Source organism: Engystomops pustulosus, chromosome 2 (genome assembly GCF_040894005.1).
Source record: "Engystomops pustulosus chromosome 2, aEngPut4.maternal, whole genome shotgun sequence".
In the NCBI taxonomy this organism is placed as follows: Eukaryota; Metazoa; Chordata; class Amphibia; order Anura; family Leptodactylidae; genus Engystomops; species Engystomops pustulosus.
Genome location: NC_092412.1, coordinates 81,272,756 through 81,416,934, shown reverse-complemented (window position 1 = coordinate 81,416,934; position 144,179 = coordinate 81,272,756). Strand labels below are relative to the sequence as shown.

The window sequence follows — 144,179 nt, the reverse complement described above, 5'->3', positions numbered from 1 at the left end:
CTATCTGCTTCCAGAGGATGGAGTTAGAGGTGAAAGCTCTGTGCATCACTACTGTACTCACCTCTATCTGCTTCCAGAGGATGGAAATAGAGGTGAAAGCTCTGAGCACCACTAGAGTACTCACCTCTATCTGCTTCCAGAGGATGGAGACAGAAGTGAAAGCTCTGTGCATCACTACAGTACTCACCTCTATCTGCTTCCAGAGGATGGAGACAGAGGTAAAAGCTCTGAGCACCACTACAGTACTCACCTCTATCTGCTTCCAGAGGATGGAAATAGAGGTGAAAGATCTGTGCATCACTACAGTACTCACCTCTATCTGCTTTCAGAGGATGGAGACAGAGGTGAAAGCTCTGTGCATCACTACAGTACTCACCTCTATCTGCTTCCAGAGCATGGAAATAGAGGTGAAAGCTCTGTGCATCACTACAGTACTCACCTCTATCTGCTTCCAGAGGATGGAGACAGAGGTGAAAGCTCTGTGCATCACTACAGTACTCACCTCTATCTGCTTCCAGAGGATGGAGATAGAGGTTAAAGCTCTGTGCATCACTACAGTACTCACCTCTATCTGCTTCCAGAAGATGGAGTTAAAGGTGAAAGCTCTGTGCATCACTACAGTACTCACCTCTATCTGCTTCCAGAGGATGGAGTTAGAGGTGAAAGCTCTGTGCATCACTACAGTACTCACCTCTATCTGCTTCCAGAGGATGGAGTTAGAGGTGAAAGCTCTGTGCATCACTACAGTACTCACCTCTATCTGCTTCCAGAGGATGGAGACAGAGGTAAAAGCTCTGTGCATCACTACAGTACTCACCTCTATCTGCTTCCAGAGGATGGAGACAGAGGTGAAAGCTCTGTGCATCACTACAGTACTCACCTCTATCTGCTTCCAGAGGATGGACACAGAAGTGAAGGTTCTTTGCATCACTACAGTACTCACCTCTATCTGCTTCCAGAGGATGGAGACAGAGGTAAAAGCTATGAGCACCACTACAGTACTCACCTCTATCTGCTTCCAGAGGATGGAGACAGAGGTGAAAGCTCTGTGCATCACTACAGTACTCACCTCTATCTGCTTCCGGAGGATGGAGACAGAGGTGAAAGCTCTGTGCATCACTACTGTACTCACCTCTATCTGCTTCCAGAGGATGGAGTTAGAGGTGAAAGCTCTGAGCACCACTAGAGTACTCACCTCTATCTGCTTCCAGAGGATGGAGTTAGAGGTGAAAGCTCTGTGCATCACTACAGTACTCACCTCTATCTGCTTCCAGAGGATGGAGACAGAAGTGAAGGTTCTTTGCATCACTACAGTACTCACCTCTATCTGCTTCCAGAGGATGGAGACAGAGGTAAAAGCTCTGAGCACCACTACAGTACTCACCTCTATCTGCTTCCAGAGGATGGAAATAGAGGTGAAAGCTCTGCGCATAACTACAGTACTCACCTCTATCTGCTTCCAGAGGATGGAGATAGAGGTTAAAGCTCTGTGCATCACTACAGTACTCACCTCTATCTGCTTCCAGAGGATGGAGTTAGAGGTGAAAGCTCTGTGCATCACTACAGTACTCACCTCTATCTGCTTCCAGAGGATGGAGTTAGAGGTGAAAGCTCTGTGCATCACTACAGTACTCACCTCTACCTGCTTCCAGAGGATGGAGACAGAGGTAAAAGCTCTGTGCATCACTACAGTACTCACCTCTATCTGCTTCCAGAGGATGGAGACAGAGGTGAAAGCTCTGTGCATCACTACAGTACTCACCTCTATCTGCTTCCAGAGGATGGAGACAGAAGTGAAGGTTCTTTGCATCACTACAGTACTCACCTTTATCTGCTTCCAGAGGATGGAGACAGAGGTAAAAGCTCTGAGCACCACTACAGTATTCACCTCTATCTGCTTCCAGAGGATGGAGACAGAGGTGAAAGCTCTGTGCATCACTACAGTACTCACCTCTATCTGCTTCCAGAGGATGGAGACAGAGGTGAAAGCTCTGTGCATCACTACTGTACTCACCTCTATCTGCTTCCAGAGGATGGAGTTAGAGGTGAAAGCTCTGTGCATCACTACAGTACTCACCTCTATCTGCTTCCAGAGGATGGAAACAGAAGTGAAGGTTCTTTGCATCACTACAGTACTCACCTCTATCTGCTTCCAGAGGATGGAGACAGAGGTAAAAGCTCTGTGCATCACTACAGTACTCACCTCTATCTGCTTCCAGAGGATGGAGACAGAGGTGAAAGCTCTGTGCATCACTACAGTACTCACCTCTATCTGCTTCCAGAGGATGGAGACAGAAGTGAAGGTTCTTTGCATCACTACAGTACTCACCTCTATCTGCTTCCAGAGGATGGAGACAGAGGTAAAAGCTATGAGCACCACTACAGTACTCACCTCTATCTGCTTCCAGAGGATGGAGACAGAGGTGAAAGCTCTGTGCATCACTACAGTACTCACCTCTATCTGCTTCCAGAGGATGGAGACAGAGGTGAAAGCTCTGTGCATCACTACTGTACTCACCTCTATCTGCTTCCAGAGGATGGAGTTAGAGGTGAAAGCTCTGAGCACCACTAGAGTACTCACCTCTATCTGCTTCCAGAGGATGGAGTTAGAGGTGAAAGCTCTGTGCATCACTACAGTACTCACCTCTATCTGCTTCCAGAGGATGGAGACAGAAGTGAAGGTTCTTTGCATCACTACAGTACTCACCTCTATCTGCTTCCAGAGGATGGAGACAGAGGTGAAAGCTCTGTGCATCACTACAGTACTCACCTCTATCTGCTTCCAGAGGATGGAGACAGAGGTGAAAGCTCTGTGCATCACTACAGTACTCACCTCTATCTGCTTCCAGAGGATGGAGACAGAGGTGAAAGCTCTGTGCATCACTACTGTACTCACCTCTATCTGCTTCCAGAGGATGGAGTTAGAGGTGAAAGCTCTGTGCATCACTACAGTACTCACCTCTATCTGCTTCCAGAGGATGGAAACAGAAGTGAAGGTTCTTTGCATCACTACAGTACTCACCTCTATCTGCTTCCAGAGGATGGAGACAGAGGTAAAAGCTCTGTGCATCACTACAGTACTCACCTCTATCTGCTTCCAGAGGATGGAGACAGAGGTGAAAGCTCTGTGCATCACTACAGTACTCACCTCTATCTGCTTCCAGAGGATGGAGACAGAAGTGAAGGTTCTTTGCATCACTACAGTACTCACCTCTATCTGCTTCCAGAGGATGGAGACAGAGGTAAAAGCTATGAGCACCACTACAGTACTCACCTCTATCTGCTTCCAGAGGATGGAGACAGAGGTGAAAGCTCTGTGCATCACTACAGTACTCACCTCTATCTGCTTCCAGAGGATGGAGACAGAGGTGAAAGCTCTGTGCATCACTACTGTACTCACCTCTATCTGCTTCCAGAGGATGGAGTTAGAGGTGAAAGCTCTGAGCACCACTAGAGTACTCACCTCTATCTGCTTCCAGAGGATGGAGTTAGAGGTGAAAGCTCTGTGCATCACTACAGTACTCACCTCTATCTGCTTCCAGAGGATGGAGACAGAAGTGAAGGTTCTTTGCATCACTACAGTACTCACCTCTATCTGCTTCCAGAGGATGGAGACAGAGGTGAAAGCTCTGTGCATCACTACAGTACTCACCTCTATCTGCTTCCAGAGGATGGAGACAGAGGTGAAAGCTCTGTGCATCACTACAGTACTCACATCTATCTGCTTCCAGAGGATGGAAATAGAGGTGAAAGATCTGTGCATCACTACAGTACTCACCACTATCTGCTTCCAGAGGATGGAGTTAGAGGTGAAAGCTCTGAGCACCACTAGAGTACTCACCTCTATCTGCTTCCAGAGGTTGGAGTTAGAGGTGAAAGCTCTGTGCATCACTACAGTACTCACCTCTATCTGCTTCCAGAGGATGCAGATACATAGACTTTTGCGTAATTCTAGTTCAACTATATTGCATGCTATGCATTTTTATATATTCTCATGGTATGAAACAACTGGTAAAATTGTATGTATTGATAAATTCATAGATATAGAATAATAAATACAGAAAGATGTTCCCTTTGGTTTGGTAAGTGCCATTGTGCATGCGCCAGAGCTATAAGTTAAGTTATTGGATAGTGAAAATGACAGCTTTAAGAGGAATTCACAGATAATTGGAAATCTCTGGCCATTTTATGAAGTAAGATGAATTACAGATGAGAATGCAGAAGCAAGTTAGGTAAATGGCTTCAAGCATCTTATTATTATCCATATATACAGCGCTCTGTAAAACCAGAAAACACAGTCCACAATAAGGTCATCAGAGAGTCAATGGGAGGTGTGTCACTGCAGTTCTAATAGGAAGCTACCGGATCACAGGCCCAGATCTATCACCAGACCAAATTCTTCAATATCTCTTCATGACCTAACATCAGTATCAGCTGGTTGTTTTTTTTTGTTACAGGTAAATGTCTTACATTATTATGTGTAATCTCATTTCTTTAGTTTTATAAAACCGTGCATACTTGTCCAATACCGGTGCAGCAGGCCAGAATAACCCCATCACAGATTATACCTGGTTAAACTCTGTCCGAGGTCACTTTATACCTCGGGGCACAATCTGGGCTAGGACAAAGTATACCCTGGGGTATAATCGAAGCTACCTTAACTGTAAGCCCGGGTATACTCTGGCCTGTAACACCGGAAAACAAACAACAGATAAAGAGACATAATAATCTTGTTTCCCAGAGATCTGGCTATTCAAAGAATATTCTATGTTTTAAGTTTATGCAAATTAGATTCCTGGTGCACCACAGTTGTGGCCATGTCTGTTGGTGTACCTATTTTTGTCTTTCTATCTCGCTTAGCGATATACGATGGCCCACGTATATATCAAAATAGTGCAAGCAGTACTAATTGCATGCTGCCTGTGCAGTGTGCAGGGTGTGCCGAATTCACGACTTGTGTTGCACGTTCTTCATGAAACTAGCGCTCCCTGCACAGCTTCGACAAAGTGCTCCAACTTTTTTTGGTGCACCTTTAACATAGAGCTTACAACACAATTCATAAATGTGGCACACACCCTGACTGTGCACCGGAATGCCTATTTCAGCGCAGAATTTTGTGTCATGTCGGGTATAGTGCAGTGGTGACACAAATGTGTTGCGGAAACTTTATAAATACATGCACTGTTTGCACTGAAAAGAACGTGCAACAAAGTCAGACAGAAAACTGGTGCAGGGGTTTTATAAATGTCGGCCAATGACTGCAGAGAGAAGGTGTACAAAGAAGGAACCAGCTTTGCCACCAGATGTGGCCCTCACTTTTGATGCACCAAGAAGACAAAAACAAATATTGCTTTAAACTAGAATATAGTCAGAAAGTTTTGGAAATTTCACATGCAATTCTTTTTTCGATTGTGTAGAAATTTACAAGCTGTCTTTTTAGAACAAGAAGCTTGGGAATATATGTTGGTAAGAGAACCATCACACTCTGCATGGTCGGCCCATGATCATGGACCCTGCAGAGTCCTCTGTCACAGGCTGAACCCACTACTGAGGATAGGACGGCTTGCTGACACTGACACTATGGGGGCAATGTGATGGAAGCCACGCCCTCTCTTTCCCACCGGATACATTAAGGCGACTGCACTGCCGACCTTGCGTCGTTTTTCACAAAAACCTGGGACCAAACCTGCGCTGGTTCTTAAAAAGTACTCAGGCATGGACACTCCACTGGTGGCCTCGCACCTCTAAGCCCCCTCTATATGGAGTGGAGGCGATGTAGTCACATAATAATTGCCATGCGTAAGAATTCATGATTATTTCACTGCTTCTATACCAGAAAACTGGCGTAGAAGCAGCGATACATTCCCCTATTTTGAGGAAGTGACTAGACTCACTAGTTTATAAAGTAATCAGCAAGTCTAATATATTGAAAGCACTTGTACTAAATGTTGTATATAGAGTGAGAGTAAATTGTATATATAGTATTTATGTCAGAAAATTCACAGCTAGATGCTTTTTCCATTATATTAAAATGCACAGTGTTAAATCTTCTCTTTACAACCACCCAAAGCTGTTACAGGTTAAATCCATCACTTGGCTACTGAAATCTCCAGCTGATAAATATGTAGACACATAATAAAATACATATGGTTACACATTCACTGACTTTCTGTTTCATTTTGGCTAGGAATTCATCTCAGTAGATGTGTCTGCATAAAGTTTGCATCTCTTAAAGCAAATGGGATATATATGGTTACTTCCCATAGGGTTATCTATACAATTTCAGAGTGAATGTATCATGACTATGGAGTTGTTCTTCAGTCTTCTGGTCTTTGTTACATAGACACTGCCATCTAGTGGTGTAATTGTGTATGGCATTAACACTAACTATATATAGTAGGGGATTGTTAGTATGTATCAAGCATATCTGAAATCAACAATCAGAGGTATTTTACCTTGTACGCCTTACAAAATTATTCAAATGCCACATTATCCTTTTCTCAGTCGTTGCTATCTGTGGTTTAGTTTCCAAATATTGTAGCAAACATAATCAATCTGTTCACAGCAATGGTATAGCTGTAGATGGTACAGAGGAAGAAATTGCATGAAGATGTTATGTATAAGATATGATATTATATGAAGATGTTTAAAATGTCATGTAGAAGGTCAGTTTTGCATTTAGTTCCTTAAGCTACAACTCAAAATCTGCTGTGGTCATTCTGCTTTCATGTTTTATGATAGCAATAGAAAATGTATCCAGAACATGACAAACACCAACAAAGTCCCACAGATCCGATTGACACCTTGAGGTACAATGGTACCTGCTTAAGTCCAATATTATGCCCCAGCGTTTGCGACAGATTCATGTGCACACTTCACAGGCAAACTAAATGTGGATAAATGTGGCCCATGTGTACAGAGTATGGTCACCTTCAGGATTTATTAAGATATTTTTATTGTTCTCACAAATTTATTGGTTCACCCCATAAAAAATAATTCTGAAATATCTCAGGTGTTCTCTTTAAGTCTCTTTTTTAAATATGGCCCCAGGGTATAAAAATACCAAACATGCCAAACACCTCTGGCACCAAAGGTGAAGCTCTGTATACAGACCGGTGGTGAGAGGGGGCACCGCACTGAAACAGAGTACTAGAGAGAGGTAAGCCAATATTTACACATAAAAAACCTCATCCTCCTACCTCTTTAATGCTTATGCTTGAGTTCTGGAAACTTTGGGAAAAAAACTGCCTTAAGTTGCTGAATGATTAGGGTATGACATAATTCAGACAATTACTATCACTTCAATTCCAATTTTACTTGCAGTATTTTATTGAAGGAACAGATGGTAATGAATATGTAACTGACTTGACTGGAATGTTAATATTGTCCCAGAGATATATGTAAAAAAAAAATACTTGTCACTGAAATCTTGGCAGAAATGAACATTACATGAAGCCAGTTATTCTGAAGACGGAGCTTGTAATGTGGATAATAAACTGCAATTTAAAGCGAAACGGAGCTCCTGAAATTCATGTTATCTGAGTTTGTGCTGTTCCTGGAAATGAAAAAGTCTCCCTAAGGAAATTTTTTACCCTCCTGACTGAAGTCTGTGGCAGGTGCTATCTGCAGAAAGGTTCCTTCTGTGAGAGATTTCCTAATTTGGCTCATGTCATATGGCTTCTTTAAAGTGTCTAAGAGTGTCCAACATGTTGCTGGAGGCCAAGTTTTTCTATTTCCACTGTGAAAAACCTTTTTACATATTCCCTTGAAGAAAACTGTGAACAAAGAAAACCTTTTATCCTACACATTATGCATCACAATCGTGACAAGTACTAAATATAACCTACAGTGCCATGAGAATGGAGCACTGAGGCTTTTAGCTTTCTAATTCAGAATTCTTATTTTCATGTCTATCTTTAGCCTTTTATAACTAATAAAAGCAGAGGGTACATAGCACGTTCTCATCAGACTGTCGTGACTTTCACTAATGGTGATGGGGTTTCAACAACATAAAGCCACTAGATCTATGATGCACCATGTAGTGTATAGCTCCTAACTCATAAGCATGGGCGTAACTACAAGTGTAGCAGACACGGCAGCTAAGATAGGGTACCTCAACCAGCAGTTAGGGATTAGAATGGTAGACAACAATTTAAAGGGGTTCCACTGGTCTCACTGGTCCGTACCCCTGTTTATTTACAGGGACACGGAAACTCAGCTGAGTTTGTTTTTTCGGTCCGACCCATCCCCATATTTCAGCGCAGGATACAGCGATGGGAATAGAGGTGGCCGGAAGCCGAGTTTTTTGAGTCGGACAACCCCTTTAAATTGCCTCAACATTGCAGTATTTGTTATTTTATCTTTTGCATTATACCTGTACTTTGATGAATCATGGTTATAGTTGCTATAGAACACAGGATAAAGGCATGTAAAGTGATGAACTGCCTCTAGCCTCTGAACCAGACTCATCTCTGCCAAAAGACCACAGTTTTCTGTTCATTTTCACATGACTTTAGGTTCTTTTCTTTTTAGGGAAACATCAGAGATTTCACATAAAAGATGAAAATCTAGAGAGAACATTTCATACCCTACCTGATGGTGCTGTTACTTAAAGGGAACATATCACCAGGAGACCCATTTTTACCACTCCCTCAGTCAGTGAGCCCTAAACGGAAGACCCCAAAATGCCTGCCTGCTTATTCGATCAGCCCTAAGCAGTGACCAGTTCCCCCCACTACATTGTGTAAACACTTAGCAAGACCAACAACACAAATAGAGAAGAATAGTTGACTAGCCGGGTTACAGCACATATAGCTACAACATACCAATACTCACAAAAAATAAGAATAAGTCTGAGCGGAAGCCAAGATCGAAATACCAGAAAGTCAGCAAAGAATCACAAGGAATGGAGCAGATCAAGATAGACTTAATCTAGCACCTAACTAAATGTGTGCAAAAATATATAGGAAGCCAGAGAGTCCATGCCCAGGATGACTGAAGCAGAGCTCTGTCAGTCATAGCAGGTTAAATGGGTTGGCCACTTTACCTCATTTACCTGGTCCCTCACACTTTTTTCCTTATATGTATGCACTGACAGTAGGCACTAATGGCTTTATTGGTGTAAGATGTGTAATATAGAAATACAATCATTTTAATGCAGTTAAAAAGCAAACACCTGGTTTGCTTCAAGAAACTAGAAATGCTTCATCACAATTTTATTGGCAGTATTTCAAGTAATTTTTAGGATATCCCATCCAATTTTTTAAATAAATTAAATATATATTACAATGTGATAGAAGAGATTCTATTCTCTGCACTTTGCTAGTAAAAAAAATGAGTCAATAAATTATGACAAGCTAAGGAAATAGCCCCATCATGAAGCTCGAGTGGAAAGCTGGCAGTAGCTTTTGCTTATGTTCCTTTGGTATTAAGTAGCTTTTTGTTCATCTTTATTGCAGCACTCAGCTCATCTTGTGTTACCTCCGTAAGGTAAAATGAGAAGGGGATTTACCTAAAGCTCTGGTTATAGATCCTTTATTGAAAGAGACCTAATGGAACATTGCTTAGAAACTACCTGAATATGATCATAATAAATTGAGCATATGGGATGTGTATATTAACTCCAAATTAAAGTAAACCTACCACCACGGATTTACCTATTAAGGTAGATCTGGTGGCAGGTTCCTCTAATGTAGAGTTGTATAGCCCTTTTTAGGGCTAATTCGTTCGAGGCCTATAACTTTTATAAATTTTTATTCACCCAACATTCAATATTTCCTAGGCTACTGGGTCCACACCCCAGTAACCTTTTGCATTCCGCCTACCAATGCATCTTCAGCTTGCAGCTCCTGGTAGCTGCGCGCACTCGTCTCCAAAGTGGGGTTCTGCGCATGCGCATTCTTATCTCGTCACAAGGCAGATGCAGCCCTGCATGCACATATCATATCCAACACCTTCAATTTACTATTCGGGCCTCTGCACTACAGAGTAATGACAATGGTACCTTTTCAGTGCAACTATGGATCAGCTATGGATTTTAAAATCAATGGGAATGAAAAAATCCTGCAGCAGAATCTGGACAAAATTTTGATTCATAACTACAGTTGGGAAGGTGCTCAGTGTTGCAAACCCTTATAGGCAACAGTTAACTGGGCCATAATATTTGCATGTTTTTGAGAACTTGGCCATAGTACAGACATTCTATAATCTATAATCCAGCTGCGCAGTCTCGGCTCTGAAGATGAGTGCACCCAGTTACCAGGAGCGAGAGGCTACTGGGGCATGGAATAGCCACACTGTGTAGCCTCAGCTACTGTACATATGGTTCTGATTTGTTGTTACAGTAAATAAAATCATGCTTTGGTGAATTATGTCTATAGTTTCTCAGTGCATTAGTGCATTTATTCTACCTTTTTTACGAGAACTAAATCTTATCTGCTATTGAATTAAATGAATATCAATTAAAGTCAATTATGCAGTTGTAAAGTAAACACTGTCCTGCCAAAATGTAGTTACATTTCTGAAATTGAACTTTTTAAAATATAATCAAAATATAATATTTTTTGCTGAACAAAGTTAAAATGATTTCCAAATACAGATAGTCCCTGGGTTACATACAAGATAGGGTCCATAGGTTCGTTCTTAAGTTGAATTTATATGACAAAAAAAATTTTTTACCCCAGGGACAATAGGATTTTCAAAATTTTTTGCTGTACAGTAATGGGACCAAGGATTATCAATAAAGCTTGATAGCAGACACTTTACAGCTGAATATTGCAGTCTGGGACTATAGTAAAGCATCCAGAGAGCTTCACCTGAGGTCACAGTGGGCAAAGGGGTCCGTCTTTAACTAGGGGTCGTCTGTAAGATGGGTGTGCTTAAGTAGGGGACCACCTGTAAAGGCAAAATCACTTATATAAAAAAAACTAGTTTATAAAATGGACTATGGCCAAGTTCTCAAAAACATGCAAATATTATGGCCCTGTTAACTGTTGCCTATAAGGGTTTGCAACACTGAGCACCTTCCCAACTGTAGCTATGAATCTACATTTTGTCTAGATTCTGCAGCACGATTTTTTCATTCCCATTGATTTTAAAATCCATAGCTCATCCATATTTGCACTTAAAGGTTACCATGATCGGGGCAGGGCTGAGCTGAGGGCAGGGGGGAAAGGGGAGGGGGTACAGTTATTAAGCAAACATGCCTTCCTATCATACGCTAACTAAATAAAACACCGACAATGTTCTGTTGGAAAAGTGCTGGTCACAGCTTTATTCAAATCTTGTAACAATCTGTAAAACATAACTTTATTAAAACATAATAATATAAATGACATTTTATTCAACAAACATATTAATATTATTAAATTAAGTGGTCGAGTACTTGACAACAAATCTGGATCATTTTAAAATTAATAATTAACACCTAAGTCCGGCACCATTACCAACCAACCATAGTTGTAAATACCGCTCCAAATCACGCTCAGCGTGCAAAAAACCACAACTACCATATCCACAAGCCGCTAACCTCCTGGCGAGTGGCGAGAGCAGAATGTGGCTACCAACCAAACATATAACCAAACCAACTGCTGAGGTACACCCCCTCAAGCAGTCTATGAAGAACTTTTAATAGTAAAGCCGGACATAACCAAAATCATCACCATCAATTTACCTTCTTACCGGATAACTGTTGCCAAGTACCCGCCACCGCATGACGACTTGACCCCTCAAGACGCCATGCACCGCCACACCCGATAACCAAAATTAGCCACTTCAGACAGTCCATAGTTAAAAACATCCAGACCCAAGTCAGTCAGATGCACACCATCCTTACCCGTATAGCTGCGATCAGTCTCCACCAGTCCATGCCTAACCACTAGGCCTCCATTCAACCTTACAAACTTACCCATACATTTGTTAATCTTTATGCGGGCCCGATTCAACGCTGCCACTGATACCGCATTCCTCCATCGCTCCCTCCTCACCATTTCCGACCATACCAGCAACACATCCGGGTATTCCGCCAACAACCACAACACATCTCTCTTCATGTCTTTCACCAAATTTCTCATAGGAAAAGAACCCAGCCAACGTACACTTACCAATTTCTCAGGCAGCCCTAATGACCTACCACCCAGGCGCAGTTGCGCTCTCTTTTCTGCCCAATAAATGAAAGAGTGCCCGAAAATCCAGATGACACCTTTCTTAACACCTATTAAACAAAATAAAACTATCACCATTAAATTCAAACCCCCCCACACTCAACTAACACTTCACCGCTCAAACCTATGCATACGCACATAAGAACGAAAGCGCCGAGACTCCCATCGCCCAATCCGCTTGATATCCTCTTCAGGCAACCCCCCCTAGCCGCTTCCGTCACAGCACCAATGCAGAAAGAATGAGAGCAGTACTCCTTCCCATCCAATCCCAATTTCCCCAAGCACTTCCTAAAAACCACAATAAACTGGAAGATGGACAGCGCTGTTCCATCCGCATGCACCAACAAAGACGTTCCCTCTACCCGCCTTGACATGAACTCCTCAAAACATGACACCGGACACCAACTACAACCCCGCACCGGGACTAAACGCACCCCAAAACCACGTCCTGATCTGTCAGTCTTAGATCCCAACAAAACTATAGAAATCACACCATCAACACATTGAACCTGATCTTTCTGGATGCCACCCGCCCGGTGACGACTCCTGCTGACCAACTCACCAATCCGGAACGCCCCAAAAAACGCCCAAGAATACGCCGGTGCAAATAAACAGTATTCATACTCAGATACACAAATCCCCCGGAGCTGCTCCAGTATCTCCTGCAACAATCTGAACGACACCGGACGTCTCCCATCCCCACCGCCTGTCGGATAACAAAATTCTGCGTGGCATCACCACCCCCTATCAACTTAAACAAAAACGAAAGCGCAGCCAATGCTCGCTGCACCCTTGATCCAGAACCCTGCATGTCAAACAACCTGCTCAAATAACAAAAAAGGATCGAAATCCGGCCCGCCTGTAAACCCGCCGACCGCCATTCATCCTCCAATAAGAACCACTCACGCCATACCTTCTGATATGCCCCCCAAGTCCCCGGGGCTACAGACTTCTGAATCCAAGATAAAAATCTCACCGCACCATCTCCCACAACCGATCCGGACATTGCTTCGGCTCAACCTTCGCTCCAGGCATCAGTTCCCGGAATCTGTCCAGCTGCAATCGAGACAGAGCATCCGCCACCTCATTATCCACACCGGGGACATGAACTGCACGAAACATGACATTCAAACGAAGACACAACAAAACCAGATGCCTCAGGAACACAATCACCGGTGGTGAGCAAGACGTCTCTCTGTTAATCACCTCAACCACTGGCATACTGTCACAATGGAAAACCACACAACGATCCGCCAATCTATCCCCCCACAATTCCATGGCAACCACGATGGGGAATAATTCTAACAGACAAAGGTTCACCGTCAGACCGCGCTCCCGCCACCAAACCGGCCATTCGCCTACACTCCACTCACCCTGGAAATAGGCCCCATATCCTACGGACCCAGCCGCATCAGTAAACAGATGAAGCTTCTTATTGGAGACCTGATCCGCCATCCACAAAGTCTTCCCATTATATGTTACCAGAAACTCGTCCCACACCTTCAAATCATCCCGCCCCATCGGCATAATCCTGCAGGCGAAATTCAGTCTCCTTAACAACGATTGCAGCTGTCTCAATGGCAACTTCGACTTCACCAACGCCTCCTGTACCCTCAATTTCAACTCCTCCAACTTGTCCAAAGGCAACCGGCACTCCATTGCTAATGAATCAATCTCAATTCCCAAGAAACAGAGTGTTGTAGTCGGCCCCTCAGTCTTTTCTACTGCTAACGGCACCCCAAACTCAGCAAATAGCTCCGACAACGTGGACAACAACACCTGGCATTTAAAGCTCCCTGCTGGGGCCACACACAGAAAGTCATCTAAATAGTGTATGACTCCCTTACCCCCAGCCCGCTCCCTCACTGCCCATTCCAGAAAACAACTAAACGCTTCGAAATAAGCACATGAGATCGAGCAGCCCATTGGAAGACACCTATCCACAAAGAATTCCCCTTCAAAACAACACCCCAACAAATGCATTGAACTGGGATGCACAGGTAACAAACGGAACGCCGCTTCAATGTCCGCCTTGGCCATAAGGGCCCCCCGCCCAGCGGCCCTCACTAAACCCACTGCTGTGTCAAAAGAAGTATAAGAAACAGAAGTCAAAGACGAATCAATGTCATCATTGACCGACCCACCTTTTGGGTATGATAAATGATGAATCAACCTATACTTCCCTTTCTCCTTCTTCGGCACCACCCCTAAGGGAGAAACCCGCAAACCTTCAACCGGAGGACTATCGAATGGACCCAGCTTGCGCCCCAAACTCACCTCTTTCTTCAACTTCTCCCTAACCACCCCAGGGCAATCCACAGCTGACTTCAAATTCTTTGCAAACATACCCGGGGCCCCGTCCCTAAATGGAATCTGAAACCCCTCCCGAAAGCCTTCTATTAACAACACCGCCTTCTCCCTATTTGGGTACCTCTTGAGCCACGGCATCATGGCGTCTAACCTCACCGGAGTCACTCCCTTTCTGACAACTGTCCCCGGAGCACTGCCCCGGTCCTTTTCGTTTAAAACATCTTGACAAGGGGTGGTTGAACCCGCCACATGCGGAACACTCGTGCTTGTATGTACAAGATGTCCCCCAGGAGCATCCCCCCTCATTGAACTTCCAACACACCCCTTTCTTGGTTCCGCCCGACGAACCCCCTGACCTAGTGCCGTCGGGCCCTGACTGAAAAGGCGTACCTGCCACTGCTGCCCCGCCAAAAGAACCTTTACCGCAGGCTTCGGCGCTGTCATTATCTGCAGCCAAAGCGACATATCTCTGTGGTCCCATTGCAGTGACGGCTGTATAGATATCCTCTGACGAAATTGTTCATCATATTTCAGCCAAGCTGTCCCCCCATACGTCTTATACGCCTCCCAGATAGTTTCTTGATGACAAAACAAACCCGAACAACACTCCGGGTGCTTCTCCCCAAGCACACTCCCCAAGATGGAAAAAGCGGTATCAGCCTGTACCGGCGCCGCTCTTCATCGTCTTCCTTTCTATGTTCTTTCCCTTTCTCCCAGCGCTCTATGCTGAAACGCTCTAAAGGTAACCAAAATCTTTTAAATGTCCCCCCAGCGGCCCGTTAAAACAGATGTATAAATTACCCTTTGCCGCATCAGATACAGGTAACGACTTAGCCACTGCAACTGTCATATCAGTCTGTAAGGCGACCGACTTCTCTGCCGTATCCGGCTTTTCTGCTTGCCCCGCTACCGCAGTTCCTGCCCCTACAGCTTCACCCCTAGCCGCCCCCGACTGTACAGCCCCAACGCTCGCTCCTCCCGACCCCGTTGAGGCCTCCCCTTGGCCACCAAGCTGCGACACCCTGACTTCTCAAACTCAGCCATTAACCGCTGTAAACCCTGCATGAATTGGTTAAGTGGGGTTTCTCCTCCCCCCACCCCGCACCCTGCTGTGTTAACGGGACCTCACGTGGATGTATGTGCTGCTTGTGTAGCTGCTGACCCACCTGTCATCGCTGCTCCGCCACCACCTGGAGCCGCCAAAGGGGGGGTGGGGGCTACTGACCCTGCCCCGGACGCACCTCCGGATCCTACCAGCGTCCCGCTCGACGCCGGTGCCGCCTCACTTGCCGTCGGAGCTCCGGATCCTGCCGCAGGTCCCTGAACCAGACCGTCTCCTGCCGCTGCCAGTCCAAGCGCGCGACGCACGTTGTCCAGCATCATGGCTTCGGCGCTGCGCTGCCCCTGTAAAGGAAATAAACACTGAAGACACTCCGCGTACACAACTTGGGTCTCCCCCTGGCGGCACCCCTGGTGCCCCACCTGACCCCTCTCCACTGTCCGCGATAGCTGGATACGACTGCGCATTACCAGCGGCCCTAACTCTATCACCACCAGGCCCTACTCCCCACCCCACTTCCTGAGCAGCCCTGGACACCGGGGTCCCCTGCATGTGGTCCGCCATCCACACTCCTTGGGGCCCTGACCAGGCCTCTGACCTAGCCGCTCGCTGTGCTACGCCCCTGGCAGAGGGGGCCGACCTCCACCCCCCCCCACCGCTCTGCGCTCCTCTCCGCTCTCTGCCGCCCTGCGTGACCTGGCCAAGAGCACCTCACATTCGCCCACCTGGCTGCCTGGACTACTGGGGGCCGATCCCTCCCCAGACTCCGCTCCCCCATCGACAACCCCCCCGCCACTCCCAGTGCTTCTGCGACTCACCGCCCGCCTGGTGCCGCCATCTTCCTCACTCCTCACCGACCGTCTGCTGCTGCTGCTTCTCCGCTGCGGCCAATTGTCCTCCTCCTCCGCTTCCCGCGGCCTGTTGCCCCGCCTCTGATCTGCGCCGACCGCCATTCCACTCCTGCCACGTGTCGCCGCCATCTTGACTCCCGCAGCTCCGGACCCACGTCCCGCCGAGGATCCTCTACTCCGTGCACCACATGCTGGAACCCTCCGATCTTCAGGCGCAGACGCGCACCGGCTCCTCTTCTTGGCTCCGCTTGCCTGGTTCCCCGGCATTGACGCTCCAGTCCTCTTGCCACCCGCTCACACTGCCGGTGACCTCGCCGTGCTGCCGGCTAACGGCGTGTGACAACCACTCCTCGATCCTCTGCCCGGAGAAGGCTCAGGACTCCGGTGGCCGCAATCTGGATGCCCGTACCGGCCGCGGGCTTGGCCCTGCCGTGGCGGCACCCGCTGAAAAAGCTGCCAGCTGCTCCTGCATCCAACCTGGGCCCCGTGCCTCTGCCTGCGCCCGGACCTGCGCCAGAAAGTCCTCCATCATCCCGGTGAGTTCACAATATCCCTAACTCCCGCTCCTATCTACCCCTCCGCATACAATTTTTGCTCGGCAACCAAAGATGGCTGGCCCTTCCTGCCGTCCCTTAAAAACCCCTTCACTCCAGCCCCCAAAATAAACCCACCTATCAGGTCAACCTATGCTCCACCCCCCAAAACTCCCGCCTCCCCCCCCCTTCCTATTTCCCCCCCCCCTCCCAGTCATGGCCACGCTCCGCCTACCTACGGATGGCTCCATGCTAAGATTGTCATTACTCTGTAGTGCAGAGGCCCGAATAGGAAATTGAAGATTTTGGATATGATATGTGCATGCAGGGCTGCATCTGCCATCTGCCAGGCGGCAGATGTCAGAGCCCTGAGGGGGGCAGCATGTTAATATGTTAAAACGTGGGTGATTCGTGTTACCAGAGCTGACCTAAACGCCCATCAAAAAAATTAATTGAATCAAAGCCTTTAAGGCACAGACATAATTAATAGAAAGAGGGACACAACTTGTCTCCGTTGCTTCTAATTACAGTGCATTACACAGGCAGTGTGTGATGACATCACGCCTGCGTCCCTGCACAGAAGACCAAGGAGAAGAAGTGGTCCACTGCATTGAGGAGTGGCCGACATAGCATCACTGCAGGTTAGTATTAGTTTTATTATTTTAAAATTGTTTGTTTTTTACATTGGGGGAGGGTACTGATTGGAGGGGGCTTTATCAATAAATTTAGCTGGATTGCATCTACTTATAAGTGTGTACATACTTTTATAATGAGTGGCTGTATATAATATACCTGGGGAGTACATGAAGTACAGATAATGAAGTATCAAGGCCGTTTTGCATATTTAGAAAATATATCCCACTGTGTACAAAAACTTGCAGTTGTAGAATTTAAAAAAGAAAAATTTCCTAACATATCCGTGGAAAAAATGATGGTAAGAGACCCTATGGGTGACTTGATGATAAGAATGTGGTGGTTATCTGGCCCAGAATATTGTGGAGCTTACACACAGTCACCGGTTAGTACCCAGACAGAATAATAGTTTATTTCTTGGGTTGTGTATACATTTTTTGAATATAAAAAGAAAGCTATTTATAAGAGCCTATTAGAAGCTCATAGTAATAGACAACTCTGGTATAATTATATCAATTTCTTGTATATAGTTCAATGATTCATTACTCCTGCAACAAAAGACAGTGAGTCATGTTTGGATGTGGATCCATGCATTATTCATTCAGCCAGTGTAACATATTAATTTCTCATCTATCAGGCTTATTTGTGATTCATCTTCATTCTGGAAAATGAGAAAACTTTTTCTGTGTCTTTCCTAAAATTACAAATGCATAATTTACATCAAGCTTCTATCCTTTGTTCTTTAATTATCTCTATAATGCAAGCCGTACACAGGAATGGCCCTGATCTGATATGAGCTAGTATTGTAGACTGGATGCTCCCAAAAATGTTCAGCCTGTGGAACTGGACCTGTATGCACACATAGCACAGGACGAGAGTCCATGCATCCAATGTGATGCAAGGCATGTCCGCCGGCTAGTTGAACTGTAGTGCTGACAAATTAACAGTTGCGGTACACGTACTGTATTGCGGTCATCCGTGTGCCTTCCATCTGATGAAGTCCATAGTCTGCGAACAAAAAAAATGAGCGCATGCACCAATTTTTTTTTTCCAGTGGGCCTGGAGTCTATGACAATAAAACAGACATATAAATAGGGATATGGGCAATAAAGGGTCAGCGTGCTATCTTATTAGTATTCCTCATACATTCCTTTCTACAAGTATTAACTTAAAGAGAATCTTCATAATTCTAGAATTTTTTTTTTTATGTACTGGTTTTATATGTCAGTTGCCAATTTACACATTTCTATATAAGTAAAGACAACAGGGCAATAGGTTCTCTGAAAATCCTGAAATATGCAATATTGTTAAATTAGTTGAAAGTGATGTATCCTGCAGCTGCCAATGTAAGACAGTGGATAATATTGGAGAATGTTTCAAGGATTGCATCCGTTTTTTCCATACTTCCTGTAAGGCCACGTTATGGCTATGTTCACGTGTCTGATTCTCTGCTCAAAATGAGCGTGTATTGATCAGCACATTAGGGGGGCCCTAATGCCAAGTAACAAGGCATTGGGGCACATTTACTAAGGGTCCGCAGCCGCCAATCCGTCGGGTTTTTCCCGAATATTTCTGCTTTGCGCTGTATTTCACGGGATTGTGGCGCACGCGATCAATTTTTGGCGCGATCGCGTCGACTTTCGCGCGACAGAAATCGGGGGGCGTGGCCACCGGACAACCCGAAGGATTCGGAAAAACCGCGGAATTTAAAAAGCCATTTGTGTCGCAAGATCAAGCACTCACATACACCAGAAAAAAGCAGGTGAACTCCGGCGGACCTCGGCGCAGCAGCGAAACATGGTGAATATCGGCGCACGGACCTTAGTGAATCCCGGCAGAACCCGAATCAGCGTCGGAGAACCCGCCGCTGGATCGCGACTGGACCGGGTAAGTAAATGTGCCCTATTGTCTCTAGAAACTTTTAAAATGCAAAAGAAAACAACTACAAGATCTTATTATAATGCTGAAAATGATACGGTGCAGATAATTGACAATCCCAGTGAATTTATGATGCTCTGTAGAGTTCAGCTGTAATACATTTGGAAACACCTGGGTATACATAATCATTAATTTATTACAATATTTTGAGGAGCATGTGTGCTTCGTGGCACCTGTTTGTACTTAGATGTAGTAATGTAATGCATATTAAGCAATCATTTCCCTTTTAACAGTTAATCAAAAAGGAAGATGCTGTTCCTGTATAATACATGATTTCTTGTAAGATCAACAAATTGGATAATCTAAGCATATGCCAATGAAACGGCAAAAACATTATGTTCTTTCTTTTTTTTTTGCATTCGTCTCTTCAGATATAGACTGCTTGTTTCCCTGATATGTAGCAGAGCTGACACTGTTCTGTCATCTCTGCTGCAAATCTGTGCAGCATATACAGTATCGATATTATGCAGGGAGTTTAGTCCTCAGCATAGTGATCAGTCCGTGGCACGGCACTTCTCACGGCTGTGATCACAGAATAATATGAAAGAGCCCTTATGGTGGTTTCATAATTATGTTTTTTTTCTTTTTATATACACTGAACCCATTTTGGATCACAGACCATGAAAAGTGCCGTGCCCTTGACCTGCTGGAGACCAAACGCTTTGTATAATATTGATAGATGATGCACAGACTACTTGTTTCCCTGATATGTAGCAGAACAGACAGGAGAGGTGGCCGTATCCAAGTACAACATGACTACATTTATGGGAAATTACCTTCACTTTTTTTTTTTATAACATTACATTTTTGTTTTATAATAAGCAATTGAAGAAATGTATATGGCAGATGAATGCCCAGATGAGAATACCCCTTTAATATCCCAAGCAGGTCTAGATTTGGAATGATAGTACAAAATCAAATTAAAAGACGAAAATCTAATTTCATGCTGTTCCAACTTTGGTGGAAACTGAAGATAAGGAAATGAGGCTCAGTAGTGTGTGTGGCCTACTCATGCCTAGCCATGCTTCTGATGCAGATGTTCTCCAGGGGGATCTCCTCCCAGACCTAGATGACACATCAGTAAATCAGTCTGTGATGTAACGCAGCATAGTGGATCAGACATGATGTCCCAGATCTGGGGAATAGGCCAGAACCCAGAGCCCACTACACCTGCATATGGTCTCACAATGAGTCTGAGGATTTCATTCTGGTCCCTTATGGGAACAGGGAACTTCTGGCTAGCACACATAGACCTGTGGGTCCCTCTCGGTCATGCAGACATACAATTCTGGGAGCCCCCCTTTAATGAAATGTCCACTGCAGAGGTCACCTTTAATGAAATGTCCACTGCAGAGGTCACCTTTAATGAAATGTCCACTGCAGAGCGCCCCTTTTAAGAAATGTCCACTGTAGAGCCCCCCTTTTAATGAACAGGACACAGCAGAGCCCCTTACAGAAATGTCCACATTTAACTCCCTTGAAAAAAAAAAACCTTTATACTCACCTACAGCTTTGTATTCTCTTCTTTCTGCCCAAATCAAGTGGCTGTGACCCCGCCACATCATAGTAAGTACACAAGTCTATGGACTGGCAGTTGATAGTGATTATACTAGTCTGCTGACTGGTGGTGCATAGTGACTACATCAGTCTGCGGATTGACAGTGGATAGTGATTAAACTTATCTGTGGACTGACAGTGGATAGTGAGTACATTAGACTGCGGACTGGCAGTGGATAGTGATTAGACTTATCTGTGGACTGACAGTGGATAGTGAGTACACTAGACTGCGGACTGGCAGTGGGTAGTGACTACATCAGTCTGCAGACTAACAGTCGATAGTGATTACACTTGTCTGTGGACTAACAGTGGATAGTGAGGACACTAATCTGTGGACTGGCGTGGATAGTGACTACATCAGTTTGTGGACTGGCAGTGTATAGTGAACATATTAGACTGCTGACTGACAGTGGATGTTGATTACATCAGTCTGGACTAGCAGTGGATAGTGAGTACACTAAACTGCGGACTGACAGTGGATAGTGAGTACACTAGACTGCGGACTGACAGTGGATGTTGATTACATCAGTTTGCAGACTGACAGTGGATAGTGAGTACACTAGACTGCAGACTGTCAGTGGACAGCGCATTCCCTAGACTGCTCATTGACTGGTGGCAATGATTGAAAGGACTGACATTGGAAAGTATTTGCATTAGACTGCAGACAGAATAAATGTAGTCTACAGGACACCAATCTAAATTGCATGTGGCCTATGGCTTCTACATTCTCTAAAATTGTTATACCTTACCTGGGGCCCACTTGAACATGTTTGCTTCCCCCTCCGTTCTATATCCTTAGCTATGCAACTGACAGATGTATATGGAAATACAGCAATTGCCCACTCAGTCATAAGTGTTTTAGGCTTCTGGTGCCAGGGAGCTTAAACAGGACAGTTCTTGGCCTGGAATAAATTGTACATTTGTGTATAGAAGATCATGTAGGATGTTTATTGTAAGGACTAAGGACAGTATAAAGAAATGCAGGCCTGCTAATGTAACTGTTATAAGGCCAGATTCTATATTGCACTTCGGCTGGTTAATCTTGTTGCCTGGCAGAGTTGAGGCACTTTACAAAACTGTATACAAAGCATAAGAAAGGAAAATAAAAATATATGGTGATTTATTTGGGGGTACAGGCTGTACCAGGGTTATGTACAGTGTAGGTTCTGCAGTTTTGTTCTTAAGTTGAATTTGTATGTACCATATTTTTCAATCTATAAGATGCACCCCATGTTTGGACATCAAAAAAAAGGAAACTATATTTGATATGCAACATCCCCCACCGGGGCCTAGCCTTTTCTCGGGGCCTGAAGTCAGCCGGGGCCCGCAGTACCTGAGTGGCTGGCGGTTGCGGCCTAGGCACGCTAGTGTCACGGTGCTTGGTATGGGGAACCGGAGGGCTGTCCTACAGCCTGGCAGGTCTCCAGCAGGGTGGTGTTGGCAAGAAATGATGAGGGAGAGGCTGCTATAGCAGATCTCCCTGGGGCAACCCTGTGATGTCTAGAGTATGAGTCTCTGTGTAGTGGACAGGGTGCCTGTGATGATGACAGCTGTAGTAGCAGGGACCAGACGGAGGCAGAGGTTGAACAAAAACAACTTACAGTTCTTTATTGGAACCGACAGGAACCGCAGCAACGTGCCTTTAACAGAATGGTGGAGTGCTGAGATGCAGTTGGAGGGAGCCACAGGAGGTAGATCACCAGCCTGGATGCAGAGGGCAGGCTGGGAGGTAGCTGTGTCCTAATAGGAAGCTTCAGCTTGTCCTGGAGTGCTTCAGGTATCACCCTTGAAGGTAGGATGATACCCCTTTCCTCACTAACTCTTATCTATTAGCTCCACTCTTCAGGCAGGGGCTAGGCTCTTCCTGCTCTGGTCTGGTATGCTAGCTGTATAGAGTTTAGACTGGGGTTATTCCAGTCTGCTTCTGCAGACTCCTAGGTCTGGCTAGAACTGGTCTCTTCTCCCTCCAGGGAGAGACTGCTCTCTTCTGGAAGTTTCCTGACAGGGTCTTGTAACTCCCCTGGTCAGGTGGTGGCTTCTCCTCCAATTACATCTCAGCTTACAGAGAATTGAGTGTAATACATGTGATTGGATGACACATCTTATACCACATAAAACAGTTAACTCCTGCCTTGCCAGGCAGGATCTACCACTGCAATGTTCCCTTGTGTCCTATAAGGACAATGTAGTGTGATGTAGTGACATGCTGTGGGACGTATTCGCAACCACCCCTCCGCCTTGCATCGGCGAGGGTGTTGCAGATACCTATTCAAATTTACCTGTCTCTCACAAACAAGCCTGGAATGTACTTTCTGCTACATGTACACAGACAGATCTGCTAGGATAACCCTTGTGTATAGTCAGCCTCCTCTTTTCCTGAACCTGTGTATAATCAGCCTCCTCTTTTCCTGAACCTGTGTATAATCAGCCTCCACTTTTCCTGCACCTGTATATAATCAGCCTCCACTTTTCCTGCACCTGTGTATAATCAGCCTCCACTTTTCCTGCACCTGTGTATAATCAGCCTCCACTTTTCCTGCACCTGTGTATAATCAGCCTCCACTTTTCCTGCACCTGTGTATAATCAGCCTCCACTTTTCCTGCACCTGTGTATAATCAGCCTCCACTTTTCCTGCACCTGTGTATAATCAGCCTCCACTTTTCCTGCACCTGTGTATAATCAGCCTCCACTTTTCCTGCACCTGTGTATAATCAGCCTCCACTTTTCCTGCACCTGTGTATAATCAGCCTCCACTTTTCCTGCACCTGTGTATAATCAGCCTCCACTTTTCCTGCACCTGTGTATAATCAGCCTCCACTTTTCCTGCACCTGTGTATAATCAGCCTCCACTTTTCCTGCACCTGTGTATAATGAGCCTCCACTTTTCCTGCACCTGTGTATAATGAGCCTCCACTTTTCCTGCACCTGTGTATAATGAGCCTCCACTTTTCCTGCACCTGTGTATAATGAGCCTCCACTTTTCCTGCACCTGTGTATAATGAGCCTCCACTTTTCCTGCACCTGTGTATAATGAGCCTCCACTTTTCCTGCACCTGTGTATAATGAGCCTCCACTTTTCCTGCACCTGTGTATAATGAGCCTCCACTTTTCCTGCACCTGTGTATAATGAGCCTCCACTTTTCCTGCACCTGTGTATAATGAGCCTCCACTTTTCCTGCACCTGTGTATAATGAGCCTCCACTTTTCCTGCACCTGTGTATAATGAGCCTCCACTTTTCCTGCACCTGTGTATAATGAGCCTCCACTTTTCCTGCACCTGTGTATAATGAGCCTCCACTTTTCCTGCACCTGTGTATAATCAGCTTCCACTTTTCCTGCACCTGTGTATAATCAGCTTCCACTTTTCCTGCACCTGTGTATAATGAGCCTCCACTTTTCCTGCACCTGTGTATAATCAGCCTCCATTGTCCCTGAAACAATTTGATTTTGAGTTGACTTGAGAACACGGATTAACAAGAAAGCTTCATTGCAGACACCTTACAGTTGAACACTGCAGCCTTGGACTGAAGTTCAGTAAATTACCAGCATCCAGAGATCAGATGTTCACCAGAGGTTACAACAGGCAGAGAGGACCATTCTTAACTAAGGGTGTCTAATTTGGGAATTGCCTGTATATCTTTAGCACTTGAATTTTACAGTAATATTATCCCGAAAAATACCCTAGGAAGCATCTGGTTGCCTCCAAAGTTAAATAGCCAATTATCGTATACGTATTGTCCGTATACTTCTATAAAAACATGTAAAGTTGCCACAAAGATCTGAGCTCGTCCTCTTCCTGTTTGAGATTATGTCTCAGGCAGTCTGTCATCAGTGTATGAGTGCACCTCACACGCCAATAACACACTGGTCATAAACAATTGACCACAAATCAGTTGTTTGTGATCTGTGAAATGCATAAAGTTAATGTGCAGGGAAACCTTCCCTCAACCATCCAGTATCTAAGACACAGGAGGGGACGGGAGCACCATAATGAAATAATATCCATATGTTTAGTCTCTAACCTTTACATCTATGGTTTATTACAGTATAAAAGAGCAAGAATATCAGATTTAAATGCAGCCACAATTTTATTTACAAAAGTAAATCAGAAATTATTTTAGTTACAGAAAACTTTCTTTCAGAAAATAAACTTTTCTTCTTAACAAATCATTTCAGAAGTACATAAAGTTAGAGAAAACTCCTGCATCAAATCAAAACTCCTGCATAGATTGTGTTCAGAGAACGGGTATCAGAAGCCATCCTGCACCTCCCAGCAAAGCGGTGATACCGTACATTTTACTACATGTTTATATAAATATAGAATCATACATTCACATGCATTTCAATGTCATTTTACTGCGCTACAAAGAGTAAATATCGTTCAGAATGAGCAAAGCAACAGAGCTCCAAATCTGAATGTCTGATAAACTTTCTATAGAAAATACCCTCTTCAGAGACCACTGAAAAGACAGATGAAAAATAGACTCAAAAATATTTTGAAATTACATAAAAGCGGCTTTTTACATACAGAATTCAGAACACTGAAAGTACAACATGCCCCTTAGCTTTGATTATCCTCTCATAAATATACTACAAAGAAATCTGGTGAACGAGGTAATACAAGAATAAAAGGCAACTGCAATGTCATCTCTTATATATAACATATATAAGCTGTAGAAAGCACATATCCAGCTTGTGCTTATTGATTTACATCCGTGCCGGATCAGTCATCCTCTGCTACTTCTAGAAGCGGTTCTGCGATGAAGAGGCCTTCACATGGAGGTGGGGTGTCCGGCTGTGTAGTAAAGTAAGAGTGAGTTAGTCCTCAGCACTTAGCCAGTGACACATATCTACTTGATCATTCAACATTAAAGTGAACCTGTTACCACACTACCGCCCCCCCCAAAAAAAAAACCCCACAAACAGTAATATGTAAGTCTTCTGTAATATGAATTTCCCCTGGAGGCCTCTTTAGCATATTCTAGGTAGCATCATTATTGAATAATCATCTTTTATTCTGTTGTAGGATGCAGTCAGGTACGCCCACGCCTGCAGTCATGCGGACCAGCCCCCCAATAGCAATGTTATTTTTAGGGGGTGGTTCGGGTAAGTGTGGTGACAGGTTTCCTTTAATACAACAGCTAATCTCTGCTTTGCCTTCATTGCATTTTATTTGCTAGAACGAGAGTTAAAGAGTCTTTTACTATATTTTAATAAGTTCTATTCTTTCTAGTAGGAGTTTTTAGGAAAGTGTAGCATCATAAGCTCCACTGCTATTACAGCCCCCATGAGGATCGTCTCCAAGTATTACTAAACTTTTAAATGGCACAGATTCATCCTCTGCCAACTGCTACATGAGTGAATGTAGATTTGCAATAAAAAAAAAAAAAACACGAGAGTCAATATTGCTTAAAATTTCTTCTTGCATTTCCCATAAAATAATTGAGCAGTTTTGTTTTCTTAGAACAATGCATTGAGTAATTCCTCTGATTTCTCCTGGAAATAATCTGCTTCAGTTCTGGAGTTTAACCCCTTCAAGATGCAGCCATTTTGTAGCTTTAGGCTCAGCCCCATTCTTTGGATTCTGACTTGCATCCCTTTATATGGTTATAACTTTTGAACACTGTTACTTATCAAAGCTATTCTAAAATAGTTTTTTCCTCACATGTTGTACCTCTTTTTGGTGGTAAATTTTGGCTAAGTTTTGCGTTTATTTAAAAAAAAAATTATAAATTTGTTAAAAAAAAATGTGACATTTTCGATTTACCACTTAAATAAGTTGCTGAATAACATTTCCCATATGTCTACTATTTTTTATAATTTTTGAAATGTCTGGATAAATTATGTAAGCACGTGGCTTACAAATTGAATATCGCTTTTCCGTATTTTCAGAATTGACTATTTTGGGGATAAATGCTGTTTTGAATGAAATTTAGAATAGTCAAATTTTGTCGGTTATACGTACATATAGCCCTAAAATTTACACATTTCCAAAAGATAGAAAGAGAAAATCCATCTTAAAATTACAATTACAATTTCTCCCGGGTACAAAGACACCCCACATGTGGCCGTTACTTGTTTTATAGGTGCATAGCGAGGTGCAGAAGGGAAGGAGGGACCTGCAGCTGCCAGGATTTTTTTCTATAGAAAACGTCATTATTTATTTCCAGCAGACAAAAATCTGACCATTGTCAAAAAGGAGCACGGCTCGTTATATCTCAGAGAGTAATCAGAGCTGTGTGATATAAGGAATTGTGCACCTGTGTGACCCTGGTCAGATTTCTGTCCACTGGAAATAAACAAAGAAATTTTCTATAGAAGGACAGCAAGCAGAGATCTAGAAAACTGAGGAATTGATACAGAAATTATATTAGAAATTGTATTTTTCATAATACAAACAATAACATTCATTTGCAGAAGTGGGGATAACCATTTAACATCACTAGGGGGTTAAGGAAGGAGGCCATGGATAACAAATAAGAAGATCACCACAGTCACAGTTCCTGGATCTATGAGTAAGTGTCCCTCGTTTATCCATGCTCGATTTTGATGGTAGATTTACATTATGTACCTGGAAGGGAGGGCTTCTTTATTATCTCTACAAGACGGTAGCTGACTTGATGGATCGTCTATGTGGTCATGGGTAGGAGCACTAAGCCCGGAAGAGTGACCCAAGGCACCCAGGACCCAAGCAGAACGGGAATGGTGAAGAGTTGTGAGCATTTATGCCCTCTCCAATTATTATATATTTTTTTTATTAAACCCACTAACCAATGTGAGAGCAAGGCATTTTTACTTAATATTTCTCCCCTGAAAAACAATTGTGTCCAATATGCTGAAATGATATAAAAAATCTAACTAATAAATTATCTTCAAGCCAGCCCCCCCTGCCTGGTTTTGAAATACAGTATCCACAGATTTTTCACCCACACAAGGACCTAGGGCTGCAGAGCCGCAGTAAGGGTTATTTTAAGGCCTTAACCCCATTAGGTAAACCACCACCTAGGATTGTGGAAAGGTTGTATAAAAAGCAAATCAGCAATTCTAATTTAGCAGGGACGCAGTCTTGCTAATTTATCTCCCTTACGATGGTAAAAAGTCGACATGGATAAAATGAGTTGATCATTCACAGATAAAGTCAGAACTTATTGCAGTTTAAATTTTGTAGCAAAGCACACAACAGTACTGTATACGTGTTTAAAAAGTAGAAAACCAGACGTGAAGAGGGTATTTGAGGCAATATGTTCCTGTAATCCAAAGAAAACAAGGGTTGGTGTGAGCTTTGGGGAAACAATCCTAAACATGTACCCCCTCACATTTTATATGAATGAATGTGTTCCTTGGTGTAGGAATATTAACAAAACATATTACATAGCTTTAAGAAGAAAGCAGTGAGCTCCATATTGTATAAATCTGGCAGCTGGAGATGAAAATCAGTAGAACTACGTGTCACGCAAACTCACATTTAAATTTAATGTAGCAGCTGTTGCAGTACAAGTCGTTGTTCCGGATTCTAACTTCTGCTCCAGACTGGGAACCTCCGAGGTCGGTTTCACAGGCGACACACTGTGCAGAAAAATAAATACACAACAATAAGTCATTTTACTGCACAAAACATTGCTAGGTCCCTGGACAGTAAACCAATTCATATGATAGATCCAGCAAAGCCTGAAATGACTGATTAAAGTAGCAAAACAAAAAAAAAATCATTAGTAGATAAAGCCGCAGCCAAGCATAGCGATCAGCTTCTGGAGTCATTGTACGCAAAATTGGTGAGCATTAGGCAGGGTATCCAGCATGACGTACCAGCACAGGAGCAGTGATTTGGCACTATGTAAGCAGATGTGGCACAGACTTATTCCATGAAACAAAACCAAACACTGAGAAATATTTTATGTCAACAAGGAGCTGCACTGTCAAGACTAGCTTCTTTAAAATAAACCTAAAAGGTAAAAATATCTGTATGTCTCACAACTGAAGACTACCATTTACACTCTCACAGACTAGAAGACATACTTTGTCTATGGCAAGTGTAAAGCAGGAACTAGTCTTCATGACGGCCTTTGTTTAGACTCGGGGAATATTAAAGTGTGATGCACAGCAATTCCCAATTAATTTATGTTTAATGTAATCTGTCAGATTATTTTTCCATCCTAAACTGGCCCCAGCATGTGCCCCATCAGGCAATAAAACTTTTCCAATAGTTCCTCTCATTATGTTATATCTTGATGAAAAAAAATGTATAAGCTTTTAATACCCTAGCTTGGCAAATGCAAACTTATCTTACTCAGTCAAAGGGACAGGAAGGAGTATTGTCAAGTAGATTAACACCTTGCAGAGTAGCTTTCATGAGCCAGTGTGGATGCATCACCAAGCTTGATAAAGACAATGGGGCAGATTTATCAAGCTGTCTGAAAGTCAGAATATTTCTAGTTGCCCATGGCAACCAATCACAGTTCAGCTTTCATTTTACCAGTGCTCATGAATATTTTAAAGGGGAGCTGTGATTGGTTGCCATGGGCAACTAGAAATATTCTGACTTTCAGACAGCTTGATAAATCTGCCCCAATATGTTGAAATGTTGCATTCTTTGAATAAAGAACACCTAATCTTTCTACTGGATACAAAAGGAGTGCTGGGGCTCTGGAAGGTGTTAACTGCTTAACAACATGGGGTATTGGTTTCAAATGCCACCGACAGGTCCCCTTTAAGGTTAACTTGAGCCCAGGCAATCTTAAAGAACATCTACCACCAGGAAGACTGTCCCCAATGCCATGCTCATTACCTGAGGAGGAACTGGGCAGCGGGTTTTCTTATGTTTGGTAAGGTCCGTTATTGTGACATTTTTGTGTCTGTTATTATACTTTACAATTAATTTAAACCATGGTTTATATATGTATATTAAGTAAACCAATTTAGAACTCAGTGGGATTTCTACATAATGTTACAAATTAAATGATGATGGAACCAGGAAACTATTTGTTTTTTTTTCCAGGATCAGAATACTGAAGATATATATACAGGACAGGTCATAGCAGGTCAATATTAGGGTGGCAACTCTTGGACCCAGAGCTTATCAGATGTGAGATCAGCTGTGGTCTCTACAGGAGTTTAAATATAATTTAACACAACCAATTTAGTCGCAGAAATGAGGAAGACTGCAGAGAAACAGACTTAGGGGCTCATTCAAACGAACATAATGGGAACCAATTTGCCGCGATCGTACGGCTGTCCTTGGCTGCTCTATGGTATGGTTTTAATCCTGCATGATGTAAGGCCTCCTGTAGGTCATACTTGATTTCAAGGGAGTTGCCTTACAAGGTAGCTAAAAGAGGCGTGGTTCTCTATCCCATCCTGGTTTACTTTGCATATTTCCCAACAGTGTCAAGAGCAGGAGTCCATCAAGGGTGAGGTCCACTTCCTGCTACACTGCTCCAAATTCTCGGCAGTGAGGGACACTCACTTCAGGAGACTCTAAGATCTCCCCACGGGCTTCTGCCCTACAGAGAAGGGAAAGAAGATCTTAATCCTACTTGGGGGGGGGGGGGGTAGACGTCGATGCCAAAGCCGCAAAATACGTCACTGCCTGCCATAGACGGAGACATGCGATATACCATGGACAGACATATGATACCATGGACTATAATAACCCCCTCTGCGCCCCATGTCCCCCTTCATCCTGTTCCCCATGATCCTGCACCCCACCTTATTCCCCACAATCTCATTTTATAAACAATTTGGCAATGCTAACTTGTATTTGGTCCCGCTTCTTTGACTTGAGAGGTGATGTCCTCTCCAGTACGCCTAAGTGTGCCCACATTTTTGTGAATGTACCCTTATGTAAACAATAAAGGAGCCTTCTATGTCCTACTATGCTAATAAATCTGGATTTTTACTTGCTGGAATAAGGTTGTTTCATGGAACAATGTCTGACTCAAATGAATGAGTGTTAGTACCCGCAACCATGGCAGTTAGTTATGTTTATGGAGGATTCATGCAGATATCCTCAGTGTCTCACCTTAAAACAATGTAAATGAAAACAAAGACCAAGAGATTCGATGATCATGGCCGCTCCTTTGCCCAAACTGTTATTACAGTAAGAGCATAATTTCTTCCCGCTCACTGACCTAGATACAGAATAAGAAAATAACTGAGCCCTTGTCTGAAGTCTGACAGATGCTCTGGAATGCAGAAATGCGTCAATGGGTAAATAAATTCATTCTTCCTTTACAGACAACCAGACAAAGGCAATGAATGAAGACGTGTTCTGCTGCTAAATGTAACCATGCAAAACTAAATGTAATTTACCAATAAGGATTAACTAGAGTGTTGAATTAATTGCTAAGGACAAATAAAGCAAATACAGCATTCTGAACAAATTCAGAACAACTGAAACAATATGGAGACCAATTGGATCCAGTGGAGGCAGCATGGTTATTTGGAAAATACTATGTACTGTATGTAATACAGGAATGTCAATGTGTCTGCATATTCCATCCGTGCTGCAAACCTACATTCATATGTATGTACACAGTCAAAGAAAGAAATATTTTACACACACTTCCCAACACGTTGTGACTCTACCGAAGCACATCAGGACATTACCGTTCCAGTCAGCAGTGAAGTGCAAACACTCAGCCTCCTCTAACTTCTCTAATGTAGGTAAATCTAGTGTCATGAACTAGAAAGAGGTGGTTATGGTTGTCTGGCTTGTGATGGGTATCTGTTTCCAGCAGATGGCAAACAACATAACATACAGACTTGCTAACTTATGATAACCTAAATATGTTAGACATGAGATATACAACCCATATAAACCCGTTTTATTAATACCTAATAACCATAATTATGACAATAATAAACTAGATAAAGCATGTATTTTCAAATAAAAATGTATAAAATCACGCTAAAAACGTTGAAAATCTATCATTGTGCTTACTTGTTGCGCTGCTGACCAGACGCCTGTGTTGAAGGCTGGCTTCGAGGCATACTAGATGATGCTACAGACGTCTGGGAGAGAGAGGCGCTCTTAACAGAACCGGAAGAAACCTGTGGAAGGCTGGAAGATGGGTTGCGCAGGTAGGTACGATTGGAGGTGGATACCACTTGAGAGGGTTGACTGAAATCTTGACTAGATGATAAAGAGTTATATGATGATGAATGGTTTGCCCAGGATGATTGTCTCCGTGAGGTTAAACCAGAGTCTAGGTTGTCAAGTGATTCCCCTCTATAAAAAGAAAGCACAGTATATTAAAAAATAGCTCTACAGGCATCTAACATGAACTACACATGCAACATTAACTCCTTCAGGACCATTTTGTGTTATGGGGTTAGCGGCCAGTTTAGGTTATTTGTTTTTGCATAAATATAACAAGAGAATATCAGAAGACTGATGAGTACCGTCCATTTCTATTTCTTTTGTGGAACTATATATGATCACTAATACAATATACTGCACCAAACGCAGCAGTTACTGGCAGGCGGCAGTGGCCCGCCTGCCCCCTCGAGCACGTGGCCCGCCTGCCCCCTCGAGCACGTGGCCCGCCTGCCCCCTCGAGCACGTGGCCCGCCTGCCCCCTCGAGCACGTGGCCCGCCTGCCCCCTCGAGCACGTGGCCCGCCTGCCCCCTCGAGCACGTGGCCCGCCTGCCCCCTCGAGCACGTGGCCCGCCTGCCCCCTCGAGCACGTGGCCCGCCTGCCCCCTCGAGCACGTGGCCCGCCTGCCCCCTCGAGCACGTGGCCCGCCTGCCCCCTCGAGCACGTGGCCCGCCTGCCCCCTCGAGCACGTGGCCCGCCTGCCCCCTCGAGCACGTGGCCCGCCTGCCCCCTCGAGCACGTGGCCCGCCTGCCCCCTCGAGCACGTGGCCCGCCTGCCCCCTCGAGCACGTGGCCCGCCTGCCCCCTCGAGCACGTGGCCCGCCTGCCCCCTCGAGCACGTGGCCCGCCTGCCCCCTCGAGCACGTGGCCCGCCTGCCCCCTCGAGCACATGGCCCGCCTGCCCCCTCGAGCACATGGCCCGCCTGCCCCCTCGAGCACATGGCCCGCCTGCCCCCTCGAGCACATGGCCCGCCTGCCCCCTCGAGCACATGGCCCGCCTGCCCCCTCGAGCACATGGCCCGCCTGCCCCCTCGAGCACATGGCCCGCCTGCCCCCTCGAGCACATGGCCCGCCTGCCCCCTCGAGCACATGGCCCGCCTGCCCCCTCGAGCACATGGCCCGCCTGCCCCCTCGAGCACATGGCCCGCCTGCCCCCTCGAGCACATGGCCCGCCTGCCCCCTCGAGCACATGGCCCGCCTGCCCCCTCGAGCACATGGCCCGCCTGCCCCCTCGAGCACATGGCCCGCCTGCCCCCTCGAGCACATGGCCCGCCTGCCCCCTCGAGCACATGGCCCGCCTGCCCCCTCGAGCACATGGCCCGCCTGCCCCCTCGAGCACATGGCCCGCCTGCCCCCTCGAGCACATGGCCCGCCTGCCCCCTCGAGCACATGGCCCGCCTGCCCCCTCGAGCACATGGCCCGCCTGCCCCCTCGAGCACATGGCCCGCCTGCCCCCTCGAGCACATGGCCCGCCTGCCCCCTCGAGCACATGGCCCGCCTGCCCCCTCGAGCACATGGCCCGCCTGCCCCCTCGAGCACATGGCCCGCCTGCCCCCTCGAGCACATGGCCCGCCTGCCCCCTCGAGCACATGGCCCGCCTGCCCCCTCGAGCACATGGCCCGCCTGCCCCCTCGAGCACATAGCCCGCCTGCCCCCTCGAGCACATAGCCCGCCTGCCCCCTCGAGCACATAGCCCGCCTGCCCCCTCGAGCACATAGCCCGCCTGCCCCCTCGAGCACATAGCCCGCCTGCCCCCTCGAGCACATAGCCCGCCTGCCCCCTCGAGCACATAGCCCGCCTGCCCCCTCGAGCACATAGCCCGCCTGCCCCCTCGAGCACATAGCCCGCCTGCCCCCTCGAGCACATAGCCCGCCTGCCCCCTCGAGCACATAGCCCGCCTGCCCCCTCGAGCACATAGCCCGCCTGCCCCCTCGAGCACATAGCCCGCCTGCCCCCTCGAGCACATAGCCCGCCTGCCCCCTCGAGCACATAGCCCGCCTGCCCCCTCGAGCACATAGCCCGCCTGCCCCCTCGAGCACATAGCCCGCCTGCCCCCTCGAGCACATAGCCCGCCTGCCCCCTCGAGCACATAGCCCGCCTGCCCCCTCGAGCACATAGCCCGCCTGCCCCCTCGAGCACATAGCCCGCCTGCCCCCTCGAGCACATAGCCCGCCTGCCCCCTCGAGCACATAGCCCGCCTGCCCCCTCGAGCACATAGCCCGCCTGCCCCCTCGAGCACATACCTTACATGGCCTTATACTAAAAACATTTATAATGATTTTTCTAAATTTGGTGGATATTCTAATGAATTTTGAATTTACTAATGAATAAATTTAACAATAAATGTATAGACTAGCTGTCAGTGCCTGTTTTTCTATATCATTTTCTCATACATACATAAATACAAACCGAGTAAATATATACCTTCTCATATAGTTTGGAAGAGAAGAGGTGTCTTTCGTGACACTGGAGCTCCGCTGCCGGATCCAGCTATTGTCATTATGCAGAGGGGCTTTTTTCCTCATCTCTTTGATTATTTGCTGTCTCTCAATTTCTGCAGGGCCCTCCTTCTGTGATCCTCCCGCAGACCATGTATTTTCAGAACCATGGATGGTGCCTGTAACATAAAAGAATTTTTCTTTACTGGGACAATTTTGTTGAATGGACATCAAAAGATAATCAGAAAGTGTAGTAACATACCAAAGCTTAATAAAGATACATCCTAAAGCAGACATGCAAAGCAGCACGGCAAGTAAACAGCGGCGACTACCATCATCTTGTAAGAAATATGTAATATTAAACATATGTCTGTACAGCTGTCCCTTCTCTGAAAGGTATACTTTCCGAAAAAGTATAATTAGTATAATTTGGTAGTCTATGATTCTTCATGATCCCACTCAATGGAATCGGGTGAAGGTGAAGCCCCCCACTGTATTTCAGCCTCCAGCGCATTGTCTGGCGACAATAGTATGCAATCCTATAAAGTCAGAATTTTATACAGATAAGCAGAAAAGCCAAGCATTTGCCCACCTTGGCCTGGATAATCTCTACTCTGAGAGACTTTTTGTTTTTCCATGGCTTCTTTTTCTGACAAGAGTTGTATTGGTTGGGGCACCAAAGTTTGTGTCCTGTTTTCATCTTCATACACCCAGTCTGCAAAACCATATGGCGCCTTTGCATGTCCGCCTATATATAAGGATTCATGAGACTCACTGATGATGTTTAGAACTATGCAGTAGCATAAAGTTTAAGCGTAAAGTAGTATTAAACTAGGTTAGGGTGGTGGAGGGATTTGGCTCTGTGCACAAGCTAGCCACACAAATTGCAGCTAGCTCACAGCCCCCCTTGACCTCTGTGTGCTCACTGCTCTGTGACCGTGCACAATAGTCTCTCACCGCTCCGTAACCGAGCCGGGCAGCCGTGCCGCAAATTACAGAGCAGGTACTATTCCAGCTCCTATGGACATGGGTAGGGTGAGCAGCATTCCTCCGACCCCCAACCCCCCAGCCCCCCTTCCATACTCAAGCTGGCTGAAATAAGCTACAAATCATCCAGTTTGTGCACACGCTCATATGAACATAACCTTACCCATGTCACACAATCAATTTCAGTTAAGGGTCCTCACCTGGCAGGAAGTCAGAGGACCTGCCGTATCGAATAAGTGACCTCCCCAGACCAAAAGGATCTCACTTCCATTTTCAAGGTGACTTAAAAAATGGCAACTAGTCTAATGAGGTGAAGAATGTATAAAAACACCAAATATTTACAGTGTGACATAATGCCACAATCTACAATGAATAAGACTGACTAGTTTGAAAAAAATTAAAAATAAAAACATGGCTTCATAGAAAAGCACTGCACTGCAGATTTTGTCAATGCTGCATAAGGTAATATTAAGAACAATTATCAGCCACAAAATATCATTTAGCCTACACTCACCATTTCCTTGAGCCAGATAACTAGATGAATCGGGAATATCTCCAAATTTGCTGTTAAGAAAAACATACCAAATGAGACTAATGCAATATAACAAGATCTCACTGAAATAATGTATTTTTTTTTCTTATTGGAAAAGTAAACTTTAGCATCTGTTTTTCACCCTGTATGAGTATTTTACTTGGCCTCAATTGAAAAAATAAATAAATAAATAAATTTATAATTACCTTGGTCCGGAGATCCTGGGATCTGTACTTTGCGGCAAGTGAAGCCGGCTTAATACGCCTGTAGGCTCACTTGCCACAGTGCAAGAGGGATCAGAATCTTCAGATGCGAGTCTGATGTGCCTCCTCTGACTCGCATCTAGGTGAGCATAATTTTATTTTTTTATTTTTTTTAAATGAGGCCACAGACAGCTGTCATACAGGTCAAATTGGGACCCTAAACCAAAGGTCCATATGGTTCATTTAGAATCCAAAATCGATCAGACAGGTTTTATCTAAGACTACACAAACTTGTCTCTTATTTTCCATTGGGAAATACTATTGCTACCACCTGGCGACAATTATTGGCAGTTCTTTTGTTTCACAAAAATAAAAAACAACAAAAACCTTATTTAAAAAAAAAAGTGACAAAAAGCTGTGGCACAGCCATAGCGGATGTTGACTCTCAGCACAAATGGCTGATGTTAACAATCAGCCATTTACATAGCCAATCACCTACCTGTTGTATGATGGGTATTCATTTTCATCGAAAGTCCTCGATAATCTTGAATAACTACTGCATAAACAAACAGTACAAATTATGTTAACTACCGTATATATTCTCGTGTATAAGCCGAGTTTTTCAGCACAAAAAATGTGCTGAAAAACGTCCCCTCGGCTTATACACGAGTCAATACACACACATATATACATATATAAACATATATATGTATATATAAAAAAATAAATAAATAAACTTCTCTAATTTCGTGCTGGGTGCTGCCATGTTTTTCTCCCAGAAGGCGCCTAGTATGATGTCAGCGGCGGCGCATCATACTATGCGCCTGCCGTCCGGGGGAGAACAATGGCGGCACCCAGCACGAAGTTAAAGAAGAAAGAAGACCCGCGCGGACATCGGGGGAGCAGCGCTGTACGTGTGGGCCACTGGAGGGTGAGTATATAAGTTTATTTATTTTTTTAATGCTGGGCTGTATACTACAGGGGGCAGGCTGCATACTACAGGGGGCAAGCTGCATACTACAGGGGGCAAGCTGCATACTACAGGGGGCAAGCTGCATACTACAGGGGGCAAGCTGCATACTACAGGGGGCAAGCTGCATACTACAGGGGGCAAGCTGCATACTACAGGGGGCAAACTGCATACTACAGGGGGCAAGCTGCATACTACAGGGGGCAAGCTGCATACTACAGGGGGCAAGCTGCATACTACAGGGGGCAAGCTGCATACTACAGGGGGCAAGCTGCATACTACAGGGGGCAAGCTGGCTACATACTGGGCCACCCTCGGTTTATACTCGAGTCAATAGGTTTTCCCAGTTGTTGATGGTAAAATTAGGGGTCTCGGCTTATACTCGAGTATATACGGGTGGTATAAAACCAGTAAAATGATTGGTTGAAGAATTAAATACAATTATCTTGTTGTAAGCATTCAATGAACTGCTTATTTTTGTCTAGAGGTCGATTTCTTTGTGTCATATTTAGTCCATGTATTGGCCTCAATTTCCCTCCTTGCTCCAGGTCTACATGCTTGGCTAATGGTTGTTCACAAAAATCAGCCCATCTCATGACTAAACTTAGGTGAAAGAAACTGACCTTAAAGGAAACCTATCAAAGCGATTTGGGATACTAAACCACCCACAGGTCCTTACAAACTTGTGGTTTAGTGTCCCAAATCCCCATTCTGTATTTTTAAGCCATCGTTTTAAAAACTCCCTTGATTCCTTTTGGTGTGTGATGTAGCAAGTGAACTCGCTGTAGTACACCTATAGCGCTAGTGCAGACAAGTCTGGGTATTATCCCAGCTCGACTTGAAGAATCGTGAAAAGAGGCGCCGGTGTGGGATCTTCTGATAGGAGTCCAACGTGCCTTATTGGACTCACATCTGGGGACCCTAAACCACAAGTTTATAAGGACCTGTAGCTGGTTTAGGGTCCCAAATCAATCCGACGGGTCTTCTTAATTACTAAGATGATTTCTAAATTGCCAAGTAAAATAAAGACACCATGATGCCATGTAGGATCAGTGTTTTCAGAGTGCCGCAATCACACATGTGCAGCAGATTGGTGGGTGTACTAGCGGTCAGACCCCCAAAATCAAATTGACTACCTATTCATATAATAAAGGATGAGATACAACCATAACAGAATTTGGGTATTTGATGGCATTTTGTAAAGCATATATCCAGTCATTAGGTCACACTGCTTAAAGTTTTCTTTTGTTTACAAGATGATAAAGATTTTCATGTATTTTAAAACATTTTTTCTAGTAGTGTCTAGCAGTTGCCTACACTAACCTTATGTTTGTTCCTGAGTTTCGTTCACTCTGCATTTTTAGCCTTTGCTCTTCTTCTTGTTCTTTTTTCCTCTGCCATTCTTCTTCTTCTCTAAGTCTTTGCTGTTCCTCCTCCTTTCGCCTTCTTTCCTCTTCTTGTCTTTTTCTTTCTTCATCTTGCCTTTTCCTTTCTAATTCTTGCTGAAGTCTGCGACTTTCCTCCTCAGCCCGACGTCTGTGCTCTTCCTCTTCAGCCCGATGCCTACGTTCTTCCTCCTCGATCCGGCGTCTTCGTTCTAGCTCCTCTGCATGGCGCTGGAGTTCTTCCTCCTCTGCCCGTCTACGTTGGGCCTCCAAATAATTCAACCTTTCCTCTTCTTTCTTTTTTCTATCACGTTCCTCTTCTAGTCTTCTCTCACTCTCCTGATAGCTGTCATTACTGCTCAACAAATCGACAGGCTCCTCTTTCCTCAGGTCTGAAGATGGGGTATATGAAGTCATGGACCTGCTGGCATTGAACTGTAAGATGGCTGGTTCCTGTTAGAATTGTAAAATAAGAATGAGTTGCCTAGTTTAGAAAATCCATTTTCAATATAAACAATTATTCTTTTACGGTGTTTAATGTTGTAATTAATTTATTTCTCTATTTATGCTATTAAGTCAAGCAGTTGTGCCACCGTTGAAGGACGTGTGCCCCTGTATCACTGTGCATACATAGGCAGCCTGTAGATCACTAACAAGAATCCCCCATGACTAGATTATGGCTTATTATAGAAAGAGCAAGATCAATAAATCACAAGACAAGAACTGTGGTTTGACGGTAATTAGGATATTAAAATCACATAGAACGTGTTAGCACCATGCTTTCAGCACCACCTATGCTTGCATCTCTCTGAAATATAGCTGAAGATGATTTATCAGCCAAACCTGATCAAGAGGTCTTCCCTTTTCAGCCTCTTGCTGAGCCCGCTCCCACTCTTCTTTAAGTCTCTCTTGTTCACGTCTATATTTTTCCTGTTAACACAAAATTTAAAAAAAAAACTGTAAAAAATTTAATGTACTTAGCTGTTAAACACTGAAGATGTGACAATAAAAAAATTCTTTGTTTTAGTCTAGTCATACATTCGGTCCAATATTACATAGGCCTTTAAAAAAATAAAAAAGCCTTTCAGTGCAGTTATAATCTGAATGTAGAATGCAAATGCCTTTCAGACACTTTTTTAGTTATTATTGTTATTATGTGATAATGTAAGAAATCAAACATTCGTGCTACCACGCATCACATTTAAAGCTTTTACCTGCAACAATTTTTCTTGTTCCTGATGCCATTTTTCCTGTCTTTTTCTCTCCTCTTCTGGATCCCATGACCACCTTGTAGAAACATTGATGGATGGAACTGGCATCTAGGAATAATTTGAAAAAAAAATAAATAAATAAACGAACAATTTCCAACAAATATCAAAATGTAAAATTATTTGATGTGCTCGTATGCATAGAGAAGTGCCATATAAATCAAGAAGTGTAAAAGGCAAGAACTCATAGTATACTTACGTCTGGAGCAGAAGAATCTGTGCTTCCTGGTAGTGAGGCAGCAAAAAACAAAAACAAAGAACAGTCATGAGCAAAGGAAACAAAGATAACAAATATAAGATTCTCTGTGTGTGCAGGTGTTCAAGGATATGTTGATCTCCTAATGAAGCACCGTGTAGCAATATGAAGAACACAGTAACCCTTGAAAACCTGCAATCTAAACTGAAAAAAAATAATGTATATATTTAAAAATTTCACATTATTTTAATGGCAAAAACACTTTCAAAAAGATGCGAGAAATCCAAGTGAAAAAACACAAGCTCTCTACACTGTGATAAAATAAACTCTTTTATGCTGAGCCCATTCTATTTAACTCATGGGACAAATATAAAACATTATTACCAAGAATAAAATAATTAAAATGCAAAAATTATAAGATCATAAATGAAGACGCATCCTTTACTTTGCCTAGAACTCCCTGAGCAACTTGAAAATTGATAAGATGACTTATACCCTATTTGGAGAAGGACATTAAAGCATTTGATTAGCAACAAAAATATGCTTTTAAAGGATTATGTGGAAAGGACCAGCATGTAGTGAAAATGGATCATGGATCAGACTACTGTACTATTAAGCCATTAATGCTGTTAGTCTTCAGAACACACTTCCAGTTTCAGTAGGATAACTGCCTGGAGTAATGAAGGGAGAGCAACTGACCACTGACCATCGCTATATAGCACTTGAAGATGCTGATCAGCACCGAGTTCAACCATAACTTAAAGGGTTTGTCAAGCCATACTCTTCTGCTCGACACATGGGACGCGCGCATGCTCAGAACAGTTTTTGAACCAACCATCCAATACTCAGCACGTACCATGCATGGATCCTAAGCTAATTACCTTATATACTCGAGTAGAAGCCTAGTTTTTCAGCACAAAAAAATGTGCTGAATAGCCAAACTCGGCTTATACTCGAGTAAAAAATATATAGGTTTTACCAGGTTTTTGTGGTAAAATTAGGGGCCTCGGCTTATACTTGGGTCGGCTTATACTCTAGTATATACGGTAATAGGAACCGTGCCCTATTAGGGCATTGGATGCTTGCCTTAACTGCACCAACAAGCATTCTGTGTGCAAAATCATTTCCCAATGGCGCAAGCACAGTGACCTAAAAGCTTCTCTTAAAAATGTGACTTTATTTTATTAGGCAAATATGATAATTTGCATACTATAGACTTTTTTTTTAATATAAAATGCAATTTACAACTCATTCCCAATGCACAAGACAGCACAGCAACCAAAAGGCAAACCAACAACAAGAAAAGCAAACATGCTGGTTAGTAACTGACATGCATTGCACAGAAAAAGCCATGAAACCTTCTCAATGTTGTATGTTACGTGGCCTGCTCTTATACGAGACATACACAGCAAACGGGTACCTACAGCAGGTTTGATTGCATTTCTTACGATGAAGCATAAGCAGAATGAAATGCTGCTACTATTACTACATCTAAGCTATTTTTACGTGGGCTGTATCTATAGTATTGTTCTCCCATAGAAATATGCCATTACTTTAAAGCATATCTAAACTTAACAAAATGGTATAAATTGTAGTGCAGATAATAAAAGTAAACTTTGTAATATAGTTTATTAAAGAAATATGTTCCTGTGTCCTTTTTCAGACACTGGATAGTCTAATCTCATCAAAGAGCTGAATCATAAAGGGAAGTATTGGCCTTCTGTCCCAGAAATCTGACTGTCCTTGGGATTTGGAAACATATAAATGTATTATTTACATATTTGTTAATTGTGTAAAAACATAGGGGCTGTTTTATACAAATATGTATGTGCTGAATCCAGGTGGATATGAGCTTTTTCTTATGGAGTGGGTTATTCTGCAGATATTGGTCCAAACAAAAATGAGAGATTTCAGCACAACCGTAACACCCATTACCACACAAGTAGACCCATGAGCTGTAAGAAAAACCAGATGATCCTAGAGGAGAAAACAAATGGGTTATGTGGCATGTGGCAGTAGAAGCAGAGAACCCAACACCATGGTTAGTCCTAAAGGAACCTGTGGAAATTTGGCAGTAGCAAAGCAGCTAGTAGTTGGTTACAACTGTTACCTTGCTCAAAAAACTGAGACCTCCTTTTATAGTTTCTCAAGGACATAGGTTCATGTTCTAATTAAAAGATACAAAGTGAAAAAAAACAATACTTTACAACCGTTCCAATACGATAAGGAAAACTTCCCGGTAGCTGAAAATGAAAATCATTTTTAATACATGTTATCCTTAAAGAGGACCTGCCACTACTCTGGACACATACAGTAGTTAGGCTCAATTCACGCCATTGAGGGACCCCGAATAAGGAGAGAAAGTAACAACAATTAAACAGACGGTGAACGGAAAATATTCCGTTCACCTTCTGTTCCCTATTGACTTCAATATACGAAGGTTACCTTCTATTAAGGTTCAGTTATTAATACTGGGGGGGGGGGGGACTTCTTGTGCTGTACTTGTTTTCCCTCTATTTGATATTGGAAGTGGGAATGGAACCTTCCAATTGCAGGTTTGATTAATACCTAAAATGACGAATGAAACGACAAAGCTGGAAAACCTAATCTCAGAACTCTTGGTTGCTAGAGGGAAGGTACAACTGAGAATTCTAATTTAATCCAAAATTGTTATTTCATTGGGAATAAAAGTATTTTCTGAAACATTTAAACAAATCAGAAGAGGTGACACGTTCTCTTTAAAGTCACCCGACCCTGACTGGGTTCATTATCTCCGATTAATGTGAAGAAGCTAAATGCCATATACTGTAGCTACCGTTTTAGGGGCAAGAGCACATTTGGGGGACTAGGATACAAGTATATGGGTGGACTCTTTCAGCCCTACACTATCCTTAAAGGACATCTACTTTCAAAATTACCTGATGGTAAATGCTTACTACTCATCTCCCCATCCCATGCAGAGCACCTCTGGGCTCTGCTGCCAGGTAAATCATGCATACCCCCCGCTTTGCACGATCATAGCATTCCCTTTGCTGCCCCTTGTGAGTGAGAGAATTGCAAAAAAAAGAATGTAGACAGAAAATACTATGATCGCGCGTAGTGATGTCACTGGCTCTCTGAACACTTTGCAAGCGTGCCAGTCGGGCCAAGAGGGGGGGGTGATAATTAAATTACTTAGCAAAAGAGCTAAGGTTACAGCAAATGGGGACGGAAAAGGGAGGCGAGTAGTAAGCATTCCTGTCCTTTAAAGGCTCCCTGACCGGTGCCGCACTCTGTACCTGATCACCGGACTAGCCAAGCACCACTGGTAATAGTGTTCTCAATTTTCTAACAGTAGATATGGCTTGTGGAGGAGTAATTTGAATATTTTTGCACTGGCATCTTACAATGACAATGATCATGACAATGAATTACAATGATGATTTTATAAGAAAGAGTTAAGTTTTAAATGTGCCGATTTTTGATTGTGTTAAAACAGTTTTTGAATGCATTAGTAATTGGATTTTAAAATGAAGCTTCAACAAAAGAGATTCTGGGCAGGGACTTGTTTTTTGTAAATTTTGAGAAATAAAATAACGGAGACCATAGAGACTCCAAAGTGAACCTTCATTTAGCGACAACCAAGTTTTAAAAATTTCAATATTGTTAGGCAATATTCTTATGGCAAGAACATGCAAAATCATGCAAAAATACAGAAATATTGCAAACAATATTGTTATATACCGGTAACTATAAACGCTTTGTCATATATTGAACATTCAGGATGAAACAGAGACAAACACAATACAATGCTGTAACCTAGAAGCCAGCGTGATATCAAGTCTGAAGTCTAACACCGTGGAAGGTGATCTGTCTGGTGACGCTTCACATAGTGCTGCCATCTGTACAGTGTACTCATGAGATATTTAAACTTGATGCACACACAAACAATGCTTACCTGAAGAAAAAAAACAGGTGAAAGAATGGTTTTTTTTTTTCTCAAGACAGTCCCAAGAACTGATCCAAGGAACTTTCATGGAAACTATGACTGAGGCACTGGATGTAAAGACTATGTCAATGTGTGGAAAAAAATGCCCTTTCCTTCAGTTGAAGGAACATTGTAGAAAATTAAGCCCTCTGTGAAATCACAGGACAAGAACTTGTGATGTGTAAATGAATGTCATCCATTCAACAACAAGCAAGGGAAAAAAAATAAACTATTACTTGTCCAATGTGTTTGAAAACTGGACAAATATTAAAGGACGTCTACCATCAGTTTTACAGATGGTAGACTTGCCCTATTACGTCGTTACTGAGAAACTCGCTCCTCAAAGCTTTTATTATAGCTCTATGCACTGTGCTTGCAACAATACAGAGTTCTTAAATTTATGCTAATTAGTCTGGGGCGTTCCAGCTACATCATCAGAGCGCTCATCTTTTAATTTATCAACTCCCCCATTCAGACATTGGAATAGAGGCAGTGAACATCTTACTAGGACTTATCCACCATCCGTAAAACTGATGGTAGATGTCCTTGTCTTACTTGATGCAGACCCTTTTATGTAAGGTAATTAACTTCAGTGCTACATACATAAACATGTCTGAATATAGTGCAATTACCTTTCTGCTTAGCATCCACTTCTTTCATTCCATTAACTTGCTTAATCCCTTTAACCTATAAAACAATACAATGACTTATATACTTGTTAAACGGTGCATAGAAATACAGAATATTGGAATCTTGCTGCATTTTCTGTAACAGATGATACACCTCTGTTGTGCATGTATGTGGCCTGAGGAAAGGGGTTCTGGAGGGCCATTTTGTCACATGAATGGATGACATGAACGGCACATTTTAAGAAGAGGTTTTCAGTCTATATGTTACCTCAAGGTTTATTACAGGAGATACGTTGTACACATCCCATACTGGGTTGCAATGAAGTGAGTGGCATTATGATTTGTGTCTCTCACTGCAGCTAACAAAAGTAAGCGCAGAAAAAGCATTCACAGTTATTCAAGAGTATTTAAATGAATGTTAATAGTAAAAAAAATATTTAAATGAAAAATTAATACCCAATGCTGGACTATAATTTTTTAATGGTTAACAATGAGTGATTATTGAGCATTGACAGAGTGATCCCGCTCCTTCTTCCATACAGCTCTCCTCATTGCTGCTCTTTGACCGGAAAGTGATTCAATCCAAACCTCATGTCTCCAGGACTTACCCTGAGCTGCATCAATTCTCCAAAATCTCCCACTCTGTACTATCAGACTAAGCACAACTAGCAAATCTTGAAACATGTTCTAAAACCCATATTTTCAGACCTATAATACTCCCTTTCGTTCCCTGTACACTAACCACCCATGTCTATCCCTCATGTCCATGTTATTCCTCAGCACAGGTTATGCTGCAGGCACACTGGATTCTGAAAATATGGTGACCGGTTCATGCAGCAGTATTATGTATTTTAACCCTTATTAATCATTGTGCAAGCACTTCGTCCTCATAGACTGCAAGCTGTTGCAAGGAGGGCCCTCACTCCTACTGTTTCCTATAACTAAGTTATTACTCTTTAATATCTTATGTTTGTATATGTACCCTACGATCTGTAAAGTGCTATAGAATATGATAGTGCTATGTAAGTAAAGATATGTAAAGATACATCTTCTATAGTACATATAGCTGTATGATAACGTGTTTGCCTGGAAATCAAATGTATCCTAAACAAGTGTTACACATTACCAATGGGTTAGTCACACAGGTATAAAATAACATATTAAAGTGAGGACCCTTTGGGCAGATATGTTGAGGTAAAGACATGTCCACACTGCACCATGACCTTCATACATTAATATATTTACTTTGAGACTTGGATTACAACAATTGACATATACATAGATTGTAAACTCTTGCTAGAAGGGCCCCATTCCCATTCTTTACTTTGAACATGTTATTTATTACTCTTTATGTATGTACCTCATGATCTGTAAAGCACTATTATAGATTACACCATTGATACTTTGCAGACAGCACAAACAATGTATACAATCCAGAGCAGGGACATAAAACCTGCTAACATATCACTTACATTTCCGGTGTCCGGTGGGCTGCTGCGCAGTGAAGTGCTTGGAGATTTGGAGGGACTACTGCCTCTAGAGCTTGCATCAATCCTTTTACTCTCAGGAGAACCTACAAGGTTGTTATCCATACTGGTCAGATTGAGAGTTTTATGGCTTTTGTATGGCAGGGAAGGTGGGTCTGTGCCCCAGTCTGATTGGTAAGTAATCATTGCAGCGATACAAAGTATGAAAGTTAGTGAAAACACAAACATAAAAGACACAAAGTGATGAAGCAAGCAGCAAAAGCGGTGTCACAGAGGGTTAGATCTCCGCAAAAAAGGACCACCTTCCCAGACATGCAGTTAAACATGCAACACAACATAGTAAATACTGTACGTTACTTAAACCTAAAGGCACTACAACCATAGTTTTATTTCACATTCTAAGATCATAATATGGTTAAATATTCTGTCCTGACCCTGGTTCAGTTGACTACAACACCTTAGATGTAGGATAGGAATTTAGTATTTAAGACCCACTCAGCTTAGATTTGCAGCTCAAACCAGACAAATTGTAATAAGGTGCTCCCACCACTAAATTCTAAACTTCCGCCCCCAATACCCAGTCATGTCTTGTGTAAGTTCTAAGTTTTTATGGTAGACATGCGCAGTACCTAGGTACCTTCTATCATACTCTACCATATTCCACATTTTATAAATGTAGCTTATACTGTAATAGTGCTACAGTTAAGGTGCCTTTAAGTTACATGGTTACAAAAAGTATATAAAATATATATTTTTTTTAAAAACGGATAAGCATTTTACTTTAATACAGCATGGTGAGTATTGGAAGTCTAATGTCTAACATTTTCACAAACTGCAGAAATCAGGAGGAGTAACACTGTTTTTGCTTATGGCAGATTCATTAAAGGTGTTTCAGAGTAAGAGCCTGCAGAGTTATACTGCAGGGGATTTAAAAAAAAAAAAAAAAAAAAGTCTGATGCTGGATAATAAATATGCCGAAATTTAGGATTAGCTACTCATACTCTGCAACTCATTAATTGGTTTAGTTTACACCAGAAAATAGTGTATTTGCTGAACTTTTGGTGCACTGACTAGTCTCTACAAGGCTGTACCCCGCCCCCTTAAAGGTCACACCCCTATTATCAAACTAGACCTGAAAGTGTCTAAAAACTGTCTTCGTGATGGAAATTACAACAGCAGTCTATCATGAACAGATTGATAAATCTTCCCCTATATGTCCAGACATCTTGTAATTTCTCTGAAATCTTTGTAAATTTACAAACCCAGTCTGGTGGGTGGAGAGCTTGCACCTCCTGCTCACCAAGCCCTCCACCCTAGAGTGTCTACGCAATTTGTAATCTGTATGAGCTTCTGTCCAGCTTTCTAGCAAGAAAGAATTGAGCAGAGATTTCATACTGAAATGCAGTATTAGAGGCCAAAAGAGACATATTAAAAATGTTTCTTATATTCACTTGTTCAACTGATTTATGCAAAGTTTGTTGCAATGTAACCTGCAGTATGAGAATTTTGAATATTGTTTGTTGCTCTTCTCTCTTTAGAACACAATTGTGAACTCAAGGTACCAAAGTTTTCCAGCTATCACTAAATTTTTTTCATAAAAATGGGAAACTATAAAATGTATGAAAAGCATAAACAGTGTAGACTTTAGACATAAATAGCAGGCTTGTTCATAATACCCATGTCTAGTCAGAGCATAGTCAGCCATACGTAAGGAAACAATGTTATCAGTTACGTTAGGCTTTTTTCCCTACTACCAGTATACACACATTTAGTTTTATGAAAGAAGTCTCCAGTTCACCAGTTCTGCCAGTTTCCAATAGTTATTTATCATAGTTAAAAGTGGAAGAAATTTGCTGATACATACAATATGTGTAACTAAATATTTGTAAAATTCGGGCTTTCCATTCACTAAATATCAGAAAACTTATATCTTTGAAATCTGGCAAAATTCTCCAGTTAGTATTGCCAAGAGCTGTTAAACTGAATAGCAATAATGACATTACAGGTGAAACTTACCGTTCTTGCCATATCGCCTGACATCTATTACAAGGTTTCCGGTTTCCAGAGCACTGTCCATGGCTCCTCTCCACTGATTATAGTCCATAGATGAAACCTTGATGCCGTTAACAGATAGAATTTCATCATCCACTTGCAGCTGGGAAAATTCAGCTGGGCTTCCTGCAAACCATTTATAAACTCTCTATTAGCATTGTTATGTTAATATAAATTAAAACTAGAACAAAGAAGGGAAAACAAGTCTAAAATTTGTGAAACATATTACATTTGTATAGTAAGACACAGAAAAGGAAAAAAACTTTTTTTTAGGAAAATACAGAGCGAAAACTACAAAACACGCAATTGGCAAAGAAAAAAAAAAAAAACACTCTTGACTTTTGTTAATAGTTAATTATTGCTGTTCAACCACGGATTAAAACAGATTAAAACCTGATACAGAGAATAGTTACTCTACCTGTATCAATGGAGGTTATAAAGACCCCTGCGCTGTTCCAATTTGTTTGAAACCCAAAGTCTTGGCTGGTTCCAGGCTTCTGGTTAATGCTGATTCTCATGTCGCTGTACTGGTCCTGGAAAAAAAAAAAGTACAACCTGAGTATCCTGTGTCTCTGACCTCTGTAGAGAGGAAAGTCTATCCAGGCAGGTTGTACACATTATACTCTCCAATTATCCTCTGTCATGCTGAATGCATGAGGTGCTCACAATACACATTGTTCAGTTTGCCACTGAATTCCTTCTACCCCCTGCTGCTTTGTTTAAAAACTTCCTCACTGGTATTGTAGATATGAAACATTCAATGTGTATTTACCCTACAGCAGTAGATACCAAATACCATCAGTGAATCAGGGCTCTGAAAGCATCCCAGAGACATAAACACAATTTTGTCTCTTGAATCCTATTTCATAACTCACCAGCTAAGAAATGAATCCCAATGTTGAAGAACTATTTCAGAAATTCCTAGCATCAGTGTTTAAAGAGAAACGTTTCACCACCTCCACTAACTCCAACTCTTTTCACACTTTAGTATGCCCTGCTCCACATTTAAAAAGCAGGAATATTTTTTTCTCTGGCCCAATCATGTTATCAAATCATGTGTGTTAAGCTCAGACTACATTCACACGGACGTATGAAAATGGCCGTATCCGTACCGTACCGTACCGTTTTTTTACGGATTACATACGGCCACATTCATTTCAATGGACAATACGTCTGACCATTTATATTGCCGTTGTTAAATCCGTTCCGTACCGTACCGTATACTAGCCGTATAAAAATATAGAGCATGTCCTATTTTCTCCCGTATTTCAGTTCCGTATGCCCTAGAAGTCTATGGGGACGTATAAAATACGGGTTACATACATGCTGCATACGGATGAAAAACGTCACGTATATACGGCCCGTAAATACGGGACTGGAGAAATCATACAGTCGTGTGAATGTAGCCTTAGCAGTCAATATGCAAGTGGGGGGGATACTGGGATGCCCGTTTTAGCCAAGGACTTCTGACTAAAGTGTAATACTCTTAGCTCCAGGGTTATAGTAAAATGAGAAATTTAAAAGGAAACCTGTCAGGAAAATCTGGAACATGAAACTATTTACGTGTCTTTACTGACCATTGGTTTAGCGTCCCAAATCGCCTTGTACGAGTTCTCTCCGTGGGCGCATTAAAAAAAACAAACACACACTCTCCTTGGTCAGAACTTTCAGTACTATGAGCAGGTAAAGGTATGGTACACACATGCATTGAAGTAACACAAAAGGAGGCACCAGCACCGAGACCTTCAGATGTCAGTCCAATATGCCTCATTTGTTTTCATACACTGCGTCCACAGACAGATCTCATACAGATTGATGGTGTCACACACACCCCCTCGTAAGAAACTAGAAGTAACAGGCAACATTGGTGCATTACCAGGTTGCTGGAAAACGCAGAAGACTGAAGAACTGAACTCTTTTCCATTTGAGCATCTAAGGGTTTAGGAGAAAAACTTCTTCCAAAGTTGTTCTTCTCTTCTCTTATGTTGTCAGCCTCATCCTCACTATGAAAAGTGCTGCTAGGTTTCTCCAAATCAGACTTGTAATGAGACTCAGTTGCTGACCCATTGTACTTCGGTGCATCATCCACCTAGAGAACATCAGAACATTAAAGTCACTCCTAAAGTAACACAAAGCACTACAAACAGATTAATAATAGGTAAGTGTTAAGCATCCTTGAGGAGTAGATTATTTGCAAAGTATAAGTGATTCAATCTGAAAAGCATCAGTATTACCATCATTTGACCGTAGGCCAATAAGGAAAGTTCCCTCTGTGAATTGTAAAGTCTATGAAAGTTAAAAGTGAATTACTTTTGAAGCCTGTTTACAATAGTTAAAATATGACTTAAGAAAAGAAAAAACATTTTTCCTTTTCTACTTGGCAAAATACTTTGGCCCCCCAACATTCCTAAATGAACATGCACACTAAAATCTCTTCTGGACAAATCTAGACCAATCTTCTTCCTTCCAGTGGATAACATCTGGTCATGTGACGTCCAGGGCCGCCATCATGAAGGGATCTAGTGGGACTGTGTTCAAGGGCCCACCTGTTTTCCTCTCAAAAGGAAAGTACCCACTAAACCCTCCATAACTGGCCCTTATATGAGGGAAAAAAAAAAAAAAAAATCTATACTCACTTTACGGCTTATTCTTCCCGGGTCCCGCGGCTCTGTCATGTGCCCGGGCCGGAAGAGCAGCAAAGTATGTCGTGGCAGTGTCGCAGCGGCGTGACATATTGTGTGCGTTGCGCGGGGCCTTACACTATGACATCCCGCTGCTGCAACACCAGCGTGTCTTAGTTATGCGCCTGGGCCGGGAGAGCAGAAGATGGAGCCGCAAGGAGAAGACTGAGCAGCAGGGCCGGGGAGAAGAAGCCGAAAGGTCAGTATAAAGGGGACATCTGCTGTGAACTGGTGGGGAGAGGGGGCCACAAAAATCTTCCAGTCAAGGGCCCCAAAATTCCTAGTGGTGGCCCTGGTGATGTCACTCAGGTGTATACTTGGCTATACCGCAGAGTGTAATGAGAGCTGTGTAATATAATGAGAAGTGCACCTGTGTGACATCACATGACCATGAACAGATTTATATAGACAAGAAGTAAACATAGAAGCTTTCCATATAAGCTCTTATACCTCTTGTGCCCCCCCCTTTGATCCTCATAGTCTGTAAGCTCTTGCGAGGCGGGCCCTCACACCTATTGTTCCATATGACCGTTTGTCCTCTGTAATGTAATATTATATTTGTATATGTCCCCCATGATGTGCAAAGCGCTGCGCTATATAAAGATTATTATCGTATATACTCAAGCATAAGCAGCTTTCACAGCACAATTTTTGTGCTGAACAAGACCCACTCAGCTTATACTCCAGTATATACAAAATAAAATTAGTACTCTCCTGCTGCGCTCACCTACGGCGTCCAACTTTCTCCCTGCTCATTTTCTCCCTGCATCTTCCGACTCTCTTCCCGCATGCACGTGATGTCATCAGGCGTGATGTCATCAGGCGGCAACACGCTGCGTCATAGTGTGTGTGGGCAGAGCATAGATGGGCATCTGACTACACTGCCGAGAAGCCGGAGCTGAGCTCAGAAGACGAGCCGGGAAGAAGAGGGAGCATCAAGTTTATTATTTTATAATGAAAGGGGCAGTGCTGGATATTTCTATAAAGGTGGGGCCCTGCTGGACATTTCTTTTTAGAAGGTGGGGCCCTGCTGGACATTTCTTTTTAAAAGGTGGGGCCCTGCTGGACATTTCTTTTTAAAAGGTGGGGCCCTGCTGGACATTTCTTTTTAAAAGGTGGGGCCCTGCTGGACATTTCTTTTTAAAAGGTGGGGCCCTGCTGGACATTTCTTTTTAAAAGGTGGGGCCCTGCTGGACATTTCTTTTTAAAAGGTGGGGCCCTGCTGGACATTTCTTTTGAAAGGTGGGGCCCTGCTGGACATTTCTTTTGAAAGGTGGGGCTCTGCTGGACAATTCATTTTAAAGGTGGGGCTCTGCTGGACATTTCGTTTTAAAAGGTAACAATCTCCAAAAAAAAAAAACTATTGAAGCAGAGGTAGAATGGTGTCCCAAAATCCTCTGGGTGAAAATTTACAAAAAGACCTGTAACTGGTACTGAATATAAAAAAACCTACTCCTTGACGGCCCCTTGCCGAAGGCAGAGTACGAAACGCGCGCCGGGGTGTTCATCTACCTTGGAGGCTGTATACCTCTGGTGCCTAGGTAATTGATACACAGGATTTTACCATTCACCATTACTCTCACCTTACCACTGTCCATACTGGCACTTTAAATTTACCTTATTTACCTATGAAATACCTTGTTATTGTCTATGCCTCCTTGTTGTTTTTAGACCTCCTTTCCAGCATTAACTAGCTTTCTCACAGTGTGCACTCAATAAAGTTTTTCTTATGCTTAACAGCAATAAGTTTCTGTGCAAATCTGGTTTTCTTTGAGTAGGTTTTGTCTTTTTAAAAGGTGGGGCTCTGCAGGACATTTTATTGATGAGGGGAGGTTGCTACTGGACATTTTATTAAAGAGTAGTTGCTGCATATGCTTATACCCTAAGCTTATACTCGAGTCAATAAGTTTTCCCAGCTTTTGTGGTAAAAATAGGAACCTCAACTTATACTCGGGTCGGCTTATACTTGAGTATATACAGTATTTCCATAGAAGCATAGAATCTAGAAAACTGTGAGGAATTGATACCAAAAGTATATTGGAAAACGTATAACTTTCTTATTATACAAACAATAACAATTTGTGGAAACTGAAGAACTCTTTAAAAGCTTAAATTAATCATACTGTTGAAAACATCATTGAAATGTGTTGTGGAATCAAGAATTAAAACAGCAAATATTGCATTTGGAAGTATGCAACTATTTTATCCCATACATGTGATGTAAAGCACATGTGTATGCACTTACTGTGTAGGACTTGGTAAATGAAGAGATTCTCTTTGACTGGGTGCCAAAGGGTCTTGGAGTAATCACTGATGACAGCCTAGAGGCATCGGTTTTTTGGTATCCTCTTGGTAATGAAGCTGACAGTCGACCAGGTTTGCTTTCTATAGTCAGGGAACTGGAGGAGAATGGCAGGCTCTGTGTACTGCTGGAGTCTGAGGGCACAGAATTTCCTTGCGTCGAATAGCTCTTTATTAAATAGCTTGTAGTGCTCTTACTTGTATAAGGTTTATTGAGATCAACATTAGATTCTTTTTCAATGAGGGTTACTGGTTTAATCTCGGGGCTCTCAGCTTTCTGAGAATTATGCACTGTGTAAGTAGTTTCACTTTGAATCTTCGACTGAGACTTTGGTTCTGTCTGGACACTAAGAACAGGTTCATCATCTTCAAAATTAATAAGGTTGTCATCATTCTTCTTCTGAGAAATCTTATTTTGGGTAGTATATAGAGAATTCTCTGTTGTTCTAGTGTATGGCACATCCACAGTATAACTTTTTTCTAGAACTGGTTTGGATGGAATATTTGACTCCCCAAAGACGTCGTCATTTGATGAATACATCCGTCGGAGATCTGATCTTTGATAGCCATTGTCAAGGTTTTCATTTTCTCTGTCCTCCCTTAAAATAAAAATACAGTCTTGTAAATGTGTTATTGAATGATCGTTTCTAATGGATTAAGTGCAACCATGTTTTCTCAGCAGGGAAGACTGAACAATAAAATAAGAGGAAATGGAATTGCATATTCCAGAACTTTCCAGTGGGAAACACATTTAGATTTCTTAGCATTGTATCCCTCCACCTTAGGGATGAAAGATGTGACATTTCAGTCACCCTCTCCAAATCTTAGCAAGTCCACACTTTCATTATGCCAATATGGAAATAGACATCATTCAGTGCCAGCAGTTTACAGCCTTGGACAAAGCAATTCATAAAGAGCAAGCTTGGAATATGCACATTAAAAGAAGTTTATCTTTTTGAGGAATGAACATTGCCCTGGAAAAATATCATGAACAAAGGTTACATAAGTGAGCAGAAAAATTCTTATTAATCAGATATCTGGGTTATAAAAGCATTTCTGCCCGAAAGGGAGAGTTAATGCTTTTCAAAGGAAACCATGTTAACAAGAGAACATAAAGATTTCATAACAATTTGTTGCTTTGTCAGTTTCTCCGATTCATGGTATTTTCCGTAAAATACCCCATATAATCTGTGTTTTGGTAACCCAAGACAACCCCTGGTACCAATCCTCAGTCTCACCTTTCCTGACGCATCTCTCTGAAAGTCTTATATGTCCTTTCAGGGCCTACATTTGCAATCTTTTCAAGTTCTTCTCGCTCATCTTTTTTCTTTTGTAGATCTGATGTGAAGCTTTTCCGTCGATTTTTCCATTTTGCCAAATCCTTATAAAAAAGAAAAATATGTTAACACAAACTTAATTATTGCATTAACCTCATATGGAGAAAATGTTTACAAAGATGTTTGCAAGGTATGGGAAGTGGAACAACATCTAGAATAATTCAATTTCCATATGCACAAAACCTCATTCACCTGATAAGTAACAAACTGCAAAACTGACTGCATGTTTACTTCAAAGCAAAGGGAGGCTTGAAGTGATTTTTGTAGGCTTTGCCATCATAAAGATAATCTTACTTCATTTAGAAAACTTAGAATTTTACTGTAGGCATAAAAAACTGATAAATGACAAGATATCAACATCTCTCTCACCATACCAAACACTGCAATGACCAAAAAGTCATACACAAAAATATGGGTTGTGAACTATTACAAGCCTAATTGAGAAATTCTAGTTGCAAAATTCTAGTACCTCCATCACTAAAGTCCTATTTTTTGTCTACTATGGAGTCTTTATTATAAATTATTAACTACATATTTGGCCACATATATTTAAGGTTTTTGCATTATTATGTATTACTTTATTATTATGCTTCCATTGAGGGTTCTGTATATCTCCTTTTCCAAGGTAGAAGCAAAAGGAGACCCCAGTAGGTATTCGCCTCAACGCCCTGATCCCAGATATGTATTAGGCCTTAGGCTGGATGATAAATCTATAACTAGAATATTGGTTGGATAAGTTATGTGGTTCTTATGACGCCTTGTGTAGTTTTGGAGAGAAATATATAAAGGCTGTCACTGCCGCCATGTCTGTGGAAGTGTCAGGTCCCATCAGTACCTCCCCCATGGAGTACATGACACTCTTCTGCTCGTCTTCTTGACTTATGTTATTCAGATAAGGCTGGGAAAAGTGAGTGAAGTGTACTGGCACTGGTGTGTGGTCTGGTCTGAGCTTTATGTTACTAATAATTAATTGAACTGGAGAAAGAAATATTAGATCTAATCCAGAGTCTGCCCCATGAATACAACTGCTGGGGGGGCCAGCGATGTGGCCACACAATTTATCCTCTGGCACCTGGACAGAGTGCAGTGAGCACACAGTATTGTCACTGTTTTCATTGAAGAGAGAAGTTGTGAGGAGTCCTCCATCCTGCACCTGGCTGTATGCTATGAGTATACGTCCGTGTGAATGAGGCCTTACTGGTCTGGGATCCGTTTTATTCATTGCTCCATCTGGGGTCTGTAACATTGTTGTCGGATCTGGGGTTTGTTTTATTATTATTTATCCTGTTGTGTGTAGTATAATTTATTGTCTGATCAGAGGTTTGGCATTTCTGGAGTGTTATTTGGGCTGCTGGAGAGTTATTTTATATTTGGCTTTTCTGATGGCTTTTTGAGCTGTAAGGTGTTACTTTTCATTTCTAGGGTGCTATTTGGTGTTTCTATAGTGTTGGTTGCTAGTGTGGACAATGTAGTTGAATAGTGTCACAGTGTGGCCCCTTGACTTCAGAAGGATCTGCACTAATAAACTAAGAAACCCCAGCCACCGTAAATAGCATAATGCATTCATTAAATTTTGTGTAAGAAAGGAGAAAGTGTTATATACCTATCAGTGGAGTCCAGGAGATGCAAAACCACATCAATGTGGCCGTATATTGTTTTATGGGAGACATATTGCTATATACATATAAAAGCTTTTCAAATATCAAATACAACCATACTTCAGCTCAATTAATGAACCACTGGATTTGACTATACATACATCTTGCCACTTCTGATCCTGTTCCTGCATCTGGCTTTTGACCTTTTGCAATTCTTCCAGACGAATTTGGCGCATATTCTGAAGTTCTTCTGCATTGCAATTTTCCAGCGATTTACTCCTGTAAAAGTTAAATATTCAGATATTTACAAATCAAGCCACTCCATTAGGTGAGACTACCAGCTATGGGCAGTGTTATGGGTGGCTCTAATAGGCACATATTTTGTCTGCACATTGTTGTCTCATTACTATGTAAAATATTGCTGTAAAAATCCTTGATATTGTTGTCAGCCATTCTCATAACTAGAGAGTTTCTGTTGCCATCTCAATCAAAATGATAATATCATTTGCATAACAAAGAATACACAGAAAAAAAAACACAACTGTTTTGCTAACACTACAAAAGTTCCCACAATTATTTCTATCAATAGTAACATAGTCAGTTAAGACAATTCAAGTCCAACAACATTTTTTTTTCCATGCAACATAAAAGCAAAAGTTGACAGACAGACATTCAAGGGTGCTTTAAAGGTAATGTCAAAAGAAAGGAAGCAAGCTTAAACCCTGTATGGCTGACCAAAATGATTCCTTTTCACATAAGAAAGTATAGAGAGGTGTTTTACAAACCCCCAAATGAAAATTAACTAGCCTTGTAACCTATAGAAAGAACTTGTGCAGTATTCTAACACACAGAACACAGTGTTTCCCAAGTTGAATTATTTGGGTGACCTGGCTGTGATGACAATTTGGGAATGTCAGACATTTATCACTACAAAGAATCCAAAAAATCCAAAGTCCTTCCATTATGTCTGAAGCTGGACATGAGTGAGGCAATCTAAACGGCAGATAACTTAAGGACCCTTGACTAAACCACTGCTTGTGTTTACTGGCTTGAAATATTTTTAGCAATGTAGAGATAGGTAGTAACACTTTCCAAAAAGAGAAGAGTCACAGTGGTGGGTTTCTAGTTAAAGTTTTTTACACTTCTTTTAACACTTTTTATTATTATTTAATAGCAAGTATTATTATTTTTTCTAAATCTCAAAATTCACTGTTTATGTGACAAAGGGGAGTCACAGAATAGAGGACATGCAATTGTAAAATTGATGATCTTGTTCCAGATTTCACAAAGCACTTCACAACCATCCATCAACGGCTGCCAGGACAAATACCAATTAATGATGTGCCATGTTATTTCAGCAGCTCCCGATCAATATCAAGTATTGCGCTTGGATGAAATGTTTAAAGATTTTCATTCACTCTCTTCTCTCACTGCATATAAAGCAGCAATGGTATGTTACATTTATTTTGACGCAGAAACTGATGAACTTTTTTTTTAAGGATAATATATTAAATTTATTAATTTATTTTTAGATAGTAGTTTGGTTAGAACCATATACCATATCCTATCAAGTAGGGCTTCTAGTGTGTAGCCCCCCCCCCCCCCCAATAACAAAAACTATATATTAGCGAAGCAGTATGTATAACATATTACAAGATGGAGCATCAATACTAAATATATCATTATTTGATACCAATGGGTGACTAAATCCCACTGTTCAGGGCTCTAGAAAAAGTGAGAAGGACTTATACTGACTGTCTACCCAATGTATACCCACTTCTCCTAACCAGATGTTATTTCTAATAGAAGTTTGTATTATCGCTATAATGCTGCAGTTGACCACTGCAGTATGTCAACCAGAGTAACATAAAAGGAGGCGATTAAAATGTAGAGCAAGTGTCCTTTTTTGATAAGCTATTATTTTCATTCAGTTGGGACATAGCAGGACTATGGAAAACAAGAATATTAGGCCAAAAGGTTCCTACTTATATAATCTAGGTGCATACAGCAACGTTCCAATTAAGCTAGTGTTGGCACTTCATAGAACCTCTTCAACCTGGTTAAAATGTAGACAAACTGAACACAGCGTACTTCTCATTCTACTTCCTATTTATTTTAGCCCTCACAGCAACATTCATTGCTACAGCCAAAACAAACAGCCATGTAAGCAAAGCCAGGAAGCCTCTTGTGAGAGGGCATTCCATTATTGCTTTCATGCACAGCTCTTGGAAGCAGCAGCATGCACATGTCACAAGCATTGCCCTGCATAATCTTAGTTGTTTGCCTCATATCTGGAAATTAGTAGATGACCAAACCATACAAGACCTACGTACAAGAGATATCCAAGCAGAGTGCACAACCCATCATAAACTTACCCAGTCTGCACACTCATTTTTTCCCGTAGTCTGAGAAACCAGAAAGAAAAAGATACACACATTTTTTACCATTAGATATCAGCAAAAAAAAAAAAAAAAACACCACACAACACACAATTTATATGGATGCCACAAAAAAAATCGATCTAATAAAAAAGTTTTTGATTGGAAGAGGAGCCATGTTTGTGAAGGTCGGCTTCACTTAATGCAGATAAGCATTTTCTGACCATCCTTTATACTACATTTATCCTCACAACAATGTATATTGCCATCAAGGGGAAATTTTCATGAATTAATATAACAAAGGAAGTCCCTTTAGACAAATTATTGCTTGCAAAGGATAGCAGCTAACCTGAAAAATTATTGGTAGGGTTAAGATGGAAATGTTAACCTTCGCTAGGAAATAAAGTTCTTCTGCCACACAAAGTCAGTGGCGTTCAATGTGTCTAGCTTTACAATTACAAAATATTCCAAATATAGTTGTTGCTGTGTAATAACTATAGAGATACAGGTTGAGGAAAACCAAGGCAAGATGATCAAATCCATAAATTATATTTTCGGCACATTTCATGCATTTTCCACACTTGCATGCAGCCATCACAATCTAACCTTTCCACCAGAAGGCGTTTTTTGTGCCTTATTTTGCTGGCCTCCCTTATAGACTCCCACTTTTGAAGATCTTCTTCAGTACATGGACCAGACACAAAATGCTGTGGCTTTGCATCATTCAAACATTGAGATAAATAAACCTTTCTTGTCAGCATATCATCTTTCTTCAACTTTTCTGAAGGACAGAGCACTCTTCCTTGATTATCTGACTTGTTAGACTCTGGTGGCTTTTTTACCAAACAAAGAAATTTTGATTGTACATCTTCTGGAAGAGACCAAGGATCGGGAAAGGGGACTGCAGTGTAATGGTCTGGGGCACCAGATACATGAACTTCTTTTGGTTCAGAGACAGGTCTTCGAACAATCATGTCATCCTTCACCAAATCAGGGAGCTTGTCCACCTCTTCTTTAGACTGTAGGACAATGTCTTTCTCGATTTCCAGCACCTGAGCCAATGGTGTACCAAGGTTGACCACTTGGTTGAGGTGAAAAGACCCAGTCTTACGTGCAAACAAGTCATCATTTTGAAGATCTGGTAATGTGTATATGCCATGATCCACTGATGGATTGTTTTGTATGTTTGAGGTATCAAGAGAATGAATAAGTCTAGGACCAGATGAAGGGTCAATTTTCACTTTGTTCTCAGAAGAAAGCAAGTCAGAAGTTATTTTTTGGAGCGTCTGGAGTATTAAAAATTGACTGACACATCAGAAAAAAAAGAAAGCAAAAAGAAACGGTTTAGGTAACCATTGACTTTTCACTCCAAAACAAACAACTTACAAAAAAAAAAAAATCAAACAAAAACCACCAACTACTGCATGCAAAAATGTTTCATGAAAAAGGTATTCTTTTTGCATTCTTCCAGAAAACAAGGAATACAACACAACAATTATGGGCCACACGGGTCATGCCTATAGTAACCTTGGCTTGTCGGATGGGTCCACTGTCTTTTTTTCATCTTTGCTGCTCAATGTGACCAATTCTGTAGCACTTCCTGGTTTCAAATCTAGACCATCCTTCAGCTTCAATACAGAGGCAAGATCAGATGTCCATGGACAGTCCCCTCCAGCTCTTTTACTGCACAGTCATTGTAGAAAAGGTGAAATAAGATATTAGCTCCACAAACCTCTGCCTGAAAGGACTTTTACTTTCTGCAATTATATTCCTTTGTGATAGGCAAATTTCTAATGAATAAACACTGTCATTGTAATAAATTTAACCCATTGCTGTGTTTTCAATGAAAACAATGAAGTATCCACCTAGGTTGTGTAAAAAAATATAACTTTTAGTTACCAAACTCTGTTGTCTCACATTTTATAGTTGTAGAATACACATTAAAAGTGTTCTCCAACTGTGAGTAACTGCTGCTTTCCAAGTGACTGCCACTACAAATGTAACCCCAATCTATTTAGTATTTTACCAACCTTGAAAAATACAGCATCTTAGCCAAGTGGCTAAGAAAATAAATGTTATTTTTTATATAGTAACTAAAGTAACACTTTATTAACCCATAACTTAACTCTTAAAAGGTAACAAAAAGGCTCAAATGTTGTCTCCATGCGATTCTGGAGTAAATTGTTTTAACTGTATTATATAACAGTCATTAATTTATTCATGAATACAGCAACATTTACATTTGTCCACTGTACTGGGTGGGCATTTAGTCACCTGCATTAACCCCTTTTATACACATTTACACTTAGGAGAAGAAAACAAACCTGAATCCCTGAAATTCATTGTACCAAGGTTTAGAACGAGTCCTGGTGCACAAAACTTTCTGAGATTGTTCTGTATTTTGAGAAGAAGAAAGCTTTAACACCGGTGAAGGCAGGTTGACCTTCCTAGCAAACAGATCATCCTTGATAATATTTGGAAGTTCTCTAGAAGTTTCTTCATCTTCATCTGAAGATAATGTGGCATAATCGACACGATCCTTCAGCACATCTTGATCTAACTTCATCGCTTCTCGTCCTTGATTTTGGCTAACATACAAAATGGCCAATAAATTAGCCAGCCTTCCGTGAATAACTGAAGAATTCTCACCATGCCCTTAATAAAACAAGTCATGTAGCATTTCTTTAGTTTGTCTTATCAAAAAACAAACCACTTCACACCACTCAAATCAGCATGGTTAATCCATAAAAAGGGAATGCTAAAATCAATAAGAAATGTACACACATTAAAAGGTACGCATCAAAACACTGCAGCTCCATGCCTCTGACCTGTGCTCCCCCTCCTGAGATGTTGCTGGAATAATGTTTGTTAAAATATTCAGAGGTTTCTTAGCGTCCATTTGAGGTCGAACAGAAAGAGAGGGGTTCACAGAAACAGATGGTTTACTGTTCAGGTGAAATTTTCTTTTTGCTAAATCATCAAGCACCAAATCTGGTAACCTCCCATCATCCTCAGAATCTGAACTGCTTGAAAAAATGTTAGGAGATGAAAGAAAAAGTCTCAAACTGGAGATGAGAATAAGCCCAAGTCCGCGAATACTGTGCTAGTTGAATAAAATAACAGTAAAACATGCACATAAGTTGTCGGTGGAAATGAGAGTATAATTAATGTGTCTCTCAATAGACCGCCTACATTCCTGCTTGTCACAGGTTTGCTCCTTTGTGTCTGTAATAGTAAGCAATCCACCAAAAGGAATTAAAAAAAAGACAGCAGGACCCTTCTGCTTTTAACTTTATACATAATAATAATTCATTTATATAGCGAGCACACAGAATATGCAGCGCTGCACAGTTTGCCAAATCAGTACATAGCATCCAACTGTATGAAAAATCACCTGCCCACTGAGGGCCCACTGTAGACCTCTAAATAAAACCTCATTTTACAAAACTTGCAGGGCAACCTCTAAATTTCACCACGATTCCAGGAAACCATTACTCCCCTACCTGGAAAATGTTCCATCAGATTCTGTAAAGACAGGGCTGGCCCAGCTCCTCCTGTTGTCTTCATTTCTATCTACCCGTTTCTTTCTTAAAGGGGCGGGTATGTAAGCTATCTGTTTGTTTTTAGGTGGGAGGAACTGGTTGAAGTTAGAGGCTGCTTTGGGTTCCACTGCAGAAGTCCTTCGGTAAGACATGTCATTTTTCCCTGAATCCTGCATCTTGTAGGTAAGTTCAGATTCTGTGTCACTTTCTCCACCTGAAAACAAAAAAATACCATGAGAAACTCAGATATAGGATTTCTACAGAATGCATTACCAAACAATGCATGGCCAATTATTGTAAGAAGTTGTGTTACAACAAGATCCAGATTGATACACGATTCTACTCAAGTAGATGTTTATGCTTACCAAGCTATAAAATATAACCAGATGAAAATAATTATACAGGCAGTCCCCGGGTTACGTACAAGATAGGTTCTGTAGGTTTGTTCTTAAGTTGAATTTGTATGCAAGTCGGAACTGTATATTTTATAATTGTAACCCCAGCAAAAAAATTTTTGGTCTCAGTGACAATTGGATTTTAAATATGCTGGATTGTCATAAGAACCAGGATTACCAATAAAGCTCAATTGCAGACACATTGTACAACTATTATGGCTGGTTATTGTAGCCTAAGGCTAAAGTATAGTAAATTATGGTACCAACATTCAGAGGTCCGTTTGTAACTAAGGGTCGTCTGTAAGTCGGGTGTTCTTAAGTTGGGGACCGCCTGCATTCCAATAATACTATTTATGTATTATCAACATAAATAAACTGGGGCATTTTACACATTTACAATAGAGTAAAGATAAAGTCTGATGCTGGATGAAACATTTGTTGTAGTGTCAGTGTAGTTCACCCCCCCCTTTTTTTTTTTGTAGGTCCAGATCTTTACCTGTATTAAATAAATGTTTCATTTTCAACTTTGACCCATATTTTACTTGCAGTTATGTGTGTATATGAAGAATGCTCTTAAACATGACAAAACATAACTATAAATAAAATTATACATGTGCCGTTAGTGGCATACAACAAAAAAACACGGATACAAAAGCTATATAGAGTTCTGTGTTTGTGTATACAGAGCTAAAGCTACATATTGTGAAGTATACGGATTCATCTAGCTAAAAGATGTTTTTCAAGATGTATGAAGGATTTCATCAGAAGTAACACCTATGGGTCACTTGTATTCTATAAATGAAGTTGCATTACTTTTGCCTCATTCAGGTAAATGTCAGTGTTAACATGGATGAGGGATGTTCACGGACACACAGTGTCACATCACATTCACAAGTTAGTCATTGAGAATCGAGGAGGAATGTCAAGTGTGTTTTACATTTCCAAAAAACAAAAGCTGATCTGCACTACTGAAGTTATTCACAAGTGGTGAAGAAGATGCATACGTTGAGAATAGGACACTACACAATAGTCCCTTTCAGCCCATCTTAACTTTACATGTTTCCATAGGATTGGTTTAGTCATGCCCACTTTGAAAACTATGTATAGTTTTACATACTTTTCTATGAATAGCTATAAATATTTTATATTTAGTAAAATTTGTCATAGTTCCTTGTTTAGACCTGGAATGTTATTGTGTCTTCAAAACCAGCTGGGACAATCCTGCAGCACAAAAACGCCTCAGTTAATGATCGCTCTGAACGAAAATAATACCACGTTGTTGTCTTTTAACTAACAGTTATGTTTTCTTTCATAGAAAGGCAAATCTAAAAAAAATGTCACTTGGCCTTTTACAGTTAAGGTGTAATAATCTACAGAAAACACCAGTGGTAGGATTATTTTGTTTAGTTTTTTTGAAAAGGCATATGCTTGATGTGAAATTTAAGAGGATCTTCTAGTGATAGCGGTCCAATCATGCTGGTCCCTAATCGGCTCCACTTCCTAAAGGCTTCCACAGAGCAAATATTCAGCCAGTCACTGGAGCCCTTACAAAGCAATGGAAAACCCCCTTACACATGTTGTGTGAAATGTAAATGAATTAAAAGAAGTTGCAAAAAGGATCGCCTTACCTTCACTGCTTCCTTTAAGAGTCGAGTCTGAGCAAAAGCTTGTAAATGACCTGGAGCCAAAGGAGTCCAAGCTGTCCCAAGAATCGTCTCTTTTATGAACAGGATACAGATTTTCTCCCTTCTCACTATACCACAAGTCGCCACAACCACTATCTCTTCCGCTTCTCTTCAAGCTGCTGGATTCTTCTAATACCTAGAATTTGACAACAGAAGAAAATAAGGGAGTAGAAAAACAAGGGCATGAGTCCACATATCGCAACCATGCTCTGTCCCATGTATCAGTCATCACGCAGTCCATTCAACCAAGTATTATGAACGCGATACTTAAGACAACCTCTGAAACATGCTGAAAGGGAAACACCTAGAACCTTTGTGTTGTGTCAGTAATGAAATGAAAAAAGAATAAGGAGTTTAACCTTCTTTTTTTAATTAGAATTTCGTCATTTGGCAATTGGCAGAATTTAAAGGGGTGTTCCTGTTTCAGCAAAAACTGATATTGTTTGTGTAATGAATAGTTATGCAATTTTCCAATAAATTTTCTGTATCAATTCCTTGTGGAATCCTAGATCTCTGCTTGATGGTGCACAAGCCTTTAGTATCACAAGGGTTAATACCATGTGACCATAGACAGACTTCTATCCACTGGAAGTAAACATAGAAGCTTTCTATAGCAGGACAGCAAGCAGAGATCTTGAAAACGGCGAGGAATTGATACAAATTGTACTTTTCCTTACACAAACCATATCAATTATTTGCTTAAAGTGGAGCATTCTCAACATCAGTCTGAAACTTAAAAGGGTGCAAAGCAGCAATGACCTTTATGGACTCAAAATGCAGTTTCAAAACTGATATTGATGACCTATGGAAGCATTAAAGGCAGAAAAAACCTCAGATTGTTCAAAAATCAACAAGCTGGGACCGTAAAGCTGTACAAATGTAAAGCTGCTGTACCAGACAGGTGTTGGATTTGTAATAGTCCACAATGTCACAATATGCTTTAAATTAGTATATAGTCAAATATTAGAAGCCGGTTAATTAATTTTTTTTTACTGTTATAAGGATAGGCCATCAATTTCATCCTTGGATGATCCAGTGTAAAGCAGAGGTGGGAGATGTGTTCCTTAGACTAAAAGACATCATTTGTAGAGTAGACTAGGAATGTACATGCCATTTTAAAAGAGCCTAGAAATAGAAGGAACTGCTCCAAAAAGAAGAGTACAAGCCATTTAAAAACTGCAGGCTGGATATACCAGAAAAAAAACAGGGCCTTCTAAGTATTCTTAGAGTAATCGAGAAGAAAACGTGGTACAATGAGAGTCAAAACAAAAAATATGATGCTGCATAAAATCATTTCACAGACTTGAATCATACACAAATGTGTGCCTAGATCAGTAAGAGATTAAAAGTTATGTTGTCTTCTTTGGACCAGGATGGTTCAGCACCAATTTTAATTCATATACCAGGGAGAAAAAACTGCCCTTCGCACAAAAGTGATAGTAATGTATAATACGCATGATTCTTAATCTTTACACTTGATGTTAATAAAGATAAGTCAGGATTTCACATTCTTAAATTGCCACACCCGAGGTTCTTATTTTATATATCTTCAATACGATCAAGGAATATATGGTAGTTTCTATGAGCCTTTTAGAGATATCACTTGTATGTTGCTGAGTTTTCTTAAAACTTCAAAACACTTGTGAGATTGAAATAAATCACATTATATAATGGTTAACTATTAGCCAAAGTACACAGGAAATAGTGGCCTAGGGACATCTGTAAAACAACGGGTTATCTACTTTTCGTCCAAAATAATTGTAACAATTGCAAAAGAACTCATGAAGTTCCAGTTTACATTGCTACATGTTTTCCAAACCACACAATTTCACTGTATTTTCACCAACTCCATTAAGATTACCAGAACAAAAATATTCACCTTTCCTTTTATCCTATATTATCTCACATTACAGTCATATAATGAAATTTTTTCTTTATTCTAGGAGATGAGCGGTGTATGTTCACCACTTCATCACTGCTCTGTGTCTGGCTGCACCCCTCCCCAATCCCACAACCTCAGTACCATAAACACCACAACAATGATGACAATTTATTGGGACTTCCCAACTAGATAATGTGCAAATCTAGTTCTTCTATTTCAACGCTTGATCCCTTTGTTCTAGTTGGAAATAATTAGCAGCCAGAGGTTGTGTAGCAGTGGCCTCTCCCCACCCTTAACAACACATCCATTTGAATATGCTAGGTGCATGAGAGAAAGCCATTAGTCAAACTAGTGTTTGTCTAAGAACTGTTGCCAATGTACAGGTGCCTTAATACTGAAGCAGAAGCCTACATGGAATGAAAGTAGCAACCCTTCTATTTAGTGGGTCGCCAGTCCTAGATTTATAAGTTCAGAAGGAGATTGGGGCTGCAGATATCACATGAACACTGCAGTCTCTTCGCCTACTGTCAAGAATAGTGTCGTACTGCAACAGTCTTGCTTGGTATTGCATCTGAAGCCCACTCCCTTGAAATTTGCACATGAGTGAGCTGCATACAGGCCACATAACACATGCAATATGTTGTCTCTGGCCTACAACATATAAGCTGTGCTCACTAAGCACTGCTACTGAAAAGACAACTGAACAGCAGACCAGTCTCAAACTGATCCATTGTCCTAAGCAGTGGTGAGAAACCTTTTAACCAATTTTTTGTTCCAAAAAAAGAATGTTTCAGGAATAATGCTGTGGAATGCTAAACACTGGGGGGATAATTATCTCCTGTTTGCCAACATTCTTTATTTCTTTTGTTTGCTTTATAAAATACCATAAAATACTATTTATTTGGCTGGAAGAGTATGTGCACATCTGAGGAGCACTGTCATTTCTGTGGACGAGATCAATAACTCACATTTTACAGCTATTTTCTATACATGTACATCTCCAAATCAATCTCTGCTGAAAAACCTTGACCAAAGACAAGAAGTAAACTTAAGAACTTTGCTCTGCTTCAGAAAAACATGAAATACCGTACTTGTGAAGTATGTTCTAAAGCCTGAGGCGCGGTCTACATTTAAGATGATGAAAAGAATGTAAAGTACGTCAAGACAAATTGGACTTTGACACTGGTGAAGCAGATACAGCCGCTCCCTTCTCACCTAGCATTGGCAAGTAATAAATTCTCATTGTTGTAATTTAATGATATACAGAAACAGATATACAGAAACTAAATGCACTGTATGCAGGGTGACAAGGACATCTGCGCTTTTTTATAACAGGACAAGCAAGATATCTGAGGAATGGATTTCACAACTCATTTGGCAGCTGGAGGCATAGACTATGCCATCCAGTTATACTTCTAATAAATATTAAAGAAATAATTTGTAATATACAGCACCGAGTTGTTTTAGAAATAATTTAGAACTTATGATATCTTATCAGGTAGCAAAGTGTCCAATTATGTAACAGCTGCTTCTACAGGCCCTTCTCACCTTAGTCAGGGTTTGCCCTAGCAATCCTTCAAAAGCCTTCAAGTTAAGTTGTGGACCATTATAATATGGCAGTCTCTCGGCTTTCCTCCCAAGCCAATACAAGGTGATCAAAACCTGAAAGTAAAAATGATTGGTTATAATGAGAACATTTTAAGCTTCAGGTAATATAACTTCTACTACACTTTCAAATGTTCAATAAAAACAGGATGTCCTATCTGCAGCCAAACCAAAAACACTACAAAATGGCACAAAAAAAGTACCGTACTAGAAAAAAAAAAAAAAAAAAAAGTCTGTGCGCACTCATCTAAGCAACAGAAGCAAGTCGGATAGTATGCAGTTTTGTTATTGGGCTTTTTATCCTTATATTAATGGATAGAAAGTAATTTATAAGTACCGTAGCTCATATAAAGCAATGGTGGCAAGTAATCCATACAACTTTATATAAAAGGATGAGCTATTGTTAAAGAGGATATAAAAGAAAAAAAATCTATGATGAACACTCTTCTGGGTTTTAACATGCGGTGTAATGTAAATTTATGTAATGTTTTGTGAAGACATAAAGTACTGATATAATGGAAAAATTTACCCCTGCTACAATCCCCAGCATAGCCATACCATCTACTCCTAGACTAGCCTAGATGCCCTGCCACTACTATAGCAAACCCTCGCGTCTGCTCATTAGATGTCACGCTATTACAAGTTATTACTCAAAAACTAGTAGACCCAAGCCGAGTTCACACCACTGTTACCGATGTCTGTTGCTAAATACTGTTATGTACAATGGCAAAAATGATGATGGCTGTAGCACTATTTTCGTCATCAATAATGGAAGAGTTACAGAGGGAAAATATGAATACACGCAAATCAATGGGAACAATTGTACATGGAAGGGCTTCCATTTATCAGTTTTGGGTGTCTGGACTCTCTTCCATAATGAACATAGTAATGGACACCCCTATCGGGGGTTTGAACTTAGTCGAAAAGGTATGTTTGAACTTCTGTATTTTGCATTAAGCAGCAAAAAAACAGGTGTTTATTCATTTCCATTTCTCTCTGTAGATTTTATTCCAGGTTTTTTCATAGAGAATTGCAGATACAAAATATGGAGCAGAGTACCTCTCTGTGATGATACCTTTAACGTGCAAGACAGCAGTCGATAAAGAAGCAAATGATAAATTAAAAGGAAATAAAATCTTTTATCCAGCACTTAAAATTAAGTTCAGGGGGCATATACTGCATCAAAAGGAAAACTGTATGGGGATGATATATCCATTCACATACAACAGACAAAAGCTATGAATGGCACATTTAAATACCGACAAGTGGGCAATAATTGGGAACCACACCATGGGCTGGTGTGGTTCCCAATGCTGAGCTTAGCCTCAATGAAGTGATTTCTCTTTATTCTTGCTCTACAGGAATGTGCCAGTAATAGGCACTTTTTGGGGGGTGCATCAAATGTTTAGAGCCCATAGCATAAGGGTCATCAATAATTCTTACAGAAACTATAGTTTGTATTCAGCATCATAAAGTTAAAAGGGCCAAATTTTAATTAGACCAATGTTGCATCATCCTATGCTTAACTGCTGTCAAGACAGAGGCCTAAACTTGAGAACAAATCAATTACACCTAACCTGAGTGAAACCAACGCAAAGCATCGATACTTACATTTTTTAATCTTCTCTCGGTTTCTTCTGGTCTGAAAGAAAATATGTACATAATATTAATACTTAGACTTGTTACTAAAAGATCAGCACTCCCTGATCCAGGCATGTCCATTCAAGCACCCACATCCTTATAAAGCAATTTTCCTGTAGCACAAGACAAATTGTCTAAAGAAGAAGCAGCTCAATAATGTGGATTTCATGGAGATTTCTTTAGATGATGTTTAAATCAAATGGCATCATATACCAAAAGCATGTTTCTAGGTCACTGAGAACACAAAGATAGGGGTGATAGGGGTGAAGTAACTCTCCCCTCCTACATCTGAAAAGGACTAATCTCATACAATTAATGTCTCTTCTGTGCACATTTATGTAAGACTTTGGATCTTTTTTTTTTCAAAGTGGTTTTAGTAAAAAAATGTCCCAAGTAAAATATCAAGAAACTATTACTCCCTGGGGAAATTGATATTAATCTCTTGACTTCTGAAAGTCTTAAAAATGGGATAGATTATAGCAAAAAAGAGATGACTTAAGATATTGTCCTACAAACATACCACAGATAAGACAGATATATGTTAACAGGACGATAAATGACACAATTATTGACACAATGGTCGCTGGGATTACCACTGTTCATGAGAGTAAGAACTCCATCAATGAGACCCTAAGCCCATCCTGTGGATAAGGAATAAGCATTTGTCATGTAAAAAAGGACCTTTAAAGAATTTGTAAGAATTTGGATCGAGAGTCCTCAGTTATGGTACAAAGAATATTTTCACTAAACATTTAGGGCAGGGGTAGGGAACCTACGGCTCAGGAGCCAGATGTGTCTCTTTTAATTAGCTGCATTTGGCTCTCAGACAGATCTTTAATAAATAGTGATGGCTGATGTGTGCACCTTAGGCTACATTCACACTGCCGTTGCCCGCCCGTACCGTACCGGGCAACGGCAGTGCCTGGGGAGAGGAGGAGGAGGTGAGAGCAGCTCACCCCCGCCCCTCTCCATAGAGATACATGGCACACGGCGCCGTATTACGGGAAAAGTTAGGACAGGTCCTATCTTTTTCCCGGGTACGGAGCGGTAGGGTGCCGCACATGTGCGGCACCGTACCGCTCCCGGAGGGCGCCGTGCGCCCATTGCTGTCTATGGAGGACGTATATCGGCCGTACATACGTCGGCCGTATATACGTCCTCCATACGGTAGTGTGAATGTAGCCTTAGACTGATCACTGGAGACAGGCAACGATGTTACCGCTGCCTGTATCCTTTAACCAACCCATTGCGGCCATCGTCTAAGCCTGGGTAAAAGAGAAGAGCGTGGAGCGTGGAGCGATGAGGAGCTGGCTGCAGGGAACTCAGGTCGGTGAATTTTTTTTTTTGTGGCTACCCATCTACTTGGGGGGCATGTGCTGTGGCTACCCATCTACTTGGGGGGCATGTGCTGTGGCTACCCATCTACTTGGGGGGCATGTGCTGTGGCTACCCATCTACTTGGGGGGCATGTGCTGTGGCTACCCATCTACTTGGGGGGCATGTGCTGTGGCTACCCATCTACTTGGGGGGCATGTGCTGTGGCTACCCATCTACTTGGGGGGCATGTGCTGTGGCTACCCATCTACTTGGGGGGCATGTGCTGTGGCTACCCATCTACTTGGGGGGCATGTGCTGTGGCTACCCATCTACTTGGGGGGCATGTGCTGTGGCTACCCATCTACTTGGGGGGCATGTGCTGTGGCTACCCATCTACTTGGGGGGCATGTGCTGTGGCTACCCATCTACTTGGGGGGCATGTGCATATTGTAGGGCTCTTACGGAATATTATTTTAAAATATGTGGCATTCATGGCTCGCTCAGCCAAAAAGTTTCCTGACCCCTGACTTAGGGTAGGAATTAATTGCTTTGTAAGCCCTTGTGATCAGAGCCCTCACTAGTATTGTGTCATGACTGTTACTGTTCCGTAATGCCTTATGGTATATGATAGCACTAGAGAAATTACATTGCAGATAACATGACAATATTATGCTTAGTGTCAGTGTGCTTTGTTTACAAAACTTCATCATGGTGGTAGAGGTCCTTTAATATCCATGTAATATTAAGGCTACATTCACACGATGTATGCCCGCCGTACCGTAGGACGCGGAGAGGAGAAGGGGATGAGCGCTGCTCACCCCCGCCCCTCTCCATAGGAAGATACAGCGCACGGCGCCGCATCACGGGAAAAGATAGGACATGTCCTATCTTTTCCCGGGCTACGGAGCGGTACGGTGCCTGTACCCGTACAGGGCTGTGAGCCCATAGAAGTGTATGGGGGATGTATATCGGCCGTATATACGTCCCCCATACAGGTGTGTGAATGTAGCCTAAAATGTGGTAAAACACAGCCCATAAACATATCAAAACTTACTCTGCTCTAAAACTGTATTCAGGGGCAGCAGAAAAGTTTACATACTGCCATAGGAATTTGGGACAGCATATATCTTTCTCTTCTTTCTGATCATACACAGGGTTCACTCATGTATATTAGGTTTTGGGAGAAGAAAGATTGCCAGACGATGTGTAATGTGAGTTGCAGAACCTGAAGTATCTATAATATCCTTGCACAAAAAAACTGGCAAGTAAGAGATAGTTATATCTTTGTAATTTATTTCCTGCCAACTCTGGCAGGTGCAGCACGGTTTATCATGAGGTAGTATTCATATCTTGTAAATGTAGTGACCACACCTAGGACATGTAATAGCTAATAATACATAACTTTAAGTTAAAGTATTTAATCGATTGATTCCTGACTCTGGGTTGCATGCTGCCTGCCGTTCATAAACACATTACACTTCCTAAAATGTCCAGACAGGACTAATCAACCTAAGCTGGATGACTCATATACAGCATGGGGGGGGGGGGGGTTGCAGTGATTGATTACTTATGCCTAGAGGACAACACAGCGATCTCGGATTATGCTGGGCAGGACAAGGCTGAAGCAGTACATAATTAGAGTAAGAGGAGAAGCGCCAAGCCAGCCACAGGAGTCTAATCATCATAATTCTATAATAGTATTTCAGCAAAACCACACAATTGAGATATTTAACAAGATAAGTTTCTGCAATTGTATAGCTACAGCATTCTCAAGGTATGTTTGGTTCATAATGCATAAAAGCAAATGGCAGATTTCTTCTAACCTAGAGTTCAACCAGATAAAAATACAGAGCATAACCTCTACTAAAGGGAACCTGTCACCACATTTTTACATATACAGCTAGTAACAGCATCCCTATTAGAGCACTATTAACAAAGTGACACCCACCTTTTCACTTATAACAGTTTCCCTCACATCCCTTAAATTACCTGGCAGCAGAGGGGGCTCCTCCCATCTACTCCACCCCATGTCCCAACATGTTCTCAGCATGTCATGTGACCTGGGTGATGACATCCAAGGTCCTTTACCCAGTTACATTTGAAATGTCTACACCAGACTCTGATCACATGAAACAACAGCATGCTGTAATTTTAGGTGATCAGAAACAAACATGGAGTAGACGTCTCAAATGTAAATATTTACAGACCAGTTAATATAGCAAAAAGGATTACAGTTGAAAAAGAAGATATAATAAATTCTTCAGCAATTATGGGAGGTGCATGGTTATCACCATGGAGTGTGGACCCAACTTGCATTGTATGAAAGACTTAGAACCTGTATTGCATGACAGACAAACTCAGTTTTTCTTAAAGAGGACCTGTCGCCTATATTTTCAGCACTAGGAGCTGCTTACTGAAGTAAGCAGCTCCTAGTACTTGATCAAACGCCACAGTGTTAGAGTGATAGCGTTACCGGAAACCTGCGGCGGGATACAATGTAATTGTCGGACAGCTCGCAAAGCTGTTCGACGTATTCATGAGGGGGCAGGGTTGGGGCGTGGCTAGGGGCGGTGATTGCCGCCAAGTCACTGCTGGCCTATGGAGCGAGCGGGGCGGTCCGGGGAAGAGGCAACGCTTCGGACCGCCCCCTCATGAATACATCGGACAGCTTTGCAAGCTGTCTGATGATTACACTGTACCCCGCCGCAGTGTTTGATACCGTTACCGGAGGTTTCCATTAACGGTATCACTCTAACACTGCGGCGTTTGATCAAGCACTAGGAGGTGCTTACTTCAGTAAGCAGCTCCTAGTGCTGAAAATATAGGCAACAGGTCCTCTTTAAGAAAAACTGAGTTTGTCTGTCATGCAATACAGGTTCTAAGTCTTTCATACAATGCAAGTTGGGTCCACACTCCCGATAGATCTATTTCTACTTTGTAATTCCTTTGTATCCCATGATTTGCCAAACACTGCAAAATATGATGGCTATATATTTATTTACACACAGCTAAATTATTGTTAAATTATTAAAAAAAAAAAAAAAAAAACTTTACTGGTGGGCCGGGAGGGGCAGTAAAACAAAAACAAAAAAAAAAAAAACAACAACCCATACTTACCTCGTACTATGCTCCCAGTGTGCCACGTCGCCATTAGCTGCTGCCGTGCTCCTCTTCCTTTACAGCCACCTGGCACCCCCCTTCCCATGCCTACTATCCCAGTGCTTGGACATAGGAACGTGTGGATGTGAAAGACAGGCAACATTGTCGGAGAGCAGGTGCCGTGCCCCATTAAACAAAAAGGGGCACAGCAGCAACAGGTAGCAGCATTGGACACCAGGACCGCCGAGGGAGGCAAGTGTAGATTCATTTCACAGTTAAAGTTTTACATGCAAACTTAGATCTGTTCCAGCTGCTGCAAAATGTTATAGATATAAGTTGATAACTGTGTAACAAAAAAAAGGTTAGAATTAAAAAAGAAAAGCTTCTAGTTGGCAGATATAGATTGTCCTAACATACCATCTTCTGCAAGGTTATATGCATCCGGGTTGGCTATTGCTCAGTACATGCTGCAGGTTCATGTACAGCACCTTTGAGCTGTGCAGCAAGTCATTGCAATTTTATGCCCCAAGGCCAAGTATGCAAACAAGACATATGAGCTCCAGGGCTGAAAGATTACCTCAGCTGGTAAAAGCAAGTATGCTCATTTGCCCAGCTTCAATGGCATTATCCACTGCAATTATCGGATAACACAAGAGAGCAGGTGACCTGACATTCTTAAAGGTTTTCACTTTAATGTTAAGATCTGTCTTGATCTATTCCACTCTTTTTCAATATTTATGGACTTGAAGTCACTAGTGCTTCTCGCTTGTGGGAAGTAGCTCCGTCTGGTACAGTACAGGTACACATTAAACCAGCGGGAGACGGCACTGTGTTATGGATTGTTTCCTACCTTGTTACCAGGCGACACATTCCAACACAGGACAAGTAACACAATTGCAATTATGGTGTGGTTGGTCTATTTGGGCATGGCTATGTGTGTGACACTCCCCGCAGACCACAGCACTAGGGTATAATGATTTGGATCTTGTCTCTTGAATGTTTAGTACTGGATAAAAGGGAGTCAGATCATATGTTACAACTTATTTTATAGTGATTTGGTTTATATAAAAATTATAAAAGAAACTTATTAAAATCTGTAACATAGGCCCATCTGCCCACTTTGATGTTTTATGCCAGGACCCGAGCAGGCAATAGTGATACCAACTGAATATGACACGTGGAATCGCCCTCTGTGTCTTGGCATCAGTGACACAAATTCATATAACCTTTTACAAACACCAGTTAATTCTTAAAGGGGTTGTCCAGTTTCCTCAAATATTATTTGCATAATGAAAAAATACTTTCTGTACATTCCTGCAGCAATCTTTCTGATGTCATGATTTCTGACCACTGATAGGAAACAATGAGGTTTCTGACAGAAAGTAGAAATACAGAAACACATGATACTGAAAGTATTTAGTTGAATACATTTTCTGAACATTTGCTGAAACTGAAAGATCCGTAAACAAAAACACCCACTTTGGTGCTATATTGAAATGTGGCAGATTAGAGGTGGTTTCTTTAGGTCTCTCGTAATACTGCAAGCCTACAAAATATGTACAGAAGTAGAATCCTCCACTTCAACGTCTAGGTAGACTTTTATCTATGTAATAGTCCAAGCAGAGAAAAAGACAGTAATATCTGTGATTAAAATTAGCAGTGACATACTATTAAAGTAGGGCATAAACATAGGAGTCCTGGCTGAACCATGTAGCAAATATGTAGGCCATTAAACTTTACCGTGATGACAATTAGATGACTTAAAGCCATAGATGCTCTATTAGGGAATTCTGGGAAGTATGCAAATATGCTTTCCAAGGTGTTAAATGGAAAACAATGCCTAATTTTGCTAACCTGAAATGCAGCCCCCTTAACATTAAGTATGACCTACAAGAAGTCTAAAAACAGGATGTGGGATTAAGCCAAAACCAGTATATCTATTCCAGAAGGAACAGACTCCCAACTGTAGACTACTTTGAACTGATAATCAGTGGGGATGAAAGGTATCAGGCCCTCACCAACATAATTTAGCTGACCTATCCTAAAGGTCAACAACAGGCAAGGCTAAATTCACCATTACATTGACATCCATGCAAATTTTCTGTATGGTCAGTTGGGCATGGATCCGTTATACATGCGTTTTGTTCAAGTACTGCAACCTCCGTCATTATCCATCATGGATAATGGATCCCTGCCTAAACAGAATATAACGGATAACATTTACATTGATGTCAGTGGGATTTGTAATTCATATGCTAAACCTCAGTTAACCCTCCATTCTTCATTTTTTTAACGGAGAGAAGAAGCGGTAGTATGAAATTAGCCAAAGTCTCAAAAAACCCTTTTAAGTTCATTGGGCATTTCTATTCAGACACTGCAAGATTCTCCTGCATGACTGGACATCCAGTGGTTTTTCATCTGTACATTGCATTATCAAGACTGTATTGATCTGTCACAGAGAGATGTCATTTGGACATCTACAAAGCAAGTGAACTAGAAAGAGAACTTGATACCTATAGATTAACCAAAAAGGAACATAGGAGCACAGAACAAGACGACTAATAGATCACATGCAAAAGGTTTAAAAATACCGTAAATGCCCAAATATTATTTTAATGCTTCTTTTTACAGCCAGGCGTTATATTGTAATTGTTCTTCCTGAAGTTTCAGGATACATACAGCATACATAGGGAAGGGAAGATTCCTTATGACAATGCACGCTCGTTCAGACAAGTTGATAAGACACAAAAGGATTTTCTAAGCTCTTCACAATCAAACATCTCCATGTTCCCATATATTGTTTATATCACTTATGATTAGTAGGATAATATATTGGCAAGCCATTGTAAGCCTGTAATTTGATTATGATTCACATCATCTCAGGTGTTGTCTTGGGTGTGACAAAACAATTTAAGGATTGTCGCGGTCTGAAAATACATGCTCAGTGATCATTTCCACTTAATGTGTGCATGTTCCCATGTAATACATGCTACATTACAAGTCATTACACTTTATCAGTAAACTTCTACAAATCATCTACATGATCTATAGTACACTCAATACAGAGAATTGCCAAGCTTCCTCAAGCTAAATGTTTTACAAGGACCATGAAAACCTGCATAAAACTCTGCACAACTCTGTATAAGAAAGACACTAAGAATTTCTAAGCGCTCTGTTGTTGTGATAGAATAAAGGATTCTTTTTAAAAGGGAAATCTACAACCTTCCCAGCATCAAAAAATGTTTAAAGAAATGCTACATGCATTATTTATGTCCATTATGCCATAATACAATGTCCAAATTAATCTATATGCTAATGAGGCAGTTGGTGCACCTTTGGCATGTCCTATGCACCCAGAACACAGCTATTCCTGCCTGGACCACTACCATCTACAGATGAGCAGGAGATTTGTCTAGAAAAAAAGTGATAATTCGTTATTTATATAGCGCACACAGATTATGCAGCGCTGCACAGAGCTTGCTGAATCGGTTAGGCAGGAATAGCAGTGCCAATGGTGCTGAGGACATGCCTGTGGTCCTCCAACTGCTTCATTTGCATAAGACTCAGAATATACTTGAAATGACATAACAGACAGAAATAATAAAGGTATTATGGAAGCAACAGCACATTTCTCTATAACAAGCTGCCAGTAGTTAAAAAGCCTGGTGGAGGATGTCAACAAGATTGGTAACAAACACATTTTGGAAGAGTGGGGTAAGAATATGACGATATGAAAGCTTTTACAAGTTAGAAAACAACACACTGTAGTACTGAGCGAACGTAAAACTGCATATCACCTAAATGATATTTAGCATGATACAACATTGACAATTTCTTGTTAAATTTGTGGTGGTGCGGTGCAGGTGCATTGTTGTACTTTTCTTATTGGATTGAACATGATTGCTCTGTGTTATACTGTAAATTGTAGACACATTGCCTTCTCCTCATTCCTCTATCCCTGAATGCTTATTGTGTTGACATGTATGCCTATATTACACTCAAAATAACTCTTTACTCCTAGTGGATTGTATACATTTATATACACATACTGGACGTCTCCTTGTGATTTGTTTGCTGCACAGGCTGTCTCTCCAAAACAAATGGCCCCATCTCCTCCAATCATGATTGAACAGAAATCCTAAGAATTTATTAGTTACATGTAGGTCCCGGAATTCAACAAATTACAGAGATTATAATGGGGTTGAAAAGGTTTTGGTTATGAAGTCCCTCATTTAGCCTTCATTCAGACCACAATTTATTTTTATATTTTGCTGAATTTAAGCTAGAAGTTCTTACTAATGAAGATGTGAATATTGCCTTAAGGTTTTAAGAGATTATTAAAGTGTTGTTGTGTCTCTCTTTTATTTGCAGGAAAAGGGCAGGAAAGTCAGAACAGCAGGTTCTAACCACCCAGTGACCTTGTAAGGAATTCCAAACCAGGGTCACCAGTAACACATATATGTGCAAACATACCAATGAGAACTTTCCCAACGCAATGTGAATTGAAATGATTATGTAGCATATGTCATAATATATTAAGCACTGCACACAACAAGTGACAATAGCAAGAAGACTAACATCAAAGCATCATCATAATAAATGTAACATTCTGTATAAGATGTTCACTGTTCATTAACAGAATGAGTGTCATATCCATTACCAAAATGGTGGCACTATATACAGAAGAAGAGATGTGCAAGATGTACATTTTCAGTAATGACAGGGTTACAGTATTGTGTAACTCTAAATCAATCTACCGCCCACAATAGCTATGCAAGAACTGGAAATAAATAGGAGTGCCACTTTAACAAAAAGAATACCAAAGTGATGTGTAGCTTCCAGTATCAGGAATGTAGATAATCTGTAACCTTCCTGAAACTGGAGCCGTCAGTTTTTGCCACCTAGTGCACTATATGCTACACTTATATATCATATCATGACCGACAATCATTTATAAGGGGAAGTTGTGTCAATCTTAAGCCAAAGTACAGAATAATATATGTACTATGAAGTCTTAAATGATTTGTTTATGGCACATAATACAGACAGACTGCCTAGCTTTTACGCAAAGTACATGATTGACATCACTCCATAAAGACTTGCTGGTAATAAAGTGTGGGCCATCTTTTCTTGGATGGTCACTAGTCAGCAACTCTCATGGAGACTGTGCAGCCTATAGCATAGTCTCCAAATGTACCAATCAGAAAATATCTATATGCCAACTAAAAGCTTCAAAATGGGTGGCAGATAAGGTCAATCTATGGGGCACATATATGAGGGCTTGTACACCAGTTTTCTGCCATGCAGGCCCTGAAATAATTGCAATGTCTAGCAAATGGGCAGATATTGAGATAGTAAAATGGTCGCTGGCAGTAGAGCGATACTACAACCGGGCACAGCCGGCCGCTCGATACATCAGGAGGCTCTGTTGGCGGCAGGATTTCATCATAAGCCAGCACTACATGTTCTTGTTATAGATGTCCCCTCATGTTCCTATTGAATCATAAGTAGCCAACCACACTGCAATATAGAATATCCGTAAATGTACAGTACATGTACCTAGAAACATCTGAATGAAAGGAACAGTAATGAGATCCTGATAAAGAAGAAGAATAGGATGAAACCAATGTGTATCTACAGAGTTTAAAAATATATACCGGGTTATAAAAGGACTGGGTGACTACTACTACTCAATATGAATCGAAGGCTAGATGTTGCTGGAGTCCTGGGTTCAAGTCCCATCCAGCTCAACATCTGCTCCGTGTTTGCGTGGGTTTCCTCTGGGTCCTCCGGTTTCTTTCCACACTCCAAAAACATACTGCTAGGTTGATTAGATTGTGAGCCCCATTGGGGATAGGGACTCATATGGCAAGCTCTGTCTAGTGCTCCGTATTCTGTGTGCACTATATAAATAAAGGAATTATAAACAGTAAAAATTGTGTGTATGCCTTCCATTCTCATAATGGCTACACCTATTAATGGATCATTGCCTACAGCCGTTATTTTACCGGACCACGCATCTGATCAGTTACAAAGCAAAATATGCTCTAGTCGGAACCATTTTTTTTCATATCATTCAGACTATAGTATATGAAAATCTGTATAAACCAGCTGAGATTGATACAATTGCTAAACTCTGTTTTTTCTTTCATTATAAATGAAACAAATGACCAGGTAAATGCTCAGATGAGGTGCCATAAATTAATTCATTAAAGAGAACCCGTCATGCAAAATACCCCCCCTAAACTAAATATATTTTCATAAAACTGCCATTAGAGAGCATTGCCTCTATCCCTTCATTGTCCCTCTACATGCCTGTAAACCTAAGCATTGAGGTCCTAAAGCTGTATGCAAATGACCTGTGAAATGTTCAATGAGTCATTAGCATATTAAAGCTGTCCAGCTTATTCATGAGTGGGAGGCACAGCCACACCCCCAGTGCTTGACTGACAGCTGCTCCATGTGCTTGCTGGTGGTCACGCCCCCTGCAGCCTGTGTGTGCATGTGTATGTGTATGTGAAAGATACAACAGCTCCAGGCTGCAGCCATGTTATAGCAGAACATGTTAGGCACTTGTGTAGCTGATTTCTGTGTCTCTGTGTATTAGGAGGATAGAGAATGCAGATGCAGCACACACACTAGCAATGCTTTACTATACATTACACACAGACATGAGCAGGGGGAGGAGACGGGAGGGGGAACAGCGGTGACATCACTGCCTCTGACCATGTGACCAGCCTAATTTACATAATAAATAAAATATTATTTTATAATGATTAATGTATGAATTGACTAGATAAAGGTTGTGATGGGATCCTTGTGAGCTCCTCCAACAGGTAGTAGTGAAAGGACAAGTGAAACAGACCTGATGACAGGTGTCCTTTAAAAGTATCAAGTGTTTTCTTTATAAACATAAAATATAAATGAATGCAATTGAAAAACAGTAATCATTTAATGTTCTGGGTGATCAAATCCAGTATCTGAACATTTGATCCCAGCATAATCCAGGGCACACAAAAATATCAGCACATTTAGATCTCACAGCTCACATACCTTTACCTCATATTTTCACACAAACGCTAACAGTATCAGTTTACACCTAGGGACAAGCTCCCAACGCAAGTTATTATTCTTCTTCCAGAAAACAAGAATAAAGAGTTGCATAAGGGGCAGAGTTCCCACAGTGCTGGAGGAAACATTCACAGACAAGCTCTACAAGTAGTACAGAACAGAGCAATGTTTTACACATCCCACTAATAAAAATGAATGTACATATAACCCCCACTTAGCTGGACTTTAACACCTCCTACAAGTACATGGGAATTTTATTAGCACATAACACTGGTATCATGCTGACAGCAATGACCAAGCCTTTACCAATATTTGCTATACTGTAATAAACCATAATTACACAATTACTGTACATCTGACCAATATTTGTAATACATTAGGATACTTCGTCATCTCTGGGATTATCCAGGGGTGATGCTTTTTAAATGAAAATATAATAAGGGGAGGAAAGTGTTGCTCTACAAACTGTGATTCTATTTCACAATAAAACTCTGACGCTATATGCACCCTCCCTATTAATATTTGCAGTGCAATTTTCTAGACTCTCCTTCGTTTATATAAAATGACAACCAGCTTCACAGACTACTTTCTTTGCACTGTGCTTTGGTAGTCCGAAACACTCCCCCAACCCCACCCCACAGAGTACACTGGATGATTTGAAGGGGTTGGCCACTTTGCTTCATGTTTTCTGTAATGTATGGGGTGTTGGGTTCTGGTAAGTTACCAATATACATGTATTAATCATTCTGCACCATTTTCTTCACATTTAAAGAAATAATAATTCCTTTATTTATATAGCACACGCAGATTACGCAGTGCTGCACAGAGCTTGACAAATTGGTCCTTGTCCCAAATTGGGCTCACAATCTAATCAACCTACCAGTATGTTTTGTAGTGTGGGAGGAAACTAGAGGACCCAGAGGACACCCACGCAAACACGGAGAGAACATACAAACTCTTTGCAGATGTTGACCCTGGGACTTGAACCCAGGTCCCCAGCACTGTAAGGCTGTAATGCTAACCACTAAGCTAGAGTGCGGTCCTACAAGTAAAGCACCCTGCTTCAGAAATGTCTTTTACCACATCAGCTGCTATCCATAAAAATACATAAAATGGCTGTGGATGGAGGGTCATGTGATTCCAACTGTCCATAACCAAGCTACCTTCCAGGACCTTATGAAAGTATACATGAATACAATAATAAGATCCTTGGGGTATATTGGTTATAAATATAGGAATGACCTACTGATGAGGTCACATGAATTTACATATCAAGAAAGAAGTGCAGAATTTTGAATAGATGTATACTAATAAATTACCTAATATCCTGCCCTCCTCCTCCCCCACATTACAAAAACATGTAGTAAAGGGACTGCCTCAGCCTTGCAGTGTATAGTAGTCTGAGAACCTGGAGGTCATATGACAGAAGTGTAAAAGAACACTAGCAACTTGAGGAGGTGGTCACCTAATCATTTTTTATAATTAAATTTATTTGTGATTTTTAGTGTTTGTGATTTTTTATTATTTTAAACTGTGGATCACATTAATTGCAGGTTACAACACTGAAAATAAAATAAAAAAGGTATATTTGTCTCAACCCTGGTGCTTCCCTGCAATGTGGGAAGTTAGCAATATTTTCTAGGGCATTTCTCATTAATTGAAATATAATACAGTGTTTTCACTTTTTCTAAGCGCACATTATGGGCAAATGTTAGGGGTGTAATCACCGACCATCAATAAACTGAGTATAGTATTCTAAATATTTGACAAACTATTTGTAAGTGTCAAGTTATGCACAAATTCATAGAATTTATCAGGATCTTTAACCACATAAATATTAGTCAATGACTGATCATATCAAACTAATTTTTAAAAGCGAACAGGGGGCTTATCGGCATACTTGGCAGCAGAGCCAACAGTTCATGCATCCATCTGATGGACACATGCATCTGGACAGAAACAATCCTTCAGTCACTTCTAAAAGTAACTCGTTTCTAATCTATATTTATCCAGCTCTGCTGTTATTTGTAACCATGCACACATAAAGGGCAAGCTCCTCATTCAGACTTCTCAGGGTACTAATATTTCTACAATGCAAAAGGTCTACACCAGAATGCCAACCTTTTACGATCCGTACACCACATGAAGTGTATGTGCTTTATATCATTCACTGACATAATTACTACAAGGAGACTCAGGACCTTGGCAAACGATGCCTTCCCTTCGCTCAATGGGTTCTCTCTGAAGGGTTACTAGAAATAAAGTAGTTGCCATTCTGAGGGGGTCATAAACAGGTTGGGATTAATTATTAAAGTGGAAAAGAATCTTACTCCAATATCAACATAAAGAAGTCAATGGAGTTTTAGGAGTTGAACACACACAATCACAACACAAGAAGAGTTTTGAGAAGTTGGTTTCGTTATCATAATAATCACATCTGCAAGAAATATTAGCTACAAAGAGGAAACTTTGCATAAATAGTAATGTACCCTGTATAGAACACACACATTTATCAATAGATAGCACTAAAGTATAACAAATGAACAGGCATAATAAAAATTGTTGAGCTCCATGTGTACTTTTATATCTATCCAGGTCAGAGTGTTATGGAGCAGAGGCTCAATGTCCAGGTAAAGAAGTGTTGGGCCTCTGTATACCAGGCTTCCGTATAGTAATTCAACCACATATAATAAGCCACATAATATCGCAAATCACAAATCTGCGCATTGCTACATTGCTCCTTAATGTTTAGTTGGCACGATTCACCAGTAGGGCGAAATTCATATGCACAAAGATTTATTCACATGTCTGTATTTTACTGATGTTCTGTGTTTTCTACAGAATCCCTCCTGCTGATATTTTGGATGTGTGACCTCCAGGGCTGTTTCTCAATTGACATTGAAAAGCAGAAAAACCTTCTTTTGAGTTAGAAAACCCTATGCTTTTGTATGATCTGATAACAAAAAATCATAGATCATTGGTGCAAGCTGAGACTTTCACAGATCCATACATTTACTAAAAAATGATGGACCAAAACATCAGGATTTTTTTTTTGTTTTTTGTTTTTTCACACCATCCATGAAAAAAGGCCTCCTGACTACATTGATTAGGGTGTGAATAGACGGAGCACCCAGGTCAAGGCTGTGATAAGTCCTTCCGCATCAATTAAGGAATTATGTCGATAATTCATAACAGATTTATTTTTTGACAGCTTCAAGTTAACAGTACATGAAACTGTCATTAAATAACAATTCTGTAGTGAATTATCGTCATAATTCCTTAATTGATCAGAGCCCTGTTTAGTTGCATACTGAATGAGAATGAATACATCCAAGGACAGCTCTTATATGGTAAAAAAAAACCAGATGTATATATAAGGCCTAAAAGTGCCAGCCTCATTCATGGACACCCCCCACTACTTAGGGCCTTTCCATTTTAATGGCCGCTGAAAGAATGGCCTTAAACGGGTAAAACCGATTCTTCAAAAACTGCACTAAAACATAAAATTCCAAACATTTAGTTCTAATATAAACCTGAGTCATGGGAACACTGTTCTTCCTATCCCAGTGTGGGTTTTATTCAGTTCCTGTGGTTTCCTCCTACACTCTAACAACATGTTAATTGGCTTCCTATGCAATTGGTCATAAGGGTGTTTGTGTGTATATAGTTTCAGATATAGGGAAATATTTCAAGCCCCAAGGGGGTCAGGATTCCGCATAAATATATAGAGTTAACAATGCTAAGAAATATGCGGATGGCATATTTAATTGAAACTGGATGAGCAACTTTTGAGCACAGCATACAGGCGGTCCCCTACTAAAGAACACTGGACTTACATACGACCCCTAGTTACAAACGGACCTCTGGATATTAGTAATTTATTCTACTTTAGTCCTAGGCTACAATGATCAGCTGTAAAAGGTATCACAGGTGTCTGTAATGAAGCTTTAGTGTTAATCCTGATTCTTATGACAATCCAACATTTTTAAAATCCAATTGTTACAGAGACCAAAAAAGTTCTGGCTGGGGTTACAATGATAAAATATACAGTTCCGACTTGCATACAAATTCAACTTAAGAACAAACCTACAGTCCCTATCTTGCATGTAACCCGAGGACTGTCTGTATAAGCAGTGTATTGAACTTTCAAGTTATATTTAGTTAAATAGTCTAACAGAACCAAGGTCTCCAATGAAATTCTAGGCTGCACTTCTATATTAATCTTATACCAAGGGCTACCTCCAAGTAGTATCTACAACATTTGGACCCGCCTAACCATATACTAGAATTTGCTGATTATCTATTAGAAATATGCCCTAGTAAGCAAATTCTGTCCGTCTTCAACTGACAGATGAAAAATGAAGTTTAGAGAAAATGTAGAAACAGACTTTTTAGGTTACCGGTAGTAATAAATAAAGATGTTTTTCAACAGTCTCTGTAGAACATGTCCTCTTTACAATTACTATAGCTGATACCTATTATGTAACCTGCCAAAACATGCAGTTCTCCTGAGAATTATAATTATAGTCTGCTATAAAAACAGGTAAGGCAGAAACTTTCTATTTCAAGTCCTGCAAACACACAATGTCAGCATTAAACAGCGCTGTTCCATGCTTTGCCTCACAATACTGCCCAATGCTATGAAGTATATCTAGTGCTTTCTTCTTTCATATAAACTATTGGAATCTAGTAAAAATTGGAGTACGCATAAATGAGACGCTTGGTTTATCCCTATTTTCACATTTGTTATCATTATACTACGCAATTCACTGCTGTACACACACTGAAAATGCCTTCATTGAGAAGGTGGAACGTTGCTTGAACAGTGGTGGTTTAAAATACACCTTTTCTAAGAGTGCTGCTTCATCGTTTTTTAACTATGGAATATCATTTGCAGGCTATAGCTACATGTATACAGTATACTTGATTAACTTAATGCATATACTCTAACCTACAGTATGTACACACTCAATTACAGGGCAACCTATAGATCACAACCAATAATGCCCACCTCTAAACAGACACGGGGACTGAGTGTTGGTGCCCTCTATATTGCATAGTAAAAATGAAACTAGGAAAAAAAAATACATGGCAATTTATCAATGCTATAAATCTATGACCACGAGTTTGCAGTTTGAGGTCCTGGAGAGGTGCACACAGATACTGCCGACGTAATACGGATATACAGTGCGTTAAACGCTGTGCGCAACTGTACGACAAGCACCACAGATCCCAGTTAAAAACAACAGGACACAGATTTTGCAGTGAAATATTCAACAGTGACAATTTCTCTGTTTGGACATGCACTTTGGGCATTTGTGACCATACAGGCACAGATTTGCAAATGTGCTGCTGAATACTATGAAGGGTGAAAACTCTGCATGTACACAGGTCTTTATAGATTTCCATATAAAACACGACATGCATGCTGCCGTTCCACATTTATGTTCTAGAATCACTTTCAGACCTGCACCTAAGGGTTCACAACTGCATGAGTTGCTTTGCCTCCCAGTTCTGCAGTTGCTTATTTGGGGGCCCACAGATATGAAATGAGTGCACCCACTACTGTCCAATCACCTTATGATATAGGTACTTACATAAAGTGGACAGGTAAAGTGTTGTGCTCCAAGTGCTAGAAAGTTAAAACCTTTGCAGAGCAAATCTGTACTGGTTTACCCAGCAAGCATGGATATGCAAAAAATTCATGGAATACAGGTCAGACAAGCTTTCCTGCTTTACTATGTGGCTAAACAATTAGAGACAGCATTAGTAAAGCGTATTTATTCTGTGACTAGCAATTTACAGCTCTGTCACTTGCACCTCACAAGAAAGGCAATGTGTTGATAAGAGAGAACGTAACTTACTTGACAGTGACACGATTTGATAAGTCCTGAAGATCCCCAGGGTGAAAAAGTTGAGCTTCTTTCAGTCCAAGTTTCTCGCACGCCCGCAAGAAAACATTAATATTATCCTGAAAAGGCAAGTGGAAAAATGATTGCTTAGCTGAGCGGTCACAAATCAAAACTGCTTATCCAAGTCCAAAACTCCAAAGTCCACAAGAATCACCAGACATATAGAGAAAAGGCAGCAGGTCTGGAAGATGGATTGTAATAATATTTCATGAATAACAGGAGGCTGTCTCTACGATGTGGGGATGAGTGACGCTGCAAAGATTACCTGCTGCAGTCAGTAATCACAAAAGTACACTTTGATGTCAGATCTACAAACAAACGCCCTCTTTCTGGCTTTGCACGACAAACCTCACCTCTTGGGACTTTAAAAATAACTGCAGCTAATGACATTGACCCACCCAGAAACTACTGCCACTGCCGGCATAGGAGGGTGAGGAGAAAGAGGAGGGACATGCTGTTTCTATAGAACACAGAATGGCTGGGACACTGCACCTGGAATCTAGGTTTGGCCGCCTAACAAGATCATGACAGAATGTGAATACACGCAGACAGAAGGTAAAAATGTCACAGCTATGATCGAGTACAGTACAGATACATGAAGAAATAAAGAGACAAGAATTCAGGAGTGGTGTGTTACTCATGTGGCTGCACCTGTTCCAGGCTACTTGCTTCTGCTAAGTGAGGCCAGTCCTATAAAAAGCTCCATGCAATCCAACAGCTGAACTGCAAGAACAACCCCTGCCAGCCTAAATTTCTTTAAGGGGATGTCAGAAAGTGCAGTGATTCATTTAGCATCTTCAAACATATTTGTCCTGTACAGCACAATAAAGTGCAGAACTATCCTGGATACACAAATTACACTAAGTAAATGTGCATATAAAAGTTACTCTCATTCTCCAATTTAAGATTAGGCCCCAACCACCTGCATACAGATGTTCTATAAATGGAAAGGGATCTTTGTGACGAAATACTGTAAACAGTGAGCAGTCTTGGAAACACTTTATTTATATCAGATATTCTCAAGCAATAAGCAGCAGAAACAAGGATACATGTGATAAACATTGAATAGGGAATGATCCCACACCTTAGGGTGGTTTCACATTGGTGGTTTTTTTTCATGTCAGTGTTTTCCCACTGAACCCATTCTGTCTTATGGACACATACAGATTGGATTTCTCTTCATGGCTTCAATGATTTTTCATTGATGTCTACATGACCCATTCTGGTCAGTTAAAAAGCCAATTGAAAAGATTAGAACCTGTTCTTTTTGTGTTCACTGACAACAACTGTTCAGTGGAAAAAAAAAATTGAAAAGAATGGTTCAGTAAGACATCCGTGAAAAATCACTGAAGCCAGGAAGAGAAAACCAATCTGTATGTATCCATGAGCCAAAATGGGTTCAGTGAGAAATCACAGATGTGAAGAAAACCAATGTGAAACCACCCTAACTTGGTTCCATTAAATAATTCCATAATTACAGTATTTTTCGGAATACAAGGCGCACCGGAGTATAGGGCCCACTATCAATTAATGCCTGCTAAAATGTCTAGGTCCATATATAAGGCGCACCGGATTATAAGGCGCACCTGATTATAAGGATGAATGACCAGCAGGTGGCAGACCTGTGCACAGTTCAAGGCAGCTGTTGTCTGTAAGTACGGTTCATATATAAGGCGCACTGGACTATAAGGCGCACATTTGATTTCTGAGAAAATTAAAGGATTTTTAGTGCGCCTTATAGTCCGAAGAATACGGTAGTTAATTGTTTCAGAAATTATCTACATTTAACTGTGCTGTGCATTTTCTTTGAGTAATTAAATGGCACCACTGTGGAACTTGATTTTGTTGAACCAACACTCACAACGTCAGTTTTCATAGATATACTGTTTTTCAACTACAACACCCACCTGGCCAACTACTCCAAATTTTAAATAGTAATAAAAGTAAATTGTAACTCCAGAAAAATAATTTTTTTCATCCCAGGGATTGGATTTTCATTATCATAGCAACAAGCACATAAAATATACATTAAATTACTCTTATGTTAACCATTACAGCCTTGGGCTAAATTTAAGTAAATTACCAGCATCCAAAGAGCATCACCAAAGGTCAAAGTGGCCACAGAAGTTGTCTGTAAGTCGGGTGTTTTTAAGTTGGGGAATGCATGTATTCTAATTAGTAGTTTTCTTATGTATTTGTAAGCCAAAACCAGAAGTGAAGTCCAAAATAGAGAATACCTAAAATGTGAATTTTGCAGCGCCACCACAACGTCCCAAAAAGAGGGTAAACGTTGGTCGATACAATTGACTCCTGTGCCCTACTAATGAATTGCGCACATGCTACACTTGATTATTGGGATTTAAAGACTGCTGTAAAAACTCTGATCTTGATACATGTCAACCATATTTCACAAAATATATCAAAAAGGTGCAAACTTAAATCAAACTGAGTAAAAGGAGCCAAAACTTTATAAAAATTAAGCCGCTGTCAACATATACATACACATAGGTGCAGAAACAACCAAATTCTTAGTTCCTCCACACACTTATCTTTTCACAAATGGTAAACACAAAGTGCTGACACCTACTATAACCCATAGGCAAATAACATGAATATCACATGGAAGAAATGGTCCCACCCAATCCATTTGCTTTACAGGATGTTTAATCTAATCATCTGTCATGCTGCTTTGCCTATGTAAGGAAGCCTACCTGGCATAGGAGTAGAGTACACAAAGGCCTAAGAGTCCTGGCAATGTAAACTCCCAGCTAGAAATGAAAGTAAATATCAGCCGCTCACATACAAAAGAAAGGCTGTAAACAGAGGTGTTCATGTTATAGCCAGGGAAAAGGAGCAGATATGTATTTAACCTTTTAATGACAGGGTTTTAACAACTAGGCATTTTTTAGTGAATTTTCATACCGTTTGGTTTAAAGGACCATCACTTTTATTTGGTTGCTACCGAAAAACTCTTTTTTTAAGTTTAATTTTTTTTACTTTTTTTTTGTGGCGAGTTAACCCCTTCCCGCCGCGGCCCTTTTTCGATTTTGCGTTTTCATTTTTCACGCCCCACATTCAAAAATCTGTAACTTTTTTATTTTTCCATGTACAGAGCTGTGTGATGGCTTATTTTCTGCGTAACAAATTACACTTCAAAATGGTGGTATTTAATATTTCATGCCATGTACCGGGAAAAAAATTCCCAATGCAGTGAAATTGGTAAAAAAACGCATTTGTGCCGTATTCTTGTGGGCTTGGATTTTACGGATTTCACTGTGCACCCCAAATGACATGTCTACTTTATTCTTTGGGTCGGTGCGATTACGGGGATACCAAATTTGTATAGGTTTTATGTTTTCATACATTTAAAAAAATGAAAAAAAAAGACTTTTTGGTATGTATGTATGTATGTATGTATGTATGTATGTATGTATGTATGTATGTGTGTAGTAGCTTTTATCTTCTAAACTTAGTTTTTAGCTTTCCAAATTTATTCAAAATTATACATTAATTCCTTCGTGTGACAGTCATTTCCAGCCAATGGAGTGACTATGGCAATGTTTTCTAAAGTGTAGAGAGGGATTTTTTTTATTTTATTGGAAAATGTTTATTTGAAAATATTGATTAATAGTGTGTGTGTGTGTGTGTGTGTGTGTGTGTGTGTGTGTGTGTGTGTGTGTGTGTGTGTGTGTGTGTGTGTGTGTGTGTGTGTGTGTGTGTGTGTGTGTGTGTGTGTGTCACTGCAGACTATGGACCTGCACAACCGGCCGTCAAAAAGTAGTAGGCGGTCAGGATCGAGTTAATGCTGTAAAATTGACACCAAAAAAAAAAAAAGATCACTTTAGACAGACTAATCTTTTACAAAGCCACTTTATTTACCAATTACTGAAGGCTGATATGTGACTTTACGGAGGTCACTAAGAGGTCTTAGATCAGACTTTTTTCCTTTTCAAAAAAAAAAAGTCAGGCCTGAGAATGACCTCACATGTCTAAAGGATCAGTTGGTCTTATTCTTTAAGTCTGGAAAGAAAATACAATCTAGGCTTCAACCACCTAAATGCCACAAGATGGTGGCAACCAGTAGGTTTTGCAGGGAAGGGGCTGCACTGGTGGGCTTTGCTCCAGCAATAATAATGATGGGCATCTTAATGAATCGGCCTACACAACTGTTCCTTTAGGTGTCCTGCATGGTAAAAGAAGTTAAAGGAAACCTACCACTTGTAGTGGCAGGTTTCCGATGGCAATACCGGGCACCAGCTCAGGGTGAGCTGGTGCCGGAGCTTATTTTAGTTAGTGTTTTAAACCGCGGTTTCGCGGTATAAAACACTTTTTAAACTTTATAGCCGGCGCAGGCAGGTACGCGCTCGGCGCTTACCGTGCACGCGGCTACATAGGAAGTGAATGAGAGCCGCGTGCACGGTAAGCGCCGAGCGCGTACCTGCCTGCGCCGGCTACAACGTTTAAAAAGTGTTTTAAACCGCGATACCGCGGTTTAAAACACTAACTAAAATAAGCTCCGGCACCAGCTCACCCTGAGCTGGTGCCCGGTATTGCTATCGGAAACCTGCCACTACAAGTGGTAGGTTTCCTTTAAAGAAAAAATTAGAATTCAAGAATTGATGTTTATTTATTTCTTAACCACCCAAAAAAAAAGGTAAAAAAAAAAGATAAAGTAATATACATTGGTACAATTTTCAAACTCTTGAAGGCACAGAAACAATTTTTGTTTCTAAAAAGCAAAATATGTAATAAATAAAAAATAATATTCACTTAAGAATAAAGAGTGAATAAAAGAATAATAATCTTATTATTGCTGTGTAATGAACATTGAAAAATTTTAAAGAAAATCTACAACCAAACAAAAGCATGAAAAACACTTACTCATAGACCCAGAAACTGCAACTGGGGTAATCTGTTTATATTTGTTATTCCTTCTAAAATAAACTTTTATAATTATGTGCTTGAACAGGTCTGGTGGGCGTTTGCAGAGTCTCTCAGTGCAGTAGGTTCACAGGCTGTTACAATTAAGGCCCCTTCCACACTTGCGTTTTCACGCGCGTGTTCTGTGTGTGCTTTTGACGCGCAGAACTTGCATTGCACTTTGACCCATTATAATCAATGGGCTTTTTCAGACTTGCATTTTTTTAACGCGCGTTTATATCTCGACATGGTCTACTTTTGCAAGTGACACGCGTGAAAAATGCACCATACAAGTCTATGGAGATGCATCAAAATCGCATTGCACTCTAAGACACATGCAAGTGCAGTTCAGTCCTGAGTCCTGCATTAAAATTGCATTGAAAATGTGCATGAAAAACAGACACTGAACAAACTGACTGAAAACTGAATGAACTCTTATGGAAAATGTTAGTTTTTCACTGACAAAACCCTGATCGCACCCTGATCAAACTCTGACATTATCTGCAATGCAAGTGTGGAAGGGGCCTAACAGTGCAGATCTCTCCTCCTCCTGCAGTTCGTTGATGCTACTAGAACACAAAGGCAGAGGAAGGAGGGGGAGATCAGGGGGAGGGCACGACATGTTCTGCTCATTGTAACAGCCTGTGATGCTGCAGCACTGAGGGTCTATGTAAACAAGAACCCTCAGGTTAATAAGCATAATTTTAGAAGGAGGGAGGGCATGGATAAGAAATAAATGAAGATTACCACAGTCACTTACTACGCCCTGGTGTCCCTGGTTTAACCATGCTTTATTTTGATGGTAGATTTTCTCTAAATATAAAAAGCCATTGGCATAAAAAAAAAAATTAAATTATATCTAGAAAAAAGTTAATCAGTTAATAAAAGTTAATTAATAAGCTGCATGTACTGCTCAACCAGGCTAATAACTTAAAATTGTAGCATTTCTAGAATCTTCTGTAGATGCTCAGGCATGTTCCATTGTATATTTTTTTACCTATAAAGTCATCTTGAAAAAAACATAATACAGATATTTCCATATTGAAGCATAAATATGAGTATTTCTTGAATACTTGAATTTATAATTTTTTTATTTACCGTAATAAAATTCAGGGCCTACAGATAATGAATATTTATCCCAGACCAGGAAAAAAAAAAAAAAAAAAAAAAAAAAAAGAGGAGAAAGCAATAATTAGCTGAATGCAAGTATGTGTTAAAATCAGAGTTTGCTGAGTAACTGGGTAGCTACCACTTAACCAGGAAGCTTTAACATATTTTCTGAAAACTCTGTCAAAGCAAATGTCACTTTCAATGACATCTTAAGAAAGCACTTTTTGTAGAGTGTATGCGTTAAACCAAGGAACAAGAGGTCTATATCGGGAGCAGTAAATCAGAGGGACAGAAGAACACACCACATACCTAGAAAAGATTAGAATAGAACCAGAAAAAGTGCAAAACTAAAACAAATATCCAACAGCAGCAACTATTCTCCTAGTATAGACAGAGGGAGAAAAGAAACACAACCTTTATACCATGTTATTTTTAGCTAAATTGGTAAAGTTCTGGTGCACAAACAAATTCATCAACATCCTGTCAGTTATGTATATTTCTATATTTTTACAATAGAAAATGCAATGTATATGACTCCTGGCTATCATGGTAGCTGTTCAATATCTTTAGAAAGATATGCAGGCACCTGCACTATGTGGAGAGCACTCAGTATGTGAGCCCTACCTAAACCCATAATGATACCACAGTATCACATTGGGGCATTAACACGAGGGAAAAACAACTCACAAATTAAAGCTTCATGCACACGACCACACAGCTAGGAGTTCCCCCTCACCCCTAATAGAAAGCCAAGCACACCGTGACCGAGTGGCATAGACCTCTATGGGGGTCAGGATATAGCCGCACATTGGGCACCCCTTTTACTGGCACCCTTACGGTTGTGATGGAGCCTAAGGGTGCGGTCACACAATAGCATTTTGATTCCGTTTTGAAACAGAATCAAAGCACACAGGGGCCGATCACATATGCGTTTGAATGCAAATGCATGCTATCGGCACCCAGTGTCTTGTACTGTCTAAATGCAAGACACCGGGTGCTGATTGCTGAACACATTGGTTTACATTCAAATGCATATGTGATCGGCAGTGGTCACCCCTGTGCGTTTTGATTCCTTTTAAAAACTCTATTGTGTGACAGGAACCTGAGTGTTAAAGACAAAAGAGCAAATGCTAACACAATAATTAAAACAATCATTAACAAAGACCAATGGGAGGGAAAAAAAAAAAGGAATGACTGATCTTTGCCTATGAGCTGTTTGATAAACCACAACCCTTCTGTAAATATGTTATGAGGACAGAAAGAACCTCCCTGCCAAAAGTTAGTCTTGGTGGATGATCCATAATGTTCTGGGGTTGCTTTGCTGTGTCTGGTACTGGAGGGTTTGACCGGATGACAGGAATCATAAGATTTTAGAGCAAAATGTCCTACCCAGTGTAAGAAAACTTTCTTTGAGCCAAATATCATGGGTCCTCCAGCAAGACAATAACCAAACACACACATCCAAAATTACATAGGAATGGTTGCAATGGAAAAGTAGGAGAAAATCCCAACGGCAAAGTAGAAAGCTTATAGTTGGCTACAAGAAATGTATGGAGGCTGTCATCAATGCCAAAGGTTTTGCGACCATTGCTGCAGATGTGGTTTATTCTGTTCTTAAAAATTGGAACAACTGAAGTTGTACTTAGAAGTATTACTTTGGGTCACTAATTAAAAATTCCGCAGTTTATTGTATACGTAATACGGTTAAAAAACAAATGTCCATCAAGTTCAACCAAGGAAGGGAAAGGATTGGATGAGGAAGGCATTTAAGGGAAACAATTCTATTTTAGAACATAACCATCAATTTTATTTAGAAGTAAAAAGGCATGTAGACCCTTCTTGAAGTTCTCTGCTGTCCCTGCTGTGACTAGGACCGGAGACAGGCAATTCCACAGATTTACACCTTGTGTTCTTCAGAGGGAGACAGTTCCCCCTAGTCTTATTTTTTGATTTCACCCGGAAAAACATATTTTTTGTATGGACCATTCATTTATTTATATAAATTAATCATGCCCACGTCGTTTCTTTTCTAGACTAAATAAATCATATTGTTTAAATTTTTCCTTATAACTGAGACCCTCCATATCAATTAACATTTTTGTGGCTCTTCATTGTACCCTCTCCAGCTCTAGGGCATCTCTTTTATGGACTGGAATGGTGCCTAGAACAGGATGGCATATTCCAGGAGTGACCGAGCCATGCCTTGTACTCTGGTAATACTACATGCCTATCCTGTGAGTTCATACCACTTTTAATACATGACAAGATCTTGCTGGCTGTAGCGGCAGCTGATTTACATTGCATGTGGCCATTTATTCTATGATCTACCAGTACACCCAAATTATAGCGGGCCAAGCACAAACCCTGGAGAATACCACTTTTAACTGGTAACCATTCTGAGTAGGAAACGTTGACCGCAACCCTCTGGATACGATCCTCTAGCCATTTTTTAATCTAATTGCAAACTATTCATTCCAAGCCAATAGACCTTATTTTACCTATTAGGCGTCTATGACTGCCTTTGTAAAGTCTAAGAACACAATATCCACAGCAGCTCCTCCATCCAGGCATCTGCTTACCTCTTCATAGCAGCAGATAAGGTTAGTCTATCTTTATTAAACCAATACTGGCTGTCACTTATTGTACTATTTGATGTCACATACTCCTGTATGTAATCTTCCAGTACAAGAATGAAACTCTTACATCTTTTAAAAAAAGAGATTAGAGAGGATGAATCAGCTTCTTGAACAATATCTGTGGTCCTGGGAATTCTTCCAAGTACACTGAATCATTGCCAGTGTGGACAGTCGAATAGCACCTGCTTCCAGTCACAAATAACCATCTTAGAACATTTATGTAAAAAATAAAATAAAAAGGTATTTCATGTGTTTTGATTGCATTTTACAGTCTAAAATGCCATACCAAGCCAGTCATGATATTAAAAACTTATGAAAACCAAAACCAAGAACTGGTAGTGTATCAAAGAATCTCATGCTGAATGAGAAATCTGGGGTAGTTTAAGATTAAGTCTAGTCTAACTTTGCACCTAAACATTTGTGTCCCATGCCCAATTTCCCTGACAAACACCTGTCTTACTAGTCATAACAGCCCCTAAAAAAATTGACTGCGGCAAACACTGTCCAAAATTGACTGACAACAGTTATGAAAGTCTGAAACCAGTCTATATATCTTGATAATTTGTACTGTAGGAGGATTATCTCTTTTTGAAAAAGGGGCAAATACGCCAAAATTTTTCTGCTGTACACTATTCCATCTTTGGCTATATCGAACCTTGTTTTATCTCTCCATTGTACAGCTAGGTCGCTCCTGAGGTATCTGTAAAATGGAGCGTGGCAGCATATATCACTTAGCTCATATGAGGTGGAGAAAGGAGTCTACATAGGCAGCAGCAGCAGCTTGTGAATGGCTGCAGTGGATATTCAGGGAGTTTCCCCCAATGATGTAACTGAGGACCTCCCTGAGTTTACACTCTGTGGAGGCCAAGGGAAGTAGGCAATGGAATTGCATCTGTCACCCATAGATTCCAATGGTCTCTGCTGACAGTTTACATCACTCAGCAGGAGGGAGCATCCTGTGTTTCCTGCAATATGCAACATATACTGTGAAGACGGAGGTAAAAAGGTTTCCAAGCATGAATGTAATCATAAAACAATCTGAGCCTCTATGATCCACACAGAAAGAACATGGCCAAATTGTGCACATTTCATGATATTCCCCCTCCCACCACCAGTGCACAATGGGTCCAATATACTAAGAGGTTCTGGCCTGGTGTAGAAATGTGCTATAACCTGCGCCTGGCTTTACATCCCACTCCGTGTCCAATTAGTGTGAGATTTGCGCAGGTGGGAAAAAAGTAACTCCCAGATTTTGAAAGCCAAGATACATTCCTCCATGGAGTTCATAAGACTGCTGCAGACTCTATTTTACTACTCCTAGACAACCCTTTTAAGTAGTGTACACAAAGCAATCAATTTCAGTTCTGTACTTATTGAATATAATGAATTGTCACATATATGTAATCCAACATTCCTTGCCTTTAACATTTTTTTAAAAAAAAACTAGGACAACCCCTTATATGTTTTAGTTTCTGAAAAAGAATAAAAGTAAATCTTTCAAAAAGGAAATAAAAAAATTCTTTTAAAAGTCAATAATCAACAAGAAAGGTAGACCTTAGAGCGCATTTCACCCTGTCAAAGAATCTTGGAATTTATTAGTGTAGCAGCAATATACAATCTCTTAGCAACACATTGAGATAAATATGTGTACATGTCTAGGGTGTTATGCAATCTCCAGTTCTCACAGCAATCCTTATTAGGAAAAAGATATGACAGTTATGTTACACGGGTAACACACACCCACTACAGCTATGCTGAAGGTGTCCTGCCTAGAAGTCACTATTAAATGAATGATTTATGATACAAGATTAAACATAAGTGGGATGCATCAAGACTTACCCACAAGACTTACCACTTTGGAAATATTCTTACTGCGTCATCTAGAAATCACAATTTGCCCCCTGTCAAAGTTGCTCATATCCTTTTAAAAATCTATTACATTCTGCATCAAAGATATTAAAAAAAAAAATCAAGGACTGGCTGTTCACTTGCTGCCCAAAACAGCTTTAGCAGATTCCCAAGAGAAAGAAGGTTTTCCACCTATACTTTAACGCTATGACTGATCAGTAAACAGGTTATTTATGTATAGGACATGGAATAAATAGGTTTTTTTCTTACCAAATGGGTGCACTTGGGAGACTGTACTTGTATCTTGTACAAGTTGTAAAGTTACAGTACATTATTGCACAGCTGGAAACAAAGAAAGCTTTGGAGTGTCAGCTTTCTGTCCTTTTGTGAGAAAGCCACTGATCGCCGACTTTGCTTCCAGCAGGAATCTAGAATAACATTTTGGCCCCCTTACAAGATGTGGAGATAAAATGAACAATCTGAATTTCTGTCTCTTTAGATTATGTTTGGCGCTGTGTAGCAAATACTCAGGTTCTAAAAGCCTAAATTTGCAAAACAAAGAACAAATCATACCCCAAACTGGCATTAAAAGTTAGATTTATTTTCATAAACAAATTCTAACAACATGGACAGTTACCATAACTAACATTCCCCACAAAGATGGAATAGCGGCATGTCGGGCACACATAAACATAACATACAGACAGACAGAACTGGTCATAGAGATCAGACAATTTGTGAACACCCACAACGATTTCTTATTTGGAGAGGATCTGTACCTACAGTGTATAGGAACGTCAATAGGTTCTCGGTGTGCACCATTGTATGCTAATCTTTTTATGGATGAACTGGAAGGTGCTTACTTATCTACATGCACCACAAAACCCAAGATCTAAATCCATTACGTTGATGACACATCTGGACTGCAGGTAAGGAGGCCCTGCTTCAAATCCATGAGGGCTACAATAAATTTTCCCCCACTATCATTCTGAAATTAAGTTATTCCGATAAGGAGATACACTTTCTGGATACCACAATACAAATTAAAGACAGACGCTTAAACACAACAATATACCACAAACCAAAAATCAGAACAGCCTATGTGAGAAATAACAGCTTCCACCACAAACACACAAGACAGTCCATCATATACATCCAGGCTATACGCTACAATCGTATCTGTTCAGATAAGACAGACCTGGAAAAACACCTGGAGCTCAGGGCCGAATTTCTCCAGTTGGGCTACCGACCAAAAGTGACCGACAACCAAATAAGTAAAGCAGCAGCCATCAACAGAAACCCTTTACTCACATATAAGGAGACCCAACAGGAGGCCAGAGAACCCCTAGTAGTCACTTACATCCCACAACTGGAGATTCTAGTCATACTGCCAAGGAACTCCAATTGATTCTGCATAAAGATACAAGTCTGAAAGAAATATCCGCAGTCCCTCCTCTCCTTTCCTTCCGAAAACCACCAAACCTGAAACAACAAGTCGTCCAGAGTGCCCCAAGAAGCCCTCCAGAAAATGGCTCCTCACACTGCCTGCAAAACAGGTTTAAAAGGTGTCATCACATTCACACGGATGACTATGTACCTGTACCTCAATCACAGCAGGTACATCAGATCAAGGGGACCTTTTCCTGCAGGTCCTCTAATGTGGTCTACCTTATTATGTGTCAGCAGTGTCCAACCAAAGGACTTTATGTTGGAGAAACAGGTCAGAGACTCCATCAGCGTATGAACACAGATCTGATATTAAAAATGAAAGGAAAGATCTCCAAGTGGCTGCACATTTCTCCAGAGAGGACCAAACTATGGAAGATTTGCAGATTACTATTTTAATGGGACATTTCAAGACAGAGGGAAAGGAAAGAATGGGAGTATAAATTTGTGAATAGATTTAACACCTTACAAAGTGGTCTTCACATTGATGCCAGCTTCATGACCTGCCATCTCTGACCTGGTAGCCACAGGTCGGGAAGTAAGACTGCCAATTAAAGACACCATGTAGGCATGTGGAGTCTTCTAGCCATGGATGCTCCACTAAGGGGACTGTGGGAAAATATGCAAAGTTTTCCAAGATGGGATAAGGAAAACCACACCTCTTTTAGCTACCCTATAAGGCAGCTCCCTTGACATCAAGCATGACCTACAAGAGGCCTTATGACATGCTGCAGGATTAGAACCAATCCAGTATATCTATTCCAGAAGGAACAGATTCCGAACTTTAGACAGCAATGTTTCCACCTGATTGGGTCTCCTCAGTACAGCATAAGGAGCTGGTTTGGCTGGGTCAGAGGCTTGTGACTAGGGTCAGGAAATAAGAGTCCTCCTTACGTAGACTGCCAATTAAGGCCACAAGCAGATAATAGCCAGGGCTCTCTTGTCACTCCTCACAGGTTTTTAGTCTGTTTATTACCATCCTGACATAAATAAGGTGTCCCTGGTATTTATCAATCTGTTGTGTTAAAGGAAACCTACCACCACAGATCTATCTATTAAGGTAGATTGGGTGGTAGGTGACTATTGTATATGAGGATAGCCCTGTATCTATTTCAAACTTTTATACCCCCAATATTCTAAAACGGCTACTAGGCCATGGAGTAGCCGGAGATGAGGTTATGTGGCGCGGCTAATCCACGCTCCAGTAGCCTCTTTGATCCTCATACTGGCATATCTTCAGAGAACGCAGGCCTGAGGCTGCATGGTCACTGCTCCGAAGCCAGAGCTACAGCGCATGCGCAGAACTCCGTAGCTGCATGCCGAAGATATCTGGGTAGAGGATCAAAGAGTTTACTGGGGCATGGAGAAGCCGTGCCGTGTAGACTCCGCTCCATCTACTCCACACCCCAGTAGTCTCTTTAGAAAATTAGCATATTAGGGGAATAAAAGTTATAAAAAGATACAGGGGGGCACAACAGAGGTACCTATCACCCGATATACCTTAATAGGTAGATTCGTGGTGATAGCTTTCCTTTATAGCTTTTTTTTTTTATATTCTTTGATGTCAACTGCCTAGTTTGTATAAAATGGTGTGAATATAATTTTGACCTCTGCCTCAGCGCAACACTACAGCTTGTTATTATGCTGCAATATGATGCTGGATATGTTTTACTGCTGGGGTCCTGCGAGACCACCCTTCATGCTATGAGAACTATGTTTATATATTCTGTTTTTTGTTAATAAACGTAGATTAAACATAAAATGGTGTCAATTTACTGTCCTGCATAACATCATGTTTCACCATCAAATATACTTAGTTAGCCTCAAAAAGGTATTGCCTGATTTCTTCACTCTTTTGCTACCATATAAAACATTGGAATATAAGGCCAGTTCCACCAGGCAGGAGGACCAGAGCCTTTTACTATAACTGGCACAGTTTGCGCTGCCAGCAACATGATACATTCCCCAAATAAGTAGTTGGCTCAATGTCTATATTGCTACACAACACTGCTTCCCTTTAAAAGTGCAGGAGAGCTGCTACAGTTATTTTGTAGTACATCTTCCAGCAAAATCAGGAACACTGAGCCAAATGCTTACATGGTACCTGACAACTGCTTAGTGAAAGAAGTGTTGTGCTCTATCATGTATTGATAATCTTTTAACTATTACTTATTGCATCTTTGGCTCTCTGCAGGATATTGTCAGTTCTTCAACTTGCATATATTTTACTTTGGTTGACTTGCATCAGCTTTATTTTAGAGGAGGAAGTTTTCTTATATTTTGAAGAGAACACTGCCCCTGCAGGAGCCCCTTAAAGTACTTTGAGTGGGAACCCTAAAGATGTAATAATGATTGTGATTTTGTGCCACAGGTTAACAATCCTGTAAGAATGTGTGGTAAACAAAGGTATGTTTATAAGCAGAGTGAGTCTGACACATTTACATACACATCTTGGCAGATTAGTGTTAACAACCAATTACAGAAGACAACATATTCTACAGGGAAAAAAAAAAAAAGTAAAAAAAAGTAACAATTTCAGAGCTTGTTAACAATCCACCAGCCAGCTTTACTTCATGACTTTATATGGAGACAGCAAAATGTTATTTAGTCCCGGTACATAAATGAGATCAAGAATCACACTGCACATACTCTAAATTAATGTTACAAGTAATATTGGAACATTTCACACAAAAGTACAAATTAACTTTTTCAATTCCATTTTTAACTCAGTCTTTAAAAATGCATAACTTTTTTAATTTTTCCATCTACAGAGCTGTATGGGAACTTCTTTTCTGCATAACAAATTGCACTTCCTAGTTTAGACTCTAGCTATCATACGCCCCTCCCCAAGAAAAATTGTGACTCGCTTCTCTGCTCCCTTACCATTCCCCCTACTGCTGTCTGCTAGAAATATTGCGGCAGCAGTAAGACCATGCTCTGCTACTACAAGATTTCCATCAGAAGCAGCAGGGAGGCGGTGGAGGAGTGCTTCTGAGGGTGCATAATAACAGAGCGACACCCCTGGAAGCACTTGTGCTTAATTAACATAAAAATATAATTTAAGTAAGCAAACTACAAGACCAGAGCTGTAATCACACTGGAATCTACCCAACAGCATTAATTGTTAATATGCTGGTAGATTTCCTTTGCAGCAGATTGTGTTTGAGGGATGAGTACGGTAGGTTTTCCTTGAAAGGCAGCCCCATTAACATCAGGCATGACTTTCAAGAAGCCAAGTGACATGATGTGGGATTAAGCCAAACCAGTATGTCTATTCCAGAAGAAACAGCACTGTTTCCACATGGTTGCTTCTCCTCAGTACAGTGTAGGGAACTGGTTTGGCTGAGTGATATGCTATTGACTAGGGTAAGAGTTCTCACATCATGTCGTTACGCTTCTTCAAAGTCATGCTGGATGTTAAAAGGGCTGCTTTTCAAGGTAGCAAAATGAGGCATGGTTTTCCATGTCCCATACTGGAAAACAGATTTGCTTATTTCCCACAATGTCTTAATAGACGTCTCCATACAAGGCGGCCTGACCCTAGTCAACAGCCTCTCACTTGGCGAAACCAGTTCCCTATGCTGCAGTGAAGAGATGCAACCATGTTGCACCTCATATTTTAATTTATATTTAAATTTACATCAAAAATACGAAAAAAAGGGAGAGGAGATCTTACATCTTATGAAGAGGCGACGACATTTAGTCATTAGGTCTTGCTCCAAGTACAGTAGGTAAACTCAGCTTACCAAATGGACCCGTTAGAGTTGAAGACACCACTGAATTTGTGATGTACACTGGTTTCTTGGCTGCAGCCTCTCAAAGCCCTAAGTTTGGTTGGATCACAGTTTATAAAGTCTCAAGACAAATTGTATTTTATTGTCGTCATTCTGATTTCTTCACGTGATGAGCCAATATAATGGAGCCTGGATAAAATGTCCACCTGTTTCATGAAACACCATCACCGCTGACCTCTCCCCCTAATTGTGCGAGCATACTTTCACTTTGAGGCCACGACACTGCAAACAACCAGTTTTTCGGAAAACTTTGTTTGCAAAATGTGGTTTGCTTGGTCCAATTTCTTTCTTTTTTTAGCTTTCATCAACCTCCAATGTATCTGCATAACCTAATGCACAGCCTCTACATGACCTTTCTTTATCACTACCTGTATATTTCCAATCAGGATCAGGGATATGGAGCATGATTCAACTGACATTATAAAATACAATTTACATTCTTCTGCATGGCAATGTTAAAATACTTACCAAGCCAGCAATAGGTGTGGACAGTCTGTTAATCTTTTTAATTATTCCTGGCTTGATCTTGTTGATAAGGCTGAATAAAAGAAACAAAAACAAACAAAATAAATTAAACTCATTTGGGAGCTTGTTCATGTCTTGTGTGCCATCTTATGCTATGTGCGCTAAAGGAAACCTACCATCAAAAAGAAGTATGATAAACCAGGGGCACTTACTCATAGATCCAGGCACTGTAACTGTGGTAATCTTCTTATATTTGTTATCCATGGCCTCCTTCCTTTTAAAAATCAACTTGCTTATGCTTATGAGCCAGAGGGGCTCCGGGGGGGGGGGGAAGGGGTGGTGTTAATAGAGCCACCCCCCATGCTACCGCTTCAAAAGGCTGCTATACTGTGCCTCCTCCCACTGTGTGAGACAGTGTAGCAGCCTGAAAAGGCAGAGCACAGAAGAGCCTAGAAAGAAAGAGGCCATGGATGACAAATACAAGAGGATTACCATAGCCCCAATGTCTGGATTTATGATGGTACAGTTCTTTTAATATATAATAAAATAAATATAATATCTCATAAAAAAGGGGGATCAGGAAGTTTCACGAGTCAATTAAAGCTGACAAATCTAAATTATTATTGGAGAAATGTTTTACAGCAAAATAAACAAAATGACAAGCTTACATATTCATAACCTTTGTAAAATAACTAGTGAAAAGACGAGTATATGCAATAGAGCTCAATAAGACTATTTTTATTGGTGTGGCTAAAGGCATCCCGCTGCCATCGCTTGCTGGGTGTGCTGGTCCAGGTAAATTGTCTACATACTTCTCAAGGGCTTGGTGGGAAGGCTTCTTACATCACAAAATTTATTACCTATGGCAGGAATTAAGAACACACACCCTGCTTAGGAGCGTAGAAGCTGTGGATACTTACTCACTCAGGAGCACCCCATTTTCAAGAGCAGAGCGGAAGTCCTGCTCCCCAAACACTTTACCAGTTACTTCCTAAAATACATAAAATATTGCCATTTTCATTATAAAAAAACTTGTAATTTTGACTATTATAACTTACTGTATAAATAACTGTAAACATATGAATTCCGGAAAACACATGGTTTTGCTGGCTGATACAAAAGGGTCATGGTCCGACCTGCCCCACAGATAATTTCCATGCACCTTCAATACGGTCTCAAAATTAATCATTTTCTATCAATTGGTGGGAAGGTCCCCATTCTAAGTATAGAGGTAGAGGAATTTGCCCCATTTCAGATGGGGCACTTTTTAATCTTGTATTTTTCAACATATTTTTTGAATTAATAAATATTTAGGCTACTTTCACACTAAATGTATGCTCCCCCGGCCGTCGCTGGAGAGGAGGAAGGATGAGTGCTGCTCAGCCCTCTGCTCTACACAGCACTGCATGACGTACATCCGCAAAAACAGGAAAAGATAGAGCATGCTCTATCTTTTTCCCATACACAGTACGGTACAGTGTCACAAGTGTGTCCTCACCGCACCGTCGCTGGGCGCCATCTGGATTTACACCCCCAAGTGGCCAGTATGAGCCTTTAACCAAAATTATTATTTTTGTTGATGTAGGTATGCTGATTGAATATAAGTATATTATACTTGAATCACATCAACCACCAGATTTGCCTGTGGTAGACTGTCCCCAATGTCATGTTGACCAGTGGCACCGGTTTTCAGAACATCAGTTACACTGATAAAACTACTAGCTCGCCCCCATCATGAAAATTCTTCCTTTGTACCACCTGCAAGTGCTGCAGACAAGCCGTCTGCTAGTCCTGCGCAAGCACAGTAACACCTGCTTTGCGCAGCCGGCTGGATTTTTCCTGAAACCGCTGTGGCCGGAATATATGCGCCATATTCTCTTATGATTCCCGTGAAGGTTGTTGTTAGGTTGCTGTGTTATATTATGTCCTGTATTATCATTTCACTGAGCAGTGGCTCTGGTGTACGGAGATGACAACGATGACCATTGTTGTAATGCAGAATATGATGTAGCTGTAATGATTTCTGTATAAAACGGAAAATTTAATAAAAATTGATTTGCAAAAATAAAAATATAACCTTTCACCCTATTGGCACGTGATGCATATTATGCCCATAAATCTTGAGTATAATACAGTAACAGCGTAGCCAGTGGGGTTCATCCAAATCCCATTCAGGGAATGCAAAGAATAATTTATGAGCTGCAGCATGGATCTTTTTACTATAGATTTCACTGCTCAATGCAAAGGTTGAGTAGGGCCCCCTGTAACATTAAAAAGTGGAATAAAAGTGTAACATACGGTCATAGTTCATCTGGTTTCTATGGGGTGGGCAATCACTGCTTTGTTAATTCCGCAGCCATACCACATTGTGCACATAGGAGGTGAGGCTGTACAGATCTGTATATTCGCAGACAAATCTATCACATTAAACAAAATGAGACATTCTAAGTAGAGCAGGAGCTAAAATACTATTTTTTTTCCCTTTTCACTAATTAAGGTCAAAGTGGATATAACAGGAAGAGAGTCAACTTCCTTAGGTTGGATACATTATGTCAGAGACAAGCCGCAATTTGGTTATTAATATCCTTATTAAAGTAAAACAATCTGTGACAATAACAAAAGAAGGTGGGGCACTGGAAGGATTGAAATGAATGTGGACTGTGAAACTATTTACATTGACTTCTTATCTAATCCTGAAAGGCGTTGTGCTAGTTACCTTCACATGACAGCAAAAAGAACATGCAAGAAATAGTTTTCATCTTAACATATATTTGGGCATTTACATTGGTGGGGGAAAAAAAAAAAGACATGATCAAGTGCGTGAGACAAGGGTACAGAGTCACAACACCAGCCGTTCCCCTCTAGTAAAACAATCATATGATCTTTTTCTGCCAGCAAAAGCAAAACATTAGCATTAAATGTATAATGGAGGCTTAAGTATTCTAACCGTGGCTGGTTGCCATACACACAAATAAGTCATTAAGACTCTGATTCACAATGTCTTGTCATCCATCTCATTCCATAACAATTACTTCCTGCAGGGTGTGAATGTCACATTTCTGCTACATACATACCTGACGGATCTCTAGTGTGCATGCCATGTACAAGATAAAGAACTAGTGCCCTTGATATTAGAGATAGTGTCAAAATAGGCTGCTGTAGGGATTTCTCAATCCGCAGGTATAAGAAGGCACCGTGCCGTGTAGCCTAGCCCTAGTGACTACTTTCTCCTGACTACATTCGACCAGAATGGTTATTGTTCAATGTTAAAGTTGGGAAGGGGGTTTTTAAAGGAAACCTACCACCACGGATCTACCTATTAAGGTAGATCCGGTGGTAGTTGCCTCTAATGTATGTAAGGATAGCCCGTATCTCTTTTTTAATCTTTAATTGTGGTAATATGCTAATTTACCAAAGAGGCTAATGCGGCTACTCCATGCCCCAGTAACCTCCTTGATCCTCCTACCCAGATATCTTCAGCGCGCAGCTAAGAGGCTACGTTATCCCGGGTCCGAAGCCGGAGCTACTGCGCATGCGCAGAGCGCGAGCTTTGTGCACGAGGGAGCGCAGCTCCTCGTAGCTCCGCGATGAAGATGTAGGGTAGGAGGGTCGAGGCGGCTACTGGGGCGTGGAGTAGCCGCGCTTTGTAGCCTCAGCTCCGACTACTTCATGCCCCGGTAGCCTCTTTGGTAAATTAGCATATTACCACAATTAAAGTTTAAAAAAGATAAAGGAGACTAAAGGGCACCTCCCATTGGATCTACCTTAATGGGTAGGTCCGTGGTGGTAGGTTTCCTTTAAGGTTGTTGCTTTCATGCAGAATTCTTCACAAATGGCAAATCTTTACATAATGAGGTACATTGCTATCTCGAATGAACTTCAACTAATGCTCCTTGATTTGCAATGCAATTCTGTTTTATGCATGTGTCAATAAAGAAATTCTAAAAATAAATAAAATAGGCTGCCGTGTTCAGGCAAGACTGATGTAGTAGCCACTTCATTCCAACATACATCAGGCCCAACTATTGGTGACAGTTTGGCTGGGGTCTGCTATGGCATAACTTGAAACCCATATATCTAGCACCTCTGTCTGACTTTTGAAGGAAAATTTGATAAAGCTGGTGTAAATTTAGCTTGTCAGCCGTACATTTTTCCGAAGTGGAACACTTTTACAGACCGACCATGGCCCTGTACTGCCAATCTTAAAGGGGTATCATCATTTCGGCAAATTAATGTTATTTTTTTACACAATGAAAAATTATACATTTTTTAACTATACTTTCGGTATCAATTCATCAGTTTTCTGGATCTCTGCTTGCAGTCATATTATAGTGGACATAAGTCTGACCATGATCACACAGGCGGGCGGCTCGTTAGTATCAGAGAGAGTAATCAGAGCGGTGTGATATAACGAGCCGTGCACCTGTGTGACCATAGTCAGATTTACACTCACTGGCCACTTTATAAGGTACACCTGTCCAACTGCTCGTTAACACTTAATTTCTAATCAGCCAATCACATGGCAGCAACTCAGTGCATTTAGGCATGTAGACAGGGTCAAGACAATCTCCTGCAGTTCAAACCGAGCATCAGTATGGGGAAGAAAGGTGATTTGAGTGCCTTTGAACGTGGCATGGTTGTTGGTACCAGAAGGGCTGGTCTGAGTATTTCAGAAACTGCTGATCTAGTGGGATTTTCACGCACAACCATCTCTAGGGTTTACAGAGAATGGTCCGAAAAAGAAAAAACATCCAGTGAGAGGCAGTTCTGTGGGCGGAAATGCCTTGTTGATGCCAGAGGTTAGAGGAGAATGGGCAGACTAGTTCGAGCTGATAGAAAGGCAACAGTGACTCAAATCACAACCCGTTACAACCAAGGTAGGCAGAGGGGCTACAGCAGCAGAAGACCACACCGGGTGCCACTCCTTTCAACTAAGAACAGGAAACTGAGGCTACAATTTGCACAAGCTCATCAAAATTGGACAGTAGAAGATTGGAAAAACGTTGCCTGGTCTGATGAGTCTCTATTTCTGCTGCGACATTCGGATGGTAGGGTCAAAATTTGGCGTCAACTACATGAAAGCATGGATCCATCCTGCCTTGTATCAACGGTCCAGGATGGTGGTGGTGGTGTCATGGTGTGGGGAATAGTTTCTTGGCACTCTTTGGGCCCCTTGGTACCAATTGAGCATCGTTGCAACGCCACAGCCTACCTGAGTATTGTTGCTGACCATGTCCATCCCTTTATGACCACAATGTACCCAACATCTGATGGCTACTTTCAGCAGGATAATGCGCCATGTCATAAAGCTGGAATCATCTCAGACTGGTTTCTTGAACATGACAATGAGGTCACTGTACTCAAATGGCCTCCACAGTCACCAGATCTCAATCCAATAGAGCATCTTTGGGATGTGGTGGAACGGGAGATTCGCATCATGGATGTGCAGCCGACAAATCTGCGGCAACTGTGTGATGCCATCATGTCAATATGGACCAAAATCTCTGAGGAATGCTTCCAGCACCTTGTTGAATCTATGCCACGAAGAATTGAGGCCGTTCTGAAGGCAAAAGGGGGTCCAACCCGTTACTAGCATGGTGTACCTAATAAAGTGGCCGGTGAGTGTATGTCCCGTGGAAGCTTTCTATGAAAGGACAGCAAGCAGAGATCTAGAAAAACCGCGATAAATTGATACAGAAAGCATTCTCATTATACAAACAATAATATTTGTTTGCTGAAACGGGAATATTAAAGATATTCATGAAAACGAATGAAGACAAATAGTATAACCCCTCCAGTCAGGATCTGCAGATACAGATATAGATATAGATGGGCGTGCTCTTCAAACAATTATGTACATATAAATTTGTAGATTTCAACTGAAGACCAAGAAATAAGGATTAAAGATTTGCTATTTTCAGAAAGAAATTGTGTAAATTGGGCAAACATAGGATCAAGGAGCCTGCCTATAATCTTAGAACAATAACCGAATTCCACCCAAACATTTTAGGTCTTTCTCTGCGAAAGGGACCTAGATTACAATATGACTGATATCTATAACAAAAATGGGAATGACCTTTCACATGGAGTGTCATGAAGGTGAAAACAATCGGCTATAAAAACCTGAGCAGAAACACAAGTAAAATACACTCCTGCCAAGAGCGAGACATCATAAAAATACCTCATGTAATAAAGCGGATAATAAAACCAACATCACTGGAGAAAAAGTCAAAGTCCTGTGAGTGTAACCGGGCATTCCAGCAGCCAAGCGCTGCCAGCCGTGGACGAGGGGACACGTACAACACAGACAACACTATGTTTGTACCAACTTCTGAAAATACTTACCAAGAATGAAACCATACAAACTCTTTATACACGAGGGCAGCAAGGACAACAAAAGACTTTCACAACCGAATTTCCAAGGGGAAATAAAATTTCCTGGCAGTTAAAACATTTTTTAAATGGCTTAAGCTGGTTAAAATAAATAGAAAAAAAAAGTAGAAAAAAGCACCAATGGGCACTTCACAGATTCATTGCAAATCCCTTCTTATTTATGAGTATCTTAAGATTTTAGAGTTAAGTAGATTTCAGCACCCCTGGATTTTACCACCTACCCTAACTTGATATAAACCTACCTAAGGCAGTGTAGGAATGCTTTACAAGGCAAAGTTATATACTAAATCTTCACATTGGTAAGAATCAAGGCTTGCTGACAAAACACATTTTAACCAGGTCGCCACCGCATGTCTGACCCTTTAAAAAGAGTACAGCATAGAACGGTTTTTAATGCATCGCTCACACTGCAGTTCACAAGGATCAGTGGAAATTGGATGCCAATCTTATGCAAATCATCCGTGTTTTTTGTGCAGGTAGCCCAAGGTATGCCATACAGAGCAGTCTGTGCCTGGCTGTAGCCCAAGCCCTAAAAAAATTCAATCTGGAAATAAGTGCACAGATGTCAACTAATAAAATGTTACCATGATATACATCTATGACCTATTTCTCCTGTATACAGGGCTCAGCACGACACCCTAATGGCTACAGATTACTATAAATGACCAACTTAACCATCACTGATCACCCTCAATCAAGTAGTCAAAAAAAAAAAAAAAGGCAAAACTATGTCCCTCTAATGGAAAGTTGATGCCATTATTGTCCAATATTAGTAGGCTCTCGGAGGACAAAGTTTCTGGAGCATGGCTGTTTCCTAAAGACAACAATGAACTAAATCAAATTGCCGCATCCTCAGAAATTGTAGAAACTTGTCGACTTACCATGCACTGATAATAGAAGAGGATTTAGCTCCAAAATAATCACAAGGCCAATTTACCAGGACTAATAAGTGAAGCTTTACAATTACAAGACACAATAAATGTGCACATTATAAGTTGGTACGTTTAATCCTTTGAGTCCCACATTAAAGTCATTTAACGTCTTGTTTCAGCATGTAACACAAGGGTGAGGTGCTACATTACCCTTATAGGTTACTGAGGGCTGGGAACTTTCTCCTCATGATGATGATCCAGCAGTATTTTGCGACACACATTATTAATGACATCAGCAGCAAAGAACAAATGTGTAGTGTATACAGATCTAGTTCTACTATCATCCATTCCCCATTATAGTGGTGGTTATCCCATCTACCACTCCAACACCATAGATAAAACAGCATTATGTAGGTCAATGTATAAACTATCCTGCAAATACCATTTTTATTTGTGTGTAAATCTGCTTTTTAGTGCACAAGGGAAGTGGCCGATCCTGCAGGTTCTTTCTATGGGAGAGGTCCAAGTCGCTCTGGCTAGAAAGTGAATGAAGTCCTGAACACAATGCAGGGTTAACATAGCCTCATATGTTTTGTCCCATTCTGACGGACAAAATTACACTCCTCCAAGCCTAAATTTTTTTTTTTTAAATTTCAAAAATGTCTGGTGACATAATGCAAAGATGTCTTACTAATGGCCACAGCGATCAGACCCGGACATTCATGCATTCTTAGAATATACACACCCACTGGCAAAACATAATTTGTTACCTAAACTTCCAGGAGGAATACTAAAGGAATTAATGAAAACAGAGTTATGGTTAAAGATTACAATTTTTAATATCTGGAATACCCTTGGTATGTAGAAAACTTGTTATATGGATAGCTCTAGGATGTGGCCTTATGTGTGTATCTGCTGCTTTAGCATACATACAATATGCTTGTAGTTATCTGCAATGAAGAGCCCGTTAATTACATAATTTCTACAAAAATGTAACAAAAAAACTGCATATTAAATTAATATACATATATAATCAAGTTATGGTCTGTTCTATATATCTTGATGTTCTAGTAGGGACTATGGCTATGGCAGAGTTCCAATTTTAACGTAGAATAGTACACATTGTCTGGATGGATCTCACAGCATCATGCAGTGAATTTACTCAGCTAAGTCAGTCTGTCTCAGAAATGTTGGCATGACCCCCGACCCCAAACATACATGGTCATAATAAAGTTATTGGTGCAAAAACTGACAAGTAGATAGAGTGCCCTCTGCTGCACAAAGACGAAACAGCAGATACAGTGGCATACCAGACAATAAAACCTCAGACAATATAATTAAACAGGGAATGTTAAACATCTCCAAACAAGCAAAGCGGCTGTGAATGGTAGTGGTGAAGACATACTTAAACTGGAGAAAGCTGCAGCGCCATTTATGACCACCGTGTTCAGCTTTCCAGCAATCATCTCCAGAGATGTGTCCATAACATCCAGAAGTTGAGGATCCTGGAAAATGGACCTCTCCATCATCCTAAATACTGAGAATATGGAAATGAGTGGTCTCAATTAAAACCAACCAATTTATTGTAACCATGACACAACACCAAAACTGTGGTACTATATATTAGATACCGAATTGATGCTTGCTTCCTTTCCAGCCACCAGATGTAACTCCTCTAAGGCAATCTACAGCAACTTTTCTTACCTCATTTTCTAATAACTTAAGGTGATTATTTTAGGAAAAAGGTGAGGATTCAGACAAAAGAATGAATGCTACAATGGACATTTCATACCCTACCTAAGGAAGCAGGTGTCAATGGCCCTTTCAATAGTTGAAGACATGATCCTTTCGGGGATTGACTGCCAGCTTTGTATGCACAGTCAATGAGTGTTTGTACTCAGAATATGATGGCGCTATATAAATAAAGATTATTAATATTATTAATCAGGGAAGGAATTCCATCACTGATGGAAACATCCTTTAATTCTCAACATAAAAGACAATTACACACAAAGCTACAGTATACATAAATCTGTAGTGTGTCTTCTACACTATAAGATCCTATAGATCATTATGTCATCACCTACAACAGTGGTGGCAAACCTATGGCACGGGTACCAGAGGTGGCACTCAGAGCCCTCTCTGTGGGCACTCAGCCCATTGACCCCAGGACGGAGTGGTTACCAAACAGGACCAAATCCACCACATCTTCCTGCAGTCCCAGGCAACTTAAAAGATGTTGCACGATTTTAAAGCGACACGTCTGTTTGGAACTGTGGGAAAAGTGAGAAAGTGTTGACAGAACTGTATTATCTTTGTAGGTCATCCTGCTGGACCCACCATTCTTCCTCTACAGTTGGACCCTTTAGAGAAACAACAATGAGCCTGTATTTATTGTATTATCAAGTTATTGCTTAAAATGCAATGTTGGCACTTCACGGTAAATAATCGGATTTTGGTTATAGTTTGGGTACTCTGTCTCTAAAAGGTTCTTCATCACTGACCTACAATATAAAGTGTTTTATACTTAATGGGAAACACTTAAAAAAGGGATGAGGAAGAGAATGATAGGTCCACAAGAAACAATTCAGGATCCTGCTTTGATTAAGGGTAAAACCTCCTTTATTTAATCCTTCATGGCATCCAATAGGTAAAATACAGGTGGAGCGGTCCACCTTGACAAGCCTGACCGCTCCACCTGTATTTTACCTATTGGATGCCATGAAGGATTAAATAAAGGCGGTTTTACCCTTAATCAAAGCTGGATCCTGAATTGTTTCTTGTGGATGTATTGCCCTGCAGCGGGGAGGACCCGTGCTTACTGGAAGTGACCTGCCACGATTGTGGTGAGCTGGAGACCTATCCTCATACATAGAGAATGATAGGTGCCTGTGCTTGATGTTTGTACTGCCATGCCATATTTTCCAGGGTGATGTACAAGCTGATTTATCCCGATAAAGAACACTATCTGCACTTCTAGGCAGTGATCATGAAGCCTCCCCCTACAAGATGCCTGAGGCCTGACAGTTTCCATGATCACCTGCCTGTTGGAATGTAGAAAAACTCAAGGAAGACATTTGCCTAGCAACTCCTAAATAATACACCCACTAAACACATACTAAGACAAACAATGATAGGAATTGGGAACTTATGATGTCATAGTGCAAACACTTGTCACTGTCAGGGTGGAGTGACATAACCATTGGATTAGGACGTTCTTCAGAGCAAGTGATTGTAGCCTTAGTCACATAAGAGGCCTCTCAATCATATGACGCAGAACATTTACAGCGCATTGTTAGAGCAGATACAGACATATCACAATTGTTTCCTAATACCTTAAGACATGATAAAAGGATTAACACATTACTAATTATAGGGATGAAGATTTAGGAGATCTAATAATGTCAACTCTACAAACAAATAGAAAACCATGTCTACATTGGCAGACAGCTTCTGTAGAGTCAGCTTATATAGTGCATACAGCACTTTCACTGAGATGAGGCCTCATTCCTTAACCCCTTCCAGACACCGTCCATTTGTTAAGCCTCAGCCCCTTTTGTTGTAATGTGACATGCGTCGCTTTGTATGGTTATAACTTTTGAACAATGACTTACTAAAATGATTATTCATGATACATTGTCCTGTATATGTTAGCGTTACATTTTGGTTAATATATATTTATTAATTTGATCAATTTAATTTTTTTTAAAAATTGCAAGATTTTAAGAACGTTTAAATTCTCTCCTTTTCAAACAGATGGTAGCTGATATGGATGGTAAAACCAACTTAAATATCCAATATGTCGCATTTATCTTTTCATCATTTTAAAATTTCTCTCACATGGCTTACAAAATTGGACAGCGATTTGCTTGAATTTCACAGAAATTTCATTATTGAATGTTTTGAAGAACATTTTTTGTTTTTAATGAGCTCTGAAATATATAATATTAGAAAACCCCTATGAATCATCCCCAACCCATCAAAAACAGTTTTTACAACAATTGTTAACCCTTGAGAACTTCATAGTAACTAAAACAAAATGGAGGTGAAATTAAAAATGGTCTAATTTTGTCTGCAAGGAGTTTATTTAGCCCTAAAATTTACACATTCGAAAAAAGATAGAAGAAACTCCAACTTTTTTAACAATTTGTTATGCAATTTCTACTGAGTACAGGGACACCCGACATGTGGATGTTACTTGTTGTATGGGCACACAGCAAGGGTAGGGCCTAACTTTGTGGGAAAACCCCTTCAAGCAGATTTTAGTTTCTTCAGTTCGTTTTCCATTATAAGGCCATGTGAGGGCTTATTTTTTGTGGAACGAGATGCATTTTCCATTGATACTAGTTTGAGGTGGCTATGCCCACTTGATGAGAAAATGTATTAATCTTTTGTTGGTGGAATACCAAAAAAGTCACTTCCGTAATTGATTTTTTTACTTTTTATTTTTTTTGGTGTTCACCGTAAACCCTAAGTAACATGCTATCGTTATTCTGCAGGTCAGTATAATTGCCATGATAACATATATAGGCATTTTTTCTTACATTTTACAAAAAAAATGTTAAAAAATTCTATAGTTTTTGCTATGCAATATTAAAAGGTGTAACGCTTATTTTTTGTCTACAGGGCTGGCTGTGGGGGCTTGTTTTTACAGGACATGTAGTACAAATCCAGAGTTGTTGTTTTTTTTTTAATTTACATTTTATTGCTTTTTTATGGGCCAAAAATCAATATTTTTGGGTGGTTATTTTTTTGTTTACAACATTAAATAGCAGGATTAGATAAGGATTTTGTTATATTGTACAGGTCCTTTTGGTCTCTAAATATGTGGGCTTTATGTGGAGACTCACACTTCATTTCATTTATAGGCAACCTGTACAGGCAGTCCCTTACTTAGGGACACCCAACTTACAGACAACCCATAGTTGCAGACAGACCCCTCTGACCTCTGGTGAAGATTTCTGAATGATTTACTATAGTCCCAGATTGCAATAATCAGCTGTAAAGTGTCTGTAATGAAGCTTTATTGATAATCCTTGGTCCCATTACAGCAAAAAATGTTTAAACTCCAATTGTCACTGGGGCCAAAATTTTGGCTTGTATTGCGAGAGGAGGTGCAAGCGCAGACTCATATCTAGGCGAGTATAAAAAATGTAATTTTATTAAATGTAAAGACATCAAAAAAGTCGTTTTGGGACCCTAAACCACAGGTTGATAAGGACCTTTTGTTGGTTTAGGGACCCAAATAGTGCTGACAGGTCCTCTTTAACAGGCTAACACCCATGATCAGAGTTCACTGAACACCCATGAACAGACCCTGTTTGTAACCTGAAGTGTTCTTACAACGTATGGAACCAAACGAGATGGGAACCCAGCCTTATCTGCCTTAAGAAACTGTATATACAGTATTGTAAATATTGTATATAAAAGTGAAAACATTCAAAACAAAAAAAATGCATAAAGTTAGTAAGAAAATCACGCAAGACGCTGAAGACATCTGCTGCTCTGATCACTAGAGAACAATACAAAAAAGTTACTTTACTTGTAAGTGTATTCACAATGCTCTTGGGACTTTGCCACTTTGTGTTTGCTCTGGAATTTCACTTTGCTTCCAAAACCCTTCAAAACATTCCTTCATAAACAAAGCTGAGTGACGTCTGGAATGCCGACTGTGGCATCTAGTGAAGTATACTGCCCCCTGCTGGCCTGGGCTGAACATTGACCAGCTCTTGTAAAGCTTCACATTAACAACCCTAAAAAAGTTTCTCTTCTAGACCATTTTTAATGGAGACAATAGCTATAAATACAAACTCCTGAGCTGGAGGATAAGTCCTGAGCGGTTTTCATTTACCATTTTGCACTAGGCTTATGTGAATTGCCGCATACTGGTGAGTGCTTTCCCATGGGATGGAAAAGCCACAATATTTCAAGCATTCACCTCCTTTATAATAATAACCTTGTGTACAGGACAATGAAGCTGCAAGGACAGAGCGACACAGTCTACAATTATCACTCCTGGGAGGTACAGTTTAGGGTTATTTTTCCTCAGCTTGAAAAGAGATGTACAATGTATTATGTGGCCATGAATTACACCATAATTATTGCTTCACGTTGGTCTTAATGCATTGTGAACCTGTGAGAAGTAAGAGCACTCATGCTTTACCAAGTAAAATGGAAAAAATAGAAGATTTCAATTGCTCATCTAGAAAGAAAAATATGAAATACAGGAGCACCGAAAGGGAACCGGTCACCAGAGACCCTATTTTAGACTCCCCCATGTCCCTAAAGACACCACACAGCATATACCCAGTTTTTAAAGTTCTGACATTTTTAGTTAAAACAATATATAATATTCACGTTTACATGGCTCCCCTTTTGTATGGGGTCCCCAGGGAGTGTCCAGCAAAGGGCAGAGTCCCCCCCACCCCCCCACCCCCCCCACACCTTCCTCTAGAAAATGCTCATCCTCTGGCACTTATTAAAAAAAACCTCCCTCCTCCCAATGCGCAGATATAATGAAGACAGCCGGCGCATCTACATTGCAATCTGCGAATGCGCCACATCGCCCACCAAGTTTCTGGGCAACGAGTCGGGTTTGCAACTCACTATGAAGTTTGTGTACCTGCCAACACCTCACTGTCCAGTAACTCGATGCACAATGCAACACATGCGCAAATAGCAGTGACAGGCCGCTCCCTGCTGAACACGCCCCAGGGATCAGAACACAAGTTGGCAGGGATAAATCTAATTTATCATTCAAACTTTTATAAAAACTGTTTGAGGATATGCTGTGTAGTGTTTGTGGGGGTCATCAGGGAGTCTAAAATACAAAGGCAGGAATATGACCTACTCCATAGTTTGCAGCTCGGGCAGCCAGCTTATACACAGGGCATGTGTATGAGCCCAAAGAAATACATGGGGATATGTGATAGCCATTGCGTCCAAAATATAAGTGTGCATGAGACATGTGTAACTGTGTCCAAGCCTTTCTGCAGACTTAGATATAATGGAAACGAGGGAGAATCTGCCTGTTTTGTTGCTTTTATGGCTCGGTGAATAATACTTATGGCCACAGATGTTTAGGTTAACTGGTATACAATGTCACAGGTTGGCAAAGCATTTTAAATAAGAATATGGATTTCCTTCTTCTATACACAATAACTAGCATTAATCAGATATAATCACTGTATACATGACCTTACATTTTAATCCACAGACTTAAACCCATGATCATGAAACACAGAACAAGTGCTTCTGGCTTGCACGATCCGTAATGTTCAGACAAGAGCACTGTGGGGGGCACATTTCAGATGTTGGAATGCCATTCCTGAAGGTTTCCAGCTCTGGAAGCTGTAAATGATTAGCTTTAATTCTAAATGATATTATTTCAGACTTTGCACCTGAATAAGGAATAAAGGAACATTAAAGACTCTAAAACACTTGTTGCAATGCTGTGAATATATGACTTCACACACTATTTAAGCACCACTAAAGCAATTGGGGGGGGGGGGGGTTACTTAAATCTGCTGCATTTTGTACATGACTGTTTTATGGTTTTCCGGAAATCCCATAGGGAAGACTATAAAATAAGAATGCCATAAAATCCCCATGTCCAGCGTACAGCTGTATTTTAAACAAAAAGAAAACAACCCCCCCCCCCAAAAAAAATACAGCTGTATAAGCAAACTTTTCAATGTTACCCTATGTTTTAAAGGTACCATCAGGGAAAAAAGAGCTGTGACAAATGCTAACGATCCATGAAAAAGTTCTAAGGGTGGACTACACGTGCACTTGTTGATAAAAGGTTTCTGAATGAAAGTCAGAAATGGAATTGCGTCCATTAGAAAAGAAACCTAGAATTTGGCGATAAATTTTGGCGATTATTCCCTGTGGTAGGAGCAGAAGCCTTCAAAATAGATCCCAACTCCACCAAGATATCAGTGAAGGGGTAGCAGAGGAAGCAGAGTGTCTGTGCTGTGCGATCCATTAGACTTGATAGCTGGGGACCTTTGCCTAACATTGTGAATGGTCATGTGACCAGGCCATCAGCCTTATGTACATAAATAATAGGCTCCAAGCATATGATCTTGCATAAGGGCCAAGCAATGAAAGGAACATCAAGGGTCCGCAGTTTACAGATGCGTCTGAAGGAGGAGAACAGCCGCATGCAGATATACCCACATGGGTTATTTTTGAAGCACTAAAGTTGCCTGTACAGGTGTTAATGGGACCTCTGGAGAATTGAAAACGGTGCAGTTCTGCAAATGCACAAACTGGACTACTTTTTCTGAAAAGTTTGTTGAATGATAGTATATGCTTGAAATTACCGGTGGGCACAGTTGTGCAACACATTTGTTAATACAAAAGATGACACTTTACAAGCTGAAAAGTAATCTCTATTATATCATCCTAAAGAAAATCTGCAAGACGACATGCTAGACAAGAGTTCCCGGGGTATATGCCGGTTTAGGGCACCTAATTGGTGCAAGATTCAATAAGGTGCCCCCTGCAGCAAACACCTACCTGTAACACCTGCGGTCGGTGCTAGCACTGATCGCAGACGTTAACTCTTTCATTGTCACAGCAGCTTTGTGTCAGCGACTCACCTTTCCCCGCTCCCCTGAAGCAGTGGCAGTCATCTTCTTTACTTCTGTGAATGCCAGCTCTGAAGCCGGCAGAGGGACGATGACATCATCACGTCTGCCGGCCTTGGGGCCGCACCGTATAGCCATCCTGTCCTGCCAATCTTTGAACCTACTGTATGTCATCAAATATACACTGCTCAAAAAAAAAATAAAGAGAACAGTCAAATAACACATCTTAGATCTAAATGAATAAAATATTCTCATTGAACACCTTGTTCTGTACAAAGTTAAAAGTGCCAACAACTAAATCACAAAAAATCATCAATGTCAAATGGAGGCCTGGATTTGGAGTCACCCACAAAATTAAAGTGGAAAAACACATTACAGGCTGATCCAACTTGATGTAAAAATGAGACTCCGTATTGTGCGTGGCCTCCACGTGCCTCTATGACCTCCCTACAATGCTCCGGCATGCGGATGGTGCCCTAAGGGATCTCCTCCCAGACCTGGACTAAAGCATCCACCAACTATTGAACAGTATGTAATGCAATGTGATGTTGGTGGATGGTGAGAGTCATGATGCCAGATATGCTCAATCGGACTCAGGTCTGGGAAACAAGTAGGCCAGTCCATAAATTCCATTCCTTCATCTTGCAGGAACTGCGGACACACTACAGCCACATGAGATCCAGCAGTGTCCTGCATTAGGAGAAACCCAGAGCCAACAACACCAAGAATATGGTCTGAAAAGGGTTCTGAGGATCTCATCTCAGTACCTAATGGCAGTCAGGATACCTCTGGCGAGCACATGGAGGGCTGTGCGGCCATCCAAAGAAATGCCGCCCCAAACCGGTCATGCTGAAGGATGTTGCATGCAGCAGATCGTTCTCCATGGTGTCTGCAGACTCAGTCACTTCTGTCACATTTGCTCAATGTGAACCTGCTCTCATCAGTGAAGAGCGCAGGGTGCCATCTGCAGGCATACCTCATACCATACTCGTGGAGTATCATTTTGCAGGGCACTGGCAGTGCTGCTCCTGGTTCTCCTTGCACAAAGACAGAGGCAATAGTCCTGCTGCTGGGTGGTTGCCCTCCTACGGCCCTCTCAACATCTCCTGGTGTACTGGCCTGTCTCCTGGTAGCACCTCCAGCCTCTGGACAATAGCAAGAGATAAAGCAAACCTCCTTGCCACAGCTTACACTGATGTGCCATCCTGGATAAGCTGCACTACCTGAGCCACTTGTGTAGGATGTAGAGTCCACCTCATGCTACCACAAGTGTGAAAGCACCACAAACATTCAAAATTGACCAAAACAGCCAGAAAGCATTGGTGCTGAGAGGTAGACTGTGATCCCCACCTGCAGAACTGCTCCTTTATTGAGTGTGTCTTGCTAAATGCTTGTGGAATTGATTGTCAATCAGTGTTGCTTCCTAACTGGACAGTTTGATTTCACAGAAGTTTGAGTTATAATTTGTTGCTTAGGTGTTCCCATTAGTTTTTTGAGCAGTGTAGTTATATGTCGGTTCACATTACAATCAGAAATTATAAATGTGCCAATCTAATAGGCAAAGACAGTAATACAGGAAATTCCTGACCTTGGAATCCTATGCCTTTTGGAGTTCCACATAAAATCCAGGAACAACGATTGGATGTGTCGCAGGGTTTTGACTGGGACTCTCACTGGAAGCGTCTCGAACAGGTATAGGAATCCAGGGAGAACTGACATTTTTATGGCTGCTATTTTCCCTAAAAGAGAGATTCAGCGAGCGCCAGCTTTGTAGCAGTTTCCTCACGTCCTGGATCAAGGGAGGGAAGTTTTCTTTATAAAAGGAAAGCATAGGATGGGGTGAGCTTAATCCAAAGATATTTTAAAGAGATCAGGTGCCAGTTATAACGAGAGTTATCTTCTAAGGAAGATCCAGATAAAATCCAAATAGCTTTTTATAAGGTATACAGGCGGCCCCCTACTTAAGAACACTCGACTTACATATGACCTCTAGTTACAAACGGACCTCTGGATATTGGTAATTTACTGTACTTTAGTCCTAGGCTACAATAAACAGCTGTAACAGTTACCAAATGTGTCTGTAATGAAGCTTTAGTCAACGCTTCAGATTAAGTCTGGTTAATTTTATATCCCAAGATAATGCTGTATTCCTCAATTGCAGCATGTAGGTTCGGCATCGTTATGAGAGGGTCAGCGAGGGTGAGGAGGACATCGTCACCAAACAGGGCCATTTTAAATTGTTTGTCCTGTACTTTAATGCCTTTGATGTCCGGCCGATTTCAGATGCGCGCTGCTAAGGGCTCAATACTTAAGACTTATAATAAAGGGAACAACGGGCAGCCCTGATGAGAATATAGGTTCAACAAAGCATTCAGAAATTGTCCATGAAAACCAAAGCGGGTTAATGTTCGAAACATGTAGTGCCAGTTTAAACGGTCGAATGCCTTTTCAGCATCAAGACTATATATATAATATACTGTTGGTATATAATATAAGGTCTTCCGATTTATTTTTCTGCACCACGTCTATCAGATCAATGGTGCGACGAGTATTATCACTCGCTTGTGAATATCGGACAAACCCAACCTGATTCTTGTGGACCAGCTGTGGGAGCCAGTCACTTAGTCTATTAGCCAAAAGCTTAGTGAAGATTTTAAGATCTGCGTTTAACAGGCTGATGGGTCTATAGCTGGAGCATTCTGAGGGGTCCTGCCCTTGCTTAGGAATCACCATGATGTGGTAAGCTAGCATCGTTTGGGGGACCTTTTCGCCTTTAAGAAATTTATTAAACAGCTCCACCAGATAGGCAGAAAAAGCGGCAGGAAGGTCTTGTAATAGAGATGGGAGAAACAATCCGGGCCTGGGGCTTTGTTTCCCGGTAGGCCCTTTACAACTTCTACCACCTCCTCCGTAGTGATCACTTTGTTTAACTGGGCAAGCAAATTGACTATTTTGAAGTTTTTACATGAAAAATTAAAAAAAAAAATATATATAAAAACTTATTTACATAAATACTTACCTAGATATGTTATACGTCATCTTCACTTTCCAAAATGCACTCCGAATGCTTAAAAATCATAGAAGGCAAATTGGGACACTAAACCACTGGTCCATAAGGACCTGTGCGTCGTGTAGTGTCCCAATTCGCCAGTACTATAATATACTGTAATAGACATGCAGAAAAGTCATAGAAATGTCAACACTAAAATATGTGGCGTTGCGTTTTATCATTCACATTATAAGGATAGAGGACGAGGGAAGCCTTATTAGTAAACTCTCCCCACAAATCATACACGCTCAAAGAGAGAGAGAGTTGGATTACATTTATTTTTTTTTTAAAAAACCACAATTTCAGATAAACAAATAAGAAATTCCACCATCCTAACATGCATGTCCAAATGTAAAAGTCGAAAATGGTCTTCCAAAAAAAGGTTGAATTGGATCGACTTCCCAATGATCAAATTAACATGGAAGTATGGAAAAATTGCATTTAGTGACTTTTGGTAAACTTGACACATAGCCACCGTCAAGCATGGCCGTGGTGGAGTGGCGATTTGGCCTTGTTTTGCAGCCATAGGACATTAGCATCTTATTATCGTTTAGTCAAACTCCTAAGTATTCTACAGACAGATGTAAAGCTATGTATCTAACAGCTAAAGCCAATGCAAGTCTACAAGAGAATTGTTGAAAGAGAACTGAATCAAGATGCTGCAAGGAATCAACTGAATTGAAATGATGTAGGAGGACCTTATAGGCACCCACACACACACACAGCATATTACCTCTGAATTTGCTGCTTGCCAAAATCCACAGCGTCATACAGAAACAACGCAGTATCGCCAGCATGTCATGTTAAATAAATAATGACATGATGGAATATATTGTGTTCTTCATCTGAGGTTACATTTTCCAAACTTTAAGACTTAAAAAAATCATTTTTTTTTAGTTCTCCAAATTTCAAAATTCATCACAGAATTGCAGGAAGAAAATCCATGGCCTTTTTAATGGCAGCAAAGCCATTAAATCCATGAACATATTGCAGGACAATCTACTAAATGTCCCTAAAAACTATGATAATGATAAAGGGGAAATAAAAAAAAATAAATAAATAAAAAGGATATTGCTTAAAAACACATATAGGTAGGACCACATAGTTTATTTAACCTTTAGCACTATTACTGAAGCCATGCACATTCTTAGACAGCAATAAAAAATCTTTTTCTATAGGTCAAATATCAAACAACCACCATAAAATGCTTTATACCCGACATCTGATACACAATAAATTTAACAGACCCACAATGAACATCCACATAACTTCAAGTCTTCCTAGAGTGGAAGCAAAAATCTGACTAGCAACAAGTAAATATGAGACATCAGATAAGGATTTTCTGGTTTCTGCACTACTTTTTTTGTTGACAGGAGAACTTTTCCAGACAAAAATATTTAACCCCTTAAGGACGCATGGTTTTTCGGCTCATTTCTCGCTCTCCAACTTCAAAAATCCATAACATTTTCATTTTTACGTGTACAGACCTGTGTGAGGGCTTATTTTGTGCGTAACAAATTTTACTTTCCCGTAATGTTATTTATTTTAACATGCCGTGTACTGCGAAGCTGAAAAAAATTCCAAATGTGGAAAAATTGAAAAAAAAAAAACGCGTCACGTTCTTGTGGGCTCAGTTTTTACGACTTTCACTCTTCGCTCCAAATAACATGCCTACTTTATTCTTTGGTTCGGTGCGATCGCGGTGATACCAAATTTATATAGGTTTTATTGTGTTTTAATACATTTTCAAAAATTAAACAAATGTGTACAAAAAAAGAAAAAAAAAATTTTGTCATCTTCTGACGCTAATAACTTTTTCATACTTTGGCGCACGGAGATGTGTGAGGGGTCATTTTTTGCGAAATGAGGCGACGTTTTCAATGCTACCATTTTGAGATCTGTGCGACATTTTGATCATTTAAATAGGTGTAAAAGTCGCACTTCGGACATTTGGGCGCCATTTCCCGCCTCGGAGGTCATCGCCGCCAGTAACCGTTTTTATATTTTGATAGATCGGGCATTTTGGGACGCGGCGATACCTAATATGTTTGTGATTTTTACTGTTTATTATGTTTTATATTAGTTCTAGGGAAAGGGGGGTGATTTGAATTTTTAATATTTTATAAATTTTTTTTATTTTTTAAACTTTTTTTTTTAATTTTTTTTCCACTATTTTTTAGACCAGCTAGGGTACATTAACCCTAGATGGTCAGATCACTCCTACCATATACTGCAATACTTCTTGTCCCCTCATATGAAATGCGTATGAAATGTCCTTTCTTGAATTCCCTCATGTGTGAAATATCTGTTTACCTACGTTAAAAAAAAAACTCCTCCAAAGACATGTGAAATTGATCAAAGAAGAATGTCGAACTGTCTTTATCACCTAGTCGCTCCTTAAGAGCGCTGTTTGTAGAGAAAATTTTATATTTTTATTTATGTTTTGTTTTGTTTATAAATGAAAAATTTCCAATAAAAACGTAATACGAAAAAAGAAATTGATCAAAGAAGAGTCATGTATGAGTTGAGATAAGTCAAGTTTCATACCCTACCTGAGGAAGCAAGTAGTTTAATTGGGTAAAATCTGGTACAGCGTCCCTTCAAAGTATACAAATTCCAACTACAGCCAAGACTGATTACCAATATTTGACAAGTTATTTCCTGAGGCCTGGTTAACAAAATCTAACACAGCAAAACCCAGTATCATCTTTAATATGATACCAGAACCATGGTTCTATTTGCTATACAACCCTAGATATAAGCATCTAAAGTGATGCATCATCTCCTGCCTTTCCAGACTATTCTCTGGCAAAAAATGACTGTTTTCTGCCCTTTTTTCCCCTTTTTTTTTTTTTTAAAAGGTAAATGAGCATGATTTAAAATAAAAAAAGACTACATGAGAGTGCTGCCAGTTTAGAGGGGTAAAAGTATGGGACAAGTTACCTTTAATAAAAATATTGGAAGATGGTGGGAAAAAATGTCACTTGATGGCCTGGTCATTTCCATATAAGCTAAGAAAAACTTTGTGAGCATTGGAGCGTGCAAAATTATGTTTGCAGGGATTAAAGAGAAACTGAAGAAAACTTTAATAAATATCCTCAATAGTCAACTGTCTGGAAAACCAAATAATTCAACATCTCCTAACCCTAAAGATGCAAGACTGACTGTACTTTAAATTTGATACAATTTATGCCTAAGCAAGAAAAAAGAAAGTGAGAAATCAGGTAAAGCCAGATATTTTTCTCTTAGAAGCCATAATAAAAGGTTGATCTATTCAGATGCTGCGAAACCCAACATAAAACAAAAAAAACCTTCGGACTCTGTACACGAAACTCCCTTATAAAGCCAGGATCCCTGTCCTATTTAACTGTAAATTGGCTTTCTATTCTCAGCGCCCTCCTACTGTACAGTGCATTGTCTATAGATACATTCTTCAGGGGCCGAGTAAACCCTGCCAGACATGTGAGCGCACAGATTTCTTTCCTTATTCAGTAATGGATCCTAGAGATTGTTTGCATTTCATGGTTAAGCCTAAAAAGCTAACAGACACCTTCATGCCTGTACTATGAACTATGTATAGGTTTATACAATTGTGTAGGTTTACTCCCGGACAGATAGCAGCAGTGAGTAACCACTCCATGTCTAGCCAGGCCCTTCACAGAGCAGGGACTTACCTCAATCCATCTCTGAGCTTCAGCAAATGCTACATCGCAGGACACTTGGGAATGTTCATTCCACTCCATGGCAATCTTAAAAACAGAGAAAAAAAAAAAACACTATTAAAAATTAATAAAGTTTCATTTACAGTCAATTTGATTTTGGGTTGTCAAATGATTAAGCATCAACAATTAAAATGGTATTCTCATATGGGCAGTCACATTTAATTTAATCGATTTACCATATATTTACATGAATTTTTTTATCAAATGGATGTTATGTACCTGCGTGGGGATAAATTCCCATATATGTAGTCATATGGCCCTTTATAAATTAGATTGTTGTCCTTGGATATGACCACCACTGCTAGAGTAATTGCTCAAACAAATAGTTTTTGCATATTAATTAGTTGGGAGTTTCTGCATGCCCCACAGCCGGCCTGTAGTAATGAACGCTAATTCAAGGTGGTTCTAAGGGACCATATGGCTACATTTATGGGAAAATATCCTCACAAGTAAAATTTCTGAATAACATTCAATTGAAGACATATATAAAAATTGCTGATAGATTTAATTAAATGCGTATGCCCAGATGAGAATACCCCTCTAATTTCATTAGATACACCTCACAGTTGGTCATTGCAGTCTGGGCTAGAGTTCTCAGGGGGCAGAGACATCTCTTTGTAACTACGGGTCATCTGTAAGGGAAGTTTCTTAAAGTTGGGGACTGTCTATACGTCATGCCCAATGTGCAGATTCTTTCAGTGTAGACGGACATGTTGGGAATATTTTATAAATTTCGGCATGTTAACCCCTTCCTAACATAGGATGTAATAGTATGGCACAGGAGGCAGACTTGCTGACCCGTTTCATACTATTACGCCCTGCTTCTGTCCCCGAGCGGGGTCGGTGCCTGAAGTTCGCGTGTCAGCTGTATATTACAGCAAACACATAAATAACATCCTACATAAATAGAGGATACATAAAAAAACATTTTAACATAAAGCAGGCATTCAGTAACTGTTAATTTTCAAGTTATTTTGAGGTTATGAATAGGTGGCAGAAAAATAGAAAATATTGAATTTCAAAAACAGAATTTTTTAAAATTTCGCAAAAATCTGTTTTTTTTCATAAACGTAAAACAAATCACCCAAATCAACTAACATGAAGTGCAATGTGTCAAGAGGGAAAACAAAAACACAAAAAAACCCTGGATATGTTAAAGTTTCCAATGTTGTTTTAACCACTTACAGTAAAGGTGCAAAATCAAAGTCATTTAGAGGTAAATTTTTTGCTGTGGATCTGTGGCAGACTTCGGTATTGAAAGGCTAAATGTTCTGTTAAATCCACCACCAAATCTTTGACTAAACTCATGTAACATGTGGATTTGACAGTGTACTTCGGTGCAGACTACGGAGGATTTAGGACTGCTACATAACTCGATCTGTGTCCTGGCCAGAATTCCCAGACTAAACAATGTGCAGAGAAGACTTATAACATCAGTCATCTGCAGCAGAACTACTGTCCTGTCATCCTACATTAGAGGTCCAGCAGGGAGACAGATAGCATTAGGTGACTATTCTGATCCTGTATAAGACACTGACAGGTCACAATTATCTATGAGATAAGAGCAGGGCCATGCATGAACACTTCTGCATGGAGATCAGGGACCTCAGGTCCAAGTCCCAGCAATAAGACAAATCCAATATAGAAGATAGAGGGGAAAAAAGGTCTAATGCACTGGACAAATCCTTAAAAATTATCACTGATCCTACATAGAAGCACAGGAAGGCTATGTAGTTCATCTGTACTTCTGCATTTGGGTTTGTGTGTACATGACGTTAACCAATTAAATTAAAGGGATTTTCCGATTTTTTCCGTCTTCTGGTTCAGGTCTTGTGAAATTTTATTACATTACATCTATGTTCTGAAAACAGGGCAAGGATTATCAAATTCTGAGTCATCTAATGTCAAACTGAGCGAATTGTTCTGCTATGTAAAATTTACAATACAGTTTATAAAGTTGTAAAGTATTAAAAGCAGTAATATCCGAAATACCCCTGCTACCCAGTCTCCTTCCCTCTGAGAATGGTGTCCTGACACGGACATGTAACCACTGCAGCCAGTGTTGAGATGTCCCGTGTCCCAGGGGGTTAGGCCTGGAGTCATGGAACAAGACACTTCTGCAGCCGAATGCAGGTTCCTAGGGGAAAGGAGGGGGGGCGGGGGTCACCAGACCCATTTAAACTATTAATTGGCCTCCGTGCACCAAAAGGATGTCACTTTAGCTTTCCAGGGGACATCAATTCCAGTTTTGTTCTCTGTGCCAAGGAAGCCTCTCATTCATCCAATGAGGCACAATAACCAGAAGTACCGGAGTGGCACAGGGACAAGAGCATGCGCAGGGCATTAATGTGTTATCTTTTACACCACCTTGTACCCTGAAGGTGGGTCATATTCTTGGGAAACCCCTTTAAATCCAGTATGCAGCGGCTGTGGATAGAAAACTACTTTAGAGGAGATTCACTTAAAATGTTGACTTCAAAAAGCCTGATAAAAAAAACTTGAATACACGGGAATAAACCCTAGGCATTTCACCTGTGCAATACTGGTCTCTTAATGTCATGTCAATAAAAACAATTGGGTAGATTTATCAAAGAAAGTCTACCAAATCCAAAATAACCTCAAAAGCATAACTAGCATTACATATGGCACAAGTCTGTTTCCCAGTCACCTCCTGTAAGTTTAGAAAAGAATTCCACTTTTATCCTTTTGAAAAACATCTTCTTGGTGCACTGGTGTCCGGGCCATGCCTTCTGGTGCACAGATTTTCATCTTTTAATGTTGCCCATCACTAAACAAAATTGTTCCAGTACACAATAGGTGCATCCATCATGGCTTGTGATCCAGTTTTCCTATTCACTATGCACCCAGTGTTGATAAAGCCTCAAAATGATTGACATCTCTATGAGACCCAATTTAAAAAAAAAAAAAAAAATCATGAATTTCCTCTAAAATTAAAGTCACTTGGAAAAAAGTTTAAGGAGATCGTATAAAGGGACTTAAACAATGCTGTCATTACTTGTAGGTGATCTGGAAGCTTCCAGACTTTCTTTAATACATTTTCTTTCTGCCCAAATGTCATATTTAAAAATTGTAAATTGGATTTCCCCTCCATTTTGGACATTTTGGCTTACATAGACAAAAAAGTCACGTCACATCGCAAGTGACTTGAGTTAGGCCTCTTGCACACAACCATATGTTCTGCCTGTAAATTCAGCAAGTTCTTCACCCGTATGAGCATGTATGGCACCATATCCGTACAGTATCTGTAAAAAATACAGTGGGCCTGCCTGACAGAATGGACCTCCCACTGGTTCTGCATACACATACGACAGCATACGGTACGCAACCAATATTTTATACTTTCCCATAGACTTCTATGGGGCATACAGAACAGTAATACACAAGGAAAAAAAACATGCTCTACATTTTTATACAGCTCGCTTACAGTACGGTGTGTAAGTTGGGCAATACAGCCATGTAAATGGATGGCCTTATTGCCCATTATAATGAATGGCACAGTTTGCCACCCGTATATACAACTGTTTTATATGTTCGTCTGACTGCAGCCTAATGGCACATATTGATCGGACGCCTTAGGTGTCAATGGGGAAAGATATCTGGCCGCAAATGGTGCGGGCGGATATCGGTCCCTATTACGTTCGTATGAATGTACCCTTTGGTTGATTTACATTGTGATTATTATTGTACGTGCCGTTAAAGATCACGACATACATGAACTCGTCTACAAAGTTAGGTTTTATTCTCACAGCTGTGTGACTGCCCGGACCAGATCCTGAGCATAGTACATGGCTAGGAGCAGGAGGGAGGCAAATCAGGCAAAACATAGCTTATGGTGAGAAACACTGTGCTCTCCACACCGTGACTGGGTGCTATAGACTTTTAGTGTGACCATGATCCGGCCGCAACTTGTGCCTTCTCCAACTGGTCGTGTGCATTTTTTTGGAGGTACTCTTTTTACCTTTGTCTGCACAGTATATGTTGCATTCAGCTGGAAACACTGGATGAAAAAGTGCAGAAGGTTGTGGTTTTTTTATTCTAATTCCTGCTGGAGAATGCTATATATACGCTCAGCCAACTGCATTAGAGGCAACTGTATGGCATTCATCTCCATCCTACGCCAAGCGTATGCTGTGGGCATTTCCATAGCGATGTTACTATCTATAGTAGGACAGTTATGTTACTCGGCAAATCAGCAGTGGCCAATCACTGCTGCTGATGTTCACTCCTCCTCCCCCTTTCAGGGAACTAATTGAGTTTATGTAGGAGCATACAGTAGGATATGTTATAGCCCTCTGTTGGGAATGTATTGGGAATCCTCCTGACATAGGAGGATGGTGGTTACAGAAACAGCAAAGAAGAACGAGCTACACACATAAATAACAGAAATGACATAAAATGCAAAGAAGAGTGAAATACACTGTATATAGAACATCCTGAATTAAAGAAACCGTGGAGAAGAGTTATGTCATCCATATAGCGTCAGGATTTACAGAAAAAGCAGATAATTGTGATCTACACTGTATACATACATTGCTTATTGTGCAACACTGTTTCCGTAACTCGGACCACCTCAGAGGGCAGAGGAAAGGGCTATTCTTAACTCACCCGCAAAGGGCGATATGGGGATAACCCCATAAAGTATAGACATCACCATGTGAAGCAAACTAGACCAGTTTTTTCTGCTCTACACAATGATGTTCTTACTTGTGAGGTGATGTGGGTGCTTGTTGTCTCCCGGTAACATTTATAGGAATATAAAGTATGGAGACGTATAGACCTGTGCAGACAGGAAGGAGAAATACAAACATTTAGGATCATCTACAAATCTTCTCACAACCAACGCCAACATTTTATAGAGACCACAAAGTAAACACCCATCTGGCAGCTCAAACACTGCTCACCCATACATATGTATAGTATAGATGTATATGGAGCCCAGCTCCTCCATACATACAAGTAATACAAATGTATACAAAGCCCAGCTCCTCCATACATACATACATACGTATACGGAGCCCAGCTCCTCTATAAATACCTACAATACAGATGTATACAGAGCCCGGCTCCTCCATACATACATACATACATACAATACAGATGTATACAGAGCCCAGCTCCTCCATACATACCAGTAATACAGAGCCCAGCTCCTCCATACATACCTATAATACAGATGTATATGGAGCCCAGCTCCTCCATACATACCTATAATACAGATGTATATGGAGCCCAGCTACTCCATACATACCTATAATACAGATGTATACGGAGCCCGGCTCCTCCATGAATACCTACAATACAGATGTATACAGAGCCCAGCTCCTCCATACATACCTATAATACAGATGTATACAAAGCCCAGCTCCTCCATACATACATACATACGTATACGGAGCCCAGCTCCTCTATAAATACCTACAATACAGATGTATACAGAGCCCGGCTCCTCCATACATACATACATACATACATACAATACAGATGTATACAGAGCCCAGCTCCTCCATACATAACAGTAATACAGATGTATACAGAGCCCAGCTCCTCCATACATACCAGTAATACAGAGCCCAGCTCCTCCATACATACCTATAATACAGATGTATACGGAGCCCGGCTCCTCCATGAATACCTACAATACAGATGTATACAGAGCCCAGCTCCTCCATAAATACCTATAATACAGATGTATACAGAGCCCGGCTCCTCCATACATACATACATACAATACAGATGTATACGGAGCCTGGCTCCTACATATATACCTATAATACAAATGTATACAAAGCCCAGCTCCTCCATACATACATACATACATACATATGTATACAGAGCCCGGCTCCTCCATACATACAAGTAATACAAATGTATACAAAGCCCAGCTCCTCTATACATACATACATACATACATATGTATACGGAGCCCAGCTCCTCCATAAATACCAGTAATACAGATGTATACAGAGCCCGGCTCCTCCATACATACCAGTAATACAGATGTATACGGAGCCCAGCTCCTCCATACATACCAGTAATACAGATGTATACAGAGCCCAGCTCCTTCATAAATACCTATAATACAGATGTATACGGAGCCCGGCTCCTCCATACATACCAGTAATACAGATGTATACGGAGCCCAGCTCCTCCATACATACCTATAATACAGATGTATACGGAGCCCGGCTCCTCCATAAATACCTATAATACAGATGTATACGGAGCGCGGCTCCTCCATAAATACCTACAATACAGATGTATATGGAGCTCAGCTCCTCCATACATACAAGTAATACAAATGTATACAAAGCCCAGCTCCTCCATACATACATATGTATACAGAGCCCGGCTCCTCCATACATACCAGTAATACAGATGTATACAGAGCCCAGCTCCTCCATACATACCTATAATACAGATGTATACAGAGCCCAGCTCCTCCATACATACCAGTAATACAGATGTATACAGAGCCCAGCTCCTTCATGCATACCTATAATACAGATGTATACGGAGCCTGGCTCCTACATATATACCTATAATACAAATGTATACGGAGCCTGGCTCCTACATATTTACCTATAATACAGATGTATACGGAGCCCAGCTAATCCATACATACCTATAATACAGATGTATACAGAGCCCAGCTCCTCCATATATACATATAATACAGATGTATACAGAGCCCAGCTCCTCCATATATACATATAATACAGATGTATACGGAGCCCGGCTCCTCCATACATACCAGTAATACAGATGTATACGGAGCGCGGCTCCTCCATACATACCAGTAATACAGATGTATACGGAGCGCGGCTCCTCCATACATACCAGTAATACAGATGTATACGGAGCGCGGCTCCTCCATACATACCAGTAATACAGATGTATACGGAGCCCAGCTCCTCCATACATACCAGTAATACAGATGTATACAGAGCCCGGCTCCTCCATACATACCAGTAATACAGATGTATACAGAGCCTAGCTCCTTCATGCATACCTATAATACAGATGTATACGGAGCCCGGCTCCTCCATAAATACCTATAATACAGATGTATACGGAGCCCAGCTCCTCCATACATACCTATAATACAGATGTATACGGAGCCCAGCTCCTCCATACATACCAATAATACAGATGTATACAGAGCCCAGCTCCTCCATACATACCTATAATACAGATGTATACGGAGCCCAGCTCCTCCATAAATACCTACAATACAGATGTATACAGAGCTGGGCTCCTCCATACATACGTACATACATACATACAATACAGATGTATATGGAGCCCAGCTCCTCCATACATACAAGTAATACAAATGTATACAAAGCCCGGCTCCTCCATACATACCAGTAATACAGATGTATACGGAGCCCGGCTCCTCCATACATTACAGTAATACAGATGTATACGGAGCCCGGCTCCTCCATACATACCAGTAATACAGATGTATACGGAGCGCGGCTCCTCCATACATACCAGTAATACAGATGTATACGGAGCCCAGCTCCTCCATACATACCAATAATACAGATGTATACAGAGCCCAGCTCCTCCATACATACCAGTAATACAGATGTATACAGAGCCCGGCTCCTCCATACATACCAGTAATACAGATGTATACAGAGCCCAGCTCCTTCATGCATACCTATAATACAGATGTATACGGAGCCCGGCTCCTCCATAAATACCTATAATACAGATGTATACGGAGCCCAGCTCCTCCATAAATACCTACAATACAGATGTATACAGAGCTGGGCTCCTCCATACATACATACATACATACATACATACAATACAGATGTATATGGAGCCCAGCTCCTCCATACATACAAGTAATACAAATGTATACAAAGCCCAGCTCCTCCATACATACATACATACATACATACATACATATGTATACAGAGCCCAGCTCCTCCATACATACCAGTAATACAGATGTATACGGAGCCCAGCTAATCCATACATACCAGTAATACAGATGTATACGGAGCCCGGCTCCTCCATAAATACCTATAATACAGATGTATACGGAGCCCAGCTCCTCCATAAATACCTACAATACAGATGTATACAGAGCTGGGCTCCTCCATACATACGTACATACATACATACAATACAGATGTATATGGAGCCCAGCTCCTCCATACATACAAGTAATACAAATGTATACAAAGCCCAGCTCCTCCATACATACAAGTAATACAAATGTATACAGAGCCCAGCTCCTTCATGCATACCTATAACACAGATGTATACGGAGCCCAGCTCCTCCATAAATACCTACAATACAGATGTATACAGAGCTGGGCTCCTCCATACATACGTACATACATACATACAATACAGATGTATATGGAGCCCAGCTCCTCCATACATACAAGTAATACAAATGTATACAAAGCCCGGCTCCTCCATACATTACAGTAATACAGATGTATACAGAGCCCGGCTCCTCCATACATACCAGTAATACAGATGTATACAGAGCCCAGCTCCTTCATGCATACCTATAATACAGATGTATACGGAGCCCGGCTCCTCCATAAATACCTATAATACAGATGTATACGGAGCCCAGCTCCTCCATAAATACCTACAATACAGATGTATACAGAGCTGGGCTCCTCCATACATACATACATACATACATACATACAATACAGATGTATATGGAGCCCAGCTCCTCCATACATACAAGTAATACAAATGTATACAAAGCCCAGCTCCTCCATACATACATACATACATATGTATACAGAGCCCGGCTCCTCCATACATACCAGTAATACAGATGTATACAGAGCCCAGCTCCTCCATACATACCAGTAATACAGATGTATACGGAGCCCAGCTCCTGCATGCAAACCTATAATACAGATGTATATGGAGCCCAGCTCCTCCATACATACCTATAATACAGATGTATATGGAGCCCAGCTCCTCCATACATACCTATAATACAGATGTATACGGAGCCCGGCTCCTCCATACATACCTATAATACAGATGTATACAGAGCCCAGCTCCTCCATACATACCTATAATACAGATGTATACAGAGCCCGGCTCCTCCATACATAACAGTAATACTGATGTATACGGAGCGCGGCTCCTCCATACATACCAGTAATACTGATGTATACAGAGCCCAGCTCCTTCATGCATACCTATAATACAGATGTATATGGAGCCCAGCTCCTCCATACATACCTATAATACAGATGTGTATGGAGCCTAGCTCCGCCATACATACCTATAATACAGATGTATATGGAGCCCAGCTCCTCCATACATACATACATACATACATACATACATACATACATATACTACTGATAGATAAAAAAAACACTGGCCAGGCTCCCAAAGATGAGCTCCTCACCATCCGGAAGGACTGGAAGTACAAGCCAGACTGTCCCCTAGAAGTTGTGCCACTATGGCCATGGATTGTGACCGTCCTTTTAGTTTATGCAGTGGCACAAGTTACCTCAGTATCACCAAAACAGATGCTTGTAGCCCTGACAAGTGTCCTCTGCAGTGTGATGCACCCATGACCCCCACACCTACAGTGTATAGTCAGCATGAAGAGAAGCTGCAGTCCCATGTAAATCGGCTGTCATTTCTTCTCACAAACGCATTGCTACTACCTCCTGCAGACACAGTGCTGTAATATTACACATCATTCACAACTTTACTGCCTGCCATTCCCGGCTCTGCTACATCATGTACTGTGCACAGTGCACCGGAGATACCCGGCTATGGGCGCCCCTCACCTGTGTAGCTGGCCGTCACCCAGCGGAGGCTCCTGGTCACACGGTGCAGCAGGACAAGCGGCGCGTTGTCTCCACACAAAGTTTAGTCTGTGTCCCAGCTGCAGGTGAATGAGGAAACCGCCTCCTCCCCCACAGCTTCTCCCACCGGCCTCCAGCCACACCCGCTATCCCAGCCGGCTCTAGCCCCGCCCACTAGCGGGCTCTACTGACTGCTACTGAAGTATTTCCCCCCACGTACATCCCAGAGCTGTGCTGCTTGTGACGGTATCATGCAGCAGAGGGACCTCTCCTAAGTAGTGAAGGTTATTCTCCTAGGGACTACAGTGATGTGTAGGAACTCTATAGCTGTTTACTATTTGGAGACAGACCCCTTATAGTAGCTATTTACTACACCACCAAATACCCCTTGGGGTAAGAGGAGAGCGCTACCTGCCAGCGACATCACGCAGACAACAATCCCGCAAACTGTTGCTTGCAACCCATGTGACATTCTCGGGTGAGCTCTGCAAAAATGAGCCCTTATCTACTTTTGCGTCCAAGGTGGCTGATGCATGAAGGAGTGAAAGCGTTATAACGTGTGCTAGTTGTAGAAAAAACGCTTGGCGCAGGTTCTAAATTCCATGTGGCGTGCAGGTAGCCCAGTAGCGTGCAGGTAACGAGGAGCAGCTGTGCCCAGTAGCAGACTTTGGTGGCCGCTATCATGCGCCAGCACAGGATACATCTCTCCCAGAGATATACAAATGCTACACAACGTGCACCATAATATGTATGTATCACAGTGCACTTCCTCCATTCTTTAGTGTGGCAGGTTAGGTGTGACATTGTGGACCCTGTAGCAGCTGCTATTGTTTTGCCCCTGCACACAGACAGTTTTTGCAGACATGCGCTTACATACTGATCACATTCAGACCACAAAAACTGGCCAGGATTCATTGTTTGTGGCCAGAGGACAGCAGTTTTGGTGCAGGTATCCTAAGGCTTACATGCTTTGAATTGCGTTTCAAAACACCATATGAACACCACATGTTATCTGTGCCTCAGGCTACATTCACATCTCAGTTTTTAGACATGTTCAGCATAGACACTGAGAAAGCTCCCAAAATGTATGCCGAACGCTTCCCTAGACTTATACTAGCAGACGGAGACCGGGTTCACACACACCATTTGTGTTGCGTTATAATACGCAACACAAAAAGCTGTGGAGGAGGGGCTTCACCCGATTGCTTTCCCATTGATATATCATAGGATGCCCCAGCACATCAAAAATATAAACTAAGAACTCACCTTCTGGCGCTCCTCATGGCTCCTCTTCTCCCCTCTTCTATCTTCAGCCATAGCGCTACTGCTAAAGAGAGAAGAGGAGCCTCGGAATGTGAGTACTTTACTTATTTTTACTGGGGGAAATGGGGCGTTTCTTGGGTTGCGTCCAGAACCTTGCCCTCCCTGTCCAGTGGAATAAACGGGCCTGTATGTATCTTTGCAACGTATAGCAAAAACGCCAGGTGAACATAGCCTAAGATTGGTGCCCAAACACCATGTGTAAACGCATCCTCATGGCCAAAGAGAGGACACACTGCACCATTGTGGGTTACCCTAGTACTAGGTGTTTGAACTCAGGGTAAATAAAGTGAAGCCTGTATTTTCTGTGACATTCATGGTTCAAGTGCATCATGTATGGGCAGCACTTCTATTGTGTTATTGGTAGAAATAATACTTAGAAAACATACCAAATGAAATCAATTTTGTTGATTTTCAGACAGACACTTAGAATTTTTTTATTATTTCTAGTCTTCATTGTTATGTCAGACACGGGTTGGTTCATTGTTAGCAAGGAACTAATGCTAATAGGTCAACAAATCTTCACTGATTGTTTTCAAGTTCTTTATCTTAACTCTCAGAAGGTGCAGATAACATTGTAGACCTAATACATTGTTTAATGAGGTGCCTGAATAAACTGTTAAATTTAGATTAGACGCTTATCTAGACAGTTTACTCACACTATATCTCAATAAATGCCCTAATGATCAAGTATGAAGACAGTTAGAGGCTGTGTGCACACAATGCAGAATGGCCGGGGAAATCATTTTCCGCTGCTGCATTTTAACCCCTTTTGAAGATGTGACGCAATAGTCCGTTACAGTCGGCAGTGACTTTCCAACACGAGTCGTACTACTTGGTCCAGCTTTGGGCACTGGCTCCTAAACAAAGCCGGTGCCAGAAGCTGCAGGTGTCAGCTGTATGTTACAGCTGACATGCGCCCTTAACTACCACGGTTGGTAGTTGTATTATTGTCCTGTGTTAGATGAATAAGAGCTTGAACAATTAGAGGATTGCTTGTTCAAGCTAACCTGTAAGAAAAAAAAAAGTTTTAAAACACCTAATAAAGTTTTTTCAATTAATTAATTTAATAAAGTAAAGGTCCCCTAAACACCAACATTCCCTATACACACAAAATCACCCACATATTTAGATATTTGGTATCGAAGTGTCCGCAACAATGTGTACAATAAATCAATAACATTAGTTATTATTAACGCCGTAAAAAAAGCATATTATTTTTATGGTACAGTGAACATCCTCAAAAAGATGCAAAAAAAAAAAAAATGGAAACCAGAATTGACGATTTTATTTTCATCCATACATTCAAGAGTTAATAAAATCTCGTCAATAAGCTAAACACCCACTAAAATGAAGTATTTTTAAAGTAAATTTAATCTTGCAGAAAATAACCCCTTATGTTTTCAAATTGCCAAAATTACAAAGACTATATAGCCTTTAAAAAGTGACAATTCAAATTTGCTCTGAATGGCACAGCTTCGCTTCAGTACCCTGGCATGTGCCCATATAGCAGGTTACCACCATGTATGGGGTATTGGAATACTCTGGAGACATTAGGTATCAATCTGAGAATGTGTATCTTTTTTGAAAAAATACATTTATTTAACCAAATTAAATATTGCTATTTATCTTGTGCAGTGAAGGCCATAACAAAAACAATAAACCTATGAATTGTTGTTTTTGTTCACCTTGCAGTATAAAGTTAGTGGGGCTCATTTACTAAGGGTCGCAGATCGGACTTTTGTCGTACTGTTCGCCTATTTGGGGCATTTCACAGCTTGCACAGGTATTTAACAGGTGTCTGTACTGGGATTGTGTCGCACACAATCATTTTTGGTGCAGCTGCATTGGCTTCCATGCGAAACACATTGGGGGCGGGCCATCGGACGATCCGACTGTTCGGACTGAGCGTGGGATTTACCTTTCAAATTGTGTCGCAAGCCCAAGCACTTACATGCATCACTAAAAAGATGGTGAACTCTGCTGGACCTGAGTGGGGGAAGCGACACATGCAGGACATTGTGCGCACGATCTTAGTGAATCGCGGCACAGTGCATTATCGTCCGTGAACTCCAGCGGACGTGTAAGTAAATGTGCCCCAATATGTCATTTTTATTGCATGAGCTCTGTAAAAAAGAACCCCAATATAATGGGAATTTTTTATTTACTTCATTTTGCCACACTATTTTTTAGGTTTTCTCCTTATTTTACATGAGAAAAGAGAAAATATAGTTATTACAAAATGCAACTTATCCTGAAAAAAGATTCCCAACACAAAGGTAAAACTTTTCTGGTTTTTGAAAGGTGGTAAGGAGAAAATAAAAGGGTCTGTTTCCGGAAGAGTTAACAAACAATGGAAGGAGTGTTATTTTCTTCGTTATTGTAGTCACCACTGTGTAAATATTATTATGGTGGCTGATTGTGCTGTTTCTCTCATTGGATTGGTCATTCCTCTAATACCTTAGTATAGACCAGTGGTAGCGTATAGACCTGTGGCACGGGTGCCAGAGGTGGCACTTAAAGCCCTTTATGTGGGAACTTAGGCCTTCACCCCAACACAGAGTTTGCCAGTTAGGACTCAAGGCTTCCTCTTGTGATCCAATACAGCCCAACACGTGCCAAGCTCAGAACTATTTTAAAGCAAAATCCTTGGCTGCCAGGACTACATGGTGAGCAAGGTGTGGATAGAGATGGATTGTCATTGGAGCTCCTGCTCTGGGTACCCTGATGCATCCTCTTCAGGGGACTCTGGAGGGAAGCTACAATCCAAATTTCTCCATCATCATTGTATTGTTGAACTCAGGATCCCAATACGATTAAAACCTGTGATACAGCAGGGATAAATAAGTTACTGCTTAAATTCTCATGTTGGCACTTTGGTTTTGGTTGTAGCTTAGGCACTCTGTCTCCAATAGGTTCGCCATCACTTGTATAAACTATAAACTTACTTCAATTTCTGAAGGAGGTACAAACTATAAATAACACTTCTGCCTGGTGGTGAGAGAGCATGTAGACAATTACTTGACAGCATGTCGGCACACATTCTCTAGCAGGGGAAATATGAGTCAAAACATCCGCTACTTGGAGACTTAGAGCAAACGTCTTTGAAGTTATGTGAGTACATGAGTGAAGAGTGTGAACATGAAGACTGAGAAGTTCTGTGTGATGTCCTAGGCCTGCCTTCTAATTATGTTATCTACTGCTCTGGATCATATTATTCCAGTGAATGGAGGAATTGTTTAGCATTAGTGCTGTTCCTTATACATCTTCAGTCTAGAAGCATAAGATACAGTGGGGGAAATCAGTATTTGATCCCAGGCAAATTTTGCAAGTTTTCCCACCTACAAAGAATGGAAAGGTTTGTAATTTTTATTGTAGGTGACTTCAGCTGTGAGATACAGAATCTAAATAAAATCCCAAAAATCGCATTGTATGATTTTTAAATTTATTTGTATTTTATTGCATTAAATAAGTATTTCACCCCCTACCAATGAGCAAGAATTCTGGCTCTCCCAGTTCTGTTTGTAACACCTTAAGGACGTGGCCCTTTTTCATTTTTGCATTTTCATTTTTCACTTCCCACCTTCAAAAATCTGTAACTTTTTTATTTTTCTGTGTAAAGAGCTGTGTTTGGGCTTGTTTGTTTGTCTGAGTAACAAATTGCACTTCATAGTTATGGTATTGAATATTCCATGCCGTGTACTGGGAAGCGGGAAAAAAATTCAGAATGCAGTAAAAATGATGAAAAAATGCATTTGCGCCATATTCTTGTGGGCTTGGATTTTACAGCTTTCACTGAGCGCCCCAAATGGCATGTCTACTTTATTTTTTTGTTCGGTACGATCACGAGGATACCAAATTTGTATAGGTTTTATAATGTTTTCATACAAAAAATTAAAACATTCTGTACAAAAAAAAAATTCTTCATTTTGCCATGTTCTGGCACTTATAACTTTTTCATACTTCAGTGAACGGAGCTGTGGGTGGTGTCTTTTTTTGCGAATTTTAATGCTATCATTTTGAGGACTGTACAGCCTTTTGATCATTATTATAGAATTTTTTATATTTTTCAAAATGGCAAAAAAGTGTCATTTTCGACTTTGGGTGCCATTTTCTGTTACAGGGTTAAACGCCTGGAAAAATTGTTCTTATATTTTGATAAATTGGACATTTTGGGACGCGATGATACCAAAAATGTTTCTGATTCTTACTGATTCTTACTTATTTCTTATCCTCCAGGGTAATTTAACCCTGCAGGGTCCGATTGCTACTACTATATACTGCAATACTACTGTATTGCAGTATATACCAATATTACAATGATTTCTAATAGCCTGCCATCTGCTGTCTATTAGAGATCATTGCACATGGCAAGTCTGCGGGTCTCAATGACACTGTAGGCTGCCATGCAAACCGATCACCGCCCTCCGATGACATCACAGGGGTGGCGATCGGCCATCGTGAGCTCTCTCTCCATACACCCTTCACAGCACGCAATCAGCTTGGTGAGATGACAACAACTTATGGAACAATTACTAGAAAATAGAAGAAACTAGATGAACCTCTATCTTCCTTGGTCTGGGGCTCCAAGCAAGATCTCGCCTCATGGGGTAAGGATGCTTTTTAGAGTGGTCAGGAATCGAACATAACATACACAGGAGGACCTGGTCAATGACCTGCTGAGAACCTGCCCAGCAACAACATCGAAACCTGAATGATCTGGATAAGATTGCACTTCTTCACAGAGGTGAGCCTGGTGAGCTGACATCAGTGGGGGAGGGAAGAGCTGTATAGGAGCACAAAGGTGGGGATCAAGAGCTGAGCAATCTGCAGCACAGACAAGTCACGTGTTGTTTTTTGTAATGCATTCAAACCAAAGCCCAACCCCTAGGACTACACAGAGGAATTCTTTCAGGGTGCAAGGAAAGTTGAAACACACATTTATATGGTAATTCATATGCTTAGAGAAAGCCGAAATGATATATGTAATGCAGCTGTAATGGGCTTTTGCAACTTGTCTTTAGTGAAAATGAGGTCTCTGGTTCCCTTTAAGAGTTTCTGCACATATCAGTCTTATTCTCAATATGCAATCTTATGCAATCCAATTTAGAGCCTGTCCTTCTTTTCTCAGATTTGTGAATCACAGAAAACATTAGAAGTCAATGGGTTTACAAAAGTAAACTGATGGAATTTGTGTGCAGTCTCTTTTTTTTCACTGATGATGCTGGAGAACCAGGTGTGTTACTATATAATTGTTGCAAACCATTGGTGTTTTTTTTCACATTCACAAAAAAAATAATGAATGGTTTGCAATAATTAGACACATGGGGGGAATTCATTATACGCCAGTGCTCTATGCCCCAGCATATGAAGGAAACCTGCTGGAGCAGATACATTGTTAACATTATTTGGAAGCATATAGGCTATTGATATAGACTTGGACACTTTTAGGTTAAAATGCAGTTCTTACCAGACATACAAACACAAGCACAAAGGGAACCTGTCACCAGCAATTTATCTAATAGGCCACTATTAGTATATTGTCAGGCAGTGTAACACCTTCTAGCTTTTGTTTCTTTCATGGTCCATTGTGGCGGCATCATCCAGAAAATTAACTTTGAAGTGAGATGTAAATTGGTTGCATAAAGTCAAGGAGTCGGAGAGTTTAACACTGAAGTCACAGTGGGGAGCTGTGAACGCCTCCTCATATCAATTACAGTGAAAGGGACTTTCTGAGGAAGAGAGAGCTTGACTGTAGTGTTAGAATCTCCGCCTCCCTGACTTTATACTACCAATTTACAGTACATCTCGCTTTAAAGTAGATTTTCTGGATGATGCCACCATACTGGGTCATGAAAGAAACATGATCTGGAAGGTGTTAAGCTGCTTGGCAACATACAGGAAGTTGCTTATTAGTTAAATTTCTGCTGACAGGTTCCCTTTAATATTGTATGGCTACAAATGCAGCAGCGGGTAAATGGCTAAAAGTGAGTTAACCCATTTAGTTATCACAGAATATAGGCGTTTCCCTGCATTGAACTACTCTACGGACTGTCTTATCACTGTTTAGAAAATATAACAAGAATAGCAAAGCCAGCTCACCGTTCCTGTCCACAATCACCCAGGTGCACGGAGGAAGACTCGGAGGCCCTTATGATATGGCAAACAATGAAGCAAGAAATCTAGCACGTCCACGGGAGATGTGATAAATCTCCACTTTATTCAAAGTATGGGCATGGACATCATAAAAGGCATGGATATCATAAAAAGACCAACGTGTTTTAATGATGGTCCATGACCAGGACACCTCCTCCGGACTAAACGCAGCAGTGATTTCATGTCTGCTTCACGGGATAAGTCAGTCATGTTAACCAGTGTTACATGTGTACTTAAAAACAAGTACAATACAGGAGTTGTGAAATAAATGTAATGTTGCATTTCTGCTGGCCTGCCTGGACATTGCCTTGCCAAAGTTTTATGAAGTAGAAAATGTTCCATGTGCTTTATGAATGTGGAGCGTGTATGTGATAAATTAAGCCACCGCCCTGGATTAAAAAATGTGCCATATGGAACATTTGAGAAAGTTGGTGGCCAGATGCTATATAAATAGTCTCTGTACAGAGGCTCTTCTGGAATCATTTATACAAGAATGCTTTAGCTAAAGCTGTTGTCAGCCCAATGAGCATCATAACTGTATATGTCAGGCTGATTTTAATGAAATACTAATAGCCTACATGTTTCCTGAGGACGCCAATAACACATATCTATAGAGTTACATACTGCTTTGGCAAACACGAGCAGGTAATTAGAAAAGATAAATTTGCCATGAGTGAGTGCCAAGGGCTGTACATAATCATTTGTTATACTAGAGTGCCTCTTAACATAAACCCATCCTTACAGAAAATAGACTCCTTGTCACATAGTAAATGTAAATTTAGAAATAGCTAAAAACAAACTTCCTGTGTGGGAATACCTGGAAAGATCCAGTATTCATCACATACTCTTGCTTTTTTTATCTTCAATAGCTGTTGGACTAACATTTGTTTGGCTAACAGTAATTCCCACCGCTCCTTCATAACATAATGGTTTGTTTTATTAGGCTTTTAGATTTTGTTATCGGGGAGAGTCGCTGTCAGACATGTATTATTTCCAATTATCTCTGGGGGAAAAAAATTAAACAGAAATTTGAATCAGGAGGCACACAAAATTGATTATTTCAGGAAAAAAACTGTTGGATCATGGTTCTATTTATAGAAGTGGTAATCCCAAATTAGAAAGTTATCTCCAATAAACAGGATGGGACCACACAGATCAGAAGAATGGGATCACTTGGCTATTAGGATAACGGAGATGCCGTTCTCCTAATAGATGCCTGGAGCGGCAGGCTGAGCATGCGCCCTGCAGATTCATTCAAATCTATAGGCTGGCCTCTAGATAGCACTGTGTCCGTCGATCTTCAATCCCACTTCTCC

At 40.9% G+C, this 144,179-nt stretch overlaps 1 protein-coding gene across 12 annotated transcripts; it reads right to left on the bottom strand.

The window, feature by feature from the left end:
• Positions 1 to 25,108: 25,108 nt before the first annotated feature.
• On the bottom strand, positions 25,109 to 135,532 carry LMO7 (LIM domain 7). Of its 12 annotated transcripts, none has more exons than XM_072135353.1 (35): positions 135,370 to 135,531; positions 125,501 to 125,575; positions 103,839 to 103,909; positions 102,922 to 102,991; positions 86,652 to 86,758; positions 69,271 to 69,301; positions 67,603 to 67,716; positions 64,116 to 64,308; positions 62,054 to 62,306; positions 61,379 to 61,573; positions 60,875 to 61,138; positions 60,078 to 60,233; positions 59,157 to 59,855; positions 58,548 to 58,577; positions 56,334 to 56,451; positions 54,476 to 54,618; positions 53,182 to 53,836; positions 50,132 to 50,344; positions 48,674 to 48,788; positions 48,220 to 48,381; positions 46,189 to 46,370; positions 44,720 to 44,774; positions 42,056 to 42,097; positions 40,124 to 40,149; positions 39,871 to 39,975; positions 39,500 to 39,586; positions 38,595 to 39,109; positions 36,801 to 36,857; positions 36,081 to 36,130; positions 35,172 to 35,327; positions 34,566 to 34,758; positions 31,984 to 32,271; positions 31,063 to 31,171; positions 28,508 to 28,610; positions 25,109 to 25,839 (listed from the first exon to the last, which is right to left on the bottom strand). In XM_072135353.1, exons 2-35 carry the CDS (start codon positions 125,567 to 125,569, stop codon positions 25,817 to 25,819), a joined length of 5,649 nt encoding a protein of 1,882 aa, XP_071991454.1. In that variant the 5' UTR covers positions 125,570 to 125,575; positions 135,370 to 135,531; the 3' UTR covers positions 25,109 to 25,816. The 12 variants fall into 12 exon arrangements, with proteins under 12 accessions (XP_071991454.1, XP_071991457.1, XP_071991453.1 ...); XM_072135356.1 differs by lacking the exon at positions 42,056 to 42,097 and adding an exon at positions 42,231 to 42,287 and having other exon boundaries at positions 46,189 to 46,289; XM_072135352.1 differs by lacking the exon at positions 42,056 to 42,097 and adding an exon at positions 42,231 to 42,287 and having other exon boundaries at positions 135,370 to 135,530.
• Between the last annotated feature and the right edge of the window lie 8,647 nt (positions 135,533 to 144,179).

Coding starts and splice junctions, on each gene's coding strand:
- LMO7 (XM_072135352.1), bottom strand. CDS start 125,569: ATGGAGTGGAATGAACATTCCCAAGTGTCCTGCGATGTAGCATTTGCT. Junction 48,382..48,673: donor TATAACCTCCATTGATACAG/GTAGAGTAACTA, acceptor AATGGTTTGCAG/GAAGCCCAGCTGAATTTTCC. Junction 46,371..48,219: donor CAGGCGATATGGCAAGAACG/GTAAGTTTCACC, acceptor CTTACCAATCAG/ACTGGGGCACAGACCCACCT.